The 135,409-nt window shown below is 34.1% G+C and overlaps 12 protein-coding genes across 25 annotated transcripts; 5 read left to right on the top strand and 7 right to left on the bottom strand.

Annotated features, from left to right (window-relative positions):
* Positions 1-11,036: 11,036 nt before the first annotated feature.
* Positions 11,037-15,782, top strand: LOC118052425 (IAA-amino acid hydrolase ILR1-like 6). The gene is made up of 5 exons (XM_035063443.2): positions 11,037-11,626; positions 12,335-12,460; positions 14,188-14,502; positions 14,589-14,717; positions 15,086-15,782. The coding sequence occupies exons 1-5, from the start codon at positions 11,129-11,131 to the stop codon at positions 15,449-15,451; spliced, it is 1,434 nt and encodes a 477-aa protein (XP_034919334.1). The 5' UTR covers positions 11,037-11,128; the 3' UTR covers positions 15,452-15,782.
* A 443-nt stretch (positions 15,783-16,225) lies between these two features.
* On the bottom strand, positions 16,226-20,936 carry LOC118048202 (delta-aminolevulinic acid dehydratase, chloroplastic). The gene is made up of 13 exons (XM_035057827.2): positions 20,779-20,936; positions 20,246-20,553; positions 19,904-20,015; positions 19,710-19,783; positions 19,268-19,336; positions 19,091-19,174; positions 18,908-18,977; positions 18,245-18,300; positions 17,830-17,951; positions 17,301-17,372; positions 17,123-17,204; positions 16,956-17,033; positions 16,226-16,610 (listed from the first exon to the last, which is right to left on the bottom strand). The coding sequence occupies exons 2-13, from the start codon at positions 20,549-20,551 to the stop codon at positions 16,443-16,445; spliced, it is 1,293 nt and encodes a 430-aa protein (XP_034913718.1). The 5' UTR covers positions 20,552-20,553; positions 20,779-20,936; the 3' UTR covers positions 16,226-16,442.
* A 13,457-nt stretch (positions 20,937-34,393) lies between these two features.
* LOC118041672 (two-component response regulator ARR17) lies at positions 34,394-37,264 on the top strand. Its single transcript, XM_035049143.2, has 5 exons — positions 34,394-34,919; positions 35,113-35,225; positions 36,266-36,343; positions 36,651-36,718; positions 36,816-37,264. Exons 1-5 carry the CDS (start codon positions 34,706-34,708, stop codon positions 37,072-37,074), a joined length of 732 nt encoding a protein of 243 aa, XP_034905034.1. The 5' UTR covers positions 34,394-34,705; the 3' UTR covers positions 37,075-37,264.
* A 13,180-nt stretch (positions 37,265-50,444) lies between these two features.
* LOC118056597 (protein disulfide-isomerase) lies at positions 50,445-54,799 on the bottom strand. Its single transcript, XM_035068880.2, has 10 exons — positions 54,561-54,799; positions 54,147-54,177; positions 53,747-54,034; positions 53,472-53,660; positions 53,238-53,363; positions 52,599-52,736; positions 52,390-52,509; positions 52,083-52,200; positions 51,039-51,151; positions 50,445-50,811 (listed from the first exon to the last, which is right to left on the bottom strand). Exons 1-10 carry the CDS (start codon positions 54,728-54,730, stop codon positions 50,587-50,589), a joined length of 1,518 nt encoding a protein of 505 aa, XP_034924771.1. The 5' UTR covers positions 54,731-54,799; the 3' UTR covers positions 50,445-50,586.
* Positions 54,800-59,948: 5,149 nt separating this feature from the next.
* LOC118056677 (uncharacterized) lies at positions 59,949-65,723 on the bottom strand. 5 transcript variants are annotated; one of them, XM_073404256.1, is made up of 6 exons: positions 64,437-65,723; positions 63,702-64,373; positions 63,046-63,263; positions 62,406-62,629; positions 60,636-61,685; positions 59,949-60,349 (listed from the first exon to the last, which is right to left on the bottom strand). In XM_073404256.1, the coding sequence occupies exons 1-5, from the start codon at positions 65,185-65,187 to the stop codon at positions 60,917-60,919; spliced, it is 2,634 nt and encodes an 877-aa protein (XP_073260357.1). In that variant the 5' UTR covers positions 65,188-65,723; the 3' UTR covers positions 59,949-60,349; positions 60,636-60,916. The 5 variants fall into 5 exon arrangements, with proteins under 5 accessions (XP_073260357.1, XP_073260355.1, XP_073260354.1 ...); XM_073404254.1 differs by having other exon boundaries at positions 59,949-60,304; positions 63,702-65,721; XM_073404253.1 differs by having other exon boundaries at positions 59,951-60,349; positions 63,702-65,721.
* A 9,175-nt stretch (positions 65,724-74,898) lies between these two features.
* Positions 74,899-78,830, bottom strand: LOC118056899 (probable L-ascorbate peroxidase 6, chloroplastic/mitochondrial). Of its 2 annotated transcripts, none has more exons than XM_073404656.1 (12): positions 78,503-78,830; positions 78,267-78,374; positions 77,979-78,099; positions 77,793-77,893; positions 77,620-77,707; positions 77,406-77,473; positions 77,226-77,312; positions 76,330-76,404; positions 76,150-76,227; positions 75,962-76,066; positions 75,415-75,477; positions 74,899-75,106 (listed from the first exon to the last, which is right to left on the bottom strand). In XM_073404656.1, the coding sequence occupies exons 1-12, from the start codon at positions 78,731-78,733 to the stop codon at positions 74,942-74,944; spliced, it is 1,290 nt and encodes a 429-aa protein (XP_073260757.1). In that variant the 5' UTR covers positions 78,734-78,830; the 3' UTR covers positions 74,899-74,941. The 2 variants fall into 2 exon arrangements, with proteins under 2 accessions (XP_073260757.1, XP_034925315.1); XM_035069424.2 differs by lacking the exon at positions 74,899-75,106 and adding an exon at positions 75,123-75,265 and having other exon boundaries at positions 78,503-78,827.
* Positions 78,831-88,841: 10,011 nt separating this feature from the next.
* Positions 88,842-94,254, top strand: LOC118057029 (aldehyde dehydrogenase family 3 member H1). Its single transcript, XM_035069506.2, has 10 exons — positions 88,842-89,190; positions 90,241-90,309; positions 90,409-90,505; positions 90,592-90,798; positions 92,090-92,205; positions 92,347-92,451; positions 92,538-92,713; positions 92,806-92,896; positions 93,338-93,487; positions 93,865-94,254. The coding sequence occupies exons 1-10, from the start codon at positions 88,966-88,968 to the stop codon at positions 94,096-94,098; spliced, it is 1,470 nt and encodes a 489-aa protein (XP_034925397.1). The 5' UTR covers positions 88,842-88,965; the 3' UTR covers positions 94,099-94,254.
* Positions 94,255-94,336: 82 nt separating this feature from the next.
* On the bottom strand, positions 94,337-96,672 carry LOC118057112 (uncharacterized). Its single transcript, XM_035069624.2, has 3 exons — positions 96,325-96,672; positions 95,667-96,097; positions 94,337-95,330 (listed from the first exon to the last, which is right to left on the bottom strand). Exons 1-3 carry the CDS (start codon positions 96,529-96,531, stop codon positions 94,886-94,888), a joined length of 1,083 nt encoding a protein of 360 aa, XP_034925515.1. The 5' UTR covers positions 96,532-96,672; the 3' UTR covers positions 94,337-94,885.
* Positions 96,673-103,403: 6,731 nt separating this feature from the next.
* LOC118057462 (ubiquitin carboxyl-terminal hydrolase 26) lies at positions 103,404-112,264 on the top strand. 4 transcript variants are annotated; one of them, XM_035070155.2, is made up of 15 exons: positions 103,404-103,544; positions 104,269-104,365; positions 104,450-105,046; positions 105,284-105,539; positions 106,214-106,959; positions 107,195-107,303; positions 107,718-107,896; positions 108,551-108,832; positions 108,906-109,110; positions 109,365-109,436; positions 109,678-109,908; positions 110,165-110,428; positions 111,002-111,143; positions 111,449-111,638; positions 111,743-112,264. In XM_035070155.2, the coding sequence occupies exons 2-14, from the start codon at positions 104,286-104,288 to the stop codon at positions 111,541-111,543; spliced, it is 3,258 nt and encodes a 1,085-aa protein (XP_034926046.1). In that variant the 5' UTR covers positions 103,404-103,544; positions 104,269-104,285; the 3' UTR covers positions 111,544-111,638; positions 111,743-112,264. The 4 variants fall into 4 exon arrangements, with proteins under 4 accessions (XP_034926046.1, XP_073260518.1, XP_073260517.1 ...); XM_073404417.1 differs by lacking the exon at positions 110,165-110,428; XM_073404416.1 differs by lacking the exons at positions 111,449-111,638; positions 111,743-112,264 and having other exon boundaries at positions 110,165-110,530; positions 111,002-111,137.
* Positions 112,265-112,910: 646 nt separating this feature from the next.
* On the bottom strand, positions 112,911-113,775 carry LOC118057787 (guanine nucleotide-binding protein subunit gamma 2). The gene is made up of 4 exons (XM_035070533.2): positions 113,467-113,775; positions 113,332-113,384; positions 113,192-113,236; positions 112,911-113,078 (listed from the first exon to the last, which is right to left on the bottom strand). The coding sequence occupies exons 1-4, from the start codon at positions 113,632-113,634 to the stop codon at positions 113,003-113,005; spliced, it is 342 nt and encodes a 113-aa protein (XP_034926424.1). The 5' UTR covers positions 113,635-113,775; the 3' UTR covers positions 112,911-113,002.
* A 2,419-nt stretch (positions 113,776-116,194) lies between these two features.
* On the top strand, positions 116,195-119,523 carry LOC118057716 (aspartic proteinase Asp1). Of its 3 annotated transcripts, XM_035070416.2 has the most exons (10): positions 116,195-116,468; positions 116,561-116,784; positions 117,418-117,535; positions 117,629-117,846; positions 118,047-118,280; positions 118,390-118,528; positions 118,633-118,827; positions 118,931-119,003; positions 119,097-119,184; positions 119,275-119,523. In XM_035070416.2, exons 2-10 carry the CDS (start codon positions 116,588-116,590, stop codon positions 119,393-119,395), a joined length of 1,383 nt encoding a protein of 460 aa, XP_034926307.1. In that variant the 5' UTR covers positions 116,195-116,468; positions 116,561-116,587; the 3' UTR covers positions 119,396-119,523. The 3 variants fall into 3 exon arrangements, with proteins under 3 accessions (XP_034926307.1, XP_073260520.1, XP_073260521.1); XM_073404419.1 differs by having other exon boundaries at positions 116,195-116,784; XM_073404420.1 differs by having other exon boundaries at positions 116,195-116,784; positions 119,097-119,202.
* LOC118057187 (kinesin-like protein KIN-7C, mitochondrial) lies at positions 119,393-131,734 on the bottom strand. 4 transcript variants are annotated; one of them, XR_004688934.2, is made up of 26 exons: positions 131,314-131,734; positions 131,110-131,207; positions 130,826-130,915; positions 130,460-130,512; positions 129,782-129,847; positions 129,647-129,700; positions 129,140-129,199; positions 128,421-128,499; positions 128,076-128,143; positions 127,793-127,855; positions 127,597-127,701; positions 127,028-127,132; positions 126,660-126,767; positions 126,419-126,565; positions 125,856-126,038; positions 125,584-125,754; positions 124,297-124,536; positions 123,511-123,651; positions 123,251-123,376; positions 122,751-122,801; positions 122,598-122,645; positions 122,240-122,518; positions 121,323-122,069; positions 120,764-120,853; positions 120,391-120,463; positions 119,393-119,672 (listed from the first exon to the last, which is right to left on the bottom strand). XR_004688934.2 is itself a non-coding variant. In XM_035069837.2 (25 exons), the coding sequence occupies exons 1-25, from the start codon at positions 131,562-131,564 to the stop codon at positions 120,446-120,448; spliced, it is 3,441 nt and encodes a 1,146-aa protein (XP_034925728.1). In that variant the 5' UTR covers positions 131,565-131,734; the 3' UTR covers positions 120,220-120,445. The 4 variants fall into 4 exon arrangements, 1 of the variants encoding a protein (XP_034925728.1); XR_012167882.1 differs by having other exon boundaries at positions 131,150-131,207; positions 131,314-131,378; XR_012167881.1 differs by having other exon boundaries at positions 131,139-131,207; positions 131,314-131,369.
* Positions 131,735-135,409: the final 3,675 nt, after the last annotated feature.

The following is a 135,409-nucleotide window of genomic DNA, read 5'->3' as shown; positions in this document are numbered from 1 at the left end:
ACATTTAAATGTCTTTTCACCTATTAAATAACTAGCTATAAATCAACATGATTTTTCGGACACTAACTACTAGTCATTACCGACTATTAATTATCTAGATTTTTCAGATCAAGATACCAAATATTTTAGCAAGCAAAAATATGTCCTCGCTGGAACTAAATTATCAACTTAATTAATTTAAAGCTGCTTAGAAGTTGGGCACCACAGTTTTTAAGCTAAAGGTGTGCTTAGAAGTCATGACATTATCTGCAAACTCCCGAGGCAGTCCGTAGGCCCAGATGGACCCATCCCGTGCATGAGGGACTCTTTGAAGCATGTTGATCTTTCAAAAGGCATCAACATTTCGGGCAATTCTTGTCACAGCTTTACGGCCAATTAAAGGCTTTCGGTCCACCATTTCGTGGTTCTCGAAAGCGGGCGACATGTTGCTGAGGCGATCAAGGCATCATCAACACGGGCCCTCCAAATACATGGCGTGTAGGGGTCTGACTGTCTGGCGCAAGTGTCGTTTTCTGGCGAAAAAGATAAAAAAACAGAACGGGTGCCCTACGCTTTCATCACTTCCTTGCTCAAATTGATTTCAACAACCTCAATGATAATCTATCAGCCATGTCACCTTTGAAAATTGTTAACATATCGCATGATGCCACGTGGATTAAGTCCTGTCCACTACTCTTATTACGGGTGCCATGCCAGGACATAGTATTTGGTACATACTATTGCTAGACCTGTCATTATGTTTAGCTTTGCTAGGTCGCTATTTAAATTTTTTAAAATATATATATTTTAACATTAAAATGATATAAAAACAAAAAATATTTTAAAAATACAAAAACAAACAAATTCTTTACTATTATTTCTCGTCTCGGTGAAATTTAGCTCAAGGGATGGCATATGATAAGTGAAAAACCATGTAATGAAGTGCTCTCTGCCATAAGTTCAAGTGTAAACTGAACTTTATTTTTGTCAAAGGAATTAGGGAGCAAAACAATTTTGTCTGTCCAAATCAGTCATAGAAAATGAGTTAATTATTATTTAAATAATGGTAATCTCAAAATCATGTGATGAAAGGCCGCCATATATATCCAAGTTAAGTCGAGAGCTAACAAATGAGACCTGGCACTCGCTATAGTTTGAACGCATTGATTGTACGAGAATTAAATCATCGTAATAGATAACAGGGCACCATCACACGAACGTATACACGTATTATTTAAGGTGTCGGCAGAAAGTTGATGCGATTATTTTTTAAAGTATTATTTAAAAAAATATATATATTAAAATAATAATTTTTATTTTTAAAAATTAATTTTAATATATTGTATTAAAATTATTTGAAAATAGTAAAAAAATATTAATTTAAAATAATAATAATAATAATATTTTTTTAATGTAAAACAATTTTATAATGATTAGGAAGAAAAGTACTAAGTGCCTGTTCTCTTATTTCTCTTCATTGGTGAATCGTGTCCTAACTCAATCGATGGCCTCGTTGATATTCGGTGCTGCCCAACACACTTGCGGGCTTCTTTATTGTATTTGCAGGGATAAATTTGTCTTGCAAGAATGGTCATCAAAAAAATATTAAAAACTCATCTTAATTTAATAATTTAAATTATTATATAAAATTCTAAAATATAATTTATATTATTTTTTAAAACAACATCTCAAATAAAAATTTCTTGAACTTAAAATTTATATTTGATTTTTATCAAATAAATGAGATTTATATTACCTTATGCTTGATTTTTATCAAATAAATAGAAATATTGAGATTCAAACTCGTAATTATTTGATTATTAAAATTTTGATATTATATAAAAAATATATTAGATAAAATTTTAAAATATAATATATATTATTCTCTGCACGTGAATGTTATAAAATTTAAGGGAAACAGCAAGAAATAACGAAAGCAGACCCTGGGTTTTATTTTTTCCTGGGATGGTTAATTTCCAAGTACAAACAATTATTCGCGGATAGTGAAAGATGATATCAAGTGCTCGTGGACTGTTCGCAAAAGATCAAATTGTTACCTGGACAACTTATTCAATGACTGAAGGCCCGCAGCTTCCTTTTCTTCTCACGTCTTTGAGTTCATATCAAGTGCTCGTGGACTTGGGTGATTTAAGGAGGCGGGGAAGGAGATGAATTCTATTATTTGTTTTTGCGGGCATATATATGCTGGCGTATTTGTTTTGGATAAATGTAAAAGATATTTGTAATTTTCTAAAAAATATGACCACACATATTATCATGGATTAAAATCAATACATAAAATGAATTCTACAGTAAATCTAACTTTATAATTTTATAATCATATCAACAAATTACATGACGTGTGTGTGTGATATTAATCATTTTGATATTAGATTAGAGTCATCAGATTGCATATTAATTGTTAAAAATTGTATCTTAAAAAATCCGTAAATGTTAGTAACAAGAGTCATTTGTTTGATTATTAAGGTCAGTTTGAGAGTGTGATAGATGTTATTTTTCAAGGTGTTTTTTGTTTAAAAATACATTAAAATAATATATTTTTTATTTTTTTAAAATTTATTTTTGACATTGACACGTCAAAACGATAAAAAAATACTAAAATAAATTTAATTTAAAATGAAAAATTTCTCAAAATTTGAGTAATTTTAGTTGACTGTAACTAAATTAAGTTTAAAGTGTAACCAATATGTAAACAATAAATAATAAATAAAGTTAATTTTTTTTAAAAAAATTGTCAAATAGTTTTTAATCATAATATAAAATATAATGATGATTGTATTGAATATAATTATTTTTCTTGACGAGAAATCTATACAGAGCATACTATATTTCAAGGATCCACAATATCTTGAAAAAATACATAAAACTCTCATTTAGAATCAATCAATTTAAATATGGATATACAATTCATGTAACAAACCAATATTACCAACCAAACCTCTTAATCATAAAGTTTCTCTCAGAACAAATATTTATTAAGAAGATTCTTTGTGAAAAATCACCTCTTTATAAAATCAAGATTCATAATCATTAAGATTCTTTGCAACGTCTAAGGCAAAATTAACTAAATCAGCACAACCATTTTTAACTAATACTTTTATTTGTTTTTTTGTCTTCATGCTGCAATAATATAATGTTGTTCTTTGGGTGCATTTTTATCAATTATATCATGCACCATTTCCTTAACATGTTTGGCTAAAACATCTTTGTACATTATATCTGAAGCTCTAACCTCAAGCTACAACTGCTTGTTAGTAACCCTAGTACATCTCAACATAAACAAAAAGTAAACTTTTATCCTTGCAAGAACATAATAAACCCATCAAAGATCAAATCAATGTTACCGATAAACTTAGATGTTTAGGGATCAACATGCCATAATTGATATCCCTTCACCTTAGATGCATGGCTAAGAATATAAATTTTTTTTCTCTCAACCTAAAGTTATCTTTCTTAGCATGAGTATAAGTAGGATAACCAAATACTCTCAGTTTATAATAACCAATAAAAGAACTAGGTTATACCCTATATGGAGTTGTCAACTTTAAAAATGTTGTTGAAGTTCTTTTTACCAAATAATAAGTCATGCTAACTACTCCAGCCTAAAAGTTATTTGACAATCCAATTGTAAAAGGATGCAACGTGTTCTTTTTCAAGAGTATCATATTTATATATTTTATAATCCTATTTTTGTTGTGGTGTATTTATGAAAATATGATGTTTAAAAAATTCTTTATTCCTATAGTACTCATCAAACTTGTTTGGGCAAAATTCCAAATCATTAATGGTTCTCAAGCACCTGATCTTTTTACAAATATGCTTCTCAGTCAAAATTCTCCATTACTTAAAGGTGATGAACACATTTGCTTTCTCTTCAATGAACCCAAGCATTTCTAAAGTAGTCATCAATAAATGTTAATATACACCACGCTCCACCTTTTGATAAAACACAATGCTCATAAAAATCCAATATATATATGTTTTATGAACATTATTACCAATTCTCAGTACTTGAGGTCTTGGCTCAGTGGTTGAAGGGACTTGTTCCCTTCCTCTGCATCCTGAGTTCAAATCTCACCGTGCACGCCTGTCACCCCCGCGATGCCTTACATGCTCACTGGGTTTGCAGGATGTTCAGTGAGCCGTGGGATTAGTCGTGGTGCACGCAAGCTGGCCCGAACACCCACATAAATCAAAAAAAAAAAAACACCAAAGAAATTAAATTCTTATTCATCTTGAGAACAAGTCAAACCTTAAGTCCTAATTTAAATTGTACACGCACTAACAATAAAAAGTCTTGTTTTTTTTAATAAAATAATATCACTAATAACTTTATAAATATCAAATCAATTTTTAGTAGGACTAGTATAAAACGTGCAAAGTGAATCAAGAATCCAACTATAAACTATATATAATAATTAAAGGCTAATAAGTGGAGTTTGAGAATATTTAGATTTTAAAAGTTCAGACTCAGTGCCTCTTTTAACTTGTTTTGCTAACTGAGATTCTAGTTTGTTTCACCAAAGAAACTATCAAATACACAACTACTAAACTATGTTTCCTGTGTTTTTCTCGTCAAGTTTAAGTGTTTAACTAGCATAATTTGTTAGGAGAATTTAATTAAATGACTTAATTAGTTTCACGGAGCGATTATTAACTAGGAACGCCTAGGATTGCTTTGATTATGAGTTTGTAATATAATGTTTTATCTTACGTGAAAAAAAATCAATTTCCTAGGAAATCAATAATTACCAACCCCTTGCGTTTGAGGTCTTAGCCCAGCGGTTGAAGGGACTTGTTCTCTTCCTCTGCATCCTGAGTTCAAACCTCACCGTGCACGCTTGTCATTCCCGCGGTGCCTTATATGCTCACTGAGTTTGCAGGATGTTCAGTGAGCCGTGGGATTAGTCTTGGTACGCGCAAGCTGGCTCGGACACCCACGTAAATAAAAAAATAATAATTACGGACCCCTTAGTTGTGCTCATTGCTTGCATTCTTAGATCTCTTGATATGATAACATTGTCACCTTTACTGATTTTAAGTTTCAAGAGACTGTTTTTTAAAATGATATTTTTTATTTTTTAAAATCTATTTTTAACATCAACATTAAAATAATTTTAAAAATTAAAAGTTTACAAAAACACATTCCAGCTGCGAACACAAACGCTTAGACAAATTGCTTGCGGGCAATGCAATGAGTGGATGGTTGAAGATTTAAATTTGAGAAAAAAGATTTGCAAAAGAATTATACATATGTCCATTAATTGTGATTTTAATATGCGGTGGCCCTTTTGTGTTTTGTGGTTGGAGAATGCCATCAAACTCGTAGTTTGTCTGAAGATGGCGTGTCTAGTTAACAGGCGGCCGAGTCATCCAGAAGCCACACCACCGTGTTCGCAAGCTAGCTCAACCCTAAATGAAAACGAGTACAATCTTTCTTATTATATATTTGTTTTTATTTTTTTTTAGAATTTGATTTAATTTAATTTTTATATCAACTCATTTTTTATAATATTAATAAATATAAAAAAATAATCTAAATTTACTTTTCATAAAAATAATTTTTTAAAAAAATATTTTTAATAAACTTAAAAAAAATTAAAACACTAACAAGTTATTTTACAACTTTATTTTTCATGGCACAATAAATTATTGAAAAGTTTTTTCCAACTTATTTTTTATAAAATTATTAATTATAAAAAATAATATAATTTTTTTAAAAATTGGACTTTTCATAAAAATTATTTTTTTTAAAAAAATTACTTTCTAATAAATAAACGTGCTAAGTTTTTTTTTTTTTTTTTTTTTTTTTTTTTTTATAAAAACAACTTATTTAGTAAGCGGTCTCTTGCAAGATCTCTCTATCTTCTTCTTACCCCGGGATCTCTAAATTTGAAAATTAATCCAAGCTTAATAAGATTAGGCGCGTCGATTATTTGGATTCGTTTAGCGTTCCTTGTCTTACACGCGCTTCTTGATATTTCATAGTAATTCATTGACGAGTCGAAGTTTTTGAATATGAACGAGGAACCGCCCCCCGTTGAATTATTACCTGGAACGAAAGGGGGATAAAAAAAAGCGAAAGAAGAAGAAAGCTGGACCAGATCGGCATGGCACGTGAAAAATAAGTTGCGGAGTCTTTTTCAGAACCCACTCGACCGTCACCGCTGCCTCCTCTGCTGGAATTGGTATGCTTGTATATATCTTTTCCTTTTCTCGTCTTGATTTTGGACCACAATTATGTCACGTTTTTTACACTGTTGTTTGACCATAGCCACTACTCAAGCTTAAAATAGCTTCACAACAAAATAACTGAGTATTTCAATAGCAGGAAGCAGTTCATGTTGCCATCAAAAGCAGTGGTCCAGGGAGGTGGCTTGCATCTTACCGAGTCATTAGTTTGAATTTCTTATGTCACTTCCAGCACACAAATTTGGTATAAATTGGGTTATTAGCATAGTGAATTAAAAAAATTGATGCATTGATGTTATCTGACCACTCAGAATTACCGCTATTATATGAATAATAATATTTTAAGATTTTGATTATAGTCTATTCTTGAGTTAATAAATTAAATAAAAATACATTTTTTGACTCATAAAACATATTAATTTTTTTTTATAAAATTATAATTTTTATATAAAACGATCTGATTAATACAATTGGATAATAATAATATTTAGTAACGTGATACAGTCAAATATATTTTTTATGATCTGACTCATAAAACATATTTTAAAAAAAACCTTTCATAATTTTTATATAAAACGGTCTGATTAATACAATTGAATCTAATAAATAAACTGATTTTAATAGAATATTAGAATTTGACCATGCCACACTTAAAAATACAATATTTATTAAATATTGTTATTTTAAAACGCGACAACTATATTATTATATTTGATAATAATAATATTTAGTAACGTAATATAGTCAAACTATTTCAATAATAATAAAAAAAATTAACCTTTATAAATTCATTAATTTTTTTTTATTTTGCACTGTGCTAATTTAAAAATAATCATGCATATGTGGTGTTGGAATTTTCCAACCAAATAATTTTTTCAAAAACATCATCATTGAATTTAAGACTTACACACAGATGAGTTGTTAAGAGCTTGTTTGGTCTTATCACCAAACCATCTTTTAAGATGCAGACAAATAACATGATGGGCTTTCCTGTTTAGGCAAGTTGCGAGGAGTAAAAAAAAAAAAAAAAAAAAAAATTATATATATTTTAAATTATTTTGATGTTAAAATGTTATAAATAAATTTTTAAAAAATATCTTGATATATTACTAAATAATTTTTTTTCTAAAAAAATAACCACTGCCCTAAATCACATACATCTTTTATCAATTTTGATGAGGGAATTAAATTGATTTGGCTTACGTTGTAGAACTGAATTGAATTTATTACACAAAACTAACCAGTAAATACTCTCGCAATTAAATTATCTCTCTTCTCTTCCATCTCTCTAGCATGAGTCTCTTTCAGAGTTTGTTGTGTGTTGTTGCCACTTGCCAGTGTTGTGCCGGTGATAATGTCTTTTCTTTTCTTCTTCAATAATACCAGATCTAGTATATTTCCACTGGATATGATGTTTTTTTTTAAATATTTGTCTAGTTTATATAATATTTTCCTTAGTTTAAGCCTCTCTCTTTTTTTTTCCTCGTGTCCTTTTGCCCCTTTACGGGTCATGAAAATTTTATTTAGATCACTAATATTTCAGTTTTCAGATCTTTTGGTAAAAAATGCTTATCAAGTGAAAGATCAAGGTTACGCAGAGCTATTGGTGGGTTGCTGTAAGGAAAAAAAAAATCAGTTGTCCATCCACTTATAGAACAACATTATTTTATCGATTATAATTTTAGTTTTTAATTTTCACTGTATGTTTTGGATGGATGTCCCGACAATAGTGTGTTAGCTTAGAATTCTCTGTACTGATAATTCTATTTTATCTAAGGTGGTCACGGTTCTAGATGGCCCCATCTTATTCAATTTCAATTTAATAAAATATATATCTTGAGAGAGAGAGAGAGAGAGAGAGAGAGAGAGAGCATGGTCTTGCTATGCAAATTAGAGCATTCCTTATTTAGCACAAGAAAAGAAATTCAGGAATAAAGAAAAATAAAAAACCTCTTAAAAGGGGATAAGAGGTCATCTTAGTTTTTTTTTTCATAAAGAAGCCCTAGCTTATATCACCTACAGATAACAGATTGCTATCACCGATTGAAATTATAAAAAAATATTATAAGAGGTAAGTATTTTCTTCTAGTCCTTCTCACAATTTATTATTGACAGTGAATTTTATTTATTATTGAAATTGATATTTATTTTATTTTTCATCCTTCTTTTAATTGATTTTTTTTTTAATTTCATATATATTTTTTATATTTTTATTTTAATTTAGTCCATGTTCTTTTTCATTATAATTTCTTTTGATTTCATTTATTTTTTTAATTATTTTTTTTTTAGATTCATCCCTCATTGTTTGATTTTATTTGATTTCCATATCAAATTTGATTTTTATTTTTTTCAATCATGGTTTTTAAACCCGACCCATAGATCAACCCTAGACAAATCCTAAGTTACAGATTGAGTAAGTTGATTAAGGTTACTCAGATTAACTTAACCTTAGAAAAAAAAAAAAACCAACAGGTTTAAAAGAATTTCATGAAGTTGTGTTATTTTTTTAATCATAATTTTAAAACTCAATCTAAAAATCAATCCCTATGTAATTCATGGATTACAAGTTATTTGGATTGACAAGAATACTCGAGGAACTAAATTTTTTATATTTGTCAATTGTCAATCGTCCCTTTTCAACTTTTTCTCTTTTTTAAATTAAAAAAAAATGAATACCAGTTCCATTTTCCTCTCAGAACGGGTAGAAAACTTTTGAAACAAATAAGCAATGGGCAATAGATGATGGACGGGGATGGATCTAGTGATGAAGAAGCTTGAGATGGGTGGTATTTTGGGGCGATTTTGGTGGTGAAGCTTAAGATAGGTGGTGGTTTTGGGGGTTTACATTGCGAGATTTTGTTGTGAACCAAAGGTAAAGTAAAAAAAAAAAAAAGAGGGATAAGAGGAATAAGAATAAGAATAATCTCAATCTAGAGACATTGACATTGTTGAGAAAAAGAATTGACCAGTGTTTCCTTTTTAGGAAAAGCAAAAGCTTTGAGAACTTTTCCAATATGGTGACCACTATTCTCTAAATAATTGTCAAGCAGGTCTCTTGTGGTTTTGGGCTCTTTAGTCATTCTAACACATTAATAAAAGCTTTGTGAAAATAACATCTTTAAATAAATACTAGGAAAGCTGTACAGTTTGTTACATAACTGCTATTAAAAACAACAACTGTTTCAAAATTTATGTTCCCTTCAAATTAATTAAAATGTATAAAAATTAACTTAAAATTTTATAAATATTCAATAAGCATGAGATAAGATTTAAGAACTATAGCTTGAGAGAGAAGCTGATGTGACATGAGAAAAAAAGTTTTGTCAATGAGATATCTAAGGCTTGTTTTTTTTATATATTTAATATTGTTAAAAAAAAAATTAGATGGAATATTTCTAATTATACATTAAAAGATTACCAAACCAAATCTTAATTGAGGAGGAGTTTATTTTCGGAGTCTATGAAAATCATTTAGCAGTCACTCCTTCACTCATTATTGTTTTTATATTAGGATATAATTGTTATTGACACACAATGTTTATTTATTATTATCATTTTTTTAAAGGGCTTAGGCATTGAAAGGGCAACCTAGGTGTTACAAAAAAGTCATCCTCCATGATCATTGACAAAATTATAATAATTTAGATTTTTCAGACTAACTTTTGTAAATAAAATTAAAATAAAGGTTGTTTAGTAAAAATATAGGGCCTAGGCAAATAAAAAAAGTGTGGTGTAAATTGGTATTGTGTTTTTTTAATCACGAGGCAGGTAGCAGGAGCACCGTTTATCCAACGCAACACTCCTTTTTATCGGTAAGGTATAACTTTGACCACTCTTCCTTTACTGTTTAAATTTGCAGAAGAGAGAAAGCGGCAGGCAGCGAAAGAAATGACAACGGGTGATAATATCGGTACCAACGTATGGCTTTTCATCAAAATTTGAAAGAAACCAAACACGAGAAAAGCCGTTTGTTCCACGAGAAGCTGTGAGTACTTTAAGGCAACACTTGGGAATGCAGCTGCACGATGCTTTTTTCAATTCTTGATTTTCTTTTAAAAATCTTTAAATTCATATTTTTTAAAGATTTTTTTATTGTTTTGATGGGAGGATTTAAAAAATAAAATATTATTTTAATATTTTTTCAAGCAACAACAGCAATATTTTTCCCCTTTATTTTCTCTTAAAATTGCACATGATATGTTTCTCTGTGGAATGATAGATTTAATTAATCTATGGGAGATCTCATTCCATAACCCAAGGCACACTCCCCCCCAAAAGGAGCAAATTGCAACTATATATTAAAAAGTAACTAAAATATATAATTATCAAAACTCATTTTGGAGACTTAATCTAGGAAAAGTCATGATCATTGAGTTCAGTAAGATAAATTATCGTAGTCAAATAATATCATTTATTTTTATTTTTTTCAGACTTAACTCGACCAATTTTATAAGAATTTTAAATAATTAATTAAATTATTAAAAATCTAATCGAGTTAATAAAGTTGTACAAAACTAATATCTTTTTAGTTCTAACTGCGAAACCTAATCATATTCGTGGTCATAAACTTTTTGAGTCAACCTCTAAAAGGCTTAATAATTATATTAAACTATAATAAATTTAATTAATAATTAACTACCCTATACAAGAGGTGAGATGAGAGTAGAAAAAAATACGAAGGATAAAAACAATCCGTCCTTTTCCAACTCATGAAGTGGTGGGACCCGACTGCACGATTCGACGCCATACATCGACCTCTTCTTCTTTACATATTCTCTCACGTGTAGTATTTCCTCCTTCCTTTATTCCCACGTGCTTTAATACCCTTACAAACATTCCTCTCTCCGTTTCCCCTCCCTTGAGTCTTGACTCCAATTCCCCGCCTGCAACTTCCTCTCCCTCCCTCCCTCTCCCTCTCCCTCTCTTCAAGAAAAAAATGAATTCTCTAAAAAATCTCTCAGTATTCTTTCTCTTACTTTTAATCTTCACTGATCCTATCGTCTTATCATCCTCTTCTTCAACAACAAGAAGCACAAGTACAAATAACATTGACTATTCATTTTCGTTTTTTGATAGTACCACTGGTAATTCCTTGAATTTCAGGCCAAAAAACCAATCAAAATCCACGGCGAAAAAAGTACCGTCGTCAACCGGCTGTGAGGTGTGGACCAAAGCCTGCTCAGAGGCTGTTTTGGCACTGGCACGGCGGCCAGATACGGTTACTTGGTTAAAGAGCGTGAGGAGGAAGATTCACGAGAATCCAGAGCTTGCTTTTGAAGAAGTCAAAACAAGTGAGTTAGTAAGATATGAGTTGGATAAGATGGGGATTGAATATAGGTATCCTCTAGCTAAAACGGGTATTCGGGCCTGGATCGGCACCGGCGAGCCTCCTTTTGTGGCTGTTCGAGCTGATATGGATGCTCTCCCAATTCAGGTAGCTAGTACCGCTTTTTTTTTTTTTTTTGTGCGTTTTTGTATGTATGCACGTGTATTGTTCAGGACGAGGCTTCAAAGAAAACCAGCTTTTTGCGAGGTTCCTTTTTTATATCTTTGTTTTTCAAAAAATAGAAATTAAAACTGGAAATTAGTTATCGTAATCTGTTTTCTTCTTTTGTATTTTAGACTTGAATTAGCAGCATAAAAATGTCTGATTTAAATTATTTTTTGTGGTTGAGATTTGTAGCTTGCTGCTTGTTTTTTTCAAGCCCTTGATCTAAACTAATTTTTTTTCCTTAATAAAACTAGAGAGGAAAAGAAGAAAAATAATGTGAAATGAGAATTTGTGCATGAATATTATTTATTTATTTGTACTGACATAGAAGATAACTTTCATCACGTATATTTTAACATTTATTAACACGTGTCAAATTAAAATCAGAACTAGTGTGATTATTTGACCTGTCTTGTAAGTGCCAGGTTAATATCGGTTATAAGACAAACTATACAAACATTCAAATTTTAATGTAAAAGTTATCAGAGTATACTGACAAAATACTTGAGATGTTTTGCATAGGGGCGTTCTTTAATTTTAATGTCTCTATGGGATAGGGAGTCGCTTTAGGCTTTCCGGTGTCACATGGTAATAAATTGGCTAGCCTAGCTTGACAAAGAACCACCTAAATCTTGGGGTTGCTTGTTTTAGGAAGCTGTGGAATGGGAGCATAAAAGCAAGGTGGCCGGCAAAATGCATGCTTGTGGGCATGATGCTCATGTCGCCATGCTGATGGGTGCTGCCAAGATTTTGAAGAGCCGCGAACATCTCTTGCAGGTTTGTTTTTTATATATATATATATATATAGAAGTCTTAAATAAATCGTAATAGGCATGGTTCTAGTTACCGTTGTCAATTTCAATAAGAAATTGTCGGGAATCATGGATTTAAAGAGAATGTTGGGTTTCTGGAGAGAGCAATCCTTGTTGTGTACAAGGAGCAGAGCATGATGATGCTATGGAAACAGGCAAAAAGAGTAGAATGCCATGGATCCGTGAACAATTTCTGTTGGACCTCATTTTGAGGGGATAGCATTGAATTGGTCTCTACCAAAAAGTATGGGCAGGGGAGGATGGTGTTGGGTCCCTTTCTCTTGGCCATTAATGGCCGGATAGCTTTTTTTATTTTATCACTTTCTCCTTGCTGTTTTCATCAACTGCTGTTGTCTTTTTACCTGTCTCCACTCTTCAGTTTTTGGGCACGATGAATTTGTGGTCTATTCCATCGCACTCTATGCATCATCTGAAATCTTTAAGTACCCTTTCCCGTATCCGTATCGTTGATTACAGGCACGAAATTCTCAAACCCCCCGCGCAGTTACGTATTTGATAAGAGTAATGCTGCACACATACAGCGATCATTGTTTTTGGCACGATACTTAATCATTTAATATTTATAATATCCACGTATTATCATTAGTTTATACATCAGTTTGTACGTGAATTTAGTATTTTTTTTCCAAATCATTTTTCATATAAAAAAATGGAAAATAATTTACAGACAGAATCTTCTCACTAAATTTACATACAATCTGATATATCATCGTGTGAGTGTTAAAATATGAATTTTTTAGATTCTGACTGATTAGATTTACTTGAAAAGCGTAGTTGCTAGATGTATTTGTTGTGAAAATTTGCTTGTACATCAAACTCTTTATTGAAAATTGATGGCTACACAGAAGACAAAATCACCACAACTCCCTCTCAAGTCTCAAGTCAGAGGTAGTTTAAATTTCTGGGCATCTCGTGTAATCAAACGTGTGTTTTCTTTTCTTTTCTAGGATTCCTCGCTCATGCTTTTGTCTCAATCAGTTTGACATATGAGCAAAGCATACAATAATAATAATAATAAATCATGCATCCTGAGTGTTCAAATCATACATGGGCTCATTACTTTCTTCTGCTCTCATTTGCTTTTTTTAAGTATGGGTTGTTGGGTTGGAATTTGGAAGCCGAAAGCATTTTTTACTACTTTTTAGTGGGGATGTCACATTCTGTGGACAATATTTGTTTAGAGAAGCGCTGGTGATGACTTTTGAGATCGTTACTATGTTAGATTTGATCCTTATAAACACGTATTGTTACTTGATTTGTTACCTGCATGGACAAGACACCTAAGATTTTGATATGCATAGTAGCTTAGCAAAGTGATTAGTTTGGGTTAATTTCAAACACTTATGATTTTTATACTTCGAAGTAACTTAATTGGATATTTGATGTTCCTAAAGGACTAGTGGTTTTATAAAACCAGGTCATAATTGAACAAAAACTTCAACAGGCTGACATAGACGTGTAAGCTAATTCTGCTTTTATCACCTCGAGTCGCGTAATGAAATCAATGGAAAATGATGATCATCTTCCATGCCTGGGACTCTATCTTGATGGGAACTCTATAGTCTTTACATCTTTCTCCAAATTATACTTTAAAACAGAAGATCTTTGTTCATGTTTTGATGATACCACGGTTGATATCTAAACTTGCTAGTTTCGCTGCTGCAATTACAGGGAACTGTAATACTGCTCTTTCAGCCAGCAGAGGAAGCTGGGAATGGAGCAAAACGGATGATAGCAGATGGGGCTCTCGATGACGTGGAAGCTATATTTGCAGTTCATGTATCCCATGAACATCCCACTGCTATCATCGGTTCAAGGCCTGGTGCTTTGCTTGCTGGATGTGGCTTCTTCAGAGCAGTGATTAGTGGCAAAAAGGGCCGTGCTGGCAGCCCTCACCACTCTGTTGATCCCATTTTGGCTGCCTCTGCAGCTGTAATCAGCTTACAGGGCATTGTGTCTCGTGAAACAAATCCCTTGGACTCTCAGGTATCCATGCTCAAAAAAAGCTTAGCTTTCCAAAACTGTTTGCCTTCAGAATTGTAATTTCTATAACTCGGAATTTCTCAATGCAGGTAGTGTCTGTCACCACAATGGACGGAGGCAATAATCTGGACATGATTCCAGAAACCGTTGTACTCGGTGGCACTTTCAGGGCATACTCCAACACGAGTTTTTACCAGCTTCTTCGAAGAATCAAAGAGGTTTGTTCTGATTCCCATTTTATAATTCGATTCATGTACTAGATTGAATTAATATATACTTTAGGCTATCATGACTTAAATCATCGCATGATTGCTGGCCTGCTGGCTAGCTTTCGGACCTGAATGAACTTCTGTTTAGGTAATTAATAACCCATCTTCCATATTCTCCTACCTTTCTAGTCGAAGCCTGAAAAGGAAAACCTTGTTCTGTGGCTTACGACCTACAAGTGGGGACCTTAAAGGCATGTCTCCAGCCACACCAGCCTCAAGGAGACTTGATACTTTATAGTCATAGGCCACTCTTCGCTGAGTACCTGTCAAATGTGAATAATTGATCATCTAACAGTTTTCGAGTCTGTATGAAACAGGTGATCGTTGAACAGGCTTCTGTTTACAGATGCTCAGCAACAGTAGACTTCTTTGAAAAGGAGTCCACGATCTATCCCCCAACGGTGAACGATGATCATATGTACGAGCATGTGAGAAAGGTGGCCACTGATTTGCTGGGTCCGACAAACTTCAGGGTGGTGCCCCCGATGATGGGAGCCGAGGACTTCTCGTTCTACACACAAGTGGTCCCTGCAGCTTTCTATTACATAGGCGTGAGGAACGAGACATTGGGTTCGATACACACAGGCCATTCACCATATTTCATGATAGATGAAGATGTTCTCCCCATAGGTGCTGCAACACATGCAGCCATTGCTGAAAGATATCTCATTGAGCATGGTTGAAGTGAGGTAATAAGCCCTAGCTTATGCAGCTAGGCAAGAATTGAATCTCTCAGAGCAAGATAATGCGGGGACATGCCATGTGATTCCTGCTTTCTTATTTGTGGCATGCATGGGGTAGGGGAGGGGGGCGATAGAGGGGATTCATTTCCCTTCGCCAGTGTAAAGGATCAAGGGAGAATCCATACTCTTATGGATGAGGTTGTAAGCAGTATATATATCTGTTTGAACGCTTTCAAGCTATTAGTTCTGTTCAAAGCATTGGTATTACAGGTTTCATTTTTCGCTTACAAAAAATTATTATATAATTTAAGCAGAAAATTATTCATAATTTGATTGCAGGGTCCTGCCAAAAAAGAGTAAATATCCCTAACTCTGTGATCTATGTATTAGAAACTTTAATGTCTAATGCTTTGAATTCGAAAAGTACAACTTGAGGGTTTTAATAAGTTTAAAATTCCATTAAGATGGGATGAGAAGTACAAGGAGCCAGAGTCTGGGCAAAGTCCAGTCAGATCGAACCCCCGTTGCATTTACGCATATAGGCATATATATAGACCAGACCAAGTCAAATCAGTAGAGAACAAAACTCAGCCAATAAAATCACATAAAAAACACACATTAGTTAGTTGTCAATACCCAGGGCCCCCTGGAGTATGTCACTCCATAAACACATAAATAAGTTCATCAATAAGCCCCATATGTGGATTTGACATGTTCTTTGACGATGCGCAGTTCCCCTGAAGCACTGAAAATGCTGTGCATGACAATCCTACATTTCTATTCACATAGAAAGGCATACATTTTATTTAAACATACCAGAACATGTTCCAGCTTCTTGACGAGGACAACAGCAGGGTAAAAAGATGGTGTGCTAAGCACATCCATTCAGATTCCAACCTTATGCTAATGCCACATAATTACAGAAAAAGTACAAGAAAGTTCCCTCCAAAGGTTTTCCGCAACTAACAATGCCTAATTTGTAGGATAAGTCTCACCTCTTCTCACCACACAAACATCTTGCAGCTTGTAGAGCGAAATATGTTAGGATAATGTCAGCCCCAGCCCGTCGAAGACACATCAAGGACTCCATCATAACTCTTTCTTCATCAATCATTTTGAGAACCCCGCCAGCCTTAATCATTGAGTATTCACCAGAAACCTGCATTCATAAATTAAGAGAAAAAAATCAACATGAAGAATATGTAAAAAGTTCAGAGGGGGCATGGAGGGGCACTAAAGCAAAGTTGTGGTTGAGGGACAACCAGCAATATGGGAATCTGGCTACATTGGCAACACTACAATTCTACCGTTAACCAATAAATAAATTTTTGATGAAGGGCAGTGGCATGAACATCCAGCTGCTGATCAAAATTTTAGTTTTTACAGGTATGCAGGGGCAGATAGTATCATGGGCTTCGTCATATAGGTTAGAGGGAAATATTTTCAGTCGAAACTGAAAATATCTTGTGCAAGACCATAATATCCAAATAGTTACGGACCATACCTGATAAGCAGCAATTGGCAGAGGAGATTTATCTCTGAGAAGCCTTATAATATCCAAATAAGGTAGACCAGGTTTCACCTGTGAAACAAGCAGAAGCAGCTTCAGCATGACAGAATGTTCCCCATTAATAGAATCCATTTCAAAGTTCCAAAGAAAGCAATGCCAACCAGAAGAATATCAGCTCCTTCAGACTCGTCTTCATGGGCCTCAACCAGAGCCTCTCTGTAATTTGCTGGGTTCATTTGATAACTTTCATTCACCATGCCAAACAAAATCCAAAAGTCAGCACCAAAGCTGCATGTTTATAAAATTTGCCACATTTCAAAAAAAAAAAAAACCATATACGTCTTTTTGTCTCCAAAGCGTGGGCTTGACTCCAGTGCCTCTCGAAATGGTCCATAAAATGAACTGGCATATCTGTTTAGAAATATGAGGGATTAGAGCATAAAGAACACTAACCATTTGCATTATATCATACAGCTGCTATGAAACAGGCCAGAATTAGACATAGATCACAGGATAAAGCAACAGAGTGTCAACATGTGGCATGTGAAGAAAGTACATGGTTGCATAACATAGGAGGTTTTAAGCATTTGGAAATTGGAAAGTGAGAAGGGGGAAGTTCCCTCCATTTATTCCTCTTTCTATATAAATCATAAAAGCTTTCTGAACAATATTGCAAACTCATGGTTGGTCTCTAGTTTAAGAGCTTGCATTAGTAATTGGTGAGTTATAGCTATATATCTCCACACTTGTACACGAGTTATATAGAAAAATGAAATTTCACTCATAGCACAAGGAAAAGAGGTAATATGTGTGTGTGTAAAAATAAATAAACAAATTAATTAAAAGAGAAATCAACCCGTCGAATTACTTTGCTGTATAGGACATGATTGAAACATGCTGAAATCCTTCTGCATCAAGAGCTTTCCTTATTGCTCCTACACGGCCGTCCATCATGTCACTTGGACTAACAACATCTGCTCCAGCCCGGGCCTGTTGGTAAAGTGACATCATAAAAAGTATAAATGGCTCAATTCATAAAGAGCTCAAAGCACCATTTACTCCAGCTTGATATAAGTCTTAAAATCAGAGTTCATATGTTTTCGTGAGGACTGAAATCATCAATCTCAGGATTGAAAAAGATATGCATCAGGGAATAAGGGGGAAGGGGACCAAATAAGCTTTCTGAAACCTCGGGATTGGCCCTCACGTCTTCAAAAACTCAAATAGAAGTACTTCATATTGATCCAAATGGTGAATTGAGCAACACATCCATTCAGAAATACCTGAGAAACAGCTTGTTTACATAATTGATACACTGTCTCATCATTCATTATGACTCCTGCAGAGTATCAAGACATATCAGTAATTCATGCGTAGCTACTTCTTTCAAGTAGTGCTCATCATCAACCCAACTTTCATGCTTGTGCACAGTAATGTTCCAAATAGAAAAATCACGACAAGACAAATATTTGGATAAAAAATAATTTTTTTTCTTAATCAAACTGGCTGTGTAATTCAATAACAAAGGAAGTCCTGTAAAATATGCCAAAGGTTTGTCTAATTTTAATACCAATCCTTGCATTGTGCTAATTGAAATTTTTTTAGGATATATCTGATTTTTTGTTTAACGTCCAAAAAATATAGCTACTTCATTGCTAAAGTAGAGCTCATCTAAGGAAGCTGACCCTATAAAGAACAACTTAAATACCAACTAGATATTGGCTAGAGGTAAATATATTTAATGGTTTGAAATAAAACGAATCTTAATGCATTTGATTCCAAGCTTGGATTATTGGCCATTCATGAATATTTAAGCAAATATCATATCTTGCAATTTGGCAGGTGTCTTAAGTCATCATAGTAATCTTGTATTAAAGTGATCTTAGTAGTTACAGTTTTCTTCTGAATTTAACTGCAACAATTGAGATATCAAATGTGTCTCTTACCATCTTCTCTAACGATGCCATCATGCCCATCAGAGGAATATGGATCCAGAGCAACATCAGTGTAGATAACCTACAGAAACAGAAAAGAGTGAGAGAGGTTAGCATGCTCAAAGCACAATTTCTTTAACTTGAAGAAGCATCCTAAAATATGTAAAAACTAAGAGACTAGTTACTTTGACTTACAAGGTCAGGATATTTGTCCTTGAGCAGCTGTATTGCTCTAGGAACTAGACCATTATCATTGTATGCTTCATCTCCTGTGGAAGACTGGCATGCAAAAATAGATTATCTAATACTTATCTAAACAGAAGAGAAAATCTAGAATTTTTTCAATAAAGAAACCATAGGAAAAACATAAACCTTCAAAGCATCTGGAACTTTGGGAAAGAGAACAATACTATTTACACCAACATCTCGAGCCTTAGCTACCTGCACCAGACTGCTTATGTTAGAAGCACACCATAGTTGGGTATAAACTATATTAATCTTGTAATGCAAGAGCAAAAAATACCAACAGAAAATCTTGAGCATGGGTGTTCTGTTGAAGGAATCAATGCAGAATCTTTGATTTTTCCACATTATTTTAAACTTCTTGCCAGTAAATTTTTAATTGGTTTGAGTAAAATTCATTAACTTTCAATAGAACCCATTTTAGTGGATTTCCTCAGCAGTTAGAGGAAATTCAAGACAGTGCAATGCAATGGATATGAAACATATAAAAAAATGTGGGTTTAAATAGCTACAAATATCATTTCTGTCAAGAATAGATAATGAAGTGGGGTATTAGGCAGGGCCAAACGACCTCTTCCACAAGTCCATGTCTCCATCCAAGCCTATAACATCCAGGCATTGCTCCAATAGGTGTGTCTTCCTCACCTGAAAATCTCAAAAACACATGATACAAACTAAGAAAGATAAAGTTCCCTAAGAAAAGGAGGAGATTATAAATTAAACTAGAAAAGGAAGAACATAAGCATCACCTGCAAAAATACCAACCTTCATGAATAAAAAGAGGATAGACAAAATTGGCAGGCGATATGCTAGTTTCTTGGAATGATGCTCTCATGACAGGTGACTTGCGATTACGACGTGGGCGGCGACTAAGTGGCTGACAAAAACCAGCATCAACAATCAATCAGATTTGGGAATAAAACGTGTACATTGAGGAGTACCACATAGTTGATGCGCCATTATTACACAAATAATCAGAAGTAAATTCCTTTAAAAAAATCTAAATATTTGACATTATAAACAACAAAAACAACCATTTGAAAACAAGCAATTACTCACAAAATGTCAAATGATTCAATTCAATTCGAATCAAGTTGAGGAACTTACAAGAGAAGGGACGACAGGAGTCCCAGCGGGTGCGGCAGACCTAGGCGGCACAGGAGGGGCCTCGGGCACATTCCCTGCCACAACAGCAGCTTCACATTCCGCGTCACTTAACCCCAACTTCTTTATTGGACCATCCTTCTTTTCACTGGCTCTCACAGTAAAAACACGCTTTGGACATCCTATAATTGAGGTTTTCTTGCCAACATTGAACCTCAAGTCATTATTGACAGCAGGTTTCAGACCAAAATAGTTTTTTCCTTTCACTGCAGGAACCGTACAGGGAGCATTGAAGATTGACGAAGCCATGACTGTCTCAGAAACATAAATAAATAACCACAAAAAAAGGAAAAAAGAATCAATTGCGGTAATGAACTGGCAAGTGTAAATTTGCAAAGGATAGAGGGCAATTAAAGAATAAAATGAGCCCTTCAGCGATGTTTGGCAATTCGATTTATTTATAGCATAACAACCAAACAGAGGAAATAACAAGGCGAAATGGAAACGCGAAATTGGCGAGAACGAGGAGATCGTACCTTGAAAGCGAAGAAGCCGTGGAATTGGAGAGAGAATGGGAGGAGAGGGCTTATCCGTTGACGGGGAAAGGAAATAGAGGGGAGCCAATAGAGAGGGAAGTTGGTGGGGAAGTTGACAGAGTATAGTAAAACTTTGACAAATGACAAGGAACAGATTGGCTGGTTCTTAAGGTGGATGGCTGTTGTTGCGTGGGCTTGTTGAGTCTACTTTGATTTATTTTGCACTCGCTTTTTGGGCCACTAACATTTTATTTTGGGCCTAGGCTTTCAACAGGGCCTTATTAAATATGGGCTTGGGGAAAGGAAATAAAGGGGAGCCAATAGATAGGGAAGTTGGTGGGGACGTTGACTGAGTATGGTAAAAGTAAAACTTCGACAAATGACAAGGAACAGACTGGCTGGTTCTTAAGGTGGATGGCTGTTGTTGCGTGGGCTTGTTGAGTCTACTTCGATTTATTTTGCACTCGCTTTTTCGGCCACTAACATTTTAGTTTGGGCCTAGGCTTTCAACAGGGCCTTATTAATTATGGGCTTGGGTCTGAATAATTCTACTGCTAATCCTACTAACATGAGAGAGCATCTCATTATCTTTTAGGCACGATGGGGCCATGATATGGCATCCGAATAAAACGACAGGAGCTGGGGTAACATAAATTAGCTCTCAGACAAAATATACATTCTACTTAAACATTTTAATCATAAGGTTAGAGCTTTTAATCATACTAGACAAGCACACAAGGGATTTTTTTCCTTTTCTTTTCTTAGTGTTTCGATATATATCTTATTTATCTCTTCGATTTTGTTATTAAAAAAAAGAGAGAGAAGTTAAAAAGACGACGAGTCTTTTCTTTACAAAAAAAAAAAGGTTCAAATTTAATATCTTTTCTTAAAAGGAAAGACATTTTAATAATACCCATTTAACTACAACTCGGTTGCAAAAGAATAATCATAATAAAAACCAGGTCTTTTCAGAATACAGAATTGTGACATGGTCGACTTAAGATTCCTGCGAGATGCCCGTTTGAGCCTCAAGCAACCACATGCATATGGTCTGGCTAATTAATAAGATAGCAACCTAACCCTAAGTGAATTGTGGTTTGTAAAAGGTGTGCTTGTTAACGTGTGTGTTCTGCGGGGTTTCTTTCTTCTTCTTTTTTTGTAATTTTTAATTATTTTGATATGTTAATATAAAAAATAAAAAATAAAAAATATTTTTAAAAAAATAACACAAAAAACCTTCAACGGACAAAATCTAGCGTGATATACATGGGAAATTTCACTGTCATCCAATTGAAAATGTTTTCTCATGTTGGAAAAATGAGTTGACAAGAGAAGAAGAAAAGAAAGAGGAATATTTATAACCGGACAAAATAACCAAAGCCAAATCCATGATATAAATTCGAGTGCTTAGCCAAAAGAAGAAGATGTACAATTGAAGAGACTACTCATAGGAACATGGCCTGATTCCATGTTAGCCTTAGCAGCGCATTAGATGAGAAAAAAGGGACCTAAAAATTCATGTGGAGGATTTGATTCTGGTAGTACACCACAGCAAAGCAAGATTTTCTAAAAGGAGTGGATTTTCACGCATGAAATTACTTATAATCATGACAATCATGTATTGACTGTTAGATGAAAGCAAGCTAACAACAATTGAGCAAAGAATGCTACTTTTCTTGCCTTTTCTTTTCATTTACAAGCCCTAAACATACCGTGGGATACTGAGATCACTATCATGAGGTCCCACGAAAGATTTAGGATTGGAAAGGGAATAAATAAAAAATAAAGTTCACGGATTTGCAAGCTCTTCCTGCTTATATTATATAGCAGTACTAGCTAGAAAGACTCTGACCACTACTTGCATGTACAATTGTGCGAGAGCAGGATTAATAGCCTGAAAGAATATTATATGTGAAGCATGGAAGAAAATGGTGATTGAGAGAGCTCGAGGGAGGTCTGTATGCGAACGAAACACCCCTTGTCTTTTCTAGCACGGTTTACAGACATGTTACTGGCACTCATCAGCTCTTACATGATCTTCAACCTTGATTGTGAACGTTGGAAACAAACAACATGGTTCTCTAACTTTTGTTTGTTGGACCTTGTATGTGTTCATGCTCGTGTGCATGCATGTGACCAGAAAATATTAATTTCCCTTAGGCAAACATATAGGTCTTACGTAATCAATAGAAACCGGTGAATTTTAGTCTATTATTGTGATCGATGGGAATGGATCGCCGTGAGCAATTTCTTGTTACGTGTTCACATGTAGAAAAAAAAAATTAGAAGAAATTAAGAGAGCCCTCAGCTAATTAATTAATTAGCTTAGCATGTGTTAAAAAACAAAAGGTTTATATTATCGGAACTTCAATGATGGGACAAGATAAGTAGGAAGCAGCCGCGATCTTTTTTATTTGGAAAATCTTTTCCAAGCGACATTTTGCAGGATAGCGTTTATGATATGTTAATCTTCTATCATATATTTTAATTTGAAGAGGGTCGATAAGATGTAGGAAAAAAACCCAGATACGGTGCAAGAAAACAAATTTACACATATTCTGATATAAGTTGAAAATATTGTCCTTTCTTGTAATAAAATGTTTCGTGTCTTAATATTCCAATTTCCCAATTAATTTTATTCTCGGCATGTAAGATTTATCAATTTAATTTTAGCAGTGTCATCCAAGATTAGATGGCACATGCAAATTAATTAAAGCCATGTATTAATTATATATAGTTGATCACTCTACAATAGATATTATAATTTTTCAAAGTATGTTTATAACGATCGAGAAAAGATTGCATGAAAAAGTGGTTGGTACATTTATATTAAAGTATTTCCACATGAGGAACTTGTTAGATTGATCTTGTAATTACTCCTAGAAATCCAGTTGGAAAAGGGTGCTTTAGACTCACAATACATTTACTACGTAGGTGATATTCAAAATAAAAACTTTAGAATAATATTCAGTTGATTACCACATATTTCTTTAAGGTTAAACGTGCAGCTCCAATACCATTTAAAAAGAGTTTTAATGTGAATAAATCTTAGATATATCTCTTCTTGGAGTCAAAAGGCGTGCACGCACACACACACATATATAGGTGTATATATAGGTGATATGAATAAATATGAAAAAAACTTGATCCTTGTGTAAAATGATGTGTCTTTCTTGACTACTCTGAGTTTCGAAAATAATATAGGTGATATGATACTTAAACTTGAAAACTAAATATAACTTTGGATGCTTCTTTTCATGAATCAGAAACTTGTTACTCATGATGGGTTTATGGATCTTCTTTTCATGGAGTCAGCTATAATGAAAATAATGTACTATAAATAGGTACATGAAAAGATTGTTAGAGAGAGTTAAAAGAAATGAATGAGCAATTTGGTAAATTTGGTCAATAAAGGTATATAATATTCCTCTTGATAGTATAACCAGAAAATATCTCAAGTATGCCTTTAGATTTGCCAAGTAATTTTGAATGTTCTACCTCAAGTAATTTTGAATCTCATTATTGATGATTCTAATGAAATATATGTTCACGAAGAAAATATAACTACCAAGTATTCATAAAGATCAAATAAAGAGGTTATAAAAAAACAATATGAACTTGATCTAAAAATCAAGATCAAGTACCCAATTAGCAATCATGTGTCCTCTCATAGATTGTCTAAATCATGTGCATTACTATTAACCAATTATCTACTATATTTATTTCTTTTGGTTTTCATGATGCATTAACCAACCCTAAATGGACAAAGGTCATGAGCAAAGAGATAAAGGCCTAGCAGAAGAATGCCAATTGGGAACTTATTTATTTACCTGAAATAGAGAAGAAAATTAGGTGTAGATAGGATTTTATGGTGAAACTTAAAGAAGATGGCGGTATTGATAAGTATAAAGCAATGTAAGTTGTAAAAGGACATACATAAAGGTTTTGTTTGTTATATCAAATGACTTTTACAATGATAGCCAAGATCAATATAACATGCATTCTTATATTTATAGCAACAAATCAAGATTGGCTTTACAATAATTTGGTGTAATTAAAAAATACATTTCTCAATGAAGATTTATAGGAGGAAATCTACATTAAGTTTCCTCTTAGAGTTAAACTTAATTCTTCATGTTCAAATAAAGTTTATAAGTTGAAGAAGTCACTGTAGGTGTTGATTCTCGTCTATAATGAAGTCCTTCGATTATAAGCAAAGTAATTTAGACTATACTTCGTTTATAAAAAAAGTAACAACCTTAAAGCATTACATGAGTATTTGGCTACTAAATTCAAAATGAAAGATCTTGGATAACTTAATTATTTTTTGGGAATTTAGGTTGTTAGATCGAGACACGAGATTTTCATTTCAAAATAGAAATATGTGTTAGATCTTTTAATTAAAAATGGAATGCTAGCTTGCAAACTAATAGAAACACCCATAAAGATGAATCACGAGCTTGGACTTTCTTTAGATAAGACTCTAATATACAAAGGTTATTACTAATAGTTAATTGAGAGACTAATTTATTTGTCACATAAGAGACCAAATATAATCTATATAGTAATTATGGTAAGCCAATTCACACATGCACCAAGTGAAGAACATATAAATGAAGTATATCAAATCTTAAGATACCAGAAGAGTGCTTCAAGAAAAGGATTGTTGTTATAAAAAAATGATGTTTCCAACATTAAAGGATATATGGATTCTAATTTAGCAGGAGATCAAATTGACATAAGATTCATAGCTAGATGTTTTACACTTATAAAAGGTAATCATATCACCTAGAGGAGCATGAAGTAGAAAGGTGTGGTAAGATCAAGTGTAAAAGTTGCATCCTAAAATATGAATACATTTGAATTATTATAAATTAGAAGTGTGCTAAAAGATCTAGGATTTGGATATGAAAAACCATTGAGTCTTCATTATGATAATAAGGCATCCATTGAGATTGTATAGAATCTTGTACAACATGACTACACCAAACATATTAAGATTGATCATCATTTAATAATAAAGGAATCTTGATCCCAAGGATTGTACAGTTTGTGTTTATTCATTTTGAAAGTCAGCTAGCTGATATGCTCATGAAAACAGTTTTAGAAAAAATATTTCATGGTATAATCGATAAGTTATGCTTGATATACATTTATACTTCAACTTTAGGGGTAGGGTCTGCATAAGGCTTTTTTTCTTCTCCGAGTAATCTATTGGATTGATTTTGTAATTACTCTTGAAAATCTAGTTAGGTGACGAATCCAGGGTTTGCATAAGCTTTTTTTCTTACGAGTAATCTTTTGAATTGATTTTGTAATTACTTTTGGAAATATAGTTAGTTGAACAATCTTGTATTTAAATGTTTGAAAAATTAGCTTACCTTAAAGTAGAGTGTTTTCCTTTACTGGAAGATATAATTGTATTAATGTATTGTCTCGTGACTTAGAAAAGAGATATATTGTAGGTATTTATTCACAACAACAGTTTGTTTAATAAAGTGTGAGATCTAATGACCCATAAACACAGATGAGTAATCAAATATATGCCCTTTAAACCCTAAATTATACGGTTCTAGCAACTCCAACACAGGATGATAGATTAGGACTCTAAAAATTGATTGCAAAGGGACCGTGCATGTCCTGCCATGGAACTGATGGCTTGTGATGGACTGAAAAGACTTCATTGATGTATTATATAAGTAATGTTTGTTTGTGTAATTCTACCGCGTTTTTTAAATGTTTTGAATTTTTTAAATTTTAAATTTTTTTTTTATATTTTTGATGTGTTTATATAAAAATTATTATTTTAAATATATTTTCAACATAAAATATTACTTTAAAAAAGAACACCTACGGGCTACGGCCATCCAAATCACGTTCACAACAAAAAACAATATTGTACAGGAAAGAAATGATGATGAGATAGGGAGGTGGCCCTATGGTCGAATAACATGTGAGCTCTATTGCATGCAGCACAAAAAAGCAAAGAAGTAATAAATCCCAGCCAAACCAGTAGTTTTAATTCACGTTGTCCAGCATTCTTTGGAGGGATTTGTAGGAGGTAGCACGTGAAATGCTAACGAGTTGAATCTTGCATCATAACCAAGAGGGCATGTCTCGCAACAAACACCGACAGCAGCAGCTCCGAACAATAAAAAATGTTCGGATGAAGTTTCTTGTTTGGTAAAAAAGCGAGAGGCCCCAATCCAATTGAATCCCGGTGCGTCAACTTGGAGGAGATTTAACGATGACGTGTCCCTCGAATACTGCTGAATTTGTCACTGTCATGAAAAAGTCTAAAGATCAGTCGATAATCAATCTCCATTGAATAATGAATGTCTTCAATGTGAAGTCAATCAATTCTTTTAATTGACGAAGAAAGCAAGGGGTGCGCGGGCCACCCCTCAGGAAATTTCTGCCAGACCAGTAGAAAGGCATCGAATTCCACAGCGGCGACGCTCACAATTGGAGTGGGGCCGGTGGCTAGATCTGGTGAAATCTCTCGTTTGATTTTTGGAGACCCGATTAAGGTAAGATCGGTCAAGAAGATCCTGAATTTAGAGAGAGGGAAAGGCCCCATCTTGCTTGTCAAGTCAAAGCAACCAATAACTGTAGCCCTTTTCTCGCAGTGGATCTGTGCAAAATCTAGGAAAGAAGAAGAAAATAACCACCAAACACGCTTTGCTTTTGGACCAGAGAGAAAGATAAATGGGATTTGATGAGATGATTTCTTCAGTTGCACGAGTCTGTACATGTAATTACCCGTGTACTCACGATGCCAATATGTTTTCGGACATTGTTCTTGCTTTTTACGACTCGCGTGGCCTAAATCCTCTTCTAGCTTTTTTCACTCGCTGGGATTTGCACGCTGTCAGTCAACCAGATCCTCCCTGCACTGGCCTGTATTCTCTTAAAATAATGTCTTTAATTAAGCATGAATACCCACTGTCTATTTTTATATTTTAAAACCACTGATTTTAATTGTATATAGAAGGAGAGTTTATTTATAATTGCTGTTATTAGTGTGCAGAAACAAGAAAATATATATGGATGCTTTATTTTAATTTGGTATTCTGAGTTATTGTGGTGATGGTTTTTTAAATTAATACAATTTTTGAAAAGTTTTTTATGCTGATTTAAGGTGTTTAAAATATTTAAAAATAAAAAGTTTTTTATGCCCCCGCTTTTCGACGACGATTGTAGAGTCGCCAAACAGCTGTAGAGGGCGACGTGCCCGGAAGGAAGTGGCAATGCATCGCTCGTGCTTCTCCTTTCTGAGAAAAAAGATACATATGTAAAGTAGCCACGGCCAGGCTTCCCTAGCCTAGGCCTCCCATTTTTTGTGCCTGATGCAACTTGTCCCCATTTTTCTAGCTCCTTTTTTTATTTATTTAATACTTTTTACTTTTTATTTATTTATTTCAGTCTTCCGAAATTGTCCTGTCTTTATAACACTCAGAATATTCTTTTTTATATTTTAAATTATGTGCATCCTTATAATTATTTGTCATTTTTAAATGTTTGTGATATTAAAAATTAAAAGGTGATACAACACAAAAATTTATTTAATAAAGAAGATCGCACTTAGAATATTATGACCATAAGTTTTTTCTTCGTAAATGAAACATTTTTCTAGAATTAAGAAGCTTGAATTTTATAGAAGATAATAAAAAAACAAATGTTGAAGTGAATATTGGATTGAAAGAGGCGTGATTAAAGTTTGTAGTATTTTTTCTTGATTCTATCAAATCAAATATATCTTTTGCATAAAAAAATTAAATTGAAATTTAAAGTCAAAATAAATGGCCTATCATCCAAGGATAATCATTTCTAATTTGATTTAATTTTTATAAAAAATAAATATTCAAAACCTTTTTTAAAAAAAACCAAAACAGGTTTAAAATTAACTGATTTAGGTTCAGTTTGATTATTTTAGGAAAAAAACTGGTTCAAACCAATCGGCTCGGTTTTCTAATTTGGCTCAGTTTTTTTGTTTTTTTGTTTTGAGTTCAGTTTAATTTTTCAGTTTCAGGCTTATAAAACCAAAACGGAACAAAAACCAGTGGGTTTTTTAAAAAATTCTAATTGGTTTTTTTTCACGGTTCAATTTATTTTTTTTTCTGGTTTTCTCAGTTTAATTGATTTTTTTATTTTCTTTACTCACCCCTGCTAATATGTTTTATTTTATTTAGAAAAAAATCAATTTCTCAATGGCCAACAGAAAAAATTATTTTATTACTTTTGAACAAGTATTTGGTCCTGGAAACTAAAGCTTTTTTTACCATTAAAATGAGATTATAACCATTTCTTAATTCAATATTTTTTTGCTCCCGTATATTTTTTATTAAAAGTTAATAGAATATTCTACACAAATTGAGATGTCAAAATCCCATCCAATGTTTTCTAAGTTACTGACAATAACTTTAAAAAATAAAAATATAAAACTTTTTAATGTAATAATTTATAGTAGAGGATATTTTATTGTTTTTTAATTAGATTTTCACTTCTGATGCTTTATTAATAATTTCAACTAAATTAAAAATATTTTTAAAAAAATCAGTGGCATTACCCGTAGTAACGAGCAAAATAACTAAGAAAATAAAAAAACTGGCATACCATTTAAAAAAACCAAAGCATGATATCAAATTAAAAGAATCTATTAGAAAATTAAAAAAAAAATTGATTGGAGAGTTTTTTAGATTTTATAAAATCAAATAAATTGATACTTTTTTTTAAAAAAAAACACCCCACCCCAGTCCATTCATGTCAAAACCCTTTTAAAAATTATAATTAAAAAGACTCGCGAATTTTTTAAATAGGAGAATAAACCGAATCATTTCGTTCGAATTGATTTTTTTATTTTTTAAAAAAAAATCATCTTGTCGAAATTTGTTTTATCCAAACTTATTGAGTGTACGTGGCCTGACGTGATCTGACGATTCCAGGTTCCCCACCAAGCTCCACTGTACTCTGTTTTTAACATATTATACAGAGTGGAACACGTGGCAGACATTAATAGGGCCCCACAGTACTCAAAGTATTGAAAAAAACCGAGTAATTAAAAACTTTCTACTTTGGACACCCTCGACGGGGACAGATTCGAAATTTGGGGAAGATTTAGAGCAGAGGGAACTGGGACCCGCAAAAGATTATATTTGCTAGGGCCCACCAAAGATTTTCATATTTTTTGCTCTTTGTGGGCCCATTTCTTTGGCCCCTTTTTTTTGTTTCATGTCCCCATCACTATTATTACAAAGAAATCATGATTGATTTCTGTGCTTGCTTTGGCTAAGATTGATAGACATTCCATGCTATTGTGGTCCCAAATTTTATCCTCTCAAATTTCTAATAATTATGTTGGCTTTGCGTTTGCAAGAATCCATTTCTATTTGAAATTTGCGTAGAAATTTCTTTGTTTTCCTCTTTTAATTGATGTTTACTTGACAATATACTACTTGTTAGTTGCCTCCCTTTTTTTCTTCTCGATGGCTGAATTATTATAAAATACAAATTCCATCTAATTTTATTTTATTTTATTTTGTTTTGAATTTAATGGCCATTGTATTTTAAACAATGCCATTTTTTTCTATCACATGATGAATGGTGATTTAAGATGTATTTCATTTCAATAATTATAGTGCATCACTAGGCATACCTTGTCGTGAGTTTATATTTTTTTCTGTAAATAATAATATTCAATTATGTTTTAAAAATTAAAAAAAATAAATTTAATAAATTGATTTTCTTTTAATTAGATAATAAACGAATAGAAAATAATAGCGAACAGTATAATTTTTTCTAAAAAATAAAAAAAACGATGGAAAAAAAACTCTTAGAGGCACAAAATTGGATAGAAAATAAAATAAAAAAAAAAGTTTGGGTTAACTCGCGATAGATAAGGTAATAAGAGGCAAGTTTTTAACCTGTGGTAACTCGCAAAATTCATGGCTCAAGTCATAAGTTTTGGGATGACCCGATGGAAAAAAAAAAATCAAAAGAAAACCATAGAGCCAATTCTTAATAAAAAAAATTAATATTGAACAATGAAATCAAAAAAGAAAATTATATAAAAAAAAAGAATGTCGACATGCACTAGCTTTTCAAACTCATGACCCGGATCATTTAACCGAAACCATCATACATGAAAAAATGGTGAAGCATAGTCCCTAACAAATTAAATATTGAAGAATGAAATGAAGGAAAAATAAATGACACGATCTAATATATATATATATAGTAATTGAAATAATAAGGAGCAACAAATGACTTAAATAGATTAAATTTGTTTATACATAACCCAATATGTATGTTATTTGATTCCACTGAAAACTATGAATGCACCCAATTAAAATGTTTTCAGGCTTCACTATTGAAAGAGTGCATTATAACTCCATCCATTGTATCGTGTGCATGTCATGTGCTCAATAGTTTTTTATGGCATAAATAACCATTACATTATAGGTGTGATTGAGAAGTTTTTTATGTGTGATAAGAGTCATTCCCCCTGTCAATTTTGGGTTTATAACGAGCATGCCCACATGTTCTATACTTGGTCAACTTTGTATTTCCAAGGTAATACAACATGTAGAAGCTTGGACACATGTTATTTTTCTAATATCCTAGACTGAGGGGTTTCATCATGGATTTGAGCACCATAAAAAACTGCGCCACTCTTTCAGCCTAGTTCTATTCAGGTAAAATGTTTTTCATCTATTTAATAATTTTTGTTACATTCCGGCCTCACTCAAACCTATTTAATCCGACTTGATGGTGAACATTTATTTAATAACCAATAATTTATTATGATTTGTGCACCAATTCGATAATGGTTGGTCAGAGTTTTTCAAAATATCAAAAAACATGACCACATCTACATTAGGTTCTTTATCTACTATTGGACATTGGTCGGCATAACCTTAATTCATTGTCATCATCTGTTTCATAACCATTTCCTATACAGAGTTACTATTATCATTTAGACAATTCTATGCCACATTGTTAGAACTAATAAATTGACCCCAACCATCTTGTCTACCATGGTCTCGTAAGGAACATATGGTTCTTCGTATGCGTTTACACATATATCTCTCCATGAACCTTTTTTGTAAAAAATACATCGTTACAATATCTGAATTGAGAAACTTTTTATTCTTATACATCTTACATAGACATCTAATACCATTTGCACTAGTATTTCTCGGATTAGATAATGCATAATAATAAAACCTTCTGAACCCTATTCTTCATAATCCATCATATGTAACCCTGCCGGTGCAAATCTTCGATACATTCAATGAACGATCATCCATTACTTATGCCAAACCTATATAGAATATTTAATGACAACATGTTTTTAATTAATTATGTAAATTAAATAAATAACAAAACATTGGTTTATACTCAACTTATTCAAATTATTTTTAATAGTACAACTAATTCATTGTCAATTATCTGACCTAAAGTCAGAAATTTATATACATTTACCAAAATTTTGAATTCAACAATAAAATTGATACAAAATATTAAAAACAGGCCCTTTAAATAAGTTTATTATTTATTTCATCACAAAACATCTAAGTCTTAATTCAAATTAAATTTCATTAATTTATAAATAAATATAATTTTTATAAAATTCTCAAATAAATCTAGTGTTTTCAAGCAGGCCATAAAGAATATGGTGTTTAGTTATCATTTGAAACACATGTTTTGTGTTTACAGGAACCATTAAAATGTGTGCAATCCAAACATAGGTTTAACAAGAGCAATAATCACATGTTTGTACTGAGTTGCAAACTCAGTCCTTCCCTCCACCGCAATGCACCCAAAGAAACCCGTTGGTTTTTGAAAAGTTATGAAAATACCCCATTATCTTCCCCAACCTCTCCACCTTCCCCTGGCGCCTGGTCGTCCCCTCGCCATTTTTCGTTTTTGTCCTCCTCTTATTCTTCCTCTCCCCCAAATCTGACCTTAGGCATTCCTCATCCATAAACTTTTCTTTTTTATCGGCCTCAATTTGGAGTCGTCTGAGTTTCCTCTTCTTCTTTTCATTTATAGTCATCTTGAGGTCAAACCTCATATTATTCTCTATAGAAGAGAATCTGAACCCTAGAAATTCAGAGTCTTTCTTTTTATTGTTCTTATTCCAATGTATTACGATTGCTATGTAAATTAAGAAAAATTATAATGTCTTTTTTGGTAATTTAAGTTATAACATTAACTTTAGATCATAATTTTAAGTAAAATTTTTGTCGAAATAATATTTTTAACCCATAATTTAAATCAAAATCAATCATGGTTAAAGTAATTTTTTTTAAATTTTATTTTTTAAAATATTAACCACAAAATGAGCTAGCATGAAAAAAAAACACACCCTGAAATTGAAATTGTCAATCAAATGATTAAAAAGATAAATCAACATGGTTATATAAACACAGTTAAACTGGTTTCACATCATGTAGCTGTATTTTTAATTTTTAATTAGCATGTCAATATCTTAGATTTTTTTTCTTGGAATAGTTCTGAATAATATTTTATGCTTAGTCAATGCTAACATAGGCGGAGGATTGGATGTCTGACGAATTGTTTCCACACTCCTTAACAATGATGAGTTTATGGCGTCACGGATACCGTTATATGAATATGGCTCTCGTCTCGAATGTTTTTTTTCCTCTTTTTTTTTTTTTTCCTTGCAATTTTCAATAAGTCAAATACGACGCTGCATTACATGAAATTATAACTAGATACTGTAACATGTCTCATTAGAGTCTATCTTTTCCCGCTGTGTGGGTGAAATAAATATTTTTTTATTTTTTATTGACTTTTGCTTTTAGCCGTGGCTAATTTTACTGATACCAAGTTGCCGTCCTGTTTAGCACCAATTCGTATTTACGAAAAATTAATATCTTTTTTTTAATTAGTATTTACTAAAAATTAAATATTTTTTAAAACTTTTATTTTTAACATAATACATCAAAATAATATAAAAAATATATAAAAAATTTAAATAAAAATAAATTGATTGTTTTTTTTTTTAAAATACTTTTCAAACCGTACACGAGAATGGTAAAGTCACATGCAAATAATGTTGATTAGTTGAAACAGAATACCCCCATCAATCAAACTATCCAATCAAGAGCAGCATGCAAAGCAAGACTTAATTTTCAATCAATTACAACAAAGAGACAAAGATTATGATATTTTAATTTGTTTTTACTTGTTATTTTTTTAAAAAAAAAATTATTTAAAAATATATTAAAATAATGTTTTTATTTTTTAAAATTTATTTTAATATTAATATGTTAAAACATAAAAATTAATTTTAAAAAATTAATTTTTTTAAAAAAATTACTTTTAAAATATAAAAACAAAATTTATCCGGGTAGTTAGTTAAACCGCATTTTTCATACAATCCAACTAAAATCAAACCTCCTTTTACACTTTAGCGTGGCCAACTGGGAACAAATTAAGATCTTGTGGATTTTCTTTAGCATTCAAACAAAATCCAAAGCAAGAAAAAAGGGAAGAGAGAGAGAGAGAGAGAGAGATGAGTGGTTGTACCAGCATTGTGTAGAGAAAGAATCCAGAGAGAGATAATAGCAGAAAATCACACAGACGTTAAAACACAAAAAAAAAAAAAAAAAAAAAAACTACGATGACATCTGTCCATTAAATATTCCTTCCCCAGCAAAAACATATACACTTGCTCCCTTACCTAGTCAAGAAAACCTACGGCACACAAACTCCTCACTTTCACCGCCAACTCCTCTACCTCTCATATCTCTCTCCCTCAATCTCTCTCTCTCTACACAGCTGCTAGCTATATAAAAAGGGCTCATACACGTATATGATGATGCGAAGACTAGCGCCCAACAACTGAAAACTAGAACAGTATAGGCAGTGGTCCAATATTCTTTCATTTTGACCATAAATGGAGATAATGGAATCAGGTGCTGTTGATACACAACATCAGGAAGAAGAGAAACGTCAGCAACAGAAGGAAGGAGAAGGAGAAGAGAAACATAAGCAACAAAGGGATCAGAAGGGGGAAGAAGAAGAGAAACATTTTCATGTCCTGGCAGTGGATGATAGTTTTATTGACAGGAAGCTTTTAGAAAGGCTGCTTAAAGTATCTTCATACCAAGGTATCATGGAATTAATAAACCTTCTCTCCCACTCTTCCGGGCGAGAGACTGAGTGAGCTTGTTACATAACTTATAGTACCATTGATATAAGTTTTTGTGCTTTTAACCCAACTTCTAATTGAATATTTGGTCTATCGATTTCATCTTGAAGATATTGTGGATCTATGTTCATATTGTTTTGTACTCGTTGCAGTGACATTTGTGGACTCTGGGGATAAGGCTTTGGAATATTTAGGTCTCCTTGATAGCATAGACAATGTCAATGCAACCTCTTCTTCTTCGTCGTCCCAATCACCACAACAAGAGGTGAGGTTGTCTAAGTTATTCAAGCTCCTCCCCGCCCTGATCTTTCTCCCTCTCTTTCTGATTCCAAGTGATCCGATTCCTCGAGGGGAGTAAAGATCAACTTAATATGCATTTTAGCCGACCTGTATGATCACATATATTGAGCGGAGTATATGCTGAAATATGACCAGGACTTGGTACTAATATATTTATAGTAGCATTTATTTCGTTGGAACCAGTGCTACAATTAATCCTTTGAATGAAAACCTGAGCTGTCATGCATGGATACCTTTCTGACTTTTTTAAGTTTGTGGTTCACAATCTTCTCTTTAGTGTTTCTCCATCATCTGTCAGAATGTTAATTCAGATGATCGTTTCATCTTTTCGAGGTGAAGTGCTTGTGAAATTCTGATAGTTTTAATAAATGCCATCAGTTTGTTGTAGTGAATTCATCACTAGTACACCTGGAGAGATTTTCAGATATCCAGGAACTAGCTAATTAACTAGGTTTTGGATGCTAGCTGTGGAAGAAATATATATATATAGGTGATTAAAGAAATGCACATTTTATATGTTAACCATGATTTTAAGCTTTAATACTACAAATTTCATGTAAGGAAAGCTCAAATGGGCCACGCATTCAAGAGTTCAGCTAGAGCTCTATTCAATGCACTTGATAGCCCGTGACAAACACAAAGAAAGAAGTGGAGCTTCTGTTGTGCTTAGCTTAGATGTATACTATCGCGCGCGTGTGAAAAGCTGATATGGGTACTCTTTACAAGTTGAAATTAGCTAGCTTCTAAAGTTTCCTGGTCCTTTTTTCCCATCTTTTCACTGCTCTTTTATTTTTCCTTTCTTCCTTCAATGCCTCTCTCTCTCTCTCTCTCTCTCTTTTTTTATCTTTGAGCCATGCACTGAAACTTGATCTAGAAGTTGGGAATCGTTGAAACTTACCGATTCCTTATGTTATATTCTTTCTGATTCTTCTTTTGGTCCCTGTGGTCCAATATAAATGTTCATACAGTGTTAATTTCTTTTTTAATCTTTTCTGTCAAATCCAGGGAATGAAAGTAAATTTGATCATGACTGATTACTGCATGCCTGGAATGAGCGGTTATGATTTACTCAAACGAGTCAAGGTAATATCACCGTATAATCACTAAACTCGCCGCCATCTCTTCTCCTGGGTGTCTTTATTACAATTCGAAGCATATATATGCATGGAGAATGAATGATGCTATTAATTAATCAACAGCATTGCATCCTTACCATTGCTTGAAATATCAATAGCAATCTGGACACAGACTCATAAGGTGTAGAGCTAGCATCTAGCTAGCTACCACTAATGTTCTGGCACAGAATCTTACTGACCACATAAAAGGGTATAGCCGAGTGTGTATTTTAATCAAACAGTAATTTACTTGCCCTTTTTGCTTACATCTGCAGGGATCTTATTGGAAAGATGTTCCAGTGGTGGTTATGTCCTCGGAGAATATACCTTCCAGAATTAGAATGTAATCGTAACTTTCTTGTAATCCCTTTGATTTTCCATTTCTTATCGACTAGCTAGAAGGAAAAAATGTTAAGCATCTCGAATGTCTTTCCTTGTAGGTGCTTGGAAGAAGGAGCAGAGGAGTTCTTATTGAAGCCACTTCAATTATCAGATGTTGAAAAACTTCAGACTCACCTTCTAAAGTCGCTTGACAAGTACTCTTCCAAAAGGATTGATGACAGCAGTTTTAATACTGACAGCAGCAACATTACTGTTAGCAACAAGAGCAACAACAGCAGTATTGTTAGCAAGAGGAAAGCATTGTCTCCAGAGATTGAGGACAGAAGACCTAAAATGAAAGGATTGGCTGTTGTATAGGACAATGGACTCATAATATTAACAGATATATGACCTATTTTTTGATAAATGGGTTGCTTATATATCTAGCGTGTGGTATGTATCATTACTCGGTGTTTTATCGGATAATATGAACAAGATGTTATTATACTGCTGATCACATCCACGTGCAATTCATAAAATATGAAAAGAGCAGGATGTTTCGTTCCCAGATTTTGCCTTTCAAACCCAGTTTAAACTATCCATTTTCAGGTGCAAGTGCTTGCGCTGCAATGGAAACTCCATAGCCATTGCCTTCTAGACTGCTGAAAGTAAAAAAAAAAAAAAAAAGAACAACAAAAGTGACCCTTATAGTCCATTAATTCTTTTCTTTTTTACACTTACAGTTATATTTATTAAATCCGGCCGGGTTCATCCAATCAAAAAAATTAAAATATCAAATTACACGGGTTGATCTAAATTAATTTAAAAAAAATATTTAAGCTTTTAATATAAATTTTTTTATCATACATATTATCTTATTTTTTTTAAGTTAAAATATTTTAAAAAACAATTCTTATTTATATTGAAAAACACATTTTTTTTTATATAAATAATAGCCTTAAAACTGTAAAGTTTTATTTGAACTCATTTTGCTTTTAGAATCTTTGATTGTAAAAACAAATAATAAATAAATAAATGTTGGAAATATAAATCTCTTGGAAAAGGAGCTATAATACTTTTGAGAAAGTAAATCTCTAATGAATAGCCAAAATCACAAAGAATGTTAAATTATAAGTTGGAATGGTTACAATCTATCAGTATTATTGACAAATTCATCTCTAAAACTAAAAGTTATGATAAATTTTATTTTTAATAGGTATAAAAAAAATCTTTATAACCTCTTTTTTTAAAACACGCTTAAATGAATGAATATGTCCAAGTAAAGGCTTCGTAGAATGTCAGGTCCAATCATACATAGGCTTGATAATACAATAAGCCTTAAACATGCTAAGTCTGACACTAATCAAACCCAAACATATTTGAGTTTAACAATATACCAAAAAATAAGAATCATAAATTTTTTTAATCCTATTAAAAATAAATTTATCACATATCGGAACATGCATGTAATTACTGGAAAAGGTAGGTGTCGTAATGATAAGTGCTTGCTGAAATTACCTCACAAAATTTGACATGAGTTGCAAAATACAGTAAGTAACTCGCAAGATCATCCCCTTTAGATGGAAATCTTTGATCATAATCATATGCGGTGCACATCGAAGAAGGTGAAGCAATGTTAAGCAGCCGGTTTTAAACTAAAAAATACATCTCCGATGATGTTTTTAGGTTAGAAACCATTTTCCGAATAAAACCCATGAATTAAATTGTGAAATCAAGAACATGGAATTCCATGAAAAGCAGATGCACAATATAGCAACACTATTTTACCACTAACAAGTCGACATGTTATTGTGAAGAATTATGGGCTGCATTTCATAACATCTATTCAACGAGCTCGCATTTATAGCTCCAGAAGTTACCAAAAGCCATAAGAATTACACCAACAGGAGGGCAAGCATGAAGAAGGAGATAATCCTTCGTCGTAACTTCTGGATCTAACTTTGATCCTTTCAACTCTCACATCCAACCGTCACCGAAGACTCACCACCAAAACAAGTCAATACCCAAATCTAGCCCAATACATCTTGCTTCGAGGGGAAGGGAATGAGGGGAAAGTATTTATCGTCCTATTATAAACTACAATTTTCTAAGATATGACGGATAAATGTAAAATAAACCAAACTACTGGGGGTAATTTTACCTATAAAATATCAAGCAAATCAATTTTAAGTTTATATAAATAAACAAATTAGCTAGAGAATTAAATGAACCTTGTAACGTCAATCCTCAAACTCGCTCCATCTTGTACAGTTTGACGCGAGTAGGAGGGTGGTAGGGTCTTGATCACCATTTCTTTAGGCAAACCATCGATATGATTGACCAGCAATCAGTAAGCATATATAGGCAAACTCCCCTGCCATAATCACGCCTCAAATCCCTCATGCGAGAGGGTCGACTTTACTAGCTATTCCACTTTGGAAAGCGCAATAGTGCAATATTTTAACAGTATTCTCGTTACCAAGTGCAATATGACTGATACCAGTTGTTGCAGGTGAAACAATTAATGAACCGATTTGTATAGGATGGTGCAGGGCAGGTTGGATGGTGTTCTTAATTGCTGTAGAAGAAGAGCAGTCAGTTTTACTGCTTAGCCATGGAGAGGGAAGATGATAAAGGGTGGGAAATGGCGTGTTGAGGGAGCTCCTTAATTCTAGGAATTCAGTCATATTTTCATTGTAAAATTTCTGTGTTTATGCATGCCGTCTGTTACATGCTTATATTGCTAATAACGGGTTCTCTTTCTTGTAACAGAATGAGCCCTTGTAAAACGATGCGTATGACTTACCGAAACGGTGAGTTTAAAGGAAATGAAACGGTGCGTTTAACTAATAAAATGAAACGATGCGTTTAACTACTTTGATTCACATTCAACAGTTTATTTTTGATGTAAGCCCGCCATTCTTTCCCTCCAGTTCTTCAGCTTGTAACAATTGCTTCCCCTAGAAACCAACCTTGTCCTCAAGGTTGAATTGTGGAAATCTGAGCTTTAAAACTTCATTGAATTCCCAAGTGGCATCTGCAGGAGGACGACCATCCAGTGAATTAGCACTTGAGAGACCGCCTGATTGTTCTGTCGAGTCATTCGCCTGTCCAAGATAGCTCGAGGTTGTAATGCTGGTTCCTGATTCACCATAGGCAGAGATTGTTGCACCACCCGATTACCCACATGCTTCTTGAGTTGGGAGACATGGAATACAGGGTGAATCATGGATGTTGATGGCAATTCGAGCTTGTACGCCACAGCCCCTACTTTGGCAATTACCTGGTATGGCCCATAATATTTAGCTGCTAATTTTTGAGATGCTCTGAATGATGTGGTCTGTTGTCTGTATGGTTGAAGTTTGAGATACACATAATCATGAATTTCGAAACTGCGGTCGCTTCTTTTCTTATTTGCCATTGTAGTCATCCTGTTCTGTGCAATTTTGAAGTTGTGCCTTGACTTGTTGAATCACTGCTTCCTTAGTTGTTAGGTAGTCATCCACTGAAGCTACTGCTGAGTCTTTAGAGAAATAGGGAATGTGTAAGGGAGGAGGGAAACCGTATAATACTTCGTAGGGTGTCATCTTGGTGGCCGAATGGTAGTTGGTGTTATACCACCATTCGGCTAAAGGCAGCCACTTTGCCCACTGATTTGGACGTTCCCGTCAGTCATGCACCTTAGGTAATGTTCTATACATTTGTTTTACTACTTCAGTCTGACCGTCGGTCTGCGGGTGATATGCTGTAGAATGATGTAGATTGACCCCTTGGTTGCTGAATAATTCATTCCAAAATCTGCTAATGAACACTGGGTCTCGGTCACTGGTAATTGTGGCTGGTGTCCCATGCAATTTATAGATATTATCCATGAATGCTCTAGCAATGAATGGTTGCTGTATAGGGGTGGCTTGATGGCCACACAATGAGCATACTTACTAAAACGATCCACCACGACCATGATCACATCTTTTCCCTCGGATTTGGGTAGCCCTTCCACGAAATCCATGCTAATATCAATGAAGGGAGCAATAGGAATAGGCAATGGTTGGAGAAGTCCAGGACTGGCCACATTCTCATGCTTGTTCCTCTGGCAAACAATACATTCTCGCACATGCTGCCTAACGTGTTTTTGTTGCCCTTTCCAGTAAAATAGATTGCTTAGGGTCTTAGAAGTCACTGTCATGCCTGAATGACCACCCACAGCTGAGTTGTGAAACATGGAAATAATCTGACTTCTGAGTGCCCTGTTATTGCCCACGACCACCTTCCCTTTTCTGTTCAAATGGTCATGAACCCAAGTGTAATGTGGGTGGGACGTCGCAGAACTTTGAAGGTCCTTGAGTATAGACTGTATAACTGGATCATTAGCATAAGAACTTCTGACCTCTTCCATCAATGTTGTAGAGATAGTAGATGTAAGTTAAAGCAAATAACTCTTGACTGGGAATCCTTGATAAGGCGTCAGCTGGTACATTCTCTCGTCCCTGTTTGTATTCTATGTCATAGTCATAACCCAGTAGCTTGACTACCCATAGGTGTTGAGCTGGCGTGGTCATTTTTTTGGTGAAGAAGATATTTGAGGCTGATGTGGTCAGTGCGAATTTGGAAATGCCTGCCCCATAAGTAATGCTTCCACTTAGTCACGGCATGTAATATAGCTAGCATTTCTCTTTCATAGACTGAGAGGATTTGCTGTTTGGGACCTAATGACTTGCTGATGAACGCGATGGGATGGCCTTCTTGTAGTAATATGGCCCTATACCTGTCAAGGAAGCGTCAGTCTCTACCACGAATGCTTTTGAAAAATCTGGCAGTGCCAACACAGGAGCACTGGTCATCAAGGCTTTCAACTGGTTGAATGCCTTAGATGCTGCTTCATTCCACCCTTTCGCATCCTTCCTGAGCAGTAAAAGTTAATGGCTTACTGATGCTTCCATACCCCTTCACAAACCTGCGATAATAACCTGTTAGCCCTAGAAAGCCCCTCAGCTGCTTCAAGTTTTTTAGGTATAGGCCACTCCACAATGGCTTGAATCTTTAGAGGATCTGTTGCCACGCCCTGGTCAGTGATGATGTGTCCTAAGTATTCCACCTGTGTATGACAGAAGAAACATTTAGTAGCCCTGGCCACCAAGTGATGCGTCCTCAAAAGATCCAACACTGCCTCCAAGTGCACATAATGGTCCCTCAGAGTCTTGCTGTAGACAAGGATGTCATCAAAGAATACAAGAATGAATTTACGCAAGTGTTGTCTGAAAATTTCATTCATAAGACTCTGAAAAGTAGCTGGAGCATTAGTTAAACCGAAAGGCATAACCAAAAATTCATAATGCCCGCTGTGAGTCCTAAATGCAGTCTTGAACTCTTCCCCCGCAGCCATACGAATTTGATGGTAACCTGACTTCAGGTCAATCTTGGAAAAAATAGTAGCTCCCACCAGTTCCTCTAGCAGTTCCTCAATCATGGGAATGGGATATTTGTCTTTGATTGTGAGCTGATTCAAAGCTCGATAGTCTACACACAATCTCCATGTTGAGTCCTTTTTCTTCACTAGAATAACTGGAGATGCAAAAGGACTGTTGCTAGTTCGAATGATGCCTGTCTCCAGCATGTCTGCCACCATCTTCTCTAAACAATCCTTTTGTAACCCCGAATACCTGTAGGGTCTAAGATTCACTGCTTCACTTCCTGACTTGAGAGGAATTTTGTGGTCATGATCTCTCATGGTTGGCAATCCTTTAGGCTCTTGGAACACATCCTTGTAGGCTTCCAATAAACCCTGTAAGATTGCATCTGAAATGCCTTGAACCAGTGGCTTGTGTGATTTGCAATCTTCATCTAATTCCCTGAACTGTAAGCTGTAAAGTAAATAATCCTCTCCTGGTGGGTGATCCTTGACTAAGGCACTTAACTGCTTGAGTTCAATGGTTTGGAATTTGGGTGGGTTTTCTCCTTTCAACAGAACTCTTTGTCCTTGCCAATCAAAGGACATCCACAGATGTTTGTAATTGCACAAGATATCGCCTAGCAGAGACAGCCATTGAATGCCTAGCACCATCTCACAATTGCTGAGGTCGATGATGAATACATCTGCCTGGAAGCTTATACCCTGCATCTTCCATCGTAGGCCTTTGCACATGAACTTACAAACCATTTTATCACCATTAGCTGCCTGGACAGTCATTGGCTTGATGGGAGTTAACTGAAATTGTAACTTATTGACTATAGTGGTATTTAAAAAATTATGAGTGCTACCCGAATCAATAAGAATACACACAGTAGTTTTGTCCATTTTTCCATTGACCTTCATTGTATTGAGACCCACAGTTCCTTCCAAAGCATCTAGGGAAATGTGGGGAGTGACCTCTCTGCTGCTAGCTGCTTCTTCTATGATTTCTTCTTCTGGTGACCCTTCTTCCTCCTCCAATACACTCAGAGAGTATACCTTTTTGTTGCGACATCTATGCCCTGGTACAAACTTGTCGTCACACCAGAAGCACAGACCCTTCAACCTTCGGTCCTCAAACTCTTGGTTTTTGATGAACCTGGTGGGTCTGCTGGGGTTTGAGTAATTGTTCTGGTTGGCAGTAGCTGTCCCTGAGGCTGGTTGTGGTTTGGACATATAGGTTTGGGAGTTCACTGGGTTCTTTGTGGTCTGTATGGGGTAATTAGGAGGGTTACTCACAACAGGATTAGTGTTTATGCTAGCAACCTTTCGGATGTAGCTGGGAGATTTTCTATGAGTAAGTGTGTTAGCTTGCAATCGGGCTAGATTGTATGCATGCTTAAGTGTTTTTGGCTCGAACATTTTAACAGTATTTTTGATTTCCAGGTCTATTCCCCCTAAGAATATGACTAGTGCCTGCTTCTCGTTAACCTCAGCTTTGTTCCACAATATATCAAAATCTTGGATATATTCTTCTAGGTCTCCACTTTGCCTCAGTTCCATCAACTCCTCCAAAGGATCCTGCATCTCCCCAAAACGATAACAAATAGCTTCTACATAGTCTTCCCAAGATGTTTTTTGATCTCCCAGACTCCTGAGGAAGTTTTGATGCCAGTATAAATGCTACCCCATCAAGGTAATAAGAAGCTATTTGCAATTTTTCCTCATCAGCCACTTCTTCTATTTCAAAGTATTGAGTACATTTGAACAACCATTTGTGTACATCCCCCCCATTGAAAGTTGGAAAGAAATGTTTGGGTTTATGTACCTTGTAAGTAGCAGCTCTGTCCTCCTTTATCTCCTTATTTCTCACGTCTCCTCTGTCTGTATGTAGCTGTGGTCTTTCCCTGCTACTGCTTGAGCTGCCTGCAGTTTGAGAAATCTTTTGCAGGGTGAACTCCAGTTGTTGAGCCATAGTGCCCATCATGTTCCTAATGTCATGAATCTGGCCTCCCTGATTCTCGATAGTCTGATCTAACCTCAGTGACTGGCCTTTAAACATATCGATCAGCAACTCATATTTCTGGCTATGGTCTTGGGACACCGCTGCGAGTGAATCCTCGATACGTTTAAGATCAGTTGCTCTGGTCTCCGGAGGCATGTTGGATAGCCGTGGATCGTTAGCTCTGATACAGTTGTTGCAGGTGAAACAATTAATGAACCGATTTGTATAGGATGGTGCAGGGCAGGTTGGATGGTGTTCTTAATTGCTGTAGAAGAAGAGCAGTCAGTTTTACTGCTTAGGCCATGGAGAGGGGAAGATGATAAAGGGTGGGAAATGGCGTGTTGAGGGAGCTCCTTAATTCTAGGAATTCAGTCATATTTTCATTGTAAAATTTCTGTGTTTATGCATGCCGTCTGTTACATGCTTATATTTGCTAATAACGGGTTCTCTTTCTTGTAAACAGAATGAGCCCTTGTAAAACGATGCGTATGACTTACCGAAACGGTGAGTTTAAAGGAAATGAAACGGTGCGTTTAACTAATAAAATGAAACGATGCGTTTAACTACTTTGATTCACATTCAACAGTTTATTTTTGATGTAAGCCCGCCATTCTTTCCCTCACATTCTTCAGCTTGTAACAATTGCTTCCCCTAGAAACCAACCTATATGTAAGAACTGGCGGGCTTACATCAAAAATAAACTGTTGAATGTGAATCAAAGTAGTTAAACGCATCGTTTCATTTTATTAGTTAAACGCACCGTTTCATTTCCTTTAAACTCACCGTTTCGGTAAGTCATACGCATCGTTTTACAAGGGCTCATTCTGTTACAAGAAAGAGAACCCGTTATTAGCAATATAAGCATGTAACAGACGGCATGCATAAACACAGAAATTTTACAATGAAAATATGACTGAATTCCTAGAATTAAGGAGCTCCCTCAACACGCCATTTCCCACCCTTTATCATCTTCCCTCTCCATGGCTAAGCAGTAAAACTGACTGCTCTTCTTCTACAGCAATTAAGAACACCATCCAACCTGCCCTGCACCATCCTATACAAATCGGTTCATTAATTGTTTCACCTGCAACAACTGGTATCAGAGCTAACGATCCACGGCTATCCAACATGCCTCCGGAGACCAGAGCAACTGATCTTAAACGTATCGAGGATTCACTCGCAGCGGTGTCCCAAGACCATAGCCAGAAATATGAGTTGCTGATCGATATGTTTAAAGGCCAGTCACTGAGGTTAGATCAGACTATCGAGAATCAGGGAGGCCAGATTCATGACATTAGGAACATGATGGGCACTATGGCTCAACAACTGGAGTTCACCCTGCAAAAGATTTCTCAAACTGCAGGCAGCTCAAGCAGTAGCAGGGAAAGACCACAGCTACATACAGACAGAGGAGACGTGAGAAATAAGGAGATAAAGGAGGACAGAGCTGCTACTTACAAGGTACATAAACCCAAACATTTCTTTCCAACTTTCAATGGGGGGGATGTACACAAATGGTTGTTCAAATGTACTCAATACTTTGAAATAGAAGAAGTGGCTGATGAGGAAAAATTGCAAATAGCTTCTTATTACCTTGATGGGGTAGCATTATACTGGCATCAAAACTTCCTCAGGAGTCTGGGAGATCAAAAAACATCTTGGGAAGACTATGTAGAAGCTATTTGTTATCGTTTTGGGGAGATGCAGGATCCTTTGGAGGAGTTGATGGAACTGAGGCAAAGTGGAGACCTAGAAGAATATATCCAAGATTTTGATATATTGTGGAACAAAGCTGAGGTTAACGAGAAGCAGGCACTAGTCATATTCTTAGGGGGAATAGACCTGGAAATCAAAAATACTGTTAAAAATGTTCGAGCCAAAAACACTTAAGCATGCATACAATCTAGCCCGATTGCAAGCTAACACACTTACTCATAGAAAATCTCCCAGCTACATCCGAAAGGTTGCTAGCATAAACACTAATCCTGTTGTGAGTAACCCTCCTAATTACCCATACAGACCACAAAGAACCCAGTGAACTCCCAAACCTATATGTCCAAACCACAACCAGCCTCAGGGACAGCTACTGCCAACCAGAACAATTACTCAAACCCCAGCAGACCCACCAGGTTCATCAAAAACCAAGAGTTTGAGGACCGAAGGTTGAAGGGTCTGTGCTTCTGGTGTGACGACAAGTTTGTACCAGGGCATAGATGTCGCAACAAAAAGGTATACTCTCTGAGTGTATTGGAGGAGGAAGAAGGGTCACCAGAAGAAGAAATCATAGAAGAAGCAGCTAGCAGCAGAGAGGTCACTCCCCACATTTCCCTAGATGCTTTGGAAGGAACTGTGGGTCTCAATACAATGAAGGTCAATGGAAAATGGACAAAACTACTGTGTGTATTCTTATTGATTCGGGTAGCACTCATAATTTTTTAAATACCACTATAGTCAATAAGTTACAATTTCAGTTAACTCCCATCAAGCCAATGACTGTCCAGGCAGCTAATGGTGATAAAATGGTTTGTAAGTTCATGTGCAAAGGCCTACGATGGAAGATGCAGGGTATAAGCTTCCAGGCAGATGTATTCATCATCGACCTCAGCAATTGTGAGATGGTGCTAGGCATTCAATGGCTGTCTCTGCTAGGCGATATCTTGTGCAATTACAAACATCTGTGGATGTCCTTTGATTGGCAAGGACAAAGAGTTCTGTTGAAAGGAGAAAACCCACCCAAATTCCAAACCATTGAACTCAAGGCAGTTAAGTGCCTTAGTCAAGGATCACCCACCAGGAGAGGATTATTTACTTTACAGCTTACAGTTCAGGGAATTAGATGAAGATTGCAAATCACACAAGCCACTGGTTCAAGGCATTTCAGATGCAATCTTACAGGGTTTACTGGAAGCCTACAAGGATGTGTTCCAAGAGCCTAAAGGATTGCCAACCATGAGAGATCATGACCACAAAATTCCTCTCAAGTCAGGAAGTGAAGCAGTGAATCTTAGACCCTACAGGTATTCGGGGTTACAAAAGGATTGTTTAGAGAAGATGGTGGCAGACATGCTGGAGACAGGCATCATTCGAACTAGCAACAGTCCTTTTGCATCTCCAGTTATTCTAGTGAAGAAAAAGGACTCAACATGGAGATTGTGTGTAGACTATCGAGCTTTGAATCAGCTCACAATCAAAGACAAATATCCCATTCCCATGATTGAGGAACTGCTAGAGGAACTGGTGGGAGCTACTATTTTTTCCAAGATTGACCTGAAGTCAGGTTACCATCAAATTCGTATGGCTGCGGGGGAAGAGTTCAAGACTGCATTTAGGACTCACAGCGGGCATTATGAATTTTTGGTTATGCCCTTCGGTTTAACTAATGCTCCAGCTACTTTTCAGAGTCTTATGAATGAAATTTTCAGACAAACACTTGCGTAAATTCATTCTTGTATTCTTTGATGACATCCTTGTCTACAGCAAGACTCTGAGGGACCATTATGTGCACTTGGAGGCAGTGTTGGATCTTTTGAGGACGCATCACTTGGTGGCCAGGGCTACTAAATGTTTCTTCTGTCATACACAGGTGGAATACTTAGGACACATCATCACACTGACCAGGGCGTGGCAACAGATCCTCTAAAGATTCAAGCCATTGTGGAGTGGCCTATACCTAAAAACTTGAAAGCAGCTGAGGGGCTTTCTAGGGCTAACAGGTTATTATCGCAGGTTTGTGAAGGGGTATGGAAGCATCAGTAAGCCATTAACTTTACTGCTCAGGAAGGATGCGAAAGGGTGGAATGAAGCAGCATCTAAGGCATTCAACCAGTTGAAAGCCTTGATGACCAGTGCTCCTGTGTTGGCACTGCCAGATTTTTCAAAAGCATTCGTGTAGAGACTGACGCTTCCTTGACAGGTATAGGGGCCATATTACTACAAGAAGGCCATCCCATCGCGTTCATCAGCAAGTCATTAGGTCCCAAACAGCAAATCCTCTCAGTCTATGAAAGAGAAATGCTAGCTATATTACATGCCGTGACTAAGTGGAAGCATTACTTATGGGGCAGGCACTTCCAAATTCGCACTGACCACATCAGCCTCAAATATCTTCTTCACCAAAAAATGACCACGCCAGCTCAACACCTATGGGTAGTCAAGCTACTGGGTTATGACTATGACATAGAATACAAACAGGGACGAGAGAATGTACCAGCTGACGCCTTATCAAGGATTCCCAGTCAAGAGTTATTTGCTTTAACTACATCTACTATCTCTACAACATTGATGGAAGAGGTCAGAAGTTCTTATGCTAATGATCCAGTTATACAGTCTATACTCAAGGACCTTCAAAGTTCTGCGACGTCCCACCCACATTACACTTGGGTTCATGACCATTTGAACAGAAAAGGGAAGGTGGTCGTGGGCAATAACAGGGCACTCAGAAGTCAGATTATTTCCATGTTTCACAACTCAGCTGTGGGTGGTCATTCAGGCATGACAGTGACTTCTAAGACCCTAAGCAATTCTATTTTACTGGAAAGGGCAACAAAAACACGTTAGGCAGCATGTGCGAGAATGTATTGTTTGCCAGAGGAACAAGCATGAGAATGTGGCCAGTCCTGGACTTCTCCAACCATTGCCTATTCCTATTGCTCCCTTCATTGATATTAGCATGGATTTCGTGGAAGGGCTACCCAAATCCGAGGGAAAAGATGTGATCATGGTCGTGGTGGATCGTTTTAGTAAGTATGCTCATTGTGTGGCCATCAGCCACCCCTATACAGCAACCATCATTGCTAGAGCATTCATGGATAATATCTATAAATTGCATGGGACACCAGCCACAATTACCAGTGACCGAGACCCAGTGTTCATCAGCAGATTTTGGAATGAATTATTCAGCAACCAAGGGGTCAATCTACATCATTCTACAGCATATCACCCGCAGACCGACGGTCAGACTGAAGTAGTAAACAAATGTATAGAACATTACCTAAGGTGCATGACTGGGGAACGTCCAAATCAGTGGGCAAAGTGGCTGCCTTTAGCCGAATGGTGGTATAACACCAACTACCATTCGGCCACCAAGATGACACCCTACGAAGTATTATACGGTTTCCCTCCTCCCTTACACATTCCCTATTTCTCTAAAGACTCAGCAGTAGCTTCAGTGGATGACTACCTAACAACTAAGGAAGCAGTGATTCAACAAGTCAAGGCACAACTTCAAATTGCACAGAACAGGATGACTACAATGGCAAATAAGAAAAGAAGCGACCGCAGTTTCGAAATTCATGATTATGTGTATCTCAAACTTCAACCATACAGACAACAGACCACATCATTCAGAGCATCTCAAAAATTAGCAGCTAAATATTATGGGCCATACCAGGTAATTGCCAAAGTAGGGGCTGTGGCGTACAAGCTCGAATTGCCATCAACATCCATGATTCACCCTGTATTCCATGTCTCCCAACTCAAGAAGCATGTGGGTAATCGGGTGGTGCAACAATCTCTGCCTATGGTGAATCAGGAACCAGCATTACAACCTCGAGCTATCTTGGACAGGCGAATGACTCGACAGAACAATCAGGCGGTCTCTCAAGTGCTAATTCACTGGGATGGTCGTCCTCCTGCAGATGCCACTTGGGAATTCAATGAAGTTTTAAAGCTCAGATTTCCACAATTCAACCTTGAGGACAAGGTTGGTTTCTAGGGGAAGCAATTGTTACAAGCTGAAGAACTGGAGGGAAAGAATGGCGGGCTTACATCAAAAATAAACTGTTGAATGTGAATCAAAGTAGTTAAACGCATCGTTTCATTTTATTAGTTAAACGCACCGTTTCATTTCCTTTAAACTCACCGTTTCGGTAAGTCATACGCATCGTTTTACAAGGGCTCATTCTGTTACAAGAAAGAGAACCCGTTATTAGCAATATAAGCATGTAACAGACGGCATGCATAAACACAGAAATTTTACAATGAAAATATGACTGAATTCCTAGAATTAAGGAGCTCCCTCAACACGCCATTTCCCACCCTTTATCATCTTCCCTCTCCATGGCTAAGCAGTAAAACTGACTGCTCTTCTTCTACAGCAATTAAGAACACCATCCAACCTGCCCTGCACCATCCTATACAAATCGGTTCATTAATTGTTTCACCTGCAACACATATATAGGCAAACTCCCCTGCCATAATCACGCCTCAAATCCCTCATGCGAGAGGGTCGACTTTACTAGCTATTCCACTTTGGAAAGCGCGTGCTGCATGAAAATTCGGTTATCGGTATGGAGCGATGCAAAGAATCACGACGGCGGAGTGAAAATTCTACAGCTTGGCAAAAAACAAAAAACAGGCAAAAAAACAGTATAGAAACGAGTTCTCCCTTTGCTTATAACCGTTCTTTTTCCCTAACAACGACGGATCAGATCACATACTGATTATTCAGGACTAACTATGCCCAAAATTGATACATAACTAAATAGAGACGTTTTTCTCAAAGCTCATCTTTAGCTGGCTCTTGTTCTTTAGCTGGCTCTTGTTCTTTTGCAGGTTCTTGTTGGCCAATTTTATCCCTGTTCTTCTCAATGAAATCAATTATGTCTTGCTTGGTCCTACCTCCGTCATACTGCACCAACTTTCCAGTAGCTGACCTAAAGTAAATTGTGGGGAATCCTTTGACGTCGTAAGTATCACTTGGGATATCATTTGCAGTTGCGTCCTACAGGTGCCACAAAAAATTAGTGAAAACCGTATAGTCTAAATATCAAGGAATGCGTGAAGGGTTTGGTTAGAAGTAATTTTCTTTGAGCAAACAAGTAGAAAAATCAAATGAAAAGCAGCCAATCATTGTAATGACCCAAACGTATCTGTAATTATAATACCTAGTAAAACATTTAACGAAATAACACGCATGACTTCTTCAGACAGGAGATGAACAGAACTTACAAGCTTGGCAATAACAACATCAGCATCGCTTTGATATGAGATAGCAACTTCCTCCAAGATTGGCGCCAATTTTTGGCAGTGACCACACCAAGGGGCATAAAACTCCAAAAAGACTGCAAAGGAGTACAGGCAGCCAAGTTATATGGAAGTCAAGTATCACCGTAGGTTATAGAGAAGAACTAAAACTATAGAAGACAGGCGAGGAAACATCCATTTAAAACATCATAAATATCACTTAAACGAGGAAGGAGAGAAAGGGGTGGTCTGGGTGTGTGGCCCATGTGGGGAGGGAGGGAAGACCCATTTCATCTGATATACATGAGACAAAAGGAGAAAACAATAAAAGGAAGATCAAAGGTGATTTTGTGTAACAGGAAATATGATCTCCCCTCTGACCAGGGGATAGAACCCAAATTCTTTTGTAAAACTGCCATATAGTTACAAAACAAGAGGGCAGAATATGGAAAGGAAAATGACCGCAATGACCAGTAACCATGCACTAAGTTTCACCTCTGTTACCAAAACAATCGAATTAAGAAAAACTAAGGGCCACCACAAATTACTTAGTTCCTCAAACATGTGATATAATGGATGCCATAAAAACTGTTAAGATAGAACACAACCCAGAATACAAAATGAGGTACAAAGAACAGATGAGGTTCTCCTCTAATATCTCAGAGATTGAGTGCAAATAACCTAACTAATAATTTTGTGAACAACTTGTAGAGGCTGGCAACGAGGAAAAAGGTACACAGAAAGCACTTGCGCATCACTAAAATAAACAGCAATGATGCCATCCAATGGAACCATCAGGAAAGCACCAATGAATCCTAATCTAGCAATATAGCGAGGAAAGAATTAATGAACTCTAGAATCTAGGAAAGAAATTAAAAGAATACACAAGGCACCTGCACATCATTAAAATAAACAAAGATAAATTAAATGAAACCATCAGGAAAGCACAGATTGCAGTGCATACCAATCTAACAATGTAGTGGAAAAAAAAGAACTAATGAACCCTACAAAACTGCAGATTATTCGTACCATTTTTTTCAGATTTGGTAACCAATTCATCAAGGCTGTCAGCAACAACAACTTTCACTGGCTCATCATTAGCTTCAGGGATAGGTTCAGATTTCTTAAATGGTGGTACCTTGCCTTCCTGCACAGTATTTCAACAAGTTTTTTACATTTCATGAAGGTTTTGCAAATTAATGACAATTGAACACAGAGACCAAATCCATTGGCCTATTGCCCTTCGACGGAAAATTAAGTACCATCATCAAGAAACTCGAAACAGAGCAAATCTTACTGAAACATTTCATTATGAATATTAAAACACCAACATCACCTTGTATTCCTTCAACCAAGGAGCAATTTCATCAGACACCAAGTTTGCCTTCAAGTATTTCTGTCCATCAGTAGTCTGTATGACGATAAGAGGCACTTGGTCCTCTTTGAGTCCAAAATACTGTTCATCCATGCAAATCTTTCAAAGATTAAAAACATTTCGAGTAAAAAAATAGCACAAGTGTACCATGTAAGAGAAGCCTTTCTAACCTGCAGGGCACCTTGACTAGCCTCAACATCTCCCAGCAAAAAGACTAATCCATCTCCTTTGTGTTGCCCAGCAACTTCTTGATACTTAGTTCTAATGGAATCGCCATTTTCACTGCTGAAGTTCATAAACAACATGGCCTGCAATTGTCAATCAGGTTCTTAGAAGATCCATAATATATAGTATAAAAGAAGACATGAATGAAAGTCACCAACAATTCATATGATGAACCCACCAATATTTTTCAAAAAGGAGTTTTAAGTGAAATATTAATGCAAGGAATAAAAAGGAAAGGACCTTATTGTATCTGTTGGACATGGCATGACACACTGTAATTTCATGAAGGGATGCAGAGAAAAATCTGGAATTAAGCACGTTTTGAAGAAATGAACAAAAATGATTTGGAACCTTCTTAGAAAAGTTTTTTTTTTCTTGCAAATTAATGTTCTACGCAGAAAAAGGAAAATCAGGAATTAAACATAATGATTCAAGCTACCAATGGAATGTAGTGGAAGGGGACTACCAAACCCAGTCATCCTAAAAGTATCAATGTTTAAAGTATTGCATAATTTAGTAATTTTTAAGCATGCACTTTGTAAATTATCAACACATGCCAACACTAAGAGTTCATGTTTTTATACCTTGGCAAGGGGGCTGTCAAAATATTTGACAACAAAAGGGTGATTGCTTGGGTCTTTATTGAAGAGAGTCACAATGGGAATGCTGGACTCTTCAACAAACTTCTCAAAAGCATCCACATTGAAGTCCTGCAAGCATGTGGCTTTGTTAGAAGAAACCAGTGATTCACAAGATTGTTGAAGACCTGGAAAAGGATAGAAAATTTTACATCAAACCCACTGTAAATAAAGCAATACCTTAGAATCAACAAAGAGTTCATCAAATGGCTTGAACAATCTAACTAGGGGTCCAGAAACTGATGATTCCCCGCGTGGAAGGTACTTAGCATCCAAAGTATGGCCGAATTCATAGTCAGAACGCAATTTCTCTGCTACAGCCAAAAAGTTCTCAAACTCCTCCCCAGAAAACTTTGGGAAAACCCCAACCTGCAAAACCATAATAAAAACTGTTCAAATGCAAAATTCAGTCACCGATAAAAAAAGAAGTAAAAGGCATCAAAAGATGAACTTACAATTACTACTTTCTTGTCACCAATGAAACCAGTAGCATCATCAGCTGATTTTAATTCAGCAGAAGCAGGACCACTTTGTTTCTTCAGATACTCAACAATTCCATCTGCCTCACGAGGGCCTTTGTATTCTTGAACAGATTTCCCTCCCTTTCTCAAAATTACAATGGTGGGGAATCCCTTGACGTCATATTGACTAGCGATCTCTTTGTTAGCATCCTCATTCGCATCAACTTTGGCAAGAACAACTTGAGGATCATTGCTGCTCAGTATAGAAGCAGCTTTCTCATACTGCAAAAGAGTATAACAATAATCCCAATCATATAACCATAATCCCAATCATATAACCATAATCCCAATCTTAATCAAGGCAATCAGATAATTAGAAAGAAAAGTTGTTTACCTCTGGAGCTAGCTTCTTACAGTGGCCACACCTGTTAGTATAACACAAAAGATTTTAAAACTCTAACCCAAAATCAATTCCAAAAAGATTTTTCAAAATTTGATATAAAATACATCAATAGATTAAAAATATATATAAAAAAAAATTGATTACTTCATCATCAAAACTTGTACAAGACGAAAAATTCACTCCATGCAGTTGCAGTTACAAGATCTAACTTCAATCCCATTGCGAAAACCGTAATTTAAAAAATAAAACCAACAAATTACTAGATCTAACATTAGATCAAGAATCACATAATAGAGCATAAAAAAACGAGATCCATGAGAACAAACACGATTAACCATATTTTAAAAAAAAAATAGTGAAAGAACCAAGAGAAAAGGGCAGACAGAATTGAATTGTAGTGTGTACCAAGGAGCGTAGAATTCGACGACGATGAAATCGTGTTTGCTAACTGTCTCATTGAAATTGGAGTGATCTAGAGTCAGCACGTACTCCTTTGATTCATCCTCTCCAGCAGAGAGCACTACAATTAGAGAGAGGAGGAATATACAAGACCAGAACGAAACCGTAGAAGCCATTGTTGGGTGGTTGAGAGGGAGTTTCGACTTTCTTCTTGTTGAAGTGGGAACAGGGTTTTATGGAGGCTTGTGAGTAGCAAGAGAACGAGACAAGCATGGAAGTAGCACGTGACATCTTTTGCAGATATTTTTATATATTTAGCTTCTCGAGTATTTTGTTTTTCTGCCTACTCGCTTTGTCTGTGGTGGCCTATCCAGGTGGATGGTTTTCATTGGTTTAGTCGCGTCATGCGTAGATGTTTGGAAAGTTGAATATATTAAGGTAAGTATATATCTTGTATTCTTGATTTTTTTTTTATTAACATGGTACGCCAGCTTGCACGTATCATGATTAATCCTACAGTCCACTGAACATCTTGCAAGTCCAGTGAACAAGTAAAATACCGCGAGGGTGACATACATACCATACAGAAAGGACCCAATAAAAACAGGAAGGGAACAAACTTTCTAGCCCCACTCCTACTAACACTCGAACTGAAATTCAAAGGAAGAAGAGCTGCCCAACGACCACTGAGCCAAACCTGTTGGTTGTATTCTTGATTTTTCCCTAGGGGAGTAGTATGGGTTAGACTGGTATTGTCTCGGTGGTGCCGCGCGTATAGATGGGGATAGTTTCAACCAATTGAATAAGAAAACGTCAGTTGCTGCATCCTAAAATTGTCTGAACTTTAAATCAGTGGTCCACGTGATTTGTTGCTGAGGATCCGCTACTTACAGTGTAAACGTATGGGATTGGGCCTCTTTTTTTTTTTTTAACTTTGATTCTCCTTGTTTTTCTCTGTAAAAAGTCTCTCTTTGTAAACGGCTCTCCGATCTTTTTTCAAGGAATTTTGCTTTATTGCGATTATTGGATACTAATGACTGGGTTAATTACAACGTTCGGATGCCATTTTTCACCCTTTTCTCGGTCAACTATATGAATTTTATTTTATTATAATTTCTTGCTCTGAGACACCAATTGTTTGGATGTCCTAGATAGTAAGTGCATTTTGTAAAAAAACTTCTTGTATTTTTTTTTATTTTTTAGCGTGGAACTTTTTTTTTTTTTCAAGAATTTCCTTCAAGGTAATATTATATTAAATAAAAATTAATTTAATTTAAAATAAAAGATGTTAACAAAGATTGCGGTAGGAGGAAAAAGAGTAAGGCTTCACTGTCCATAACTTGCACCGACAAAATTAAAATAATAATAATAATAAACAGGGTCACATTATCTTGATACATGTTCTTTTAACTTGCATTGACAAAATTTATTTTTTAAAAACAAATAGTAATTATGGTTAAAAAAATATTATTTCAGTTAAATAGTCAAGAGATACATTAATAGGAAAATTAAATTTAGATTTGAAAAATACATGTTTCCTACTTGTTTCAAATAGCTTAGATTTTTAACAAAAAATTATTTTAATTTTTTCTCCCTTTTTACTATCAAATCGTGTTCGTAATAAAAAAAAATAATATTGTTGTTTTTTATAAGATTAATAATTTTTTTTATGATGATATTATCAATTTTTTGTGGATAATTATAATTTAATAATTTCAAATCTAAATTTAATTTTCTTAGTGATATTGAATGAGAAAAAAATATCTATTTTTTACTTGTATTCTTTTCATATTTTTTTTTTTTATCAATTTAAGAACCCGTGACAAAAAAAATAAACTGTTGACAAGATATATTAATAAAAAGAGAAGGAATTATACTAGAATTTTCTCGGTGGAGTTTAAATTATTTATTTTATAGCAAAAAATAATCTTCCTTTGTATGATTGAATTAAAAACAAAAAAGCTCCCCACAACATGAGATTAGATATCCTTGTACACATCTTTATCCCAACTTTTCAACTTAACTTTTAATTGGAATCAATAGATTTATTATTATTTATTAATACATAATTTTTAGTCTGTTTTATTAAATACATGTATTAATTTTTTAATATGCAGTTATATTTTTTCTCGATGGCAAAAAAAAAAGGTTATACTAAACTTGATTCTCTGTTCAGATAAATGGCAAGCCATCTGCATCAAATTTGAGAACTATATATAATAATAAATAAATTACTGGTAAAAATAAAATATTATTACTCTAATCAGGTAAGCTTTTATCATGTGATTCTACAGTGTCTGACCGGTAGTTTTGAAAAAGAAAAAAAAAAGGTGTACTCAAATAAATAAAATTAAAGTCTGTGTATTTGAATGAGATAAGGTTAAAATTAGTGTACCGATGTCTTGGCTGTCCAAATAATTTACTAGTGACATTCGTGCGTGTACGGACAGATCGAAGGCGAAGATGAAATTGATCTGCTTTTTTACGTGGACGGTTGATGCTGATGAATTAGATCCCATCCAACGGTCAACGAGGAGAGGTAATTAACGAGGTGTAAAAGACCTGCAGGGCCCCTCTCGTATCAATACTGGGATTTTTTATTCTTTATTTTCATTTTCCAAAGAATAAAACAGCTTCTTCGAATTCAAAGAGTTGCGACACTCACGCCGAACTGTTGTCTTCGAATAAAATCCTCAAATGACCCCGGCCGAATTATTTCGGAGCAGCTAGGAGAATACGTTAGTTCGTTACTGTAGCACAATACACGACCACGCGGTTTCTTAAACAATTCGGTTTTTTAGAAATAATTTCATCCTCACAAGTTATATACCACGCTAGTAGCTTTTCTGATTGAGATTTGCTTCTTCTTCTTTTTGCATTATCTCACCTGTACAGATTATTTGGAAAAACTATGACTTTTAATTAAAGATAAATTTAAGGTTATAATTTAAAAAATAAAAGAATAAGAATAAAAAAAAATAGAGCCCACTATTTAAAAGATATGGAAAACTTTAATATGATCCTCAAAAATTTAATTTAAGCATTATTTGATTCCTAGAGTTTTATAATTTTCCATTTCAACTCCTGACTTTTTATTTTTATATTTTAGCCTCTAATGTTGAGACAATAAATAAAAAATCATTGAAAAATAAAAAGAGAGGAAAAGTTGTTGGTCAACCAAGTTCCAACCATGAAAAAAACTAAGGTCATGTTTGTTTCCTAAAAAGTAGTTTTCGAGAAACTATTTTTCAAACTTTCCTGTGTTTGTTTGTCTCCTAAAAAATAGTTTTCGAGAAACTATTTTTCAAACTTTCCTGTGTTTGTTTGTCATTAGGAAAGTTGGTCAACGAAAAATACTTTCCGGTCAATTTCAGTCAAAAAAAAATTTAACTTGATTTTTAGGAAAATATTTTCCCTAAGGCTCCGTTTGTTTGCTGGAAAGTAGTTTCCTTTTGGAAAGTGAATTCCAGGAAAAGTGAATTCCGAGAAAGTATTTTTCGATGTTTGGTAGTGTAATGGAAAATAAGTTGGAAAATAACTTATTAATATTTTATTTTTTTCAAGTTTAATAAAATAATGAGAAACAAATCTTACAAATTAAAAAGTTGAATGAGAATGAAATTGAAAAAAAATATAATTTCATAAATTATCTCAAATACAATAAATAATAATCAAAATAATAGAGATCAAATCTAAAAAATTAATGATGAAGAAATTAAAATAATAATAATCAACATTTCATAAATTATTTCAAATAAAATAAGTAACAATCAAAAGAATGAGGACCAAATTTGATAGATAAAAAATTTCAATAAAAATATGATAAGGAAAAAGCAAATAGCAACTATAAAAATAAGGACCAAAGTTAATATAAAAATAAAATTTTAAGAGATGAAATTGAAAAATAAATATTCAAAACAAAATATATATAGCAATCAAAAGTTTAAGGATCAAATTTGATATAATCAGCAAATAATGATATTTCTAAATTTTTCACAACTTCCGGAAAGTGTTTTCCCCCAAAATTTTTCAGGAAAATACTTTCCTGAAAACCAAGCCAAATTTTTCTTTTACTGGAAAGTGTTTTCTATTGACCAACTTTCCCACTGGCAAACAAACACAAGAAAGTTTGGAAAGTGATTTCCTGAAAATCACTTTCTAAAAAACAAACACAGCTAAAAGAAAAACATTTTCCTGAAAACCAAGTCAATTTTTTCTTTGACTGAAATTGACAGGAAAGTATTTTTCGTTGATCAACTTTTATAATGACAAACAAACATAGGAAAGTTTGGAAAATGGTTTCCCGGAAACTACTTTCCGGAAAACAAACATGACTTGTTTTCCAAAAAGTGGTTTATGGGAAATCACTTTCAAAACTTTTTTGTACTTGTTTGTCAATAGAAAAATTAGTTAATGGAAAACACTTTCTAGTAAATATCGAGTTCATGGGTTCTCTTGCAAAGAAGAATTTCATAGAAGTAGTTTGAATTTTTCATGGAAAAAGTAGATTCGCTATCGAGTGTTTTTTGTTCAAATTATTTTTAATCTTTTAAACTAGATAAAAGGTGTTTTCGAGGTTAAAAATAAGTTTGATAAAGTTCCTGCAATGTATTTAGATGTTTTACATGTGAAAACAAGTTAAAAATGAGTTTTATGGGGTCTCAAATTTGAACCCTGACTTTTCAACTAAAATGACATGAATGTTGTTTGTTATTTTTTTAACGATATTAAATAAAATTAATGTAAATAAAATAATTTAAATTGTATTTATAATATTATCCAATTCCATCATGGTTTTCAAAAAAAAAAATATATTTTTTAATGATAATATTAATAATTATTTTTATGAATTATTATAAATGAACACATTATGCAAAATTAAAAACAAAAAAAAAATGCTCATGAATATTCAACAGTAATGAAATATATTTTTTATTGTATTTATTTTTCATAATTTTCTAGGATTAATTTTTTTTTTTCCTTCTACCACATGAATTATTGATTATTTATTTTTCATGTCTTTGTAATGAAAATTACTTTTCATGTCAAGTTTTTATATAAAAACAATATATTTTTATCAAAATATAAAAAATGAAAAGATATATATGAATAAATAGAATTTTGACTCAAATATCATTGTTTTAAGACCCGATCTGGTCCAAGGCTCGGGTTTCGGGTCAAAATGTTTTAAAAAAAAAATTAAAACAACATCGTTTTAGTAGAAAACAGAAAAATATAAAAGTCAACGGGTTTGCGATCGGATCTTAACCGGATCTTGCCGAGTCACACCAAGTTTTGGATGTGTAGCATGAATACATAATTAAAAGAAAAAAAAAAACAAATTAAAAGCCAAAAAACAACAACATAGCTTTTCTTAAATTCGTATGAAAAATTGCATTTTTATTCCTTATTTTAAATTGTTCAATTTATTCTAATTGCTATAAAGAACATATCTAAAAAAAAACTATTTTTTGTTATTAGAAAATAGATTGATAAGAAAACAAGAAACTATACTAAAAAATATTTTTTATTTCAATAAAATTTATATATGTACAACACCACCAGTGATATCGGGATACAGACACGTTCTAACTTCTAACATAAGCAGGAGGGAGGCCTCCAAGACACCACGTGTCTTCGTCCTTCTAAATTATAGCAAGAGAAATTTGCGTCCTTTAAACATGTATCCACCTATTACCCGCAGCAATTCCAGAAGACGATGAATTTTGTAGAGTGAGAACTCCAGCAGCCTTCAACAACCATGGAAATCAAACAGAAACTGGACGTCAAGCATCCTGTTCAACAAATGATTATTAAACAAAATAGCATTCCATGCACATGCATCACTGAATCCTTGTAAAGAGAAAATCACACAAATCATTCATTCAGGTGCAATCAACAACTCCCATGGCAGTCAAAAACGGCTCCTCAATTTCATCACCAAGCACTTCATTCAATTTTTTTTTAAATAAAAATTCGACATCGAAGAGCCTACGTACATCCACCAACAACCAATCAACCAATAAATGAATTTCTGTACAAAATTCCTACATATCATCTACTCAGGGGTTAGGGCAGAACCTGTTGAAACGGAGACAGCGGTTTGACTTGCCTCTCACACATATTTCTTCCCCAAAAATCTCCAGCTTCTCTAAGCAGTTTGCACTTCCGTTATCTTATCCAAGTAGTTTTACCCGTTGTGCCAAATCCTTCCTGGTATATTTGCTTTATTCATCTTCCTTTACTTTCCTTACGAATCCAACCTTTTTCCAGTTGTTACTTGATCCAGGTTAAGCAGGGTAACTTTCCCTTAAGGACCTTCAACATAGCTGCTGATGCATTTCCTGTGGGCCTCCAGCATCTCAAAGCCTAACTTCTTCATGAGCTCTCAGAACTTCGGAAGTGAATTTGCCCAGAGCCTGAAAAATTGGGACCAAACCTGCTTGTAAACTACTGGAAGCTGCATCATGGACTGATCTGGCTGTTTCCTTATGCCTTGCTCTCTCTTCTTCCAATTTCTTCCTCATTGAATCCAAATCCACCTTCAGATCGTCTAGTGGTGAGATTCCACTCTCTGAAGAAACCTTTGACATGGTTTTATGTAGTGGTGAGATTCCACGCTCCTGTCCAATCCTTCCCTTTTCCATTTGCAAGGTTTTAAGCTGTTTCTCAAAATCCCTTGTAAGGTACTCTGCTTTGATCCTCTGTCGCTGCTCCTCATCTTGCCGTTCCCACAACTGATGTAAGCTTGAAGTAAAACCAAGCATGGCATTTTCAACCCCCTCCTGCTCAGAAATCCTAACAATTCCTTGGTACCAATCATTGCAAATTACAAAAATAGGTGGAGCACCAATTCTGCTTGGGGAGAAGGGCACAATCCCATCAGCGGTTACTTCAGGTTCCTGGTGAAGGCACCTTAACAGCCACCCATTTAATGACTCCACATAGGATTTTTGGGCGTTAATCCAATTGTTAAAACAGGTGCACCAATTAACAAGCTCCACTTCAAGTTCAACTGTGGCTTTCAAACCAGAATCTCTCTGTGCTTTTAGAGAGCGAACTTTACTATCCATAATAGCTTGGAACTGCTTCTGGTGACATCTGAGCATGGACTTCCACATTCTGATCAACCTGCAAATAGAAGTCCATTATCATATGAAAATGGAAGAATCCAAAACACTGGTGATCAAATAATTGACAGCACAAAAAAGATATGCACATGCACTGGTCTTTTCTTCCATCTTCCAATCATACTTCACCCACACTAAACAGGCATGCCTAAAGCACTGCAGGACTAGGAATCAGAAAGTCTCCTAACTTTTACAATTTCTGCTAGAGCCACAAAAAAAGTGTGCAAGGGTTATCAAAACTTAGGATGAAATACTTCACAAATCCGTAAAAAAGTAGAAGATGATATCCAAATCAAGTAGCAGCTAGAAATGAAGAGAATTAATAGGTCCAAAACACAGAAATGCCCTCTGCTTGTGCACATAACCAGTATGCTTCAGTGAACAAGGAGAAAGCAAGATTCAATAACCACTTTATTGAATGCATTATCGTAAAGACTGACAATAAAGGTCATTTTACCAAGTCAGCTATCTCAACACAGCATAAGAGGCATAGATGGTGAGTGAGATCACCATAGTTCTCTGTCAGCATACCGGCCCTGGTTTGAGTAACCTAGCAGACACCACATCCTTGTATGGACAAATGGCAAGTGATAGTCCCCAAGGACTAACCATTCACACATTTACCCCAAAAACCTCAGGTATATTTCGTGTAAGACATGCAAGTTGTGAACCTCAAATTGCTTAGCATTGAAAAGACCAAGGAGCACAGCAGTAAACTTACCCATGAATCAATTCAGTGATCTGAGGCTGCAATTCTTCATCCCTCAACCTGTGTATCCTACTGGATATGGCATCAACAGCTCGGATACACACATTGATTTTTGTCAGCAATTTCCTTATCGAAGCCTGAGTAGCATCAATTTTACTAGACTCTGCTCCACGGTCATCCAACATTTTTAACCTTTTGCACTCCTTTTCATAGATGACCCGTAGCCGTTCTTCATCCTAAACATCCACAGAAATACTTCACTTGATAAGAAAGATCCAACAGCAACTAAAGTAGCAGCACAACTAATGATACTCAGACATCTTCCATCATATAAAGACAAATTAATTCTTGAAAATTTTAAATTTTGTTTTCCCAAAGCATAATTTTCTTTTCTCAGATATCATTAGCAGGCACGTTTAAATAGTACTTTACATCAAAGACTGTGATCAAACCAAACACTGAACAATATCTACCGTATGGAAGAATGCAAAATAAGTTGACATTTCCATATCAAACAAGCTAGTTATTGGTGGCACAAGAAAAAATTTCCACGTTTATGAACCGGATGCCTTTTAACAGGCATTGAACTCAAACTTAATTATCAGGTGAATATTAGAAAAATAAAATCATGGCAACCAAAGAAGAAACCCACAACATCATTGCCCCATACCCTCACTTCCTTGTATAGTTTCTTCTCCCAAGCGTAAATTTCCTGTAGAGTAGATGATAGGTTTCTCCGCCTCATGTCAAAGTCATTTCCAGATTCCATGGGGTAAGATTTTGCCATTTTCATTGTCCTAGAAGAAATGCGTACTGATGGCCTTGCAGGAGGGTGGGAAGACACCAAATACAGGATCCTGGAAAGAATCACTGCACCAAGACATGTCAGTTTTACTTGAGTGGCAAGATTATTGTATTTGATAGAGATAATACTTAAATTCAACAAAACAACGGAAATGAGGTGCTTTAACAGCAAGCATTCTCCAGCAGAACCCATCGAAGGGACGAGGAAAAGACATGGCACTAAAATTAACATTCAAGTTAATATCATATCGAATATTTGGGGTCAAAGAGCAAATTTCCTATGAGTATTCTTCAAGGAAATATAACCATTCAGTGGATAATTTTCTTTCACTCTAAACCTTCACCTTGACTGTAATGGTGCGGGCAAGTATGATAGACAATTCACAAAAAATAATCAGAACAAAAAGAACCCAAACGGAAATTTGAGCACATGCCTAAGAAACAAACTAGAAAACCACTGAAACAAGCATAACAAAAAAATAAAACGAAATAAAAAAATCCAACCTTTAAGTAGGGAGCTTCTTTGCTGACATTGGTAGGGCAACTTGCTCACCTCAAGCATTAATGCAACCTCATTCCCATAACCAGAAGCGGTCTCAAACTCATCCCTTATTTCCTTCACCACCTCTTGAAGATCCCTTGTACCATGAGCCGACAACGTAGTAGTAGGAACACTACTAGGCTTTGAAGGCTCAATTTCCACTGTTACATTAGATGCATCTTCAACCTCAAAACTAACCCCCTTTTTCCTAACAGACCCCTCTTCAGGACTCTTCGAAACAATACTATCAGGACTCTGAATCGTGTTCGGACTCATACTGCTCTTGATTCCTTTACCTTTAACAGACTCTAAACTCTCACTACTGCTTTCTATAAGCACTGATTTTGAAGTACCTTCTCCGTAATTCCTCAACATTTCCTCATTAAACTTCATTTTTCCATTCAAATCCATTTCTTCACTCGCTTTCTTCTTCTCTTTATGAACCTCTTTTATTACTTCTTGCTCCGTTTCATCTTCCAAATCAGGAATCCCTTCTCTCTCCCTCACCTCTTTCGAATCTGGACTACTTGTACTCGACCCATATCCGTATCTCGCGTACGGATGATAACCTGGATACCCACCACTACCACCATTGTCGTATGCATCGAACACGTTGAAATAATCCCATGTTGAAACTCTAGGTGGTGATGGGGGCACCGGTGGTGGCTTCTCAGGACTTGGCTTCCTTGCTGGTGAACTCATCATCGGGTACCCAAAATACCCACCTCCGTAATAACCCGACCCGCCATCAGAATACCCATTTACTGACGGATCCGCATACACCACCGTTTTAGCCGGAGTAGCAGACCTCTTCATATAATACGTATTAGCATACGAATTCTCATACGAGTATGGATACGGATACGGATACGGGTTAGGATACGGGTTATCTCCTGAGTAATTAGGAAAGCCCCAATTTCCTTGAGGTTGGGGATAATCATTAAAATTATTATTGTAAGAAGTAGAAGGTATCTCTCTTACAGATCCTCCTCCTCCTCCTCCTCCTCCTCCTCCTCCTTCTTCTTCTTCTCCAGGGGTATCATGAATGTGGATGTGACCTGAACCTGAACCGGAGTCCGAATCCAAATCCGACCCGGAAGACAAGCGCAAATGCGAATCTTCAACCTCCTCGTATTTGCTTTTGGTGTCTATAGAGTGCGAAAGTGAGGTTGAAGTAGAGGAGTTCTTCGATACGTGCCTGGATTTCCCTTCGCGAGATGGTAATGTTAGTACAGGAGAGGCAGGAGGGGTTGAGGAAGAGGCGATCACGAGCCCTTCATCGACAAACCGGCGAATCGCGTCGCCAACGTCTCTCAGCGAATGAAAATAAGCCACGTGTGCAGCAGCGAGAGCGTAGCGGTGGTCGGAGGCAGCTTTGAGGACTTCTTTGCGCTCTCTACAGAGAACTACTAGTGGTAAATCGTCCACTTTAGAACCTCCACAGCCCATAGCAATGAGAAAGGAAAGTAATTCTTGAAAGAGAGATGAAACGGTGTAGCTTTCATGGTGACGGTGCAAGAATTCTAGAAGGAGAGAGCATTGTTCTGGAGATGCGTGATCTTTTTCGGTGCACGGAGCAAGTGATGGCTACTAATAGATTGATAGAAAAGGGAAAGGTTGGAAACCATAGTAGTGGTAATAAATAGAAAGAAATAGCGAGGATCTGAATCAGACGGTTGATATTGGAGTAATTGGATCAGGAAAGGAGTTTTGATTTTGAGTTATTTAATGTTTTCTTCATCTTGGATTGACGGATGATGGAACTGGGGATGCTGAAATAGATGAATTTTAAAAAAGGAGAAATCGATGTATAGAGATGTGTGATTACTGTTAGGGATGTGTCAGAGAGGGAAGCAGAGGAAGGGTTGAGGAGGGGTCCATGTCCTCTTCTTCTGTGCAGGGTTTTGCAGAGAAATGGAGGGAGAATTGAGAAGTGAAGAACACTCGTGGAACCCGCCAGCCAATGCTAACGGGCCTTCGTCATTATTACTGCTACCATTTTCCTTCAGGTTTTTTTATTTTTTTTGCTGCCAGTCTTTTAACGGAAGAAAAAAAAAGGCGGGAAAAACAAGGCTCCGTGTTCGCGTCAGAGATTACTTTTTAAATTTATTTACTTGTATGTATGTTAAATTAATATTTTATTATTTCTTATAAATTATATTTAACAACGTAATGATTCAATCGCTGCACCAACCCCTCGCTTAGCATGAAAACACCACGATGCAATAAATTAATGTATCGAATAAATTATCAGAGCAAGTCATTTAAACCTTTTGTTTTCACTAATATATTGAGATCTGAGGAGGTGAGCTTCGTTTGTTTTCTTCCATACATACAGACTCCAGGGAGCATTCATTTCCAAGAGACACAGAAATACACGTCGTTCATGTATCACCCCCAAGAATCCGTGCCTTGTGCAAATATTAAATTGGGACTGCAGATTTCAACGATGCTAGAACCTAGAGGTGTTCATTGCTGTCATGCATTCATTGGAATCTGACCAGATGGTTTCATTTTACGATATTTTTTATTTAAAAATATAATGAAATATTTTTTTATTATTTTTAAGCACAATTTAAAAACAAAAAAAAAAAAAACATTAGTTTAAAATATTGGTTTTAATTCTTGCAAGAACACAGCGCAGTGCGTAAACAATCAGTGTCTTTGTTGAAGAAGTGCATGTTTTTTATTATTTGAAACATATTAAATATAAATTCATCATGGCACATTCTGTCCTTTTATTTTATAAAGGGGCCGGAGTCGTTCTTTTTATCCCTCTAATTATTAAATTTATTTTTAGTTTCTCTTAGAAACCCATGCTTATCATTTCAAATAACAGCGTGCATTTTATAAATTTTACTGCTTAATTCAACTGCTTCGAGTCGTAACGCAGAATTTGACTGGTACGTTTTTTTCGGCCTGTAATTATTATAAATTAACTATATATCCTAGAAAGACTAAAATCGTGGGCATCCCATGCTTTGTTCCCGCGCTTTTTTCAACTTGATTATTAGCCCGTTCATGATTACTGTTTTTTTTTTAAATTATTTCTTAAAATTTATTTTTAATTTAATATATTAAAAAAACAATTTAAAACAAAAAAAAAAATTCCCATAAACGTTAAGAAAATATACCGTGGGGTGCAATAACTTTGTTTGTTTGTAAGCAATTTATTAGGCAGGATGAAGGGTGTGGTGGTTTGCACCGCCAATAGAAGATGCTTGATTCGGACACTCGTTTAGTCAAACTCCAGCACGTGATGCTCTGATTGAGCGGGCTTTTTTTTAATTATTATTCGCAATCTCAGTTAAACAAATCTCAAATCAGAATTTAATATTTAATGACTAATTGATTATATTTTATGACACTGGTTGTTGTTAAGCTACGATGTCATTAACCAGTGAAAGCTACGAGCTAGTTCAACTATTATTTTCACGTCCGACCACGGCTCTTGACGCATATGTTTTTGGGGTAGTTGCTTGATTCACAAAAACGACATCAGTGAAAGGGATTGCAGCTGCGCTGCGGTCGTTGTTGTTGAGCAGAATAGTTTGATGGGAGCCCTTCACGTTATTAGATGGCCAAATACTGGGAGTATTTTTCTAACTGACGGGAAAACAAAGTCAGCTCAGTATTTTTATTAAATTATTTTATTTTATTTAAAAAAAATGGTGTAAACCCGCCCGGTATTTTCCAATTCAGTATCTTATTAAACTTGACCTGTATCGTTTTTCAGATTTAAAATTTTCAGGAAAAAATGGTACATATTACCAGCACTCTTCATTTCAATCAAACATAAACGTAACATTTTCAATAAAAATATTTCAGAAATGCATTCAAGAATTCACGTACCAAGAGCCCCTTGCGTGCTAGATAAAAATCAATTCCACTCTGCTAAAAAAAAAAAAAAGAGCAAAGAAAGACGAGATCGGAAATTCTTCCCGAGACATCGGAGCACGTCGAAAAATCTTGGCTTTCATGATCCACTCCGATGACCTTTGTTGCTTCAACAAACCTTGGAGGACGGGGAATTTGTGCCTTATACCTAAAACAATCAAGATATCAAGTTACAGTGCATATGCTAGATGCTGGCTTAAGGAAGGGTATTGATATTCAATATAAAGTATTCGTTTTAAATCTCGTTTATACAGCTAGAAGGCAGTATAATCATGTTAATTAACCTAACCGATGAAGGCACTGAGAGATTCTTTTTAGAGAGACCTTGTATGTGTGGTTAAATCTCATTAAATATCATCACAAAATATAAATGTATTAATTAGAGGTTTTTCAAATAAATACATGGATTGTTTATTTTTACATTTTAAAAATATTTTTAAAAAAATTTAATTTTTTTACTTTAAATTATTATTTTTTACTTTATTTTAATATGCTGATATCATAAATAATTTTTTAAAAAATAAAATATATTATTTGATATATTTTTGAGTTAAAAATACTTTGAAAAATAACTATTACTGTATTTTTAAACATAATATGTTTTAATTCATATGTCCGGTAAGGAAATTAAAAAAAAAAAAAAACATCAATGTGTGCACTCTTCATCAAGATTATTAATTTTGACGTTACAGTTTATATGACATACCATGATTATAATGTATCAAGAGATTCAAGACAAAACAACTAATTAAAACAAGCAAATTATACGATATATGTGTTACACGTGTACCTTGCATGGAACTTATTATATCAAGGAACTTCTCGAATCACAGTAAATCATGACAATACACAATTCAAACATACAGATTATAATCATCCCCGGCACTTATTTGTTGATTGTAGTAATTACTTTCAGATCACCCCTCGATAAAAGGATAGTACTTCAACATTGAAAATATAATTTCATTAATTTTATAGGATTCAATCTGTTTTTTAACATTTTAATTTGAATTTTAAGACACCGTTTCAAATTTTTAATTTTTATTTTTACTAAAAATTAATTTTTTTATGTGTTTTAGATTATTCTATGTGTTAACTTTAAAAATAATTTTTAAATAATAAAAAATATATTATTTTAATATAAAAATTATTTTAAAAAATAATTACAATCATACTATCAAGTAAAAAACTGCTATGTAATTGATTGGAAGGCTCTGTTTAGAAACAAACATATGCGTGGCTAGTGTTTAAAATTTTAATGTTTTTCATTTAAAAACTCGAATCCAACCGAAACACAACCGTCATCGAGGAGGAACTCAAGCGGGCAACATTTAAATTAATGTTTATATGATTTTATATTGTTTTTCTTGATGTTAAATAATAATTTAAAAATAAAAAAATATTATTTTTATATATTTTAAAATAAAAATCACTCTCTAAAGCCATCACTATCATAATTTTAATTATCAAATTACCACCTCAGGGCATGTACGAGAACTTTTCTCGTGACTGCAATGATTTCGATGGGACCCACTATGACTTTGATGCCCATGCCTAGCGTCCTCATGCAGCAAGATATCATGGGCTAAGATGCCGGGATCAAACGTTTTTTTTATGATATTAATTATTTTTTAAAGTATTTATTATTTAGGAATATATTAAAATAATATATTTTTAATTTTTTTTAATTATATTAAAATAATATAAAATTATCAAAAAACTAATGATTTAAGAAAATTTTAATTTGTTGATACTTCTCCGTACCTCCGAAGTGTGCACAATTATTTCCCGTATTTAGACACCGTTTGGCATTGCGTTCCAAACATTGTTTCATTAAATTTCAATTTTTTTTTTATTAAAATTAAGTATGGTTTGTATTTTTTAGATCGTTTTATGTGCTGATGTCAAAAATAATTTTTAAAAAATAAAAAAAAATCATTGGCATGTATTTCGGCACAAAAAATTATTTGAAAAGCAACTGCTACCACACTGCCAAACACACTTCTTATGCGTTTTGCAAGAAAAAATATCAATTTTACTTTTTTTAAGCTAAAAAATTTGGAAATGCTTTGTAAAGTGTTTTCACTTTTGACTATATTGAACAAAAAAATTAAAAAATTAATTAAATTGAAAAAACTAAAAATAATAATAATAAAAAATGAATTTAAAAAAAAACCAATTAAAATTTAAAAAAATCAACCGGTTCGGTTTTGATTTTATAAGTCTGAAACCGAAAAACTAAACCAAATCAAACCTAAATGAAAAAACCGAGTCAAACCGGTTTTTGTCCTAAAAAATCAAACCAAAACCGGTCGGTTTCGGTTAGGTTCTGGTTTTTCTTTTTAAAAAAATTAATTTGATTATTTTTTTTAATAAAATCCAAATCAAACCAAAAATAATCATTTTTATTTTTGACACGTTACTTGCTTCCAGCGACAGGACTAAAAATTTAATATAAGAGGCTAAAATTTCTTAATAAAAAATTGGAGGAAAGATATATAAATAAAATGAGTTTTTTAAGATATCAACAAACTTTGCCAGTTGCATTTTCTAAATTACAGAGGTGGTTGTAATTTTCTACTAGACGAAATTAAAGGGTCAAAGGTAATATTTAATTATATTAGATTGATATAAAAAGTTACATGACATTTAAATTAAAACTCTATTAAGTCATGAAATATACTATTTGATAAAAATAATTATTTAACCATATCATGAAAAAAATTATTTTACAAAAAAAAGTTGGGAAATAAATCTAATGTATTTCAAATACATTTCATGAAGAAAAAAAAAAGCGAGTCATGGATATAAAAAAAAAAATTATTTTTTTTATAAATTATAATTTAAAATTCTAACCAACCCTATAATTCAAAAGAACACGGATAAGAAATCTAGATTGTTTATAAAAAAAAACTGCTATGGAGATGGACCTTTAGTTTAAGCAATTCCTAACATAACATTTGACTTTTTTAACGCCGTTTGTTATGTTGGGAACTGCTTAAACTAAAGGTCCATCTCCATATTAAAATTTAATTTAAATACTTAATCAAAAAATATTGAAAATCTACACTCTCAAGTAAAAAAAAATGCACGCATCACTAACTGAAAATTATGTGGAATTTCTATGGTCAATCAGGTCAGACTTCGTGGAATGGTCTAAACATGACAAAAATCGACAAAATTATTTCCACGCAGGTTCGTTGTCAGTGGGAGGCAAGGACCAGGGGTACAATAGAGTTTTCCCAAAGGACCTCCAATCTTCGTCACTTCCTAATGATGGAAGAAAAGACACGTTGGATCCACCACAGAGGTTAAAGAAGGAATACTTTTATCAAAAAGGCTGGTAAAGCAAAGTTCAAAAGGCGAAAAGAAACGAAAAAACATTAATCAGAGTTCAAAGGTCTTCATGTGGCTGTAAAGAATGGCTAAAGAGCTATGATTGCCCGCTTTCCTTGTTCACCCGCGGTCCATGCATGTGAAAAAAGTTAACTACTCTTTACCCGTTTCGAAACCTCCAGGCAGGGCAACCCTGCAAGTTAGAATTTGGATACAGACAGTTGAAAAGGTTATATATTAAAACTAATTAATTAAAATAACGACACATGATAAAATAACAAATAATAAAATTATATTTGATCGGTAAAAACATATAATAAAATAAAAAAAAATTATATAATAATTATATATATATACTTTGGTTAATACTATATTGATTGCTTGCGCTTTGCCACGGCCTGAATCAATTTTTTTGCAGCTGAAAAAAATGATGTCAAAGCGCTATCATTACATTTTAAAGAGCAAATAAAAATCAACAACTCGACATCATATAAAAAAGAACTAAAAAACAATAATCATCAAACTCCATGTATTAAACTATAGAATGAAAAAATAGGAGAAAATCCATTAAAAATAAAGCATCGGTAAAACCAAGTAAGGCCGTCAAAACCTGCAAGTAATATCATGTCAAACCTTAAATACATATATAATAAATAATTAAATTGAAGTGCAAAACTGAAAAGAAAAATCAAATTCATAAAAGAATCAAAAACATAAAAAAAAAAAACAAAAAAATCAATTTTCAACGAACTCAATGATGATGAATGATTTTTTTTTTAAATAATTAAAAATAACTGAAGCGAACTCGGTCCAGCCTTCAAAATTTACAACACAAATCACGAGGCCAGATCAAAACGTAAAAGACAAATAAAAAAATAATGTAAAATTTTAAACCAACCAAAATAACTTAGGGACAAACATGAAAAAACAAATTAAAAAAAAATGTGATTTAAAAAATGTAGATTTGAAAAGAAAAAAGAACCAAATTTGACAATAAAAAAAAAACAAATCATAAGGGATGAAATTGAAAACAATTTCAATTAATAAAAGGATAATAACAACTAAGAAATATTAATCAAAATAACGAGGAACATATTTGATATAAAAATAAAATATCAATGGATTAAAACCAAAGACAAATTAATTCAATAAAGGATTCAAGACCAAAAACATCATAATTAAAATAATGAGGATCAAGTCTAATATAAAAACAAAGTGTAAAAGGATACAATTGAAAAAATAATTAACTTAACAAATGATCCAGGACTAAATACATTGCAATTAAAAAAATGAGAACCAAACATGATATAAAAATAAAGTATCAATGAATGAAATTAAAAAAACAAATTAATTCCACAACTGATTCAATACCAAATATATTGCAATCAAAACCTAATATAACTTAACAAACAAATATCTAGTCTTTTTTTTTTTTTTTTTGCAATGACCAGCATGTTTTTCTAGACAAAGAGAGGGAAAAGAGAGAGGAACAAAAAAAAACTCCTTGTTGGCACTTCTCTGCGTGCCACTAGCGAAACACGCGCCTCCCTATCATGATAAGGGTGGCGAGGCACATTAATTGCCACCTGGACGTGATAATTGGCGTTGTGTGGATGCTACACCATGATTATAAAATATGCCTACTTTGTTGGCTCCTGCATAACATGCCCCAATAATTTTTTGATTTATATTAATATTAGATTAAAATATTATTTAATTCATAATTAAAATCTATTTTTATTTTAGAAAACCAAGATATTTTCCTTGTCATGCTCAAAAAAGTTTTTCTAATACTACACGTGGCATTGCACGGGCCAATCAATGAGATAGTTAAATCTATTTATATAACTAGAAGAAACGGTCGAAAAATGAAATGGCTTAGGAATTAACAGTGCTGGAATTACAAGCAACACTAAATTTTACTACTTTTTAGCATTATCGCAATCATCAACTAGGCTTTAACATATAAAGGTAGACATGAAATGGGAAGCAATGTCGTTAGGTTCCACGAGGAGAGACATATATATGGATGAAAAAATGCAAGCAACCCCACATGAATCCCAAAACTGTAGCAGCTTATTAGGCTTCTGATTTTCCAGCGTATGGCAAAACCCAAGAAGTTGTCGAATAACGATAAATATGCAGTTCTATACAATAATCCATATTTCACAACAACGATGCATACAGATAAAATATTCAACAAGTTTTCTTTTATGGCCAAACCCATCAGCTAATTCATTTACCCTCATCATAATCGTCAACTATCATATTTATTTGTTATTTGACTTCTCTTAACTGTTACGTTTAGCAATATTTTTACGAGAAGGCAGGGTGTGGCGTGTGAGGTCACTGCCGGAGCAAATTGTTCGGTGTTTCCGAGACATGTACCTTTGAGGATCTGGACAGTTTGGCACCCCAGGAAATCCACATCTTTTACCTATCTGCCTTTGTCAAGTTTTCATCTGGTATAAATTACGTCTTCATTACTTTCCATCAGTTCTCTTGTTTGCCTCCTAACCCTGGAGCAGATCGTGATGAGAGTCTACTTGTTCAGTATTGGGTTGCCTGTGTGGTAAGGAGTGCGAAGGAGACAGAACTCCTTTAGAATTCAAATCTGGTTAATTGGAATGAAGCATTCAGGTGTGAACTATGTGTCCATCACTTTGCCATCATTTACAAGGACATAATCTATTTATGCCTCCTTGCCATCGGTTTCAAAACTTGTTAACGAAACAAGCAATCCATGACACACAAAAATGAAACAAAAAACTGAGCCTGTGCGAGAAGCCACAATATAAAGGGAAACACGATTTTAAATGGTAAGTCATTAGTCCAGTGAATAAAGACTACAATTGTGAAAACTTACTAAAATTCCATCATGTATCAGTAGTGCTCAGCTGTTAGAGCATGTAAAACTGTGAAATGGACCTGTCTGTAGTAGACTGAGTCTATCTAAATTTTGTTCCTCACTCCAAGAAAACATGGTTGAGCAATATGCATATAGTGACTTGGAAAAAATTATGAATACTATTGCTTGTTCTCATGGGCAAATGGTTGCTACTTCTGCTTCGATGACCTTGAGCCATTTGGGCCACAACAGTCGAGTTCATATATAAATACATATGTAATTGAGAAAGGCTTTGGCATCTTTCCTTTCTTCCAATTGATTCAACGACTATATGATTTCTATCATGGTTCGATAACACATCCTATTCTCAAACTCCCCTCTTTGTTGGTACCTGATGGTTTTGTTCAAATTTTTTTGATGGGATTTTAGATATGTTTGTCATGAAGGATGTTGTAAACTTCAAGGACAGAAATCAATACGTCCAGATTGAAAGGATTTAAAAACAACCCAGGAGTTAATGAAGGAGTGGAATCTGAAATTAGAGCAGATGATGCTCCAAGAGGAGATGGAGGAGAGTTAATGGTGAAGGGGGATGATGTAATTTCTGATGGTGTCTCCATGAAAACATGAACTGCTAGGGGTAGCTGAGGAAAGAGAGGAGGGCAATTTGGACTATACATGAGAGGATGCTGGAGACTCTGCCATGGCATGCCCTAATAGAAAAGCCATTAGTGACAACACGGCACTTGAAATGGGTTAGGGGGGTGTGAGTTCTTGAAGAAATGGTTAGCCCCTCTCAACCAATTTAATAGTACAATTCTCTTATGACTATTTAAGCCAAACAGGTCATCCATTTATAACTGCAAGTCCAGAACAATTATAATGGGTGAGTTTTGATAGGAAAATGTGTTTGAATACTTTTTGCCATCCTTATTGACGATGCACCTGCAGGACATAGTGATCTACCACTACCACAACCAAAACCTTTCTAGTTTCAGATTGTTAGATCATTCATTAGCTCACAATATTATGGTTTTTGATGCAGCAGAACTCTTTATTTACCTCAGGAAACACTGCAATTAAAGCCAAGTGGGTAGAAACAACACTATTTTATAACAATCCTCAAAAACAAACATAATTTCCAAGAAGAGATGCTAAGAATGCAAGAACAGCAATCGTGATCATGATATTTAGAAAATAGTTAGACTGGAGAGGCTTATCTGGGCTTCCACCAATTGCTTTATACTCTGCTCGTATCTTCTTTTTCATAACCTCTGATAACTCTCTCTGTAATTCAAATAGCATCACTAATTGAATTTTATTCCTTTCTTCTTCATTTCGACTTCCAAGTTTTATATGTGATCTCACAGAAATTGCAAATGCATTCATCCTGTCTGTATTATTATAAGAAACAGCAGTAGAAAACAAGATACTTGTTTTTTAATCCTGCAGTGAATCATGAAAAGTGAAAAAATGAACATTTTGCATATGTATATTTCTGCCATATAAATCATCCATGCAGCCCAAAAAAGCAGGGAATTTTGACAATTAATAATTAAAAGAATGTTTTGAAACAAGATGCTAGTAATTACAACCTTCCCGGAAGAGTACTTGGCTGCCATGGACTTCTCTCCAGCAACACCATCTAGCACAATTCCCTGATCACCAAAACATCAGTTAGTTTTTCAAGTTAAATACTTTCTCATAACCATTGTACTTTACAATTGAATCTAATCATGGGAGTTTCAATAAATTAGACATAGAACAGAAATTAAAAAATTGGTGTTTGAGTGAGTAAGCATCCATAGACAAGTTAAGAACGGGTAGTTAGATCTAACCCCTAGAGTACATGGAAAGAATGCGTGTGCATGTGCACTTGAGTGCGAATGCACATTCATGTGATATGTCATCAACCAGGGACTATCTTAGAGGGCTTGGAAATCAAAAACATCAGTCATAAGCAGCTCTCACGTATTTATTATCTGGAAGAAGAAAAAAAAAAAAAGAGCTGCGTGCATAAGATGAACATTTTTCCAAGAACTTTCAAATATTTTCAGGGGGTCTTACAGATAAAGTAGATAAAGTAGGCCTTAGACAAAAGGCATGCATTGAACATCTAGGGATGACAGTTGGCTAACAAACCTCTTGAGGATCAAATTTTGCCCCAAGATTGCTTAGCTTGGCATGGGCTTCCGCATAATCCTTGAAGAATGCCTCCTGATCTTCAGCATATTTCTCTGCATACACCTGCAGTTTATGCAAAACTATGCTAATTAAAAAGATTGTTACGTGCTTCTTGACCATCTTACTCAAACTTCAATCCATTTTACCTTGAATGAAGGATCTTCAAAAAGAGCAGCATCAGTTGGCAATACAAGCAGATCATCATCCTTTCTTTGTTTAATATCCTGTGCAGGTAAATCATATTCAGCAAACAAGCATTGTTACACCCCCACCCCTAAATTTTTATATCTGTTTATGGCATAAGTACCACATTCTGATTGTCAAACCTTGAAGTAGGAATTGTCAAACTTCAGCCATTCTGCTGTCCAGGACTGCCCTCCTGGTGCTCCTGGCCCATTTTTCTGTAATGCAGCAGATAAATTGTAAATATCTAAATATTATTGATGCTTTATATAGCTAATACTGTTTCTATTATCAACATCCATACAAAGCTGCAAGATGAGACAAAAGAGTCCTGATAGTGATATTAAAGATAAACCTTCAAATACATATATTTGTCAACTGGAAACCATGCAATAAAACCCATGTCAAAATGATCAACTGCACATTTTATCAAGGAAAACAATAGTTGTTAATAGGAACCTGGAATAGAGATCTAACATCTCCAACTGCATGTTTTGGCTTTAAAAATTGCCTGGCAGGTAGTATCACTAGTTGTTGTGCACCAGAAAAAAAGGGAGCATAGAGAGAACGAGGAAATGCTTTGACTGATAGTCACTTTATAGCATTTCACGTGCACAACTATTAGCCCGTGACCTAAAGATATGCACATCTCCCATTTCACAGTGATGTTGAACGAGAGAAAGATGTATCAAAATCAAAGTTAGTGGTTGAGCAGTTAGGATTTCAGGGTATTGAGGATTAGATAATTGTTCAAGGTAACTCTGAATATGAGGTCGGGCAATCTCTAGGAACCATCATCTAAAGTTACTAGCTAGTGTAATACTTAAAGCTATATCCACGGTCAGAAAAGGAATCAATTGATTACTAGTAAATTAAACTGCTAAATGAGATACAAAAGTTGATAAAATCTTTTTATTTGGCAGGTTACATTTCCTAGAGGACACGTTAATAACAGTCATAAATGATGATTGCCAGGTCTACAATTAAGCAGCTCTAGAAAAACATATATTCTAAAAACCAGAAGACGCTGCTTAAATACCGTATACTTCGTCTCTGGTTTGCCCCAACCACTGCGTTCTGGTCTAGACCTTCCTAGTGTGTGCGCACCAGACAATGCAACTATTTCCTGCAGTTTAAAGAGTTAAACAGCAAACAAAACAAAAAAAAAAGCACATTGAGGAATCATCGAGTAAAGCATAATATATGAAATTAAAGTTACCTTGTCATTTAATCCCATTCTGTAGAAAACTTCTCGTAAATGATCCACAGGTTTAGGGGGGCCAGCAGCTACACACCAATCAGGATTTTAAAAATCAATAAACTGTGGTTATTTTATAACAAGCGTTAAGCTTCTCTAAAAGAAAAGAAAAGGTTATGGCAACAAAACCAAACTAATTGAAATGGTTGATAAGGATCCAATTGAAAATACTAACCAGGAAGCCTCCCCTCTTCTGGGCATTCCTCAGGAGCTGAGACATCCACCCTGCCATACTTCATAGGAATTTTCGGGCCACCAGCTTCCTGAAACCCAACACATTTATCAGTAAAATGTTAAGATAGTGATTTCAAACAAATCACATAAAATCCACGAAAGAGCAACCGTGACCTCTATTGCAGTTGCGCTGGCCAATTGGAACAAATCCGCATATGTCACACCAGAATACTTGTCTTTGATAGGCTGAATCAGTTTCAAAGCATTAACGAGCCCTAATATTCCAGTTGGTTAGGCAAAGAATATTTACAAAAACCAAGCTAATTGTTAGTTACAGTAATTACAATGTGAAGCAATTACCTGCGTTGGCCGCATGCTTAAGTTCAATATCAAATCTAAGACTTCCATTGGCTCCACCCCTTCTTGGCCACTCCTCTATGTTCTTGTTGTAGGTGCCGGCGTCATGCCACCCCAGCCGAACCTATAATAATTATAATATTAAATAATAATATTAAATCAGCATAGAAACTAGAAGGCGATATTTTTATTTGGCAAGCAAGTTATTATGAGTTAATATTTGAATTTAAAGAGAGAAAATTGTTATATCAAGTAAATTAACAGAATAATAATACTGTAAAATGGTATTACCAGAATAGGATGGCAAGAATTAGATTTAAGGAGTTCTTTAATATCCTCTCTCGCACTCTTCAACTGAGCAGGATCAGACGCCGCAGCAACAGTGCTCATTGACGATCGCTGCTTCACTCAAAAAGAAATAAAAACAAAAAAATCACAAAAATGAAAAAATGAAAAAATGAAAAAACAAACAGCCAGATCACCGTATAATTTAAATATGTAAATAGAGTGAGCGAGGGAAGTGAGACCTGATCTTTAAATATGTAAGGTGCGAGAGGAGAGAATTGGAGGCATTTGAGAGAGGAAGGAGAGTAAGAGGAAGAGGAGGAAATAGACAATGAGGAGGACGCTGAAGAGAGAGAGAGACGGACGCGGGAGGCGGAGTGAAGGAGACGGACAGTGGCGGCGGAACCCCTGAGAGAAGCCATTGGTTGCGATTTTGGTGGTGACAGTGTTAAATTGGAGGGATACCTTGCCATCCGGAATTGTGCAACTGTTTTATGTGCTGGTGAGGCTGGTGGGCTGGCTTTTCACTTATTTGTGGATTTAACCTATGGTGCGCACACACGCATTTATATGGTGGTGTTTGGCAGTGGATTTGCATTTACTTGTTTATAATTGTGCCTCTGTACCGTCTTGGAAGGGCGCTCAAGAGTCAAAAGTCCAAAAAGCGAAGTGTGTGTGTTTTTTTTTTTTATTGTTATTATAAAACCAAAAGCATTGCTGCCAAACCGGCGTTTTGACAAAATTTAAATTATTTTTTTTTGCTAAAATTAAGTTACGGTTGTATTTTTTGGATCGTTTTAATGTGCTGATATCAAAAATGATTTTTAAAAAATGAAAAAACATCATTTGCATGTATTTCGGCACAAAAAGCTATTTGAAAAGCAACCGCTACCACACTGACAAACACGCTCGTACTGTCTCACGTGAGGTGATTGGAATAGCACAGTGAATTGATTTTTTTACCTTTCTTTATACAAGACAATTGCCTGACATACGAGGATAAAATTGCCTTTCTCAGGACAGGTCATTTGTGAATTGATTGTAGGTGATTTAGTCAATTTTTTTTTGGGTTATATGTGAATTAATTGTAAATAATTTAGTAACTTTTTTTTATGGTAAAATCACATTCTTATCCTTGCAGACAAAAAAAATTGTCCTTTTCTTCATGGTTTTTTCATTTCATTTTATTTTATTTATACAGTAAAATAACATCCATATCCTTAAAAATTCAAAAATATTAGACCTTGGCAAAAAAGATATTTTAGTATTTTCATACTTTTTTATATTGAAATAAAACATTTAACCTTATAATAATAATAAAAAAAAAATCTAAGGCCACCTCTGGGATGGTGTTTTCATCTTTATAGTAAGGTTTTTTTTTGTAATTTTTGATGCATTTAGAAAATGTTTAGCAATTTAAATTATTAAAATATTAATAAATCAATAAAAAAAAAATTAATGTGTGATCGTCTCCTGGGCCATCTTTGAGGTGCATGGGAAGTATTTCTATGGCTAAAAACTATCAGCTCAGCAGTTGACGGTGAAGCTAATGACATGGTGCACAGTGTCATATTCGCAGTGGTTCAACAGCAATGAAGTTTTTTTTGTCTCCCCTTTTTCTCTCTTTCAATTTTTGGTATTCAAATCAAACCTTTAAAAATCCAGTTGTATTTTTTTTTTTTTATTTATGTTAAATGTGATTTTTATTTTTTTTATTTTAATATTTTTAATTTCATCCATTATCATTTTATTTTATTTTATTTTTAATTCAATTTGGTTCTTATTTTTTTTATTGATAATTTACCCCTTGCTTGTTTTTTTTTTCAATTTTATCCTCAAACAAATTAAAAACTTTTGGTGCTCATTTTTTTATTATTCTCTTTTATCTTTTTCTTTAGTTATTTTATTTTTTAATTTGATCCCGGTTATTTTATTTGAATTTTTTTTAACAAGATTTAATCCTCGTTATTTAAATTTTTATTTGTTTTGGTTTTTAATTTTTCATGATTAGATTTTTTTTTAGTTATTTTTTTCTTTTATAGAGTAATCTCAATCTCATGATCCGATTCATCAGTTTTAAAATTTAACTTGATTGAAGTTTGGTGCTTTTTAAAACCCTTTTTAAAATTTGACTTCTTTGATCATTTTTATTATCCGGCATTGAGTTATTAAGCCTTGGGCTTTGTGATTTGTTACAAGTCTCTTTTCATGGTGCTATCACTATCTCATATATTAGGTCGCAGGTTAATTGAGTTTATTCAAGTTAATTTTGATTTTTTTAAAAAAATAAATTTTATTTTATTAGTTGACATTAAATTATTAGCCTTTGAGTTTTATGAATTTTTCCACTTTTATCTATGCAAGGTGTACTGTGTTAACTTTGAGTTTTTTTAAAGGTAATTTTTTTAAAAAATAACATTTTATTTTTTGGTGTAAAAAAATAAGTCTTATGCAACTGTTGGCGTTTAATCGAATGAAAAATATTTATGGGAATAAAAAGTTGTTAAATCTAACGTGGTACATGATCTAGATTATGAATTTGTCAGGTTAATTCAGGTGAATTTAATTTTTAATTTTTATCTTTTTTTAATTATTTATTTTTATTTTTTATTATTTAATATTGAATTGTTTGAAAATCAAACACCATGATTTATTTTGATTGTTTTTTATAAATTTATTAAGATTTTATATTCTGAATTATAAATTTAACTAATTAACTTATTCACGTGTATTTGACTTAATATTTTTAATAAAAAAAATGGTGACAAAAATAGTTATGCTGCCACGTTCCTTGCTTGATTAGACAAATAAACTCATATTCTCATCGTATAATTAATAGATTTTCCAAGTTCCAACTCGGCAGTAACGAATTAGCAGATCATGGTTAAAAAAGACACTCCGGCGTTAGGCTAGTGGCGGCTCACCAAACATTACAAGCCGGCATTTTTCCCCGGACTGTTAATCTCAAAATGAATGGAGGCCGGCGTGGTATATTTATCAACTACGGAAAAGTGCTAGGAAACGCAAGTAATGTTAAAAAAAAAATTCAAAATGTACGAAAATTAGTAGTATATTTGTTTTTGTATTTAAAAAATTATTATTTTTTTATATTTTCATGCTGTTTTAACAAAGATAAATTTTAATTAATAATTTTAAATCATTATTTTAATATAATTTTAAATAAAAAATATTTTAAAAATTAACTGTTTCTAATCAAACAACTCTAAAAGGATCAGACATTTCTTTTGAGGCATGCAAGACAGCAGCACGTTAATTGATTATCGATAGCCTCACCTGTACTGATTTAGATCAGCCCAGCTTAATTGCCTCGAAATTAATAATCCAAATCGAATTATCAGGAGTTCAGCAACCCGTCCGAAGAGAATTGGGCCTCATATTGATCTCCGGATACAAAGCCTTGAGGTGGGCCTAAAATGTATTTTTGCTCGAGGCCTGCTTTCATTTATTGCATCTCGGCTGTGGGCTCGGGCTTATTACAAAGCCTCGAGAAGCTTTAAAGTTTGTAAAGCGTTCTTGATTCCTCTCGCCGAACAAAAAAAAAAAAAAAACTAATTAGAGTCTCAAAGGTTATATTTATTTAGTGCTTTGTCTAAATATAAAAATATATTTAATTTAAGAGAAAGAAGCATAAATATAAAATAAATGAATTTATAAAAAAAATTTAAAATAATTTTTTATCTTTTCAAAATAAAAAAAGACAAAATAATATCCTAATTGTCCCGGTAAGACCACCAAATTTGTATTCAAATGCCCCAAAGCAAGCATTAATCCGAGGCGCAACCGTTTAGTTTATAATAAAACTACTTAAATCTCATTTTAAATGATGTTATTCTCATCTCATAATTTCATGGTTTATCATTCACATTAGTCGATGTATTTTAACTACTTAGATAGAATAAAAACCATTTATTATATTTTTAATAAATAATGATATTAAATGTCAGAATTGCATTTATATCTGGGAATGTAGTCAGCAAAACGCTCACAAAATCAAGGCTGTCAAATTTTATCTTTTATTTAATAGCTGGCTACCAAATTATCGAGGCTTAATGTATTTTTAATTTTTTTAATGATTTATTTCAAATGTTTATAGAATTCTCGTTTTTCAAAATCTCAATTTCTCATGGTTTAGATCCCGAAGAAAACAGAACGCCTCATATAATTCAAAGAAAACGAGCTAGATTGTTTAAAAACGGAGCCAGGTTGCTTACCCGGTTAGCATTGTGGCCAAACCGGCTTTTCACTAAAATTTAAATTTTTTTTATTTTTTTGCTAAAATTGAATGTGATTTGTACTTTTTGGATCGTTTTGATGTGCTGATGTCCAAAATTAAAAAATGAAAAAACATTATTGGTATACTTTTCGGCACGAAAAGCTATTTGAAAAGCAATCGCTACCACACTCCCAAGCACCCTATGCATCCCCGTCCATGAGTCATCTATATGCATTGTTTTGAGAATGCAGTTCCATTTATTTTTTTCATAAATTGCACCTTTCACATTAATTGCTTGACATGACATGTTATGTTCATAAAATGATGCTCTCGAGCAATCTTGCCAGGGCCATGGCCTTTAGGGACATTCGATTGAAAGGCAGGGAGGGGGTCTGATCGACCCCGTCACGTCTCAATTAAGTATTCGAACACGCTATATTAAATTGACATTTTGATTATCCTACTTCTAGTGGATTGTTACGTGCATTCAGCTCCTCGATACCTCCATGAAAAAGTGGTGGTCGTAAGAGTCCAAACACTCTCGAATGAATAAATCTTCGACGATCGATTTGATTTTCCCAAGGGGCTAGAAACTGACACGTTGAAAGGATTCTGTGAATGGGAAAGGGATTTTTCTCGTAAGAAAAAACAAAATCAGAATTGGAACTTCTGCCGGCTGCATCTAACCAGAAGAAAAAAAACCCATAGGTGGTGGTCCTCATTTCTTTGATCCATTGCAGTAGGTGGCTAGCTGCTGTCGAATGACGTTGCAAACTAATCTCTTATAGTTTCTGGATAATCTAAAATCATAGAAGGTTAATGATTATCATTATTTATATTCATCTCTTGTCCATTTGTAATACTGATTACTGTGTCGATTCCAAAGTATAGAAAATTTCTACTTTGAAAGTGGTAATTATTTTTTAAAATATAAATTAAAATGATATTTTTTAAAATTATTTTTGATATCAAAACAATTTAAAAATATATAAAAAATATATATTAATATAAAATAAAAATATTTTTAAAACATAAACATAAATAAGTTGCGGCACAATGTTGTAACGTTATGATGACTCCCAAAGTCTAGTATGTTTCCTTCAAAGAGAGAGATTGATTTGATGTGACCCTGCAACTTGCAGGACATTGATCAAAGACTGTACGACAAAATTCTCCTGTGTTTACTTGCTTGGGTCTGGAAATATATTTTTGAAAGGTTAACCGAAGTATTTTGTCGGATGCTTTGTTAAAAAAATAAAACAAAAGAGAGGGGGCGTAGCTTTTTTTAAGCTGATTGGGAAATGAAATTTCCTCTCAGGAAAAGAGACGAGAAAAGAGGAGACGAAGAAAAGGAAGTCGTGAGCAGCCAGGACTCTGCAAGGCGGCCAGAGCCAATAAATATAGGATTGGTTTATCCACCTCTATTTCTTTGGTTTTTCTTCTTCTTTTTTTCAATTGGTTTGTTTTAATGCATGTTCTGACTTCTGACGTCCTGGCCAAGCTGCTTGTTATTGTGTTTGAAATTTTTTTAATAAATTATTTTAAAAAATTTTTATTATTTTTAAAAAATTTATATTTAACATCCGGATGTCAAAATAATTTAAAAATATTAATAAATAAATAACTGAAAAAAAAATTATAAAAACACTTTACAAATACAATAACGAACGGTTCCTCATCGAGATTTTTTCCCCTCTTTTTTTTCTCGCGTCACTTTTCCTTGAAATAAGACCCTCAATGGCTTGCCTTGCTACCGTACACTGTGGCGTGCTAAGAAACATATTCCAAAGTTGTTCTACTTGCCAGGCCAACGTCTCAACAGAAACACCTAACTTCAACACTCCGGACAGGCCATGGTCAGTTCTTTGGTGACCTAAGTAACTCAACAGTTAGACCGAACTGTGTCAAGACGTGACATAATATCTTGGTAGAGTTTGTGAACACATCCAAATACCATTTAAGACCATTTACGTTAAAACGTGACATGATATATTGCTAGTGTTTTTTCTAATATATAATATTAGCAATCTTTTCAATAATTATTATGTATGAATCTAATATGCATTTTAAAAAAAGATGCATGGTCATGAATATTCATTCAAAATAAAATTTATATTTTATATTTTTATTATAGAATCTTTATACATTTTTCTTAGATTATTTTTTATTATATAATCTTTATATATTCTTTACTATATTAATTATTTTTTATTCATTACATACAAAATATGATTTCCTATGTTTTTCCATCAAAACTTTCTTTTCATGTCATGATAATTTTTTTTTTTAAAAATGTTTTTTATGAAAAAAAAACATGTTTTTATTTAAAAAATGCATCAATAAAAAATACAATTTAGACTGAGGAGATATTTTTTTTCCCTACTTTTTTAAAAATTATTTAATTTTTTGTAAATAAATATCTTAATTGCTATACTTTTAATTAATAAAAAAAATATTAATAAATAATGGCACTGCGGTAATTAGATAATTTAAAATAATAAAATCGGTGGTGGGAGATGACGGCTTGGGTGGCATGCGTATGAATCCTCCGTGATAAATGGCGACTGGTGAGATAAGAAGAAACGGCAATTACTCATGACCCCAGTTCTTTCCGTGAACTCTGACTAAACGGAACCTGCACGTTTGGTGATATAGTGCTTGTAACTTGCGTAAGTTTTGCTCTATTTGGTAGCGTAATCTCTCTGATAGGGCAGTGAGAACCACTCTCCATTGCATGCGAGATTGAATTCAATGGTAGGATTCTTTGAAGCCGGGGGAGATTTGATTCGCTGATAATTTCGTTCATTAGTAGGTAGATTATTGGCTTATTTACGAAAAGTTTTTTTTGGCACGTGAAAATTAATTGAAACTGTTGAGCTTTTCATACGTATCAGTATCACTGTAGATATTACTATAATAAAATTATTATTTTATCCTTCAGTTGAAAAATAGAAAGTCTCGGCGTTGAGGGCAGTTTTATCTTTTTCAATCGTCCGTGGGTAATTAAAAGATTGTTAGAGGATATATTTGTTTTTTAAAAAAAATATTAAACAATAAAGTAATTTATTTACATCCTAGGTAAAAAATAAAAAAAGATTTGATGATGAGTTTTTTTTTGTCTTCTTATTTCTTAAAATATAGTAAAATAATGTCTTTATCCTTAAAAATAAAAAACAAAAAACACACGTGTTAAAAAGGCACTTTTTGTTCTTTCACGTAAGTTTTTTATTTTTTATAATTTTCATACTCATAAAAGGTATTTTGATATTTTTTACATTGGACAATTAATGTTTTATTGAAAAAAATTGTTGATGAGTAATTACCACGATAGGTGATATCTATTTTGTTTCAGCAACGTGTGTGACATCACTTAATGGTAGAAGTTGCTCTTTCACTATATCATTAAAAGTATCATTGTGTTTTTTTTTTGCGGTGTGACACGTGCCAATAAATAATAAGTAGTTTGTTGTTTGTGGTCATTTTTTCTCTATTTTTCTCCCTTTTAACGTAAAATATACATATTTGTCATTTTTGTTTTTTGTATTTCAATTTCAGTTATTATTATTTTAATTTTTTATTTTACAAGATCAAAGATCTTGATTTATATTTATCTTTTAATTTTTTTAGTTTATCTTTTAATTATTATTGACAAAAAAAATTGTTTCTTTATATAGAAGGTTGTTTGATTTATTGAATTAGATGTTTGCATAAATTTTATATTTATATTTTAATTATTTTCATTTAAAAAACACATGCATGCATATACAATTTTTTTCTAAAAAAAAAATTCATCACCCATGAGGGAACATTTATCAAATAGCTAGTGAGTATATAAATCGGTTAGCTTCACACTTTAAAATACTGGAATTGAAGTTTTTTTAGTGTTCCAGTAAGAAATAATTTTGGGAAAAAAAAAACAGTCGAGTTACAATTTATTGACTTTTAAAAATGCCCCGCCTGTTCAAAAGACCAGTGAAGGATCTAACCAAAGTTTACAACCAAATCAAAGTTTTTTTTATCACCAACTAGACTATAGATTGATATATAGCGTGTCCAACTAAATTAATTTATATTTTTTATCCTTGTTTTATATATATATATATATATATATATATATATATATATATATATATATTTCATCATTCAGCGTTTGATTTGTTAAGAATTAGGCTTCACGACATTTTTATGTTTGATGCTTTCAGTCTAATGACTCAAGTTACAAATTTGAAAAGTTAATGAGCATTGACATCCTTTATCTTGACTTGTTTTATTTTATGATTTCATCGTTCAATGTTATTTTTCAAACAATTGGCTTTGTTTTTTTTATTATTAAATTATCCCAACTAAATGACATGAGATGCAAATTTGATAGGTTAATCCAAGTTGACTCGTCTATTATTGCCGAGGTTACATGCCTGTTGTCTTAGGTTGCCCCATGTTCATTTATTCTGTCTGGTTTTTGTAATTCTATATTCAATTGGCTGAGAATTGAACAATATCATTTTTTTATTATTGAAAAAGGGTTTTTTTTTCCTCATTAAATGATTTTTTTTTAATCTTTCTTGTTTATTTTTGGTTGTTTTGTACCTACCAATTCTAATGGATTATATTGGAACACCTTCTACATTGTCTAATTTTAAACCAAAGCTAATTAGCAAGTCAGGTTAAGAGGTTTTTTTATATCAAATTTATTATTTTTTTTAATTCTATCCTTAAATATTTTTTACATTTCAGTTGTTTTTTTTTTTAGATTTGACAAGTTAATTGAATCACACAGGATAACTTTTATATAATTTAATTTTAAATTCAAATTAAACAAAGAGTTATATCAAAATATTTTAAAATTAATCTGTTGAAACATATTTAATATCACTATCAAATAATTATCTATAATCTAAATATCTTTCATCACATTAAATTTTTACATACAACCCGCAACTAGTCGCAAGAACATAAACTGGTCCAAATTAATCAAACACAAATTCGCAGCACTTCTTTTTCCAATTGGTTGTTGCGCTACAATCAAACCCAAAACAAAACCCCCAAAGAGGACGCGCTCTAAAATTACGTGAAAACATGGCTCGTGTCGACATTTAAAACACTGTACCCAGTCCCGAGTGATAGCAACACGCTCCTCAACTCTCATTTATACCTCATTTTTGCTGAAAAATATTTTTTTTAAAATGATTTTTCATAAACGATAGAGTTCTATATACTAGACTGGTCATGAAAAATAAATCAAAAAATAATATTTTAGTTTTTAGCTACACTATAAAAAATTAGCTGAAAAATTATTTATTATTATTTTTTTAAGTTTATCTAACATGTATAAAATATTAGATGTAATTATTAGACAACCTATAATAAAAAAAATAAGATATAAAAAATTTAATTATTAAATTTTTTTATTACATTATATATAGTTTATTGTATAAAATGTAACTGTACATATAATATAAATATTTTAAATATAATATTATAGATATTAAATATTTTTAAGTAAAGTATATTAATATTTTTGGTTGTCTAATGAAAATATAAGCCGGAAATTTTCTGATATTTGGACATATAAAAAAAACAAGTTGAAAAATAATACATTTTGAGTTTTTTTTTTTAAACAGTGGAATTTTTTATCAAATATTCTCGATGTTTAGATAACATTGATTTTTTTTTTTTCTATAGCATCCTAAATTACAATACAATTTATATGACTTAAAATATATAGTTATTTATAATATAAAATGTTTTGTATTTGGATGTTTTTTCTAGCAATATTATTTAAATTAAAGCATCATAGCACTAATTAATTTACTTTTATATTATTAATTAATATATCATAATATATTATTTCCTATATAAATATATTATGAATTTATTATTTTCTAATAATATTGTATTTTAAATATATTATTAATATATTATTTTTATATATACATTATAAGAATAGTTAAATATTGTATCATTTTATTTTATTTTTTTTTAAACTAAAATTTTTTTTTTCAATTTAAAGTTTATAAAATCATTTGGTATTATGATAACAATTGTTTTTTAAAATATTTTTTATTTAAAAATATATTAATTTATTATTATTATTTAAATTTATTTTTAATATCGGTACATCAAAAAAATTTATAAAATATAAAAAAATTAATTTTAAATAATTTTTTTATTTTTTAAAAAAATATTTCTAGACACAAAAATAATCAGTGAACATATTTATCTCTACACAGAAATAAATTTCGCTTTCAAGTTCTATACAATGTAAACAAAGATAAGAAAGTGATGAAAGTCCTAACAAAAACAAGCACATGACTTCCCTGGACAGCCCCATCAAAAACAAAAAGATATAAGGTCCCTCCTCCCTGTCTATTTGAACATTACACTTCAACACACCAAACTTTCCTTTCCCTAACCTCTCCTTCCAAGAAAGGACCCGCAAAGCTCTTTTCTTTGTATCGATCGATTGGTGGAATGGCAACGGAGGGGGAGAAACAGACGGTGTTTGACGTGGAGGCAGCGAATATGTTAACCAAAGAGCTGAGAGACGTTTTTGCTTCTGGCAAAACAAGAAGTTATGAATGGAGAATATCTCAGTTGAAGAGTATGATAAAGATGTGCGATGAACATGAGGAAGACATTGCTTATGCTCTTCATCAAGATCTCTCAAAGCCCAAACTCGAATCCATCGTTTACGAGGTCAGAAAAGTTCAAGGCATAGCACGTATTTTTTTCTTAAAAAAATCCTCATACGTCCTTTTTTTTTGGTTATATGATATATGACATTCTTGAACGTGAACGTGACATTTTTTTTATGCCCTGGCAATTTAATGGAATGATTGACGACACAGAATCAGTACCTATCTATTTATTATTATTGAATACCTGTTGGAGTTGAGGAACCAGCAATTTATTTATTTTTTGCTGTAGTTACAGGATAGTGAAATCACAGCAAAAACCTCGTTGCTCTGTCCCTGTGCTTTTAGTTTTTTCTGTCTTTGTTAGAAGTTTGTTACGGTTTGAATTCCTTACTTTCTGGCTTTAACTGGATGCGAGTACTTAGGTTTCGATAGTCTAAGTCAAAGTTGGGTAGGAATGGTCCTGTATTCTCGAGAGAAGCTTTAACGACATCACTTTTTTGTTCCTGAGAAGGTTTAGTCTCTGTCTCAAATATGATATGCAGCTGAATGCAAGGAAAGATACAGGGCTCGGGCAATTATAAATGGACAGATAGTGTCTATTACACTACTTAATTCTAGGAATACTCAGATGAGAAATTTGAGTCAATTTCCTGACCAGATATTTATTGTATGCGACTGTAATGGTGGAAGTTGGTGCTTTAGATTGTTTTACCCGTGGACACCTTGTTCGGATCAATTTTCTTGTTTGACAGTATTTCCTAGAAAACTATTTTCTTGGATAAAAATTTCACCAAAAGAAACTGAACCATGACTCCAAATCACTATCAACTGTATTTCTTACGAGTGTATCCATTGTCTCAGGTACTAGTTACGATATCTTATTAATCTGCTACAGATTAAATGTTAATTTTGGACATCATCTTTTAGCCTCGAATGATGTGGGGTGTGCGTGCGTGCGTTTGCAAGCACTTGTATCGCTGTGAATATGAAAAGTGAATAATGGAAACTGCCGCATTTCATATAAATTCAAATAATTTATATTGCATAAAGTTCTATGTGAAGTTTCATGTCAGTTTCCTCCAAAGTTGATTGATGGTATGTTATGCAGATAACTATGCTAAAAAACTCTTGTACTTTGGCTATCAAGGAACTGAAACAATGGATGATGCCAGAAAAGGTGGTTGCTCCATATAACCTTTCCATTATTTGTGGTTTGTTTACAAATTGGTTTTTATGGAAAATGATTGAGTGCAATCCATATCATTTTTCATTGCAGGCAAGAACTTCCTTGTTAACTTTTCCTTCATCAGCTGAAATAGTGCCAGAACCACTAGGTGTTGTGTTGGTTATCTCAGCATGGAATTACCCTTTCTGTATGTTCATAAAACAAAGTTCTCTATATTTACCTGCATCTGTCGCTTGATACTATGATAATCAAATCTGATTTCTCTCTTTCTAGTGTTGTCTCTCGATCCACTTGTTGGAGCTATTGCAGCCGGTAATGCGATGGTTTTAAAACCATCAGAATTTTCTCCAGCTACATCTTCGCTACTTGCAAAACTACTTCCAGAGTATTTGGATATCTCTTCGATAAAGGTTGTCGAGGGGGCTGTTTCTGAAACTTCTGCACTACTGGAGCAAAAGTGGGACAAAATATTTTATACAGGTTCGTGTTCATTCCTCTGTTTCTGCATGCATGTGGAGTCTGATTGTTAAATTGTTCTACACACAGAAATAAAGGGTGGTAAATTAACACAAAATTGATCATATACTTATTTTTTTTACAATTCTTTGAAGTGATGTAAGCAACATCTTGTTAGATGTTGAGCAAGTTGTGGAATTCTTTTCCTAGAGGTGTTTGGAAAGGTTTGAAGCCAGCTCCATAGTTTGAAGTCTTAGAGGTCCTTTCTGCTTTTTATATGATTGACATAGTTGGAAAAGTGTAATTTTATTAAATTGAAAAAAAAAAGGAGCAACCCTCAAGCATATTGAGCATGCACAGTAAATATGTCTTGGCAAAGGGAGAAAGCGAGGCGTAATAGAGCAGAAAAATCAATTCCACTTTATACTAATCCAAAATACAATGATGTGTAAGAGGTGAAATTTTTTTTATCTGTTTGACAGAGAAATCATTGTGCATTCTATAATCTGTGGTGTTCCTAAATGTCTCATGTCAATCCTCACCATACCACTACGTAATCAGTGATGATGTGAAAAGTGTAGCATGTTCTTATCATGACCTGAGGGCTGTAGCTTTTGTATTCCTCTAAAAGAAGTAATTTTGTCTCTTACATTGTTGTACTCAAGCCTTATAAACTGAATTTTGTTGGAACGGCTTTGTAGAATTCAGATTTTATATTAACACTGGTTCCTTTACACGAGGCTGTTTTTTAGAATTTGGAAGTACGTGAGACTTAGTGGTCGTTACTTTTCAGAAGAAAGAAAGATTCTCATGGTCTCGAGGTTTAAATGGGGTACGAGGAGGTTAGAATGTTATCTCTTGGACTCCCTATTATAATGGTAGACCGTGCAATACATCTATTGCCTAAGGATGGCATGTTTCTATTTAGGTTTCAGAGTGATAAATTGCATTGCTTTGGGATGTTGCTGGTGTGGAGTTATGCTGCTATTGTCTTAGGACAATGCTGCACAGATTATCTGCTCTCCCAATTTGTGGACTCTGATATCCAGAGCGTGCTCTTTTGAACTACTGCTATATTTAGTGTTTGTTTCATTTGATGGCCATGATTTTACGTCTCAAATAATTAGTCTAAAATGAGGAAAACATAAGAAACAATTTAACTGCTGTCCAGTTGACAGAACTTTCAGTTACTCTTTTGGAGAAACCTGCAGGTAAAAGAGGAAACTAGATTGATGCTTTAAGCATTCAAGTTAATTGATGTTTTCCTACTTCAACCCTGCCTTGAACCCTAGAAGATGTCATCCTTGTTTTACAGGCAATGGAAGAGTTGGACGCATCGTGATGGCTGCTGCAGCAAAACACCTGACACCAGTTGTCTTGGAGCTTGGAGGAAAATCTCCAGTTGTTGTTGATTCAGGTATCGATTTACAGGTAAAGAACTCCTCTCATCCCTTTGCATGTGCTGGTAACAGGTGTCATTTTCTCCATGCTCATTGCTACATGCCGTTAGTTTTGGCACCATCAATTTCACTTACTGTCATGTTCTGACACAATTCTACCTGTTTCTCCAAGATTGCAACTAGGCGGATAATTGCAGGCAAGTGGGGGTGTAATAATGGACAAGCTTGCGTATCTCCGGATTACATCATAACAACGAAAGACTGCGCTGACAAACTGGTAATGTTGAGTTCTAGCATTCATTTCCCGTTCCTTGTTTTTCCATTTCTTTTTTCAGCCATCCATTAACTCCTTCTGTGGAACAGGTGGACTCTCTGAAAAAAGAACTAGAGACATTTTATGGAAAGAACCCATTGGAATCAAAAGACTTGTCTCGAATTGTGAATTCCAAACATTTTTCTCGTTTGACAAAGCTACTGGATGAGGATAACGAGGTTTCTAGAAAGATTGTCTATGGAGGTGAAAGAGACGAAGCCAACCTGTGAGTATCTGCTTGCTATTTTCTTGGTTCATTAATTTAGTTTAGCTGGGTGCAATTTGCTTCTCATTGGGAAACTTTATCTTCAATGGCAGGAAAATTTCTCCCACCATATTGGTGGGCGTTCCTCGCGACTCTCTGATAATGAAAGAAGAGATTTTCGGTCCCTTGCTTCCCATTCTCATTGTAAGCATCAAGAGATCCTCAGCTCATGGCTGTATTATTTGTGTGTACAGTATATGAAGTAGGACACAAAATTGAATCTAAACTACTTCTATAACATTAAAGGAGGAGTTTCTCTTTATATCGGGCAGAAGTGATAAAACTCTTATTACATCTGCAGAATAATTATCATTAGAAATAGCAGTAACATCACAGTTTTCTAGATATGCTATCTACATGTGTCAGTTGATCAAAATCTGCTAGTAGGAGGTTCTTGAGCAATTTTCGGCTGGAATAAAGCCTTCGTAGATGATAAAAAGAAAGATTAATCATGACTGTTATCTGGATAGTAATTTTTAGTACAGTAGAAATTTTAATGCAACAGGTTGTCACAGAATTCTTGCTATAAAACGTGGGATGTCAATTATGATTTCTTTCTTAGTTTTTTTTTTCTTTTCCGAACAGGTTAGAAAAATCGAGGACAGCTTTGATATGATAAATTCGGGAACGAAGCCACTTGCAGCTTATTTATTTACCAATAACAAGAAGCTGAAAGAGCAGTTTGTGGCGTCTGTTTCTGCAGGGGGTGTGGTCATAAATGACATTGCTATGCATGTAATTATTCTTCTCTGAACTTCTAGAACCTGGTGCACAAACATGCTTGCATATATCCATAGCACCCACGTAGTACCAATTTCTATGGTCATCGCTCAGGCACACTTATAGTTGTGAGGGGGAGGATGGCTGAGTGCCTCCGGCGCTCACTGCACTTATGAATGATTCTGGCACACTCCCCCTTTCTCACATGAAGTGGGAATTACCATGATAACAGACCACGGACCACAGCTATGTGCGAGAGAGGAACTAAGACTCATGGATTACTGAATGCTTGGTCATTTATCTATCTTTACATATACGCGCTCTTGAAATTGGTGGATTTTTATCCGAATAACCATCTAATATCTGTGCCTAATATGTTCTTGACGGTGTAGGTTGCAATTCATACTCTTCCATTTGGGGGCGTGGGCGAGAGTGGAACGGGTTCATACCATGGCAAATTTTCCTTCGATGCTTTTAGCCACAAGAAGGCAGTTCTATATCGAAGTTTTATGGGCGATGCAGCTATGAGATATCCACCATACACACAGGGAAAGCTAAGATTGATGAAGGCTTTTATGACTAGCAATTTTTGGACCATACTCCGCACTTTGTTTGGACGGTCTTAAGTTTAAGAAGATGATGTGGCTGTCTTCGATGCAAGCTCAAGCACTGTTATGTATTCTGTTCTTCTTAAATAATGTAAGTTGGAACATTTATTAATCAAAAGAATGAAGTGGAGTTTTGCTCCTTTTGATGAATGAAATTTGTGCTCGGATTATGTCCTTGAAGTTTTGATGAGCTAACACCTTTTCAGATTCAGAGGATTCTTACCAGTTCCAAAAAAATAAAAATAAAAAATTCAGAGCATCTAAATATTTGTGTAAACCAAAATACGCTGGAATTTGCCTGCTCTAATCCCACCCCTTTAATTTTCTTTCAAGGTTATTCCAAAGCATGGCACTGAAAAAAATAAACACCAACAATGTTCTATCATTCTCAGCATACAGACGAAATCTGATGTTGAATGCTCATTTTTCTCAAGCCACCAATCCAATATTACTAATCACAGGTTTGAAAGTGAGACCAGCAAATAAAATTTTGCTAGTTGTAGCTGTTGGCCATATAGCCAAATGGCCTCTGAAAGCATGGCGAGTTCGATCCTTACGCCAGCAGCTGGGAAAAAAAATTAAACTTGTAAGGGGTCCAATAATATATAAACAAGTACCATGAATCTTCTACTAGTGACAGTTTCCATTGAACTTGCAAAGTAGTATCACCAGGACCAAATATATGGTCAATTGCCAGAGAAGAGGTATACCGTAGAGATTCTAGGTATATTTTAGGATGATGAACTGGGTTGTAACGGCAAAACAGAGAAAATGGTTTTTGACTCCTATGGAAAACTGAAAGGATTCAAGAAGAATCCTGTAGAATACTAAGAATATCTGACCGCTGTTCATCTGTCAGTTCTGTCGGGAATTCTACTAGGAAAACAACTTTCAAACTCCCTCTCTTTCCTTGCTCTTTTGTGTTTGGCATGCCTTGACCTTCTATGATCCTTTCATAGCCAGGGTAAATGATATCATCGATCAACAAACTCGTTTTCTTACCGCCCAGCAAAGGGATTGAGATTTGGCAGCCAGTTAGGGCCTTCACTAGTGGAATTTCTACACCTATTTCCAGATCTTCTCCTTCCCTTCTAAACAGAGAATGTCGTTTCTCAGCAATCACGAATATTATATCAGCTGCGCAACTGCCACGTCTCTCATTTCCCATTCCTTCGAATGTGATCTTCGTTCCCTTTTTCCATCCCGGCTTCACTTTTATTGTTAATATTTCTTCTTCTTGAATTGTCTGCCTGCCAGAAACCCAGAAACAAGAAAGACGACATTAATACTAGTTAGTGGTCTTTTGATTTTACTCTATTCCAACCGGACTTTCACATGCCTTGCAGAATTCCCTAATAAACGTACAGTTTCCCTGCAATTTGAGTCTTACATTTTTTGCGGTCAAACAACATCAATTTTTTTCCTTGCTAGTTTTATGGCATTTTAAGATATAGCAGATAAAGATATGAAGGGTTGCGATCTTGAAACCTTATCTAATTTTGAACCAATTATTAAGGAGAAGAACAGTAGAAATTCCGGAAAAGAGAAGAAGCAATGAACGATGAACTTAGAACATGGGAACAAACCCTGTGTTTGTAATGACATCTCTTGTTATCTTGATCTTTTTCATGCATCCATAACATAACTCGTCAAGCGTGCATTCGAGAGGCCTTTCAATAGCCGGAGGTTTCATCTTTCCCGTTGAGTTTGAAAACATGATGTTGCTGGTGCTATTCCGGCTTGCGTTTCTCGAGAGAGATGCAGAGGAGCCATGATGAGAATCGGTACTTCTCCTGCTCGCGTTTCTCTTTAGAAAAGAAGGTTTCAGAGAAGGGCTCTTTCGGCTTCCAGTTCTTGACAGAGGAGAAGATATATTAGGAAAACAGCCATCCATGCTTTTATGTTTGAAGAATCCTCTTGGACTCGAAGGATTGTCACCTCGCATATTATCAGCATTGTATCTTAAACTGTGGATTCCATTCATCGTCTTTTCGTCTTCTGTATCGTAACCAAGTTCCTGGAAATCCCACCTACGTAAGTATTTGCAATATTCACGATGGGCGTGGATCTTTCTTGCTTTTAAAGATCAACGTCTTGATGAAATTCTACGATTTCGAATTCTACATGTAACAATTTTGTTATGCCAGTTTTCTCGAGAGATGATTGAAAAAAACAAACTCGTGGAAAATATTACTAGTCTTAAAAACTTGACAGCAACTAATTTATGCATGGATGTGTATCTACCTCAGGACCGTGGCTGATGGCTTCAAATTTTGCTTCTAGTTCTTCTTCCCCTGGAGATGTTGGAGATGATTTTCTCCTAAAGCGATGCCATCTGGTGACTATTGATAGACAGACTTTGCAAAATTCTTTAAAATTGAAAGCTTGCTTTTTCTGCACAGAAATGGGGGCACCTGCTGGTATGCCTGGAATGTCAGGATGATCTACCATGAGAAAGAGAGGGAGAGAAATAGGGAAAGATACAGAAGAGTGGCTAAAACCACGAGAATGCTTGGCTGCCAAAAGATGGAGCGTTTGTTGAGGCCTTTAATTAGCACGATCTGTTACAAGAGATTGAGGGCTCCCTCGATCACCTTGACCATTTTTTATTGCACTGTAACCTCTCTTTTTCCCCCTTGAGAATTATAAAACCAATTAAAATCTTATTTTCAAAACATAAGAAGTCCCTCATGGACATCGTAACATAGATAAGACGAATATGGATGCCATGATGTATTAGTCTCCAATTTACTTAAAATTAATATTTTTATGTTTTAAAATTATTTTAATATAAAAATAAAAAATATATTTTTAAGTAAAATACATTTTAAAAATTAATCGTTATTACAATCTTAACCAACACCTTGATATATTTCATTACATGCCTTAATTTATATGTTTAAAAACAGGTTTGGAATATTTTTATAATAATTTTTATTATAGAACTTATATTTGTAGAAAAAGAAAGGAATATGTTTTATTCTATGATATGCCTGATAGAAAAATAAGACTAATGAATTCGAAATAAATATCTAAAATCTAGTCAGATTGGGTTTGGATATCTAGTATCCATATTTGTTGGATAATGAAAATAACATAAGTAGTAATTTTAAATTTAGATTTTGATATGAATATAAATGATATAAAAAAACCAATCCATAAAAATATCCATTATTATTTTTTCTATAATAATAAAAAAAACTGACTGGCAATGGTTATGAATCAGTTTTTTTATTTTTTATCATGTTATAAGATAAAATCAATTAATTTAACCCAATATAAGTCTATAAATCAGGTTGGAGGTTTCTCTGACTCTTTGTTTTTTTTTTCAATTTCATTATTTAATGTTGAATTTTTAGTTAATTTTATTATTTAAAATTAAATTGATTATGAATTATTTTTATTATTTTTTATCATATTATAAAATATAAAAAAATAATTCAATTCAATTAAGTTCATAACTTAGACCATAGATTTTGCAAGTTAACTTGAGTGAATATAACATGTTTCTTTTTATTATTATTATTCAGATCTCTTATAAAAGTATGAGTCATGTCATGATAACTCTCATACCATTTAATTTAAGATTTAAATAAAATAAGTAGTTGAGATTTTTAAAATTTTAACTATTATATTAAATTTAATGACAATATTGAAGAGTTTGCGAGCACAAGTTTTGATGTTATGATTATTAATAATCTAAATGATGTATTTTTATAGGTTTTTTGGGTTTCTCTTAACTCTTTTTTTTCTTTTAATTTTCATTATTAATATTGAATTGAGGGTAAATTCATTACATGTTTTATATATATATTTAAAGAAATTGTGATTCAAGAGAATGGCGTAAAACTGTAAACTAGCATCAACTAATAATAACTCTCGATTTTCCTAACTGACCTTAGCATTATTATTATTTTTTGAAAAAAAACTTGAGATTATTAATTTTTCGTTATTGGACGTTAAAGAATGGGGACAGTTTGGTAATGCGTTTCAACCTGTGTTTCGTCAAATTTTAATTTTTTTTTTTTTTACTAAATTGAGTTCGGTTTGTACTTTTTGGATCGTTTTGATGTGCTGATGTCAAAAATAATTTTTAAAAAATAAAAAAAAATATCATTGGCATGTATTTCGGCATAAAAAGCTATTTGAAAAGCAACCGCTACCACACTGCCAAACACGCTCTGAGATGCAGTGTTCGGGTATATGGCCCGATAATATATTCATGGGCATTAAATACTGAACAAAAGATTTAGAGAGCCCAAACAAGCCCAAAACAAAAGCTGTCCATTCAGATAAATTAAATAGAAAGCTTGGCCCACTCAAAAAGAAGGTTTTCTCCTCGTCGCGCGGTGCGCCCTGGCCCTCCGACTTGTCATAGAGCTGTTTGTTTTTTTCATTTCAATTTAAAAAAAAAATATTAAAATTTAATTTTTTATATATTTTTTTAAATTATTTTAATATTTTATTTTATATATATATATATATATATATTAAAGAACTCTAAAAGGCGTGGAAAAGCACTGTAGCCTCCCCGCGCCTTTTAATTATACTTATATATAATAATAATTATAATAATAATTATAATTATAATTATATTATAATATATATTATTTTTTTTTTCATTTTTTTTCTATTTTTTTATGCCTTTATGGGTTTTTTTTTGCTTCTTTCTTAGTTTTTTTTCCTTTTAATTTTTTTAGTTTAATTTAGTTTGTTAATTGATCCCGAGTTTGACGGGTTAATCTGGTTTGACGAGTTAACTATATATTTTATTTTATTTTTTTAATTAATTTTTTCATTTAGTTTAGTTTGTTAATGTTAAATTTCTTTCTATTTAATTATCAAACTTTTATAGCACGTATTCAAAGCTTGACAGATTAACCCAATTAATTATGGATTAACCCGTCAATTTTTTTTTTTCTATTTAGTTATTAAACCCTTATAACACAAATCTAAGGTTTGACGAGTTATCCTGATTTGAAAGGTTAACCCATTTAATTTAGATTTTTTTTTCTCTTTTTCTTCATTAGTTTTTTTCTTCATGTTGGTTTTTTTTTCTTTGTTTTTTTTTTTAAATTAATTTATTTAATTATCATACTTTTATGACACGACATTACAACCAGACCCACATTCAAGGCTCCTGGGTCTAGTGTTACAACCAGACTCACTTAAACTTGAGTAATGTAAGTTTGATATTATTATAAATATTACTTCTGGATCAAGCATTGCAGTTAGATCAAAGGCTCTTGGTTATGTCTTTGCAGAAAGACATAACACTCTTAGATCTTAGTATTTCTTGATATTTTTTATGCAGGAAAAAAAAATAACTCGTGGCGTATGCTTTTGTTTTTTTTTTTTTTTTTCCTTTTCCTTTTTAAGTCTTTTATTGTGGACTGCACAATGCAATCCACGGTGAAAAAGCTGATGCCTTTATTATTTTTTTAATTTTTTTTGTTTTATAATTATTCTTTTAATTTAGTTTTCAATATTAATTTTTTTGTGTTTAATTATTAGACTTTCATTACACGGATCCAAAGTTTGACAAGTTAACCTAGTTGATTCAGATTGTTTTTATTTTTCCTCATTAGTTTTGTTCTTTCAATTTCATCTTTTAATATTGTATGTAGTCCATGGTGAAAAGGTTAATGTTTTTAATTATTATTTTTTTCTTTTTTTTTATGCCTTTCATTATGGACTGCAAAGTACAGTCCACGGTGAAAATGTTGATGCCTTTTTGTTAATATTAAATTTTTTTTCTATTTAGTTATCAGACTTTCATGACATGAATCTTAGGTTTGACGAGTTAACTTAGTTAATTCAAATTTTTTTTTTCATGTTGGTTTATTTTTTTATTTTTTCCTTTTTAATTAATCTATTTAAGTATTAGACTTTTATGACACAACTCTACAGCTAGACTCATATCAAAGATTATTGGGTTTGGTATTGCAACCAGATCCACTTAAACTTGGATCTTTCAAGTTTAATGTTATTATAGATATTACGTTTGGGTTAGGCGTTGCAATCAAACCTAAGACTCTTAAATATAACTTTGTAAAAAAAACCTAATACATTTAGATCTTACTTTTTTTTAATATTTTTTATGCAAAAAAATTGACTCGCGGCATCGCGCAAGTCATGTAACTAGTGTGTGTGTATATATTGTTTTAATATTAAAAAAAAAACAATTATAATATCAAATAGAATCATGATAAAACCTTTGAGTATTTATAAAATCGGTTACGATAAAGATAAAAGAGTGTTTGAGAACATAATACAAACTGTATTTCTAAAATTTTTGAAATTTTTGAAATTTTTATATATATTTTGAAATTGTTTTAATATGCTAATATTATTAAAAAATATTTTTTTTTTTTAAAAAAAGTATTTTAAACCATCCCCAAACATGCCTAGGTGTTGTGTAATCAACCATTCACAAACAAAATCGACATCACATTAAAATGAATCGAGCAGGCCAGAGCAATGCGGGAGAACTCGTATTTTTTTTGAACAAAAAGCAATGTGCAGCTGTCAGGGTTTTTCAAGTAAAAAAAAGTGTAGCGATTAGGAATGTATTTCTTACAGCAGCAAAAAAATATATATATTGTGAGAATTTTTTTTTATTGTAAGTCAAAACCTTCATGGAGGGCTATATAAAAAAAAGTCCCAATAATGTTATAAAAATAATATTACAAAATTTTGAAAAAAAATTAAATGATATTTAATCAAACAACAGACAAAAAAATAAAGTGATCAAATAAAATCCTTAAAGAAAACTCATGAAGGGATGTACAAAAAGAGCTATCGTTAGTATCATTAAAAAAAAATATATGATTTTCATATAAAAATTAAAATTACAGCAGTACCCAATAAAAAAGTTTTAAATTTTATTTTTTAATTAACCTATTTGAAAGAACTAAAGTTTAAAATGTAGGGAGAGAAAAAAACAGGCCACATACGCGTGCCGACTTGCTCACATAGCCCATTCAGAAAGACATGGCATCATGCCTCTTGTTTTTGTACATTAAATGGCCGATAATACGTTGTCCATCTTTTGATTTTTTTTAAAGAAAAAAAACAATGCAAACAACGTGTTGTTGTTGATATAGAACTTGGTTACCGAAGAATTAGTGAGGATACATTCTCAACTTATATTCATTAAAAACACAAGGAAAAACATCTAAAAAAACATTAATAAACTTAGTTATCACCTCAAATAACCTAAAAACTAAAAACTGGTAAAAAAAGCTTAAATTCAACTCAAATTAAAAAACTCTTTTGATAACAAACCTCTCATCTCAAGCAAGAAAGAAATAAAAAACACTTGAGTGAAACTCCTATTATTTAATGAAATCTATTGACACCAAGATTAATCTTTTTCATGTTTATAACCGGAGTTAATTAAGATTTTCTCTCTTCAACCAGAATTTGGTGACTTTCCCTATCATTTCTAAAACCAGGGACTGTAAAATAAATAAAATAAAGTTTTGAATCATAAATAAATTCTCTAAAAGTAAGGGGCTGAAAAATTAGAATTTAGAAAGTATTATGGACCAAACTAAACTTTTTGTAACAACTTTGAAATTACCATCTATTTTCCATATTTTCTTGACATGGTATTTTGTCTTTAAATTATGTCATTTCTTAATAAATCTGAAGCAACTATGAGTCTGTTTGGCAACGCGGCAGCTGCTGCTTTTTTTTTCAAACTCAATAATTCAGTGTTTGGTTATAAGTTGTGATTATGGTTTGGCTGATGGGGACCACCAAAAGTGAGGTTTCATCGTAGGTTAAGCCAAAACAATTTTTTCATGCTTTTTCTTGTTGTGTTCTTACAAGCTCTCCACTGTTCATTTTAATTAAGTGAACAGTCGAGTAAACTCCACTGTTTACTCCACTTTTCACTTAATTAAAGTTGACAATGGAGCTGACAGTGGAGTTCAACTCCACTGTTTACGTGAACAGTGGAGTTCAACTCCAATGTTCTAGCCGGCCAGGTCTAAAAATAAATATATTAAATCAGCTTTGATTCAGTTAAAAAAAAAATTATATTCTTAATTGTGTTTTATTAAAAAAATTAAAAGAAAATCGTTTGATAACGTAGCATTTGCAGAATTTGATCACAACCTTAATTTTGTTCTTTATAACATTTTACCTGATATTGCGTGCTTAAGAAATCTTGGAAAATGTAGTCTTTATTTGATAGATTTCATATGTTATGAAATTACACATAGTTTCATGGAATAATAAAAAATATTTGATATCAATATTATTTATTTCATGATGTAATAATAGTAATTAAATCTACAATATTTAAATTAAAAACCATTAATATTAATATATATATATATATTAATTATTTTATAACCTCAATTTTAAAAACATTATTTTAACCAAACATATTAAATTATTTTTTTTCAACCTCAATTTTAACCACAGTTTTAACCAAACACCTATTTTTTCAAACCAACCTCAACTAAAAGTACTTTTTATAAAATAACTTTTTTTAAACCACAACCACAACAGCTACCGCAATACCAAACACACTCTATATCTTTGGCTCATACCACGTTGTAAGCCGAGTTAATTTTTTTAACACAAAAAAAAAATTTAATTGTTGCTAATATTTTTCTAATAAAAAAAAAAACCATGTGGGGATTTACTTGGTATGACATGTTCGACTAAAAACACCGAGATAAAAACATATTTAATTAATTCAGATCAACTTGAATTAAAATACTAATCTGAATGTCAGATCATAAGATCATAATAATCTAATATAACTCGAATTGATCATAAAAAACATAAATTAAAAAAAAATACATTACCTCATTTTCAGTTAAAACATTTTTAAGAATAGTTGTAATTGGATTTTCACTTTAAAAATATAATTTTTCATTGGTTTTGGTTTTAAAACTCAAATTATCTTATTTTTTTATCATTTTATATACGTGTTTTTATTTATCTTTAGTTTGTGAACATAATTAATCAATTTATTAACGCTACGTTCCCAAAGGGTATAACATGATGACAAAAGGCTTGAAATTTGCACAACAGGTCTCGAGCTTGAGTCAGGGCGTGCACCTCTTGTAAGAGTCTGAAATAGCCGGAGTTTTATTCGCTCACCTGGACCCACAAAGTGGGCTTTCCGAAAAGGTGAGATTTCTTCGAATCAAAAAAAAAAAAAAAAAAATCAATTCATAAATTCTGACACGTATCCCGTGATTTAATAACATTAAACCCAAGAGTAGAACTTTAACAGAACATACGGTACAAGGGTAAAAAATACTTGCTATACTTGTATAAATGAAAAAAAAAGAGAGAGAGTGTACAACGTGTCATCAACCCCTCTATTCTCTACCTTCAAATAAAAAATAAATCGGAGTGGTCGTTGTTGTGTTAAGTAATTGAAAAGTCGGCGTTTGTCTCTCTTCCCATCCGCACCAGCTTCTCTTTTCGGGTTTCAGGTACAGGCTACTCTGTTCATTTCACTCTGATTTTTGTTTTTCATTTTCTCCAACAAAGAGTACTAATTATCGTTCTTGACGTCCTAATTTCTGTTTACCTTTCATAATTATTAATCCTCGTAGCAATCCCACGTTCTTGATTTTTTTTCTTGATGTTTAGTTGATGAGATATTGCTTGTACTAAGATAATTTTTCTAGGGTTTTTTACCTCTCCCTCGCATTAACTCTCTTCTTTCTTTCTTTACGTTCTTGCAGTAATTGCTTCTTGAGATTTCTTACTCGTTCTTAACATGTTGTTTCTTTAATGGATAAATCAGTTTTCTTTTATCTCCATCCCTACTCTCGTATCCCATTTTTAGCGAGAGCTGTAGTTCATCTCAAGAAAATATATTATCTTCCAAAAATAGGTTAGAAATAGGACTGATGCATTGTTATTACTGATGCCTTTTGCTTGCTAGTGGGAATTGTGTGTTGAATTTACGAGTCACATATATACAATGCGTTTAACTATGGTTTTGCTGTCAATGCTATATGCCTGCACATGATATTCTTTGAAAAGGACAATTTTTTTGGAGGTGAAAACTGTATTTTCAGTTTCTTTTTCTGATATATTGTATGCTCTAATTTATTTTAACTATTATGTACTTGATATTTGATGAATTCTATTTTACTTGTGAAACAATTGATTTTGATTTCAATCAGTGACATTGTTGCCCATTTGCAGAGTACGCTGATGATAAAATGTCTCCACCAGCGACGCGTGGTAACAATAAAAGGAATAGACAGGGCGACAATGTTAATACCACCTCTGAAATATTAAGGTACTAAGTCTTATTGTTTTTTTATGGAGATAGTCTGTTTTGTGTGTTGTTTTATTTTTTTATTTTTATTGCTTATTTTCACAGGAAAATTCATGCAAGTGGTCGAGTAACTGATGGCGATGTAAATCAGCTGTACATGATATGGAAGCCAGTTTGTCAAGGCTGTCGTGTGAATACCAAGGACAACCCCAACTGCTTTTGTGGTTTGATTCCACCACCCAGTGGAAGTCGTAAATCTGGCTTATGGCAGAAAATGCCTGATATTCTTCAAGCACTTGGATCAGACCCTGTCAAAGATCTTCGTAATACGGATGAAACTCCTGCTGGTCTAACAAATCTGGGAGCCACATGCTATGCCAACAGTGTACTCCAGTGTCTGTACATGAATGCCTCATTCCGAGAAATTGTTTTCTCTGTTGAACCAGATTTGTTAAATGAACAGCCTGTGCTAAATCAGTTTGCCCGGCTTTTTGCACAGTTGCATGCTAGTAAAATGGCTGTTATTGATCCAGCTCCATTTATAATGACCTTGGAGTTAGATAATGCAGTTCAGCAGGATGGCCATGAGTTCCTGACCTTGCTTCTTTCACTGCTTGAATGCTGTCTGAACCACTCTAAAATTTCTAAGGTGAAAACAGTTATTCAAGATCTTTTTCGAGGAAGTGTGTCTCAAGTAACAACGTAAGACAAAAACCAATTTTGATTGTGTTCATTTGTTATTGGATTTCTTTTTTTGTTCATCTGGTGCTATGATGATTATCCTTCTATGTTCATGTCAGTTGCATATGCTCTCTTTTGATTGACCTTTACGTTTGAGTGGTCATTTCTGAGTTATAGCACCTTAAGTGTCCACCATGCCAAATAGTAATTGATGTAGAATGTTACTGTTTCTTTTTTTGCCTTTTGTTCTGTATGCAGGTGCTCAAATTGTGGAAGAGATTCTGATGCATCTTCCAAAACTGAAGACTTCTACGAGCTGGAGTTGAATGTCAAAGGCTTGAAAAGCTTAGATGAGAGTTTGGATCAGTACCTTAGTGTGGAACAGCTTCATGGAGAGAATCAATACAATTGTGAACTGTGTAAAAGCACCGTAGATGCCACTCACCACATCAGGCTACGGACACTTCCTGATGTTCTTAATTTTCAGCTTAAACGTTACGAGTTCCTTCCGAAGGTATTCTGTGATGTGCTTTCAAGAGCTAAATTTCTGTTACCGTTACTTGTGAAATTTTATAACAAATAAGCGCATTTATCTCTCTTCCCATCTCGGAATTTCAGTTAATATATGCTTTTATTTTCACCTTGGTGGTGCCATTACTGGGCAGTAGCCTTTCTTAAATGATGCATTGCAATTGACAAACGGTAGCTTATTCTCTGTTCTTATGATGAAGTTGAAGTTTATTACTTGCATATGAGATTTGAAGTAGCTTTATTGAAATAATACATGGGTTTCTTGATGGACAAAAGGCTAATGCATGGCTCGTGGTGAATCCAGAGGAAATTGTTACAAATGGATTTTCTGACAATTATGTGAAATAGGAGTTTGATCACAGGCATGTAAATGGTGACTATCCTAAAACTTGCAGTGATATCAAATTTTTAAGTAGCTGAATGGCACCTGTAGCTCCTTTTGTCATAAATGACGCTGTGTTTTGTGTGGTTTCATGGTCTTTGTTTTTGGCATGAGGGTAGCTTCTTGCTTTAAATTTTTGCTCTTGCTGCTAAAGATTCTTGGTTCTTTTCACACTTCATTGTTTGAGGTTTCTGGAACCAATTACAAGAAAAGAATAGCTCCGGGCACAGGCAATCATGTTCTTAAGCACTTTGTGTATTGATTTTTGTCAGTAGACCACTACAAGGAAGAAAATCACATCTGCATTTGGTTTCCCTGGAGAATTGGACATGGGACTGAGACTGTCTGAACCTTCTCAGCTGGAATGGATATATGACCTGTCAGCTGTGTTGATTCACAAGGGAACTGCTGTAAATAGTGGCCATTACATTGCTCATATCAAGGATGAGAATACAGGGCAGTGGTGGGCTTTTGACGACGAGCATGTCTCAAATCTAGGTCATTGTCCATTTGGAGAAGGCTCTTCAAGTTCTACTGCTAAAGTTGTTCATAATGACACTGTTTTGCCATCTTGTCCTGGAGCAACACCCTCTGATACCAGCAGAAGTAGTGTAGATGCTGTTCTGCCACAGTGTTTGGAATCTAATGTTGGGAGTCATAAAGAGAGTTTTTCATCTATTGATGCATACAGACTGATGTATAATCTTAAGCGCACTAGAAAGAATGATGATAAAAGAAATCATATTGCTAACATTATTCAATTAGAATGTCACAAGGGTTTACACAATGGCTTTCATCTTCCACCCCACCTCTCTGAGGATATAAAGGATGTGAATGCAGTATATCTTGCTGTTTGTGAAGAGTACAAATTGAAGAAGGAAAGAGAGGTGCATCATGTAGCAGAACGGAGGCAAGAAGTGCGATCAATTCTTTCAGAAGCTCCTGTCTGGTCACTTGAAGAACCGTTTTATTGGGTTTCTACAGCCTGGCTTCGCCAGTGGGCGGACAACATCATTCCAGGGTAAGTTTGTATATGTGGTGCTACATTATGCATGCATAATTGCTACTTCGGGGCTAAAGTAGTGAAAAGGCTTCACCAGGGATTGTTATGATTCATATTTACCAATTTGTCATATGCACCTCAGTCTGATTATCTTAATTGTGTATATTTTGTTTTGTTTGTTTACTTTTGTGTTGTCGGCATATAAATTTTTAAACTCCATTAAGGCTTTGCTAACCACTGTATTGTACTGCAGTGCTATAGACAACAAACCTATCCAATGCTCACATGGAGAAGTCCCAGTGTCTAAAGTTGGGTCCATGAAGCGGCTGTCTGTCAAGACTTGGGGAATCTTGTTCTCTAAGGTATCTCTCTTATTTTATTGCTCATGTAAAAATACCTCATCACACATTAATATTCTTTCCCTTGTTATTTGTGTTTTCAACACTTATGTGCCATGCATACATGATGGATTTGTTTTTTCTCTTTGTATTGCATACAACTGTATTTTTAAGTATGAAGGAGAAGTGTCCTGGCACTTCTAGTTCATTAGCTCAGCAACTTATTTTTCCTCTCCGTCTCTATACCTGCACACACACACACTCCTCTCCATCTCTATACCCGTGCACACACACACACACACACACACACACTTGCACAATGTATCCGTGTTCATGTTTGTCTGCTTCAGGCTTCATCTTTCTTTTCCTAAGCATTATTTATTACTAGGTTGTGCAATCATTTTTGTTGCTTTTCTGTTAAATGCCTGAAAACTGCAGTATGATGGAGGGCCAGCACTGAGAAACAGCAACTGCTGCATGACGTGCCTTATTGATAGTGCTCAATCTGTGGTCTCTGCTGATAGCTATAGGGATCACAGAACAGTAATGAGAGATCTTGCAACCGATGTAATTACCAAGAAATGTTCAGATGGAACATATTTTGTGTCTAAAACATGGTATGCTTGGAACCTTTTTGTTCTTTTCACATTTTCTATTTGATTTGTTGCTTCTTTTATTAGTGATTATTAGGCGTGACTTACCAAAAGGCTCTTTTAATTTAAAAATTAACTGATGCTGCGAACATGCTAGTTTTAAGGCCAACATGTATCCAACCCCCTTGAACTATTGGTCAAATGCCATCAGTCTCTGAACAAAAAAATTCCGCCCCTGAACAAATTGTTTGATTCGATTTAAGTCCATTTGTTAATTCAAATTAGCATTGACCAATTATTGTGTGACACGTGTATATGTTGCTCCACTGCCAAAAGATACATGCATCAATTCATGACACATGCCACACAATAATTGGTCACTGCTAATTTGAATTAACAAATGGACTAAATCAAATCAAACAATTCATTTAGGGACCAGTGGCACATAATTTTATGTTCAGGGACTAATGTTACTTTGACCAACAGTTTAGGGGTTTGGTATAATCTAGCCTAATTTTAATAATCTTTCTCTCTCCTGTGCAAGAACTAAACAATTTCTTGTGCTTTTATTGCCAACAACTACTGCATTTCTTCATCTCTTTCGAACTTGACTTGGTCTGCTTGGACTGGTGTTATTCTGGAAGGTGTCCTGTAATTCTGATCATTTCATGTTTTTAGGCTGCAACAGTGGGTGAGAAGAAAAAATATCGATGCTCCTAGTGAAGCCGATGCAGGACCAACAGCTTCAATTAGGTGTCGACATGGGCAACTGAGGCCTAAGCAAACTGGTGCCAAGCGATTGCTGGTTCCTGAGAAACTTTGGCTCTTTTTGTATAAGGATGCGGTTGCTGTAAAACCTGATGATCCGTTGGGATGCACAACTTTTCCTTCGGATTCTGAACTGTGTCCTGAATGCAGCGATGAACTTTCTGAAGTTGCCTGCTTCGAGGATTCTATAAGGTTTCATATATTTTAACAATAACATAGATCTATGCAATCTCCCTCTCTCTTCTTGAATTGTGCCATTCTGCAGGGAGATGAAGCTCAAAGATCGCCAAAATCATGAAAGGTTGGCTACTGGAAAGTGTATTCCCCTGTCTTTGAACTGCACATATTACCTGATGCCTTTTTCATGGCTCACAAAATGGAGAGACTACACGAGTGCAAGTGGCAAGAATACTTCATCAGTGGAACCTGAAGTTCTTGATCCTGTTATTGATGCACTGAAATGTGAACAGGTAAGTTTCCAGTAGCCAAATCATGAAAAGTTGGATACTGGAAAGAGTATCACTTTTTAAACACAATTTTTTTGGTAAGGGTCAATATGGTTAAAGTTACTTTATAACTTGTGGAGTGAACAAAGGGTAATTATACCTTTGGAATTAGGATCAGTATGTACATCAGCCTACTCTTTTTCTAGCCTGTTTTTTAACTTAACTTGCAAGGAGACTTATTTGCTGTTCTACTCATGTCCCCCGTCCTTTATTTTCAGCATTCCCGACTCCTTGAAAGGCCTCCTTACCTGATGAACAAATGTGGCATGCTTATACAGAAGAGTTCTTCTGTAAGTATTACAAGTACAGAACTCGTATTGATGGCATATGTAGGCCAGTATTTGCAAGAAACATTTTTGTGTGCAAATCTTATTGTAGTGATTAAAATGGTGCTGAAAATGAGCCACTTTCTACTTCATTTCAATCTCACTTAAAAACCTAGAAGAAGACAAAATAGAATGACATCACTAGTTTGAGTGCACTAATTTCAGATTTTTTCCTCCGACCTCCTTCCCTTGTTTTTGGTTCTAGACAGATGCTTTAACAATCATTACAGAGAATGACTGGAACAGTTTCTGTGAAGAGTGGGGCGGCAACAAGGAGAAAGGCATAACGGCAATAATTGAGTCCAGTGATGTCGCAGAAAGTAATTTGGGCTGGTGCGGAGAAGACGTGCCACTATGTAAAGACCATCCAAGTTCTCAAGATGAAGCAAGTAATGGCCCGGAGATCAGACAGCCTGTAATTAGGACCTCTCCAGAGGTGATAAAAATTCTACCTAATTTTTGTTTTGAACTGTGTTAACCACTGTTCTCTGCTAGCTAGTAAAAGACCTTCAATTTTTCATCCTTAATTCTTTTTTATTTTTTGGAGGCTTCTGCCTAGTCATAAACTCTTTTCCCTATAATCTGGTTCTAATTTCAGACCCAAGACCTCCCTCTTATCATGAGGGAAAATGGCCACTGGGATTTGACTTCCCTTGTCTCTTATGCTGATATGGCATTGATGATTCTGCTAGATTTGTGAGGATTGCATTGGTGAACGAAAAAGTCATGAGTTGGCAAAGAAGCTGAATTACTTCAATGAGGAAATAAGTGTATCTCTTGTGCGTGGTAAGGAAGCTCCAAGATCGATTTTAGAAGCTTCTTCAGCCACTTCTGAGACAGATCGGCGGGCCTCCAAGCGATCTCGAAAGACCAGCTATGGGACTTCAGTAAATCTAAAAGTTTCTGGTTCCACATCATTATACCGGCTAAAAATGATGATATGGGAATCGCTTGGGGTATGCTACAGTGAGCGGATAACTTGATAAATATTTAGAACTTGATCATCAAAACATATTTGATGCCATGTTCAGTCGTACATGCATCAAAGATTTTAAGCAGTAAGGCTTGGAATGTTTTCATAATTTGAACTAATGTTGCTTCCATGGAATTCATAAATGTATTTTAGGAAAGTTATATTCTTTCTAAAACTGACAAATGAAGTTTTCTTACTCAAAAGAGAAGCTTTGGCATTGGATAAATTTTGAAATAATAGAAGTCAGATATTGGTTGAAATTAGTCTATAGGTTGCATGAAATGACACACATGCCATCCAAAAAATCTGGATAATTGTGATACCTAAATAATTTTGCACGTCTTCACATATTGTGATGTCTAGATGAAATGGATATCTAGTATTTGGTTTCTGATCTGCTACCAGTGGTTGTCTTAGACAAATATGTTGTATCCTTTGGCTCTCCAACATTAATCTTTTTATCTTCACTTGATTAACCTCTTTAATGTCATAGCTGTAGAAATGTAGATATAGTGTCTCTGCTTATGTGCATCAGTTAACCTAGGAAATACTGCAGGTGGTTAAGGAGAACCAGATACTTCACAAAGGTTCGGTGATTATTGATCAGGAAAGTGCTACGCTTGCAGACTTGAGTATATTTCCTGGTGACAAGCTATGGGTGCAAGATTCTGAAATCCACGTGCATAGAGATATTGCTGGTAATTTGAGTCGCTATACTATAACTACCTTAAAATCAATGGTTATTTTATTTGAATGATAGTCTCCTCTTATTTAAGGAAAGCTTATTTCCTAACACAACTTGTATGCTTAAGCAGTAATGTCACATATCATATAACAATGGAAATGACAATAACAGCCTGAAGTTCAAAATGGTTGACTGATTATGTAGTCTTTATTAACAGGTTTTGAGCTTCAGATTATCAATATGATTATGATATAACATGATTGTCCAGTGTTTAGACGGGATAGTATTATATTTAAATATTTGTGGATATGTTCACAGATGAGATTGTTGACCAGAAAGCAAATGCACAAGATCCTGAGAAAGGGTTTCGGGGAACACTTTTGACTACAACTACTGCATCCCCAGTTGTTTAAGATGCATGCTTTGATAGTTGTCTCCACGACACATTAAATTCTTTAGGATCAATATTCTGGAAGGTAGACCTGAATGTTTGACTTGCATAGTGGAGGTAAGGCATCATTTCAAACCTGTGCATGTGCCTCTACTGAATATTATTCCTGTAACCCTGGCTTCTGAATGCTGGCATCTTTATATTTTACCTTTTTTGGTCAGAACCGGTGGCTGGCCTTGGTTGATTTTGGCTCCCAGCATTTTGACGTTGAAGGACCGGTTCAATACATAATTTTAGAACTCTCCAAGCACTTTGTAACATTTATACCAAGAGATGAACTGGCCCTTTTTGGTACCGTTGGCTGATGTCTGTGAAGGAAATGAACATAGCGACTTTTTTATCATTTTCCTCTTGCAGACTGGCTGCACTTGGTGGATTTTGGCAATTGTAGATCCAACGAAACATGCTGTATCTTTTTGTAGTTAGAGATGAATTAAACAACACAGCACCGTTGGCCGACACTTGGAAAGTCGATGTAACTTTTGTTGTAGATCTGCTGTGCAAAATGTCTTGAAAGCTTTGTCCTATGAATGCTGAATTTCAGTCATGTTTCGGATGATCTTTCCCAGCCATTGTTCTTTGGTCTAAATGGGAAAACAGCTTCCCTTTATTGCATCAGACTGCAAACAGTATGTCAAAACTTGTACCTGGACCTCTAGGTAACGTGTACCAATTTTCTGCAATCTTGGGTTTGTCTTGGTGAGGTGTGCTACGAATTGCAATCCGGTGGCTGTTTTCAGACGGTTAAAGGACGGTAGGTTGAGGAACCAACAAATTCTTCAATGTCTAGGATCGAGTCAGCCTATTTTACTTGTTTATTGTTCTCAGTTGATTGTTCTTCTTTGCCGCCTGATCCTGGAGCCAGATTGTGATCGTGTTTACTTTTTGGGTTTTGACTTTTGAGATGCTTGATGAACCAGAAACCGTTCAGACTTGATTTGGCTTGCTTCGAGCACGGTGATTATTGAAGTGAAAATCTTCTACAAAACATGTCTTGACGTTACTATTTCATAGCTACAGCTAGTATAAATAAGCACAAAAAAATTTCAAGAGACCATAGAATAAGGATAAATGAGTGAACTAGACTGGTCCCAAAAGATTTATTATCTAAAAATTGGGGATGATGATGAGTAGGTCACTGATTTGCTCTGCTCGGATATACTAAATGCAATTGCAGGGAGGGAGGTTGACCTGCTATATTTTTTATTTATTGATTTGAAGATCAATAAATGTGGCTGCCGTCTCAACTGCATTGCACAGCCACAGCTTTCATTTGTTTTGGGTAAAATTGCTATTCATTTTCTTCAAAATAAAATAGAAAGTTTCACGTTGTTAAACTTTTATGCATTAAACATCATTATTTAGTACACATTCGAAATGATGGGCGTAGTAATTAACACTCATGATGGATAGAAAACTATTTAGATCCACCGTCTTCGCGAGTTCTGGTTTCCTTTGAACCACCGATCCCAGCTAGCGTTTACCGGACCCTGAGTCCTGTAATGAATGAGTAAATAAGCAACTATCATCACACCAGCAAATGAACATTGATGATGATAATACACGGAGGCAGTGAGAATACTAATGACAAAATATATATATGTTCTTACGACGGAAGTAGCGGGTCAGGAATCGATTCAACACCTGATACGAGTCTGCAGAGCAAGTAATAAAAAATGAAATGAAAAAACTCAAAAATGAGCAAGGGCTTGAGATGGGAAATACTTATTTTTCTCTGGCTGTTGCTTACTCTTTGCAAACAATCGATGATTCACCGAATGTATCAAGTTGGTCCAGCTCCTCCTGCATATTTAGTTATTGCATAATACTCGGAGTTTAATTTGTTGCTGCTTGTACTTGAACTGCAGAATACATGAAAGCTAACCTGTATGGAATTGATTTGACTCTGAAGTTGGGTGATTGCAGCTGCCATTCTATGCTTACTGAGGAAACTGTTGGGCCCTGTTCTTGGAAGAGAACCTGGTGTTTCTGCTGCCACTGACTCGTCCCTTTTTGGTTCTTCAAGTGATGACACTGGTTGTCGCTCGTCCATTTCTGTTGAATCTGATTCCACGGTTACCAAGACAGCCAGGTGTTTATGGAAAACAGGGAAGGAGAGGAGAGAAGTGGAGCAAGTAGCAGGCAGACATGATTAAAGAAGAGTGGACCAAGTATATAGAAAAAACTACACGAGGATAGAAAGTACTCTGGCGTTTAATCAAACAATTAAGGGAACTTCTTGCAATTTTTTGACTTCCTTTTATTTTAAATTATTTTCATATATATTTTAAAATAAATTTTAAGAAATAAAAAATTATTATTTAAATATGTATATAAAAAAACACTTTTAAAATCCGGAAATAGTTGAGTCAAAAAAGTTGAATGGAAATCGTGTGACGTAGATACTGAACACTGTTCACAAACAGATCCACAGACCAAAACTAATTAGCAGGTGGGAATGAGAACTATATTTTTGAAATCTTACTTGGTTTGTCAGGTCAATTTAGAATTTGACTGATCTGAAATTAGAATTAGGATCAAATTAAAAAAAAAATAGAAAAAAAAAAAACCTGGTGTTATCCGGTGACCTGACAAGACCCGGTTTCAAACCTGTTGACTTTTATTTTTTTATTAAAACGACATCGTTTTTATTTTTTAAAAAAAACCCAACCGACCTGATCAAAACTCAGAACTCGAGCCTTGACTAGGCCGGTCACTAGACCAGGTCTTAAAACTATGAATAAGAACTATTTTTATTTTTGTCATGATAGCTTGATAATTTCTATGAAATGGAATGTTTAAAAATATAATCGTGATTTGTTTTTAAAATATTTTTATTTAAAAATATATTAAAATAATATTTTTTTATTATTTAAAAATTAATTTTACTATCTCTAAAAATACTAAAAAATATTAAATTTTTTAAAAAAAAAAACTTTTAATTTTTTTCGCTTTTAAAACAAACAGGGCGAAGGATAGAAAAAATCCCGTCTATCAATTTTGACCGGAGAACAGCTGTTTTTTTTTTTTTTTTTTTAAGGAGAATAACTTGTTTTTGATACGTGATATGCAAGAAAATGGCTACGGCCTTTTACAAATGGGCCTGTACTGGCGTCAGTGTAGGCCTTCCACTTTTTAGGATTCTAGTCTTTTTAAAACCAGTAATGCAGACTGCAGAGAGGAATCGCATTGAATTTTTGAAAAGACGGTGGCGGTGGGCAAAATTAATCGTATTAAAATGTCGGCAAAATTAATCGCATCAATTACATATCCGTCTGCAAAATTATGCATTAAAATAATGACATATCCGTCACTCTAGTCCACCACACACATTATTGAATATTCCAAATTCCAGCAAAAACCATCCAAGGTTAATAATGTCAATATAGGTTTTGATTTTTCACATGGTAAACCAGTTAGTAGCTATCCCATCTAGTTCCTGGTGCATAATTAAAAAAATAAATAGATAAGTAAAATAAAGCCACGGTCCCTCAAGTTTTGAAAATTGATCATATCAGCCCCTTTCTTCAATTTTGATCACTCTAAATCTTATAATTTAAGGCCTATTTGAGGGTGCAATAAAGATTGTGTTTTAAAATGCTTCTCGTTTGAAATAATTTTTTATTTTTAAAATTTATTTTGTACATTAATACATCAAAACAATGAATTAATACTAAAATTTTTTAATTTTAAAAACTTTTTATAGTGAAAACAACATTTTGACTGCACTAACAAACACCTCAAGTAATAAATATTCCCGCAAAAAATCAATTATTTAGATTGTTTATGTGAATCTGAAAACTGAATAAAAGATTAGAAAGAAGAACCAACATGAAAATTAAATTTGAAAAAAAAAACTAAGAACCTTAAAAACCTTATTCCAAAAACTTCTAACGCTACTAAACCTATTATGAAAAAGGGAAAAAAAAAATCAACCAGAAGCGTGTGTGGCACAAAATCAAAGTAACATGGAATAAATCCATGGGATAACATTAAAAAATGAGCGGCTAGGCACTTGATTTTCCCCACTACAGCCAAAACAAAGATGTCAAATATAATATCAGAAGAAAACCCTTATCTACAAGCAAGCAAGCAAGAAACCAACTATTTGCGCGTGAAGAAGACCGATGTTATCTATTAAATTAATTTTTATTTTTATTTTGTGTTTTAAAAATATTTTTCTAAAATTTAAATTTTTTTATATTTTTCTCCACTTCATTTTAGCAATTTTATATTTTGATATACTAATATTAAAAATAAATTTTTTAAAAAAATTATTTTAATATATTTTTAAATAAAAAAACTTTAAAAAACAGCTATTATACCATCCATTACTATTTAGGTGACCGCTGAAGTGGTACAGACCGGGGGTATCTAAATTAATTTCTTAATGACCCTCTCATTTATTATATTGTCTCCTACACGCTTTTTATCCTCGGAAGAGAGACACTCTTGACTCCTTCAACCCCCCACAGCCCTGAGACAATTATGCCCTTTGAAAACAACATTTGAATGAAATCCTCATGGGCAGTCTCGACCTTTCCTGCTTCAAATAACCACGCGTTCTAGACGCTGCTTTGTTCTCTCTCCATTAAATTTCCTTGTATGAAAAATCCTATACTACCTACGTGTCCCTTTCCCTCTCTCTACTTGTAAAAAATCAAAAGAAAGGAGAAGGAGGTTCCAGCTGAAGTTGCTCAGATTCAATATTGTTTATTTCCAGCCCGTATTCCCTGAACCCTATAATATCAGGAAAAAAAACCAGACAGAGGACGCTGCACCCAGTTTTGATTTTTATTTCCTTTTCAACTCTCCCTGTAATACACTTGGAGAGATGCCACATCTATTAAAGCCAAGGCTCACGTCTCCGTTCAGACAAAAAGCCAAGTAGATTTCACTTCTTGAGTCTCCAACTCCTTTCTTTCATTCTTTTTCTCTTTTCAAGTTAAAAGCCGTAACAACCCCCTTTTTGCTCACAGCATAATCAACTGTAAAGACTCGAAAAGATGGAAAAGAAAAGCAAAAGAATCGTATCATTGGTGACGATGACGCTCTTGTTCTTTGTAGTAATGGCTGCTAATTTTCGAGGTTGCTTCTCTGCCGCCAGTCAAACACCCATCAAAGGAAAGTCAAACATGCCTGCTAATGATCCAGTTGGCTCCTCTGTTTTCTTTCGTGTCACCGGAAATGTCTATCCTACTGGGTGCGTGTTTTCTTGATTATTTGCAAAAATGAAATGAAAATATTGGATTCGTGTGTCTCCTGGTACTATCTTTTAATGGTCTGTTTTATTAGAATATTGGATTCATGTACTATCTTTTTTGTTGGTTTGGAGGAGATTTGCTTGGGCATTCATCAACTCTGAATTCCATTGCCTCTTGGATAATTCCATGATCATTTGTTTTCGTTTTCGTTTATTTATTCCGGGCACCACTGTCTCTGTAACTCCTATTTTGTTTGTTTTATTGACTTCTACAACCGGGTCTGGTTCTTTCTCCTGTTTGCGGGATGTGTTGCTGTTTTTGAACGATTCTTTTGACTTTTCAAATCACATTCTCCCGACTCAATTCCACCGCATGGATTCTTCTACGAACAACTGGAACGACCCGTTTGTAGTCCCGCGTGGTTTCTTTAGCATTTCTTGAGATTATCTCTCCTCCTCTAGGGAATGTTGACTTGACCCTTTTCTCATAAATTAATTCTATATCAGGTGTCTTTATTTTTTTGGAAAACAACGCTATATTAAATTGCTTATAATTGAGATTTCAAGTTTGTTACTTGACTTTTAAAGATTTCTTTGAAGTGGAACAATAACGAATCTTCTTGCAATTTGCAGGCACTACTCTGTGATTCTGAACATAGGCAACCCACCAAAGGCTTTTGACTTGGATATTGATACTGGTAGTGATCTCACCTGGGTCCAATGTGATGCTCCTTGCACAGGTTGCACTAAGGTAAGCGTGTCCTTGTATAGAAGACAAAACCAGCAACGTAACAGAGTCTTGTAATGACCTGGCATTGTGTTTAATATGCATTCTAATGTGCAGCCTCTCGATAAACTTTACAAGCCAAAGAACAATCGTGTGCCTTGTGCAAGTTCCTTGTGCCGTGCCATACAAAACTCCAATTGCGACATCCCAAATGAGCAGTGTGACTATGAAGTCGAGTACGCTGATCTTGGTTCATCTCTTGGCGTGCTGCTGTCGGACCACTTTCCGCTACGATTAAACAATGGCTCTCTTCTCCAACCTAGAATCGCCTTTGGGTGGGTTTCAAGCGTTCCATCCCTGTTGACGCACCCTTTAACATTTTTATCTGTGCTTGATGAGTCCACAACCAAGCTTAAAAGAAACTGTGCTTTTATTCTGTTAGCTACTGTAAAATCTGGTGGCGTATACCAATTTATATGATTTTGGAAAAGCTCGAGCATGGATCACCATCTTGAAATACGTTGCAATCATGCAGGTGTGGATATGATCAAAAATATCTTGGCCCACACTCACCGCCTGACACAGCTGGGATTCTTGGACTTGGCAGGGGAAAAGCAAGCTTTCTTTCGCAGCTACGAACCCTGGGTATCACGCAAAATGTTGTCGGACACTGTTTCAGTAGGGTAACAGGTGGCTTTTTGTTCTTTGGAGATCACCTTTTTCCGCCTTCAGGAATCACTTGGACTCCAATGCTACGCAGTTCCTCAGAGTAGAGTGCTCTAGCTCTGTTTTTTTCCTTCTTTAGACCGTTGCTCTCAGCTTTTATTTCGCTCGGTTACTTCAATTAAAATGCACTGATTCTTTTTATTTTCATCCAGCACGCTATACTCGTCAGGACCAGCAGATCTACTTTTTGGTGGAAAGCCCACTGGCATTAAGGGACTACAGCTGATTTTTGACAGCGGGAGCTCCTATACCTACTTCAATGCTCAAGTTTACCAGAGTATACTTAATCTGGTGAGATATGCTTGATTTTTTATATCAGGAAGATGACATTGAATCAGATGAAGAAACACACAGTAAAATATTTTGTTACACGAATCATTACCTTTCTGTCTCAGGTGAGGAAGGATGTTAGTGGAAAGCCATTAAGAGATGCACCGGAGGAGAAGGCACTTGCAGTGTGCTGGAAAACTGCTAAACCGATCAAATCTATTCTTGACATCAAGAGTTTTTTCAAGCCCTTAACCATAAACTTTATAAAAGCAAAGAATGTGCAGCTGCAGTTGGCGCCTGAGGACTACCTCATTATCACTGTAAGCACCTCAAAAAACCTTTCACAAGTTCCCTGCACGGCTGCACTTAGGAACCATACATTTAGACATCAGCAGGCATATTAATAACCTCTCCTCATTTCAGAAAGATGGGAATGTGTGCTTAGGGATTTTGAACGGCGGTGAGCAAGGCCTGGGCAACCTCAATGTGATTGGAGGTGAGAGGTTAACAGAACCATGGACCCTACCTAATAAAACCTTTTATATATCCTAATCGTATAAATCTGATTCCTCTGTTCTGTGCTATCCAGACATTTTTATGCAAGACAAAGTGGTGGTTTATGACAATGAGAGACAGCAGATTGGATGGTTCCCAACAAATTGCGATAGACTTCCCAAGTCCTGAGCCATTCTCTAGTAATATCTTCTTTTTATATACTTAATCTTGGAACTCTCACCATGATGATCTTCCTCCTGTTTATTTAACAGCGTGGATCGTGAATATAATGAAGGTTTTTCCCAGCCTTATGCGGCCTACTTTGGTATCCTAGAGGATCATTGTCCTGCAACCTATGCTTCTGAGAAGACCAAACTTTTCACCAAAAAATAGAAGGCAAAAATAACTTAATGTCATTAGACATTATTGATACAGACTACAGAGCTTTTGATATTCAGTGACATTTAGCATAGATGATGTAAATGGGTCTGTCCCACATAAATATACGAGTCCTTGTTCAATTTCTGCTGCAAGTTAGCTACTGATTAAATACAAAAAAAAAAATGTCATCTGCCATCCCCGTAACTGTAGCTTCTACAAGGAGTTAGCTGTGAGAAGTTGCCAAATTGATTTAGTTACTGTTTCGATTACTGTACAAATAAGATTACACCTGCAAAAAACCAACAGGGATCTGCATGAGTTGAAATTTTAAGGAGCAGAAAATGTGTTTTGGGGTTCATATGGCCACATCAAGAAATGCATATAGACCCGCTGTCTGTATCCCACTTCACCTATTCCGTTCTTATTTACCCCTCAAATTTTCAGGTAGAGGGAAGGGTATAGGTGCGTTAATTGTGCTGCGTGGTGAGGCTGTATCTTTGGGATTATCTGTAACCTAAATGTGATACGGGATTAGATTATTAGCACATTGGCGTGACCGTTATGGCGTGGATGAAGAGTTGCGTTTATATCCCTCTGAAAGCATATAATCTATCAAAGGTTTACTCAATTTTACATGTTCTTGGTTATCACAGGAACTTTATTGATGGTGAATCAAGGAGAAGTCTGATTCAAAGAAACGTATATATCCTGACAGGTGTGGCCAAAAATAACAATGCAACAAGATGCCAATCGCAAAACATCAACACAAAATTGTAAATAGAGATCGATATCCCTAGATTATGGATTTTACAAAATGTTATGTTGCCAAGAGCAGATTATCAAAACCCTAAGCTTGAATTTTCATAAATTTAGGCTGTGCATCAAAAACACCAAAGTATTGTAAATATAGAAATGATTTGATTTTAAATTTACACTGGAACAAGTGGTTGGCTAGAACAAGTCAAAGCAGACACTTAGCAGTAGAAGAAATTAGGGTCAGGACTAACCTAGGTCAGCAGCTCTGATGGCAGCAGCATTCCATAAGTTGGATTTAGTATGCTATCAGGCACGATTTGCACACTGCATGGTAAAGCAACTATAAGAGATGATCAATATAATATTTAGTACTCACGTGAATCCCAAAAATAAGCACTAGTCAATGTACTCAGACGCATTGCATAATCAAACTCCAAATACTTAACATGAATAAATTTATTTTTAATGCAAATACCATCAGGCTTACATTTGCAAGTTAATTAAGCTATTCATTAAAGTTTAGACGAGATACATGTTGAAAGGTGAAAATACAAGTTAACAAAGCAGCAAAAGAAAGCACATCCAGTAACCTCATTTAAAAGAGCGAGAATAAAAGAATGTCACCTTTGCATGGCAGATTTTAGTTATGGCTTCGACGTGAAAATTCTGTAGATCTTCAAGAGCTGTGACATCCAGACCATCTATGTCTTCAACCTAATAAAATATTTGAATTGATTAATTGTAGTCAGTAGCTTCGATCTGTCTGTATAAAAATCAATCTAGAGAGATCATTTGATTTGAGACAATTGCCAGGATTTTGAATATCAAAATCCTATGACATGCTTAATTCTTAAGCAGTTCAACAAATGAAATTGGAATCAAAATAAATTGGAATGTTGGACCCCACGACGTTCTAATTGCTAAAATTTATGCCATTGAGCTTGTGATGAACTCTAAACGGAGAACATTTATTGTTTCAGTGATCTAGGGCACTTGATCAAACTGTTGTGTACCCTGATCATCTCTTCACGCATGCACATGCATGCACTCTTACACAAACAGTAGCAATTCAGTTAACATCTAGCCAAGTTAGAATACCTGAAAATCATCCAGGCAAAATTTATCCAGGTGCAGTAAAGGGGAATTTGTCATGCAATTTCAATTTGGTCAAGAAAATAAATACCTTCAATCTTGAAATAATGCTTTCTAGCTGTTTGCATTTTCTTCTCTCTTTCTGATAGCTTACTTTCAATTCTTCTAATGTCTTCATCCCATCAATGTTTTCAAAGGTTTCATCTTTGGATATTCTAGAAGAATGACCATTAGATAGCAGAAATCCACTTTTAAGACCTGCTCCAAAAGTGGTAGATGCATAGACCCCTTCAGATGGCATGTCCTCAGCATTAACACCAGATTTTCTCATCTTTGCAACCAGCACCCACATATTGGCAAGCTCGTTTTCCAAATCTTCTTCATGATGTTTTGCTTCATCAAGTTGTTTTCGCAGCTCACCTTCTACCCTGTTTCTCTCAGAAAGTGCCATTTCCAATGAAGCTTCTCTTTGGTATCTTTCATTTAGTTCCTTCTGCAACTCCCCAACCAAAAGACTATCCTCAGTTTTTCTAATGCGTCCGTCAAGTAGAGAACCATTGGAGTTACTTTGTTTAAAATCATATGAAATGGACCTCTGACAACAGTTAGATCTGCATTGTGTCTCTTTTGCAGCAGCCAGATCACCGGACAGCTTCGCATTTTCATAAGACAGCTTGGTTACTTCTTCAGCCAAATTTCGCAGCTCAACTGCAGCAGCCGCCGCCAATTCTTTTGCATATGATGCTTCCTCTGCCAGTTTTTGGCTTTGAATTTCAAGTCCATCCTTTTCTTCAATCAGCTTCACCTTCTCTTGCTTCAGATTCTCTATCTCAGAAGCCTACAAATACATAAACAGAGCCCATCACTCAAACTGTTAAAACCACCAGAGAAAAAATCGGGAAAAAAATAAGCGCCTGTCAATTAGTAGATCCATGAAGATAGCATAAAGACAAAAAAAAAATTGAGTACCTAAAAAGAAAGTGCCAAGAAATTAAAAGATAAACTAACCTGTAGAAGAACTTGAGAATTCAATAAACTAGTGGCATTGCACTCTTTGGGGTCATCTTGGGAAAATATTTGATTCAAACTCATGACACTTTTTGGTGTGTTTTCGTCAGCATAAATTTCTTCAAATGACCAAATATCCTTCCTTCCTTCTTTGCTCTTTCTGTTTGTGGTAGACTCAGATTCAGCAATTCTCTGTTTGCTGGAGCTTTTTTCTGATAATGAATTTAGCTGTTGCCGCAGCAGAAGAATTGTCTCCTGCATCTCAGTGTTCTCTGATATCTGTTACAGCAACCATGTATCATAAAAAACTTCACATTTTAGAGCAAAGAGAAAGTGATTATACAGCTCTAGCATGTACCTTAATCTGCAGTTGCTCCTGAAGTATCCTATTGTCTGCTGACTTAATCTTGAATACTCATCCCGAAACAAAGAAATCAAGTTAGTAAAAAATCCTGCCATTTGATGCTGAAAAAACTATCCTTGCTGCTAGCCAGTAAGTAGGATAACAAACCTCAAGTTCAAACGTTTTTTCATTGAGCTGAGTAGTGAGCTTGGATAAAGCCTGCAAGACAGAAGGAAACAAATTAGAGGCCAAAGGTTACTGAATGTCACTAGTTTGTCCTGTAACATTAACTTGCCAAAAAAATACAAAGAATTCTAATTTGTTGAATTCCGACAATTCAAAATAAAAATTATTTCACCACTTCACTTAAATGCAATTCATTATTTGATTTGAAAGATAGCCACAAACAACAGATAGAGAATTTCAGAATAGTGAACTGGCGCAATCAGGTACCAGTGTCTCAATAGTTGTCCTTTAGAACATCACTTTTATTTCTCACTTCTAGAGCCACCAAAAAACCTTTAATGGGATTCTTTTGACTGTATATTTTAAAATAACTCTCCTGGCTCTCTCTCAAATCTGTTCATTTGACTCTGTTAGTTTTTGCAGTTCACTATTTTTCCTGGCTTCTTCAAATCTGCTAAGCCTATCACATCACACAGAGTTACCTTTGGCATTTCAATGCTGGTTGATGTGTCTGATGTCATCTCAACTGATCCAATCATGCGTCGCTCTAGAACATGCATCTGATGCTTCTTTTCACTAATTTCAGCTTTCAACTTTTGCATTTGTTCCTATGTCAAACAATATGGACATCAAAATAAATCCATAATAAAAACAAATTTTCAGTTCCTTGTCAAGGAAGAGACCTGAGAAATCAAATAGGTTGACATCTTATTGAAATCTAATGCACAAGGAGGATCATCACCTTCAGCTGTAAATTTTCAGGGTTGTTAGCTGCTTGCTCTGAAAGTCTCTTCAGAGAGCTAGTACACAATGCCACCTCCCCAGCTAACATTTTCACCTGCTCACGAAGAAGATCCATTTGATCCGTTATTGTGGTACCAGTCTGCATGAAAAGCATTCAAACCATTCCTGTTAACTCTTGACCTTTGCTGAAAAGCACGCCTTACACTTATTCAAAGGGATTCGACAACTCAACATAACTAAACAAACTACCTTGAATAAAAAATATGGAAAAAATATACACCTACAACACAAATTACCAACTCCATTATAGTAATCAAGGGAAGTAGGAAAAAACTTCTTAGAAATAAAACTTCCCAAACCAAGTTACATGGAGATGACAAACATTTATCTCAAATTTCCCAAACCATTCATGACCCTGATTATAATGAAGTCATGCATGGCTTTGCTTGCAAACCCCCAACGGGAAGTAGGAAACAGACTTTTTAGAAATAAAAACTTCCTGTATTGTATTATTTGTATTCTAAACCACCCTTCTTTTACCACTGAATGGTGCATGATCAAGCAAAAACATGGATATCCCACTATCTATTTAAAGGCAACAGCACACTACAAAACTCACCTAATATATTATCATGAAAGCATAGAAGATATGGTTACTTTTCATAAGCAATAACAGGAAAAATGACTGATTCAGCAGTGTGACACCACAATATACTCATATATGATACTTATGAAAGAACATGTAATGTTAAAATATTAAGATAGCAGTTAAAGTTTGTCTCACCGGAGGCAATCGGCGACCTGCAATAGTAGCACTAAACAGGTCACCAGCTTGTGTTCTTTCTGGAAATGAATCGATGATTGTTGTTTCATCTCCCTTCCTACTGATAGATTTTCTCTTTCCATCTTTTATATCATTGAATGTGACCCTATTTTGTGACAATTTGGAACGGGAGGCAGGTGATCCACCAGCAGAGCTCTCACTATCTGTACTAGGTGACGACCCTACTGGATTCTCTGGCTTCTGTAAGGGAAATTATTAAGAAGTTTTATCAAGTTAACTGCAACTAACAGGAGGTTTAGCAGAACAGATCCAAACATCAATGCAAACTGTACACTCTCTAGAATAATTGAGTAATAAAGTATATAAAGAGCATCATCCTTATGTCGGATATGATCGGTCAAAATTTCTTTTGTTCATAATACAAAGGTCCAAATTCACCTCATAAATCAAATGAACCGTTCATCCAGTTGTATGATAAAATAACTATTTCCTTTGGACACTGCTTAAAACACCAAACGAGCTATCTTCCAAACAGAGAGGTAGCTGAGAGGATAAATTGTTGCACTATGAAGATCAAAAGGTTCACATTTATTAACCATCACCACTCGATTTCAAGAAATCTGCTGATCTTTCTTAACTGCTTAAAGATCAGCAAACTTTTTCGTAGGTTATCAGAAAGATGTGAAGCTCTTCTGACTACAGCTTTTACAAGCCAATTTAAAGGCTCTTCTAAACATGACATCTTCACTGAAAGAATTAAAAGGGATTGATTCCATAGCCCAGCCTCTCTGCAAATGGATGGGCTAAAACATAAAGTACATTTTCCATTTAGCAAAGTGCTGCTCCAATGTATGGCCGTAGCAGCCTTGTAGTTATCAAATTCCAATAGGAAACAGTCATGGCAATATCTAGGCATCCTATCAAAGGCCTCGGATGCTTAGATCAATTAAATTGCACTATTGGGTGGAGATGCCCATACCATATACAAGAGGCCATACCTTAAATCCATAAAAAAAAATGTGGGGATTTCTCTAACAGCGTTTAAATGAAAAACAAGAAGAACACACTAGGTGTGACTAGATGTAGCCAATGCATGTAAAATAAAAGTAAAGGGAAAGGAAAAGTAGCTTGAGGAAACTTGAAAGGAGAAACACAGTAGAGTAATAATGTATCGATGATATTCCATGATTATCTCTCTTTACAACCAGTATAACATCATAACAAACCAGATCCATCTCTAATTAAACATTCATGAAAAGGGTCCTCTTTTAAAGCACAAGAACGTACCTTCAGTTTAAACCAGCCAAGCATCCCCCGCCTCCTGTTTCGTTTAAAATCCTTCACCAACTCATCTAGATTAGTAATCTCATCTCTTCCTTCTACAGAAAGCTCAGAAGCATAGCTTCCAGCATCTTCTTCTGCCATGTATTCCCTTTTCCTATCCGGCAAATATGCCAGCTGCGACAACAATAAAATCAAGAATCCATAAACCATGCCATCTTGATTGAAGATCCAGAAACCGCTTTCTTGCAAACTAAGCTTACGAGCAAATAACAAACCTCATCTTCCCCAAATGAATGCCTTCTTATATGATCAGATCTTTCAGGTAGACTTGATTGCATGGAATTTTTTGTGGAAACTAAGATGAGCTTGGTCAATCGCTGAATTCTTCCCATTAAAGCTGCCTTGGCTTGTTCCTCCTCTTCCAATCGTGACTGTAATTTGACCTGACCAGCTTCCAGCTTTGACCACGGGAAATTACACAACAGAACCTTTGAGTGTATGAACAGAATTCACATGATAATCTATTATTTAAGTTAAGGAAAACTTGATCACATATTTAGCTCCATTCTGAGGAGACATTAATTAACATGTTCAAGTTAGAGTAGAAAAAGCAAATTATCACTCGCAAAATATCTATAACCCCTTAAATTTCTCATCCATGATCTATAAAGAGATGATTACTTATACTCTCTATTTAATTATCAAACTTATACAAGACCTCACAAAACGAAATATAGATTCCAAATATGGGGTGGGAGTAACTGTTGTCATCCAGAATATTAGCAACAACTAAAATAAAAAGATTCTGATATAAAGCATAGAAGTCCATTGCAAAAACCTGAAGCTTCAAATTAACAAGATCTTCTTGGGTAGATGCAGCCATATAAGGACTCTCCATCATTCCACGCTTTAATTGATGAAGCTCTTGCTTTAAACAGGAAATTTCCTTCTGGTACTTTTTAATGAGAGATTTCTCATCCATAATCTAAAGAAAGCATTTTAAGAAATGAATGAAAATTATGAAATTGCAGCCTTTTAAGTTAACCACACTTAGCATGAAAGGGAAGCTAAAAATTCACCTTATTCTGAGAAGCCTTGATTTCCACTTGCTTGCTCCTGTGAGCAAACTTAAGTGTATTGTGTGTCTCTTCACTGTTGCTAGAGGCAGGTGTCACTGTGCATATAAGCTACATGCAAGTTTGAGAACGAAATTTAGTAAAATGTAATAGCATGCTATTCCAATAACACGGAGGATAGCAACAAAACAGAAAGTGTAACAACAATCCCCTCCCCTTCAACAGACCCACAAATAGACAAAATATTTAAGAGCTTCCTCCTTCAAATAACTATGAATAAACTATTTTACACAAAACAAGTTACATTGCAGCGAGGAAAAGATGTCACTATATGAATGCTAAAAAAATCTGAAGTATTATGCCGAACATACAGAGACACGTCCATGGCCACTGAGAGATGACTGCAATAAACGGGTGAGTTTTGAATCTCGATATGGAATGTGAGTTGCTTTTTCATCTGTTAATTTAGAAATAACCTGCAAGGAGAAGCAGTAATACTGTCAGGTTATATGAATTAACAATTTGGATACAGAAGGACATAGATAAAGTTCCCTGCTCCCCAGCACTACAACACATTCTACACACCAATAGTCAAGAAACCATGTACTTCATGCCCCCAAACAGGTTTAAAATGCCTTGCCAAGGTCATTCAGATTTAGTTGTTTGTTGTCCAAACCTTTTATGGTGCCCAAACTAATTTTGGTATCCATCCATAATTGACTATCACCAGCTCAAAATTAACCTAATCTGGCATTTTCCAGCAATCATTGAAATTTAACCAGTGAACTAACAAATTAGCATTTTAATAGTCCAAACTTCTTAGTTAATGGGACGTTGCACAAAACAGAAATGTGAGGCATGTCAGCAGGTTGGAATTGGTTTCAGCATAAATGTCACACAATGAAAATAAGATGTCAAATAGATAAGAGCAACATCTTACTGTGCCAAGAGTAAGTAAGCTTTTGTTTATGTATGAACCCTCTTTTCTCCTTAATCCAGTTGTTTCAGTTTTAGAACTTTCAGATCCTGCAAGATCAATTAAGTTCTGCACGGAACTTAAGTCATGTCAGGTACCCAGAAGCAGACTGTAATGAACAGAAAAATCATATTCAAATATATGTGACAAAAGAATCTACCAATTGGGACAAGGTCACATCTTCTTCCCCTTGATATTCCCCACATGGACTGCTTTCAATAGTCTGATAGACAATGATACGTTAAGTACCGCAAAATAAAATCTAGAGATAAATAAGGAGCCATCCCATTAAGGTGAAATCAGTCAAACAAACTTTAAATGATAAGGTGATCAGCATGTTTAGTTTTAGAAAGTTCGACTCTAGCTTCACGCAGTATTGAACTGGAAGGAGTGGGGAGCTAGAGAATGTAAAACTTTATAAACTGAAAATAGAAAACAGATACCAGAGTGAAAATTGTGTGGCTTCGACTGCTTAGAAGATTGAAATTATTAGAACCCACATGCCTGTGCTCTGCAACAATCAGAAATGGTGTCATTAGATAGGTGCCTAGCTGCACAACACGATATAGTTGATAAATGTGTAGTAACTAGAACAATACTAGAGGACAATTCAGTGCCCGCACTTCATAATGTCTAATGTAGGTGAACTAATTAAACAACCATATAAAAATACATTGCCTAAAAGAGATCAAAGGAATCACATCGAGTGGAAGTGATCATGTTTGGCAGCTAAATGTGGGTCAGTGAATACTTAGATTTTCCAAACATGCATAACAGAAGTCAAGTACCTTCTCCAGATGCTATCAAGGAAAGAGCATGAGCAGGTGACAAAACAACTTCTACTTTGATTCCCTCGACATATGTTCCCTGATGACATGATAAAATGCACCTTAAAACAAGCTCTCAAATAATGGACAACTCAGGTTCTATGCATTAAAATTTATAAATGGCAGGGGAGTTCAAGTTTAAGTTGCTTTTTGTAATTCTTTTTGTCACTAATACAATTTTCATCGGAAAAAAAGCAAATAAATATTTCAGGAACAAGTTAAAAGGAGGGCCAAATTTTGATTTTAGTTTGCGAAACACTTCAGCTATTGGCAACAACTTGAGCTTGCATCTACAACTGAAAAATGCAATTTCAAAGAAGGTTTTGCTTCCATATCAGTGAATAGAGTTGAGGTGATGGTTCAATTTCATTTGTTGCTGAATCAACAAATAACTTCCAGTAGGATGGATAATATGACAAGAGATATGCAAGGTACTTTCTTATTTGCATGCATGATACTGCAGCAAATAATAGGATTGAGAATATTGGTGCAATATCAGGCAGGAAGTAAATGGCCAGCGCTACTGCGCTCCAGGCAACCACACCATCACACACGAAGGGTTTTATCAACTTCATCAAAAGCAATCTATTTTAGAAGCATTTCAACAACTTCATATATCCCTCTTGATAAAACAGCAAGTAATCATATGGTGCAAAATTCCCAGACTTAAATGTAACCACCTGAGCATCCTCTCGTATTCTTAGATTCTGTCCCATTGGATTAAGCAAATCATTGATAACCTAGGGAAAGAAAAGGAGAGTCAGCAGGAAACAGCAGATACTAATCATGAAGACGAGCAATTCATTCAAATTACAATTTGGCATTTATTTTGGATAGGAAGGTATATAGTAAAAACAAATAACTAGTTTTAGCAGTGATGCTAATTACATAGGTGAAATCCATAAAGCATGTCTATCACTAAAGCTAGAAGAACAATTTACAGGCATCTTTGCTTTGCTTCAATCACTAATGATGAATGTTTCTGCCCATTAGTGGACTAGAAGTACAGTCCACTATCAATGCAAACTAGTGAAAGAGTACTTTAATGAAAAATGGATCAATTATAGGTAAAGAGTCATATATGCATGGACTGAAAACTGAAATTAAAAGTCAGGAGTTTACTATTAATAACTAGTAAGTCTCAGCGATCCATATATTTCATAGTGAGTAAAGGGAGATTGACTGACCTCATTGTAAATTTCTAAATATGAAACACGAAGAAGAAATTCTCGCCCAGGTGTCTGAAAATGACAGTGTAAATAGGCTGGTCGCCAAAATATTCATTTCAATCACAACCAACAACAGGCAGAGTAATCCACTACCTCTTGTATAATTCCAAACACATCCTTCACTGCCAACGGAATAATTCCAGGTGACTTTTGCTCTCCCTGCAAAAAGAGAAGGTACAAGATTGCACCATAATAATTAACAAGCATTCAGAACAGGACAGCTGATTGATCAAAACCAGGTGCAGGAAAAATGAAAAACCAGTCAATTCTATCCACCAGTTTGTTAGATGGCTTATTTTCTCTCAATGGTTTTGCTAAATAAGATTTTCATGTCAAGCATCCTAGTGGAAGAAACATGTTGATGCATCATAATTTGCTAGTCTGAAACCTTCTCTCTTTGTCAAAATACAGAGAATTGAGAACAAAGAATAATGCAGAACATAAGTTCACTGTCTTTATGAGTATCAATCCAAATGCTAAACAGCTAGTTCCATGTCAACCTCCCTTGTATAAGGAATGATAGGATGCATTTAATTTGCTAGTTCAAAACTCTCTCAGTGTAGTGAAAACCACCAAAAAACAAGTAGAAAGCAATGCAGAAATCAGTTTCCATGATCCTAATCAGCATCAATTGCAACCATGGCAGCTATCTAACGCATCAGCAGGGCCCACGGGCATGACTAGTAGGCCATTGTGAAGTTCCTAGCAAAATACTAGGGAGGACATGACCGTTACAAATTCTGTGCATGTGATCTCCAGGTAATAGCTTACATGCATTGTATGAGTCTTGCCACTGCTAGTAACACCATATGCAAAAACAGTCCCTGCATAAAAACAGAGCATTTCATACATTTAGCAAAAAGTCCTCCCAAATTTGAAACAAATACTGTTATCACATTACAAACAAGAAATTCAGTCACTGTTAATAGTTATCAAACACAACCACCCCATCAAAGTATGATTATCACACAATCCATACTCTTGCAAATTACAAAACAAATAAAATAGCCAACGTTTGTTGTTTTGCCAGTGAGCACCAGTGGAATTTTAGTGGATTGAAAACCAATTCAGTTGGGCTCCATTCAAAAATATTTTTTAGTAAATGAAAAGATTTAGGTTCAGTAAGAAGATAGTTACCATTAATCCCTTTCATTGCACCACCAACCACGTGCTCGGCTGCAATATCATAAACATGGCGCGTTGTGGTTGCCGGACCAAATACTTTATCTGGAATCAGATAGTTAAATAATTAAATACAAATTTCCATTTTTAAGGCAAACAAACAAATAACATTTTTAGAACTTGTTGTTGATTAATTAATTATTTAATCATGAAATTCTCTTCAAACTCGTTAGATTTGCAATTCAAGGGGATTCATTTATTTATATACCAGAAAGTGAAAATTAGAATTTAGAGCTAACCAAAACCATAAGCAATTGAAGGATTGTACTCGTTTCTCACTGTAGAATCTCCATCAGCATACCATGCTATCTCGTCTCCTTTATTAATTTCCCTAGCACTAGTAGAGACACCATCACAGCGTCACTATCAGATAAACAGACCATTCACTGCAAGTCAACAGAACAAGAAAAGAACAAGTCAAGTAAACGGTGTTGTTGCAGTACCTGAGAGGGCGGAACCTGACTGTGACAGTCACGTTTTCCTTGCTCCGGCTGGTTTCAGGCTGGTCATGAGGCGTTGGGCTTGGGCCCGAACTAACTGGAGAGCTTGACAGTCTCGAGGGAGGCCTCGACGAGGTCGTCGAGGAAGGAGTTAACGGCCGTCCGGTGGGCTTCGGAGCCGGAGGTTGCGCTTGTGACTTCCGCGAACGGAACGGCGAGATGGCGGATGACCGTTGGGACCTACTAAATGACATGGAGGAAAGAGAAAGAGAGAGGGAAATGGCAGTAGGGTGTTTTGGAATTTCTGGAGAGAGAATAGAAAAAATAAATAAAAGGAGGTCAAGTAGAGGTCACATGCCGGCCAAGAGTGTTTGTGTTTTTTGTATGTGCCGCCTTTTGGACTTTTTTGGCGCCCATTGTCAACAAAACGAGGGGGCTACTGTGCTGCGCTGCTGCCCAGCTTTTTTAAGTTTTCGTACGAATTGTTTGTTTTTGAGGAAAGATTTGGGGTGTTTAGTCCTGAAAAGGCAGGTATGGTGTGAGCGCGTGTTTTGATCAAATAGGAATGGCCCTGATTGGATAAATGTCGCTTTGTTTTTACTACCATTACTAATTACTAATCACGTCACAAATAAAATTAGAGAGATACTTAAAACATTATAGCATTTTTATTGCAGCGCGCAGTTAACACATAACCACTGTTCACATCATTGTTTATAATCAGCTTTTTTTTATCTCTATAATTTTTTACGAAAATTTATTCATTCACAGTTTCATTTTCAAAAAGTGTTTTAGCATGTTTTTATGTGTTAAGATTTATGTTAATTTGCATGATCTCGTGTATATAAAATGACAAAAAATATTTTAATGTTAAATTAAATATTGATATTACAAAATAAAATTCTAGATTGTTATTAAAAAAATAAAAACTAAAATTAACAAAAAAAAACAAAATTATTTTTCGTTTTTGTTGTCCGTAGTGCATGAAAAACTTTAATTTATTCTTTGAAATTTGAATCATGTGTTGTTTTGGTCCTTGTCGTTTTCATAATTATATAATTAGATTCTAGATTTTCATTTTTTTTCATGTTTCAATTCTTAAATAATGAGAGACAGAGAAAAAAGTTATAAAAAAATAAGAGAAGATATAAAGGGTTCGGCCAAGCTGCTATATTTTGATCATAAAAAAAATATTGATCTTAATATGGATTGGTTCGTCTTAAAAATAAAATATTTAAAAGTGGTGATTTTCTCTCTAAATATGTTTGAAAAGGTAATTCAAGACTCGTGAGTTTCTTTTTTTTTATTATTTTTTAGACTTTTTAAATTGACTAGATACAGTGTTGTGAGCTGGAAATGAGTTTTATTGAGGTTGTCTATGGTATGTTTTCAAGTGAAGACATACTAATTTGAGTTTTGAGATCCAGATAACTGTATCTTGATTTTCAATTGTCAAGAATTGCTAAAAAATACCCAAGCGAAGCGCATGTTATATTCTTAGATGGATGACATGCTATTTCATTTTATTCATTTAAAGAAAAAATCTATATGTATTTTTTTTTTAAAAAAAAAATAAATAACAAAACCAGGCATGTCAGGCTTTTCACTTAAAAGCAAGCACATATCGGGCTTAATAGAGCTTTGTTGAAATAATTAAGATCAAACACAAAAAGAGAATGTTAGAATTCTGAATAATCTGTATATTATAAGTTTACTGGCTTAATCTAAATACAAATAAAATATATACATGTTAAATGAAAGTATTATTATATCCTTAATAAATAAGACTATATAAATATTATTTAACAAGCCTCGTCCTTTTCTTTTCCTTCCATTTTTTCAATTTATTTTTTTATTAATGTCTTCTCTCACATTTTTTAATTGTTTAGTTTAACTTGTTTTTTTTTAAAAAAAAAAAACAATAACTATTTTTTTAAACTATTTATATGAATTATCAATGTCTTTAGTGGATTATTGTAATTTATTTTCAATTCTTTATAATAATTTTAGACATACCAGCTAGGTTTGCATGATTAATTTATAAAAATATAAATCTCACATACTTGGTAGCCCAGATCATCCTCCACAACAAGCGCACGCATATCTATATCTGGATAATAACCGGTAAAATATTTACGTGTTTATTTATCTTTTACTTGTTTTAAAGAATATCAAATTTTCTCTTTAGCATTTAATTAGCGTCTACAACTTTTTTATGATCAAAAGACTCATTTGATTTTCAACTCATTTTATGAAGTGCATGCATTATCTTTTTATTTTTTCAATGAAAAAAAATGTGATATTGAAAAACACACCAGCAACATGAATACATTTCTTATCTTTTGTTATAAATTAACTTTAAATCCTTCTTGTGGCACAACATAGATATATTTATAGTGTGTTTGAAAATATGGTTGCAACTATTTTTTAAATATTTCTCATTAAAAAATATATTAACCCAGATCATCCTCCACAACAAGCGTATCTATATCTGAATAATAACTGGTAAAATATTTACGTGTTTATTTATCTTTTACTTGTTTTAAAGAATATAAAATTTTCTCTTTAGCATTTAATTAGCATCTTTTTTTATGATCAAAAGACTCATTTGATTTTCAACTCATTTTCTCAGGTGCATGCATTATCTTTTTATTTTTTCAATGATAAAAAATGTGACATTGAAAAACACACCGGTAACATGAATACATTATAAATTAACTTTAAATCCTTATTGTGGCACATCACAAATATACTTATAGTCAACTATTTCTCATTAAAAAATATATTAACCCAGATATAAGGATAATAACGGTAAAATATTTTACCTTTTACTTGTTTTAACATTTTCTCTTTAGCATTTAATTAGCGTCTGGAACTTTTCAAAAGACTCATTTGATTTTCAACTCATTTGTGCATGCATTATCTATGAAAAAATGTGATATTGAAAAACACACCAGTGACAACATAGATATACTTCTGTTTTTTAAATATTTCTCATTAAAAAATATACTAAAATAATAAATTTTTTTATTATTTTTTTAAATTATTTTTATTGCAACACATCAAAATGATAAAAAAAACACTAAACAGCATGAGTTGATCCACGTTTCTAAACGAGCCTTTACTAGTTTACTTTTAAAATTTAACGCTAAATGAATTGATGACTTTCATAAGTAATTTGTAATATTTCAAAAGACTCATTTGGATGCATTATCTATTTATTTTTTCAATGAAAAAAAACGTGATATTGAAAACACACCAGTAACATGAATACATTTCTTTTCTTTTGTTATAAATTAACTTTAAATCCTTCTTGTGGCACAACAATAGATATACTTATAGTGTGTTTGAAAATATGGTTGCAACTGTTTTTTAAATATTTTTCATTAAAAAATATATTAAAATAATAAATTTTTTTATTATTTTTTTTAAATTATTTTTTATTGCAACACATCAAAATGATAAAAAACACTAAAACATATTAATTTAAAAAAAATCAAAATTTTTGAAAACATGAGTTGATCCACGTTTCTAAACGAGCCCTTACTAGTTTACTTTTAAAATTTAACGCTAAATGAATTGATGACTTTCATAAGTAATTTGTAATAAAGTTCATGTGAAGCATATTAATTTTTTAAAAAATCAAAATTTTTAAAAAACATAGATTGGTTCGCATTTTTAAACAAGCCCTTGCTAGTTTACTTTTAAAATTTAACGCTAGATGAATTGATGACTTTTATAGCTAATTTGTAATAAAGTTCATGTGAAGTTGGGTACACTTGATAATCAAGCCAATCAAGATAAATAATTCGTAAATAATAAATTCATACATTATAATATATATATATATATATATATATATATATATATATATATATATATATATATCTGTGTGACTGTGTGTGTGAAATCCATAATATTGCAAGGATTAATAAGTACACGTCAATAACAACATTACATGTTTCATCGATCCTATCCTATCATTGTCTACATGACAAAATTAATCCCAAAATTTACATATCATTAACGGTCCAAGTTTACATCTTCATTTCCCAAAACAAAAGATTTACTAAGATTATCCAATACTTCACGTGAAGCT

The sequence above is a fragment of the Populus alba genome, chromosome 14 (genome assembly GCF_005239225.2).
Source record: "Populus alba chromosome 14, ASM523922v2, whole genome shotgun sequence".
NCBI lineage: Eukaryota > Viridiplantae > Streptophyta > Magnoliopsida > Malpighiales > Salicaceae > Populus > Populus alba.
The sequence above is the reverse complement of the archived record's forward strand: the minus strand, read 5'-3'. Positions and strand labels throughout refer to the sequence as shown.

What these genes read in the sequence shown, in the direction of transcription:
- LOC118056899 (XM_073404656.1), bottom strand. Translation starts at nt 78,733, where the DNA reads ATGGCAAGGTATCCCTCCAATTTAACACTGTCACCACCAAAATCGCAA. An exon ending in TAAGCATGCGGCCAACGCAG is followed by an intron (nt 77,894 to 77,978) that starts GTAATTGCTTCA and finishes CTGGAATATTAG; the next exon opens with GGCTCGTTAATGCTTTGAAA. An exon ending in CCAGCGCAACTGCAATAGAG is followed by an intron (nt 77,708 to 77,792) that starts GTCACGGTTGCT and finishes GTTGGGTTTCAG; the next exon opens with GAAGCTGGTGGCCCGAAAAT.
- LOC118057187 (XM_035069837.2), bottom strand. Translation starts at nt 131,564, where the DNA reads ATGTCATTTAGTAGGTCCCAACGGTCATCCGCCATCTCGCCGTTCCGT. An exon ending in TTCAATTGCTTATGGTTTTG is followed by an intron (nt 130,916 to 131,109) that starts GTTAGCTCTAAA and finishes ATCTGATTCCAG; the next exon opens with ATAAAGTATTTGGTCCGGCA. An exon ending in GCTTACTTACTCTTGGCACA is followed by an intron (nt 127,133 to 127,596) that starts GTAAGATGTTGC and finishes TTCTCCTTGCAG; the next exon opens with GTTATTTCTAAATTAACAGA.
- LOC118041672 (XM_035049143.2), top strand. Translation starts at nt 34,706, where the DNA reads ATGGAGATAATGGAATCAGGTGCTGTTGATACACAACATCAGGAAGAA. An exon ending in TAAAGTATCTTCATACCAAG is followed by an intron (nt 34,920 to 35,112) that starts GTATCATGGAAT and finishes TACTCGTTGCAG; the next exon opens with TGACATTTGTGGACTCTGGG. An exon ending in ATACCTTCCAGAATTAGAAT is followed by an intron (nt 36,719 to 36,815) that starts GTAATCGTAACT and finishes CTTTCCTTGTAG; the next exon opens with GTGCTTGGAAGAAGGAGCAG.
- LOC118056677 (XM_073404254.1), bottom strand. Translation starts at nt 65,187, where the DNA reads ATGGGCTGTGGAGGTTCTAAAGTGGACGATTTACCACTAGTAGTTCTC. An exon ending in AAGAAGCTCCCTACTTAAAG is followed by an intron (nt 63,264 to 63,701) that starts GTTGGATTTTTT and finishes GTCTTGGTGCAG; the next exon opens with TGATTCTTTCCAGGATCCTG. An exon ending in ATCACTGAATTGATTCATGG is followed by an intron (nt 61,686 to 62,405) that starts GTAAGTTTACTG and finishes TTCTATTTGCAG; the next exon opens with GTTGATCAGAATGTGGAAGT.
- LOC118052425 (XM_035063443.2), top strand. Translation starts at nt 11,129, where the DNA reads ATGAATTCTCTAAAAAATCTCTCAGTATTCTTTCTCTTACTTTTAATC. An exon ending in GCCGCGAACATCTCTTGCAG is followed by an intron (nt 12,461 to 14,187) that starts GTTTGTTTTTTA and finishes CTGCAATTACAG; the next exon opens with GGAACTGTAATACTGCTCTT. An exon ending in TTCTTCGAAGAATCAAAGAG is followed by an intron (nt 14,718 to 15,085) that starts GTTTGTTCTGAT and finishes TGTATGAAACAG; the next exon opens with GTGATCGTTGAACAGGCTTC.
- LOC118057787 (XM_035070533.2), bottom strand. Translation starts at nt 113,634, where the DNA reads ATGGACGAGCGACAACCAGTGTCATCACTTGAAGAACCAAAAAGGGAC. An exon ending in TCATCGATTGTTTGCAAAGA is followed by an intron (nt 113,237 to 113,331) that starts GTAAGCAACAGC and finishes CTTGCTCTGCAG; the next exon opens with ACTCGTATCAGGTGTTGAAT. An exon ending in CCTGACCCGCTACTTCCGTC is followed by an intron (nt 113,079 to 113,191) that starts GTAAGAACATAT and finishes CATTCATTACAG; the next exon opens with GACTCAGGGTCCGGTAAACG.
- LOC118057462 (XM_035070155.2), top strand. Translation starts at nt 104,286, where the DNA reads ATGTCTCCACCAGCGACGCGTGGTAACAATAAAAGGAATAGACAGGGC. An exon ending in TAATTAGGACCTCTCCAGAG is followed by an intron (nt 109,909 to 110,164) that starts GTGATAAAAATT and finishes TGATTCTGCTAG; the next exon opens with ATTTGTGAGGATTGCATTGG. An exon ending in CGTGCATAGAGATATTGCTG is followed by an intron (nt 111,144 to 111,448) that starts GTAATTTGAGTC and finishes ATATGTTCACAG; the next exon opens with ATGAGATTGTTGACCAGAAA.
- LOC118057716 (XM_035070416.2), top strand. Translation starts at nt 116,588, where the DNA reads ATGGAAAAGAAAAGCAAAAGAATCGTATCATTGGTGACGATGACGCTC. An exon ending in ACCAGAGTATACTTAATCTG is followed by an intron (nt 118,529 to 118,632) that starts GTGAGATATGCT and finishes TTTCTGTCTCAG; the next exon opens with GTGAGGAAGGATGTTAGTGG. An exon ending in AATTGCGATAGACTTCCCAA is followed by an intron (nt 119,185 to 119,274) that starts GTCCTGAGCCAT and finishes TTTATTTAACAG; the next exon opens with CGTGGATCGTGAATATAATG.
- LOC118057112 (XM_035069624.2), bottom strand. Translation starts at nt 96,531, where the DNA reads ATGGTAGATCATCCTGACATTCCAGGCATACCAGCAGGTGCCCCCATT. An exon ending in CCATCAGCCACGGTCCTGAG is followed by an intron (nt 96,098 to 96,324) that starts GTAGATACACAT and finishes TGGGATTTCCAG; the next exon opens with GAACTTGGTTACGATACAGA. An exon ending in GATGTCATTACAAACACAGG is followed by an intron (nt 95,331 to 95,666) that starts GTTTGTTCCCAT and finishes GGTTTCTGGCAG; the next exon opens with GCAGACAATTCAAGAAGAAG.
- LOC118057029 (XM_035069506.2), top strand. Translation starts at nt 88,966, where the DNA reads ATGGCAACGGAGGGGGAGAAACAGACGGTGTTTGACGTGGAGGCAGCG. An exon ending in AATGGATGATGCCAGAAAAG is followed by an intron (nt 90,310 to 90,408) that starts GTGGTTGCTCCA and finishes TTTTCATTGCAG; the next exon opens with GCAAGAACTTCCTTGTTAAC. An exon ending in GAAAGAGACGAAGCCAACCT is followed by an intron (nt 92,714 to 92,805) that starts GTGAGTATCTGC and finishes CTTCAATGGCAG; the next exon opens with GAAAATTTCTCCCACCATAT.
- LOC118048202 (XM_035057827.2), bottom strand. Translation starts at nt 20,551, where the DNA reads ATGGCTTCGTCAATCTTCAATGCTCCCTGTACGGTTCCTGCAGTGAAA. An exon ending in TCCTCTTTTTATTCATGAAG is followed by an intron (nt 19,784 to 19,903) that starts GTTGGTATTTTT and finishes TGAGATTTTCAG; the next exon opens with GTGAGGAAGACACACCTATT. An exon ending in TGGCATCGTTAGAGAAGATG is followed by an intron (nt 18,301 to 18,907) that starts GTAAGAGACACA and finishes GATACTCTGCAG; the next exon opens with GAGTCATAATGAATGATGAG.
- LOC118056597 (XM_035068880.2), bottom strand. Translation starts at nt 54,730, where the DNA reads ATGGCTTCTACGGTTTCGTTCTGGTCTTGTATATTCCTCCTCTCTCTA. An exon ending in GTAAGAAGCTAGCTCCAGAG is followed by an intron (nt 54,035 to 54,146) that starts GTAAACAACTTT and finishes ACTCTTTTGCAG; the next exon opens with TATGAGAAAGCTGCTTCTAT. An exon ending in CTTGGTTGAAGGAATACAAG is followed by an intron (nt 52,201 to 52,389) that starts GTGATGTTGGTG and finishes AATACTGTGCAG; the next exon opens with GAAGGCAAGGTACCACCATT.